The sequence below is a fragment of the Callospermophilus lateralis genome, unplaced genomic scaffold (genome assembly GCF_048772815.1).
Source record: "Callospermophilus lateralis isolate mCalLat2 unplaced genomic scaffold, mCalLat2.hap1 Scaffold_129, whole genome shotgun sequence".
Classification (NCBI taxonomy): domain Eukaryota; kingdom Metazoa; phylum Chordata; class Mammalia; order Rodentia; family Sciuridae; genus Callospermophilus; species Callospermophilus lateralis.
Window position 1 is genome coordinate 2457909 of NW_027512465.1, and position 144179 is coordinate 2602087.

The 144179-nt window shown below is 34.3% G+C and overlaps 1 protein-coding gene and 1 non-coding gene across 2 annotated transcripts; both read left to right on the plus strand.

Moving 5' to 3' along the window:
- Window positions 1–1671: 1671 nt before the first annotated feature.
- On the plus strand, window positions 1672–88146 carry LOC143640164 (zinc finger homeobox protein 4-like). Its single transcript, XM_077108069.1, is given in 12 exon segments — window positions 1672–2107; window positions 2110–4263; window positions 5124–5626; window positions 51780–51888; window positions 64505–64567; window positions 73862–73978; window positions 80988–81121; window positions 81341–81541; window positions 82057–82132; window positions 82135–82173; window positions 82726–87106; window positions 87108–88146. Coding segments are annotated over 12 exon segments (9252 nt in total).
- A 25160-nt stretch (window positions 88147–113306) lies between these two features.
- On the plus strand, window positions 113307–113413 carry LOC143640167 (U6 spliceosomal RNA). Its single transcript, XR_013154887.1, has one exon. It is a non-coding gene; the product is annotated as a U6 spliceosomal RNA (small nuclear RNA).
- The last annotated feature ends 30766 nt before the right edge of the window (window positions 113414–144179 follow it).

Here is a 144179-nt window from a genome sequence, read left to right on the forward strand (position 1 = left end):
TCTAAAAGAGCTTTGTGAAAGGAATTTCTAAAACCCTTAGTAATATCAATGATCCCAACATTTTGCTTGTTTTCTTCTTAACTCTTTTTGCCACTGTGAAGACTCTGCTGGAGTACAGTGGTGGGAGGAGCATTCAGGCTGAGAGAGTTCACCTCTGTCATAACCAATACAATATGCAATGTAACATAGCAACAGCAACCTTTCTTATTTCAGAACTTGTCTAGGATATGTGAAAGTGGTGGTTCTTTTAAATTAAGGCCTTGAAGTTATGAGTGCCTTAGAGTTTAAGATTTGCTTATTGGTTTCATAAAATCAAGATAGCACCTATATTAGAGGCCGAAAGTAAACACTAAAGTTTCAGACCACTCAACTGTTGTGTACAGTGCCATCATTCTGCAAACTGAGAGATCTGCAGGGAATCAGAGAAGCTTAGGCTGTAATCAAGCTTCTACGACTGTAGCTGAAGTTTGCACACACATGCATACACCACATACAGCACACACACAAACACACACAGAATACACTTTTAACAGACTTATGACCAAGTTTCCCCTGGCACATTACCCTGCTGCCAGAAACTGACATGGTTTTATTGAGTGCATCCAGTCCTCAACAAATGGAGTTTATAGTCTAAGATACATATTTGCAAAAACAAAAACAAAGCAATACCTTAAAAATAAAAGATAAAAGGTTGTGGGATTTTCATCAGGAGTGCTTGTGCATGCTTTGTGAAGCCAGGGGTATTGTTGATTGGGACAGTGATTGAAGGGTGGTCAGTTCACCAGGATTGATAATATCAAAATGGTATTTGAAATGGTGTTCACTGTATAGTAAACAACAATAACCACCATCAAGACAAAGAAAAAAAAAGAAACAGAAAAACAAAACCGAGCGAATGCGATTGTCCCCCAGGATGATGGCACTGGTTGCAGTAAATATTAATTTCTGTTCTGTTGCCCATTGAGGTGACTGAAGTGTGGGGAAAAATTGTGATTGGTGCTTAATCAGGGCCAGCCAGATACCTGCTGAGAGATTTTGCACAGGGAAGCTTTGTAGTAAGCTGATTTACTGGCAAAATAAAAACCAGAGAAGATTTTGGTCTGTACTGCCTCTGACTGTAATATTTCTAATTTTAAGGTCCCTTTATTTGTTGGTTTCCCCTCCCAAACTCTTCTCCCCTTCTAGTCACTGCCTGATAAAGGAAAAGTAAATTGTTAAAAAATTATAAGTTATTTGTGCTGTTCTTCCATTTCTGGTGCTGTATAGGAGAGTCATTTACATTTCTACTAGGGTAAAGGCTATTTTAAAGCATTTATATATAGTACATACTTTTTTTGGAAGACAGAAATAAAAAAAAAGATCAGGATTCCTCATATAAATTTCAGATTTAGTGTGAATGCTTATAGACACCTTGGATGTCTAGGCAAGTCTGTGATAGCTATTTACATTATTTTGCTACATTTATACAAAGCCTGTCTGTGATAGATAGGTATGATGGTTTTAAGTTTTTTCCCTCGCCTTTTTGGATAGTCAAGTTTACAGCAACTGTAAATTAGTGATGGGCTTTTAGTGATCTGTGTCATTATTTAATAAAAATGACTTCTCTCACCTTATTTTTTATCCAGGTCCCTGACAGGCTGGATGAAATGAGATCCCCATGTAGCAATTGCCATGGAAACCTGTGACTCCCCTCCTATCTCAAGGCAGGAAAATGGGCAGAGCACATCAAAGCTATGTGGAATGACACAACTTGATAATGAGGTGCCAGAGAAAGTTGCAGGGATGGAGCCTGACAGGGAAAACAGCTCCACAGATGACAACCTGAAAACAGATGAGCACAAAAGTGAAGTCTTGCTGGGTTTCAGCGTGGAGAATGCAGCCGCCACTCAGATTACCTCAGCAAAGGAGATACCCTGCAACGAATGTGCCACTTCTTTTCCCAGTTTACAGAAATACATGGAACACCACTGCCCTAATGCCCGCCTTCCTGTCCTGAAGGATGACAACGAGAGTGAAATCAGCGAGTTAGAGGACAGTGATGTCGAAAACTTAACAGGGGAGATAGTTTACCAGCCTGATGGGTCAGCATATATAATTGAGGACTCCAAAAAAGTGGGCAGAATGCACAGCATGGGGCACATAGCAAACTCTTTTCTACAGCAATGTTTCTGGACTCCCTGGCATCTGCTGGAGAGAAGAGTGATCAGTCTGCTTCTGCACCTATGTCGTTCTACCCACAGATCATCAACACTTTTCATATCGCTTCATCCCTCTGGAAACCATTTACAGCCGATCAGGCTTTCCCAAATACCTCAGCATTAGCAGGAGTTGGTCCTGTGTTGCACAGTTTCCGTGTCTATGATCTCCGACACAAGAGAGAGAAAGACTATCTAACCAGTGATGGCGCAGCCGAAAACTCCTGTGTGTCCAAAGATGTCCCTAACAATGTGGACTTGTCCAAATTCAATAGTTGTGTTACCGATGGAAAAAGGAAACCTGTTTTAATGTGTTTCTTGTGCAAGTTGTCCTTCGGTTATATCAGGTCATTTGTAACCCATGCTCTGCATGATCATCAGATGACCCTCAATGACGAGGAGCAGAAGCTCCTCAGTAATAAATGCGTCTCTGCCATAATACAGGGGATTGGCAAAGACAAAGAACCTCTTATAAGCTTTCTGGAACCAAAAAAATCCACTTCTGTTTATCCCCATTTTTCTACTACAAACCTCATAGGACCCGATCCAACCTTCCGCGGTTTATGGAGCGCTTTTCATGTTGAAAATGGTGACTCTTTGCCGGCTGGCTTTGCCTTCTTGAAAGGAAGCGCGAGCCCCTCGAGCTCAGCAGAGCAGCTGCTGGGCATCACCCAAATGCCAAAGGCTGAAGTGAATCTGGGGGGGCTGTCTAGTTTAGTAGTGAACACCCCAATTACCTCTGTCTCCCTCAGCCACTCATCGTCTGAGTCTAGCAAGATGTCAGAGAGCGAAGACCAAGAGAACAACTGTGAAAGGCCAAAAGAAAGCACCGTCTTACACCCAAACGGGGACTGCCCTGTGAAAAGTGAACCCACTGAACCGGGAGAGGAGGACGAAGAGGATGCCTACTCCAATGAACTTGATGACGAGGAAGTATTAGGCGAACTCACCGATAGTATTGGTAACAAAGATTTCCCTCTCTTAAACCAAAGCATTTCTCCTTTATCATCCAGTGTGCTAAAATTTATTGAAAAGGGTACCTTGTCCTCCGCGGCGACTGTTGCTGATGACACGGAGAAGAAAAAACAGACCGCTGCTGCCGTTCGGGCCAGTGGCAGTGTTGCTAATAACTATGGCATTGGTGGCAAGGACTCTACAGATGCAAGTGCCAGTAAAGACAGTGCCACAGCAGCTCATCCAAGTGAAACAGCCCGGGGGGACGAAGACAGTTCAGCGACTCCTCACCAGCATGGCTTCACCCCGAGTACACCTGGCACGCCAGGGCCTGGAGGAGATGGCTCGCCAGGCAGTGGCATTGAGTGTCCCAAGTGCGACACGGTTTTGGGGTCTTTGAGGTCTCTTGGTGGTCATATGACTATGATGCACTCAAGGAACTCATGCAAAACCCTCAAATGTCCCAAATATAACTGGCACTACAAATATCAGCAGACCTTGGAGGCCCATATGAAGGAGAAACACCCTGAGCCAGGTGGCTCTTGTGTTTATTGTAAGACTGGACAGCCTCACCCCAGGCTTGCCAGGGGAGAGAGTTACACATGTGGCTATAAACCCTTCTGTTGTGAGGTTTGTAACTACTCAACCATTACCAAAGGCAACCTCAGTATTCATATGCAGTCTGACAAGCACCTGAACAATGTTCAGAATCTACAAAATGGCACCGGTGAGCAGGTGTTTGGCCACTCTGCCCCAGCCCCCAACACCAGCCTCAGTGGCTGTGGAACACCCTCTCCGTCCAAACCCAAACAGAAACCCACCTGGCGGTGTGAGGTTTGTGATTATGAAACCAATGTTGCAAGGAACCTCCGGATTCATATGACCAGCAAAAAGAACATGCATAACATGATGCTTTTGCAGCAGAACATGAAGCAGATCCAGCATAACCTGTACTTGGGCCTCGCCCCAGCGGAGGCAGAACTTTATCAGTACTACCTGGCCCAGAACATAGGCCTGACTGGAATGAAGCTGGAAAGCCCTGCTGACCCTCAGCTCATGATCAATCCATTCCAGCTGGATCCAGCAACGGCTGCAGCTTTGGCACCAGGACTCGGTTAGTACTTAACTGCTCTTCTGCACTATTGTTAGTTTTGAATCACATTTTGACTTGCTGGGATGCCCCCAGATAAAGTAGTGAATGCCAGCAAATTGGGGACCTTTTACTAGAAAGGACTTTCTCTTAAATCTGCTGCATAAGCAAACTATTTGTGGTTCTACATCAAAGCTAAATTAATGCAGAGGGGAAAGGGTTAAGGGATGGAAATGGCATAAGAAAAGTTAACAAACTTTGTCTTCATTCAATAGGTTGGTTAACAAATGCTAATTTGCTTGCCCTCGTTAGCCATACTTAATAAGGTTTGTAGTTTCAGTTTTGGTGATTATTCCCTAAAGTATCAAACTTCAGCTTCAAAAGAATCTACCATTATTTTTAATTGATATTTAAAAAAAATATTTTAATAGCTATGATTGAACATAATTAAGTTAACAATAATACTGTTACCTTAGCCAGGTATTTGGCAGTAGATTACAAGACACACATACAATATTAGCCAGATCTCATCAAGCTTTAAGACAAATTGGGAAATAACAATTATTGTTTATGTATGTTTATCTAGGTTTTTAAATTGCAAACACATGACTGTTTTGTTATGGTATTTATCAACTTTCTTGTCCTCGAAAATACAAATTTCAGAATGACATCATGCCCAGTAGGAGTAATTAAAGCTATCTGATGAGGGAATTTAGAAGTTGAAAGGGATGATTGTAATTGATCCTGATTCAATCCTATTACAGCTTTTTATAGTTTAAGCTCTAGAGAAAGCACATTCCTTGTCAAGACTTTATTTTACAGATTACTTTGTGTGCGCTGTGTTTTCTAGTCTCTATTTTTCCTTTTAATTTTTTTTCCTGTAGTACATAATGAGCTGCCACCTGAAATCCGGCTTGCCAGTGGTCAGCTAATGGGTGATGACCTGTCCCTCCTTACTGCAGGAGAGCTGTCACCTTATATCAGTGACCCAGTGCTGAAGCTATTTCAGTGTGCTGTTTGCAACAAATTCACCTCTGACAGCCTGGAGGCCCTAAGTCTGCATGTGAGCAGTGAGCACTCTCTCCCTGAAGAGGAATGGAGGGCTGTAATTGGAGATATCTACCAGTGCAAGCTCTGTAACTACAACACTCAGCTCAAAGCCAACTTCTAGCTCCACTGCAAGACTGATAAACATATGCAGAAATATCAACTGGTGGCCCACAATAAAGAAGGGGGCAAAAGCAATGAGTGGAGGTTGAAGTGCATTGCCATTGGCAACCCCGTTCACCTAAAATGTAACGCCTGTGACTACTATACCAACAGTGTGGATAAATTACGCTTGCATACCACCAATCACAGGCATGAGGTGGCCCTGAAGCTCTACAAGGTAAGCAGTGACATCCATTTCCGTTGGCACAGAGTAGACAAGGGGATTAACTATTTCAGTGCTTGGAGCACAGATCTACAAGTTAGAATAAGAAAAAAAGACAGGCAAAACATACAATTTATAACTTAACATTACTAAAAGTATATTCAAATATATGGCAGTGGAGAATTTTTCAAAAGATTTGCTATGTGTCCCACTTACCTCTACCTCAGCGGCATTGATTGCTTCACTGGCTTCCCTGTAATAAAAGAACTTTCCTGGGTATTGTCATATATAAAATAATTCTCTTAAAATCTCTTTTACCTATTGTTTTTAGAAAACAAAATCATGGTCTCTCTCTTGGCTGATTATTAAAGGTTACACGAAGCAGAAAAAACAAAATGTGTTTTACTCTGTGAATGCATCATCTTTTTTTGGTGACAAACAGGGATGATCCGAACATGATTTTTTTGTGTGTGCATGAGATCTCAGTAACATTGGGTAAACATTCCTATAGCATCAGTCTAAAGTCTTCAAAGTCAACTCTGTTGTGTTTTGCACAACATTTTTCCCAACTAGTAACACTTTCCCCAACAAAAGAGTGTGATATAGATAAATATGCTCCTAAAACAGCAAGTGTACTTTTTTGTTTACTGGGAAAAACTATGCAGATGTCATGTATAAGTGCAAGTGATGAATGTCATTTATCGCACAACTTGTCTCAATGTCTCCTAAACCCTAATTGCTGATTAATTTATTTTCTGTAGTTTTTCATTGGATTGCCTTGATTGTCTTGGTTCTTGTACAAATGCAACAGATTCATTTCTATGATGAATAACTTGATAACTTATGAAAAACTTCTTTGTGTCTAGACGATATTAAAATTCAGAAAATATTGCAAACCATTAGTCATTGTAACAAGCTCTAAATATGATTACAAAATCCATTTTGCAAGTGTTATCTATTGATTTAAACTAGAAATCAGTGATAACAATAATATCAGGAGTCAGTCAACGTTTATAACACCTATTGCTTTTTAACTCTATTTAAAATTACAAATGCACAGCAAAAAGAACACATATGGCTCTCTGTATTAGGTGCTGGAATTATTTATTTAGGTTGGTCTAGTCCTATGTATTTGGATTGTTTCTTGAAGTTCAAATTCTAGATGGATGTATGATGCATAAAAATGTAAAGATTCAGTGTGAGAATTTGTAACATTGTTCCTGGGATATTGGCACTCTGTGGATCAATAATGAAAGCATTAGATTTGGGCTCCCCAGTTTGTGTGGAGTGCAGGTCCTAATGTAAGATGGAACATTTCTCTGCCTGCCCTATTGAAAATATAATATAAATGAATAATTGTATTATAATTCATAGGTTTTATAGCAACAGTTGACAACTGTTCATTTGTCTACTTTTTTTCTGTTGATATCTGACCTATTAAAATTTTTAGAATACCTAGGAGAAAAAAAACAAACATTAAGTTTGTATAAATAATAGATTTAGACCCTGGGAGCTATATAGAATATTCATGAACTGTGTTTATATTCACACAGCTCCTCTAACACTTTAAATTAACATGTTGTGAATAGAAGATATAAATGTACAAATTTTTCTATTTTATTACTCTCACATGGGAACCTAAGGAAAGGAACAGCATTATTATTTATTTTTTTAGGAAAGGTTATTTAATCAATTGGTTTGATAATTATTTGTGTGTATGGTGTGTGTGTGTGGTGTGTTAAGTTTATGTATTTCTTCCATAGGCATGAGTTGAACACCTTATTCTTCCAAGGGTAATTTGCTGGGTACAGAGTTACTCTTGAGGTTCCTTTGCAGGGCAGGTAGGATGGCATCTTGGAATTTGTAACAAATCAAGATAAAAGCTAGATTATAAAGAGAACTTTAAAGCCAAGAGTGTTTTATGTCCCACAACCAATGATGTACTCTTATTTTTAAAATTTTATAAATCATATAAAATTGTATACTTTTTTAGTTGCTTATCTCTTAAATAGCCAAGGGTCTCTGCTTAGTGTAGCATTTAAATGTGGTCCCTAAACAAATGCAAAATTACTTTGAACAAACTTACCTTGAAGATGAGAAATACTTGAGCTTTTGAAAGCTGGTATTAGACAAGCCCACTATATTCTTTTTTGTCCTTCAAGAAGCATTCCTCATTTCTAGAAACAACTAGAAAAATACTGCAGAGTAGCAGGGTGTCGAGGATGAGCCCATTTCCAAACTAATTTCAGAAACTCTGTGAGTCAGACGTAGAGGATTTTCAAACACAGTAATGAGGATATTAGCAAGCTTGGTCTCAGCTTGTGTCGGCAAAATAAAATTGGTTTATAAGTAACATTAATTGCTTTTAAATGAGAACCTAACAAATTGGCCTGGGCCTGGAGAAAAAATCATGGTTTATCATGTGGCTAAAATATTAAAATTAGACTTAAAATAGTTTCAGAGTTAATGACTAGACAATAATCTCCTACATAAAATTTATTCTCATTAAGAGTTTAATTTACATGATTTTGCACTGTGAATTATTCAGACACTGGAGGAAAGTGACAAGTAGCAGTTGTAAGACAAATACAGAGTGACCAGAAAACAGCTTTTCTTGTTATTGACAACATATCGATTCATAACACTGAATGTAGAGATGTGTCATTTCGATTTGAATAAACCACTTTACCCATTGGGTTGTCAAACTGAAGCAGTATTACCTCAAAGAAGTGTGTGTCTGTGTGTGTGTGTGTGTGTGTGTGTGTGTGTGTGTGTGTGTGTCTTTATTCTAGTTTAAGGAGGTTAAAAGTTAAAGGTTAAGGGTTAGCTTGAAAGCATCATCTGCCTAGCTGCTTAACTTTAAACTGATCAATTTAATGAAAATCTGTTTTACAGATGTTGTTTTAATGAATTTGGCAGGATTTAGGCAGCTTTAACATTAGACATATGCTAGTAAAAATTATTTCTTTATTTGACCAGAACAACACTTTTCCTTTTATGTTTAAGGTAGATGGCTTGTGGGTTATGGTATTTTGGCAAAGAACCCAGAAGCAAAATGTGCTGATGATCTTTCCATATGGACTCAAAAAAAAAAAAAAAAGAAAAGAAAAACAAAAAAGAATACCTTTATGTCTATTGCTAACAATGTCTGCAAAAACAAACAAAGCTTTATTCATATTTTTTGCTGTTATTTTTCTTAGAATTTTTTTTTTTAGAAAACAATTTTGTTAAGACATGTTACTCATTTTCTTCAAGTAAAATTCTCTGAAGTGCTAAGTACTATTGGATTTTGATTTTTTTTCCTCCAGAAATTTGAATGATGAAGCAAAATTGGTCAAGGAAAATGAAACAAAAAATGAAACAAATTTCCTTTTATCTTCACTTTTAACATGTGAAAGTATATTTAAAGTGAGGTTAATAAATACTAAATGCCTAGATAGTTACAATTGGGCAGGCAAGGTAAAAATCTCTATTTATCTGAATGCCTATTTGTACCTATACACATGCATATATGTGGAATATGTACAACAGTTTTTAACCTATATGTTATATGTGATTATAGTCTCAATTTCATGCTTTAGCATGCTTTATGAATTTTGGCCAATTGATATTTACAAAATAGGTCCTCAGTAAATATTGGATGAATAAAGGACTAAAGAATAAACTGAGGAATGTATTAAAGAAATCCTTTTACTTCTAATAATTATTTTTTAAATGCATTGTGATTTGGTCTTACCCTTTCATGATCCCATACTTTTTCTAAAGAATCCAGTGGAAAGATATAATGAAAACCGCATTACACATTCAAACTCAGCAAGAACAAGGAAGACTTTGCCAATATTTCAGATTTAAAATTCAGTTTATTCTTGGCGGGCCGGGACTTTCCTGGCCAGCTGATTGGTCTCACCACCACCCTCAGCACCCTCAGCACCCTCAGCACCCTCAGCACCGTGCACCTGCAAGTCAGCTGCTCTCCTGCTATTATGTGTATTTTAAAGTTAGGTGTTCACAGCTTTGGTGGTTCAAAGGCAAAAGCTTAATTATATGGGCATTTTTTTCCTTCTGCATCTGCTAGTAGTGAAGCAGAGGAGTCCGTCTGAATTCCATAATGCTGTTTTTATGTTTGGATTTCATATTGGCTGAGAGCAGTGAGCAAATCTCTTGTCTCCATGGTGAGCAAAGAACACACATGGGATTTAGTCATAGGTAACTTTTAGTCTAACACACCCCCAAGGAACACTTTTGGGGTTTTCTCATTACCCTTGTTATAGATGAAAGAATCTGGGTTAAGAATTAAAGTCAAGGTGTCGGGGGAGGATCACGGAGGAGAATACAAGTAGGTACACTGGGAGAAGAATGTGCAATGGAAATTGCAACACAAAAATGGAATAATTAGCTTCACCTACCTTTTTGCTGTTTTTACTAGTAGGAAATAATAACTGGATCAGTTTGGAGTTAACAATGAGTCACAGGTATTTTTATTTCAATAGGCCTGAGTCCAACTTTGCAATTCAAAATCAAATGTACCAGATATGTACCATTTCAATTATTGAACTGTCATTGTCCTGGTGTGATGGTAAAAGAGGTCAGGAGATTTTGTGGTACATATTTGCATAAAAGTCATTGTGCAGAAGGAAATTGGAATATGTGTGTGTGTATCTAAGAAACCCAAACAGGGTTTTCTTAATCTTATTCTAGTCATTTGTTTAGATGAAGAAAGCTGTTTTTAGCGATAAACAACAGTTATTCTTTTCTGTTGCTCAACATTAACATGAATATGGAAATTTTTGCACTTTTTGTATTAGTTTCAGATCTATGTTCATTTCAAGGTTGAAATACAGTGTGAAATTTAATTCCAGTTGCAGGATCTCTTTTTTTAAAAAAGTAATCACAATTAAAATTATTGTATTGTATTTTCATATAAAAAACAAGCAGGGTTGAAAAAAAGTTTCTGTAGTAGAACAATACAAGCTTTCATAATACTTATAACTAGTAAATACACAGATCAAATAAAGATGATTTGCTTAGCTAATAGCAACTAATGAATCACTGGTGTTTTTCAGATCACAATGTAATTGGCCAGCTCGACTGACTACGTCTGCTTCTGTTTTTAAGCTTGACATTTGTGAAGCACAGCTATGTGTTATAATGGCTACTTAACACACATATGGACCTTTTTCACTGCATTCTCTTGGCAAGTAATATGTTACATTAGGAACTGAGAACCCACTTTATATTTCTCAAGAAAAAAATGACCTCAAAGCTGTCTATCAAAATATAGATGGACATATAGCAATTCCTAGAAAGATTAATTTAGAGCAGGTATTGGAAACTTATTATACCCATATCAGGATAGATAAAATAATTTCAGTGTGTGAAATTGTTATCAAACCAGACAAAATTTTTTAGAAAGTGAAATGGGTCATCGGAACGCTCCTATCTTCTTTCTCCATGGCTTTCCTTAACCAATGCTACCATCTCCCTACATGTCTGGTACATGCTGTTGTTTTCCTCAAATCCTCATTATTTTATCCCACCCAGATTTTCTCATCATGGAAATACTCTGTTGCAAGGTTACCTAATTCCCCAAAGAAAATGAGCATTCCTTAAATCAAAGTGAAGCAAGCCTTTTTATAAAAGCAAAGTAGTGTATCCAAAGGAGTAAATGACTCTCAAACCTTCTTCAGAGTTTATTTGTATTTTTTTTCAGTTGTAGATGGACACAGTAACTTTATTTTATTTATTTACTTTCATGTGGTGCTGAGGATGGAACCCAGTGCCTCATACTTACAAAGCAAGTGCTCTGCCACTGAGCCACAATCCTAGCCCATTTATTTGTATTTTTAAAAGAACTACTTAATCTGAATGAATTTCTGTGTTTGGAGAAATTGGAGGGATTATGTCAAGGAATCAGGTAAGGTAGCTGAATGCCCTTCCCCAAGTTCTTCCTTCATTTACTCCTTCTGAACCCGCATGGGCATCTGCACACAAACCATCACCGCACAATTACACAACCACATAACCACATCTCAGAAATATAGTCAACAATTTGAAATTGCCATTCACATCAGGAACATATCAACTAGTACTTTATGATTTGTGCTACTTATTTTGTGTGTAACTTTTGTTCTTTCTGTCTTATATCAAGTGCAGGTATGATTTAGCCAAAAATAGTAAATGGCTCATTTGTTGCCCTCCCTGAGGTAAAGCAGATGGAAGTGTCATCTCATAATTAATATACTCTCCTCCTGTGTATCCTCAGATTGAATTTAATCATCCCTATCAGTGGAGCTTGTGTAAAGTTTCTGAAATGCTCACATGGGTGCTGGGATACCATGCAGCAACACAGCCAGAGCCATATGTTAGGCAGGCTCCACACTGCTGAAAGGGTCTTGGCCTGGGGTGGAGTGAGGAGGAGCTGGCATGTGCATAATGACCACAGTTCTGCTTCCAAAACTTCTGGCCTTCCTGAGTTCTACTGGAAATGCTTTATCAAGTTTGCTTTGAGTCTGAGCCTACGCTCAGGCTGAATTCAATTAGATGTGGAGATTTGTTCATTATTCAGATACTTCAAACCTTAAAGGCACTTTCCTTCCAAATTATCAGTGTATTTCAGGAGAGCAAAGGAAGATCTGATTTACTTCATAAATGAAGAGCAACAGGAGATGCTTAACCATTACAAAATGTCTTTGCCATTTCTATGACCTAGGAGTGTGGTGACCTGTGTAGGTTCAAGGGTCAAAGTTCTGACTACAGAATGCCCCCATGGCACCCCAGTATTTAATTCCAATAAATGCAGATGCATTTACTAAGCACTTACTATGTGTCAGGTTTTGAAATGTTGCTGTGAATGCTGGCTGGATCCATTGAATGTGGTGGGATAAGAACTGTCTGCCCAAGCGCTGCTCAGGAGAGGAGGGATTTCTAAGATGGTGCTTTCTAACTCCAAAAAATTACAAGCTAGATTTGGTGGTTAGATATCAGGCATGTCAATAAAATTAAGAGCTAACTCCACAGCCATCCAAAGCTCCCGTACTTGCTTTCAACAGTGGTTAAGCAAATGACTGAGTGTGCTTGGCCTCTTGAATTATTAGTAGATGTCATACAATGTCCCTTGTGTATCTGGACTTACTTTAGTTGTCCTAGGGTTCAATAAGATGTTATTGATCAGTTTAAGGCAGGAAGATAGTAGAAATTTGAGGGAAGGATAGAGTTTTTCTATTGGTTGGAATAGTTATATTGTTCTTCAAACAGGAGGATAATGCTACTAACACATTTCCTTTAATACAAGAAATGCCCTTAATTAAAAAAAAATACAAAATATGTCAAAGTACAACTCCAGTCAGTCTCTGTATAAGCAGGATGTTAATGTAATATGACTCTTGGAGTATCTCTGTACATTAGGTTTCCAATATGGCCCGTGAAAGAAAATGTTTAAAGATATAATTATATGACCAGTAGTACCATTTTCATCATAGATAAGAATAGCTGTATGTGGCAGCATTTCATTTCACACAGTTGTGTAATCTATCATAGGTATTCCATATTTTCTAACTTTAAGGTCTGCTTTTCTATCTTTAACTTACAGAACTTTTGTAGACTTGAAAATACACTTATTATAGTAAATATGCATGTGTAAATATAAAATTATATGGAGACCATATCCAGATTTTCCTAAAGGCTTTCTTTTGATGGAAGTAGTAGGTACCATATAATATAAATTTTTGTTTCCTATTGCTAAAGAAACAGGCATTAGGGTTATATTTGCTTATCAAGCAGTTTTTAAGGGAGTAGTACAGAGAAATACTGGGTTTGAAGAATTACATCTTTGTATATGTGCTGGTAAAATTAGTGGAATGTAAGGCTGAAAGTAGAAGGAATGAGATATTGATAGACCCAGCTTGTATTAGTTAACTCTAGCTTAGGAGAAAAATCGTTAAAAGTTTTAAAATTTGGGCTGGGGATGTGGCTCAAGCAGTAGTGTACTCGCCTGGCATGCTTGCAGCCTGGGTTTGATCCTCAGCACCACATATAAACAAAGATGTTGTGTCCGCTGAAAACTAAAAAAAAATAAATATTGAAAAAAAATTCTCTCTCTCTCTCTCTCTCTCTCTCTCTCTCTCTCTCTTTAAAAAAAATTAAAATTCTGATTTTTAGTTTGCTACCAATAAAACCATAAATACTTATGCATATATTGTCTTTTATAATGGCTTTTTTGGAGGTATTTAACCTAAAATCTCCAATCTTTTTTAAAGAAATTAATTATTATTTTTTTTAATTTTGAGACAGGGTCTCACTGAGTTGCTTAGGGCTTACCTAATTTGCTGAGGCTGGCTTTGAACTTGGGGTCCCTCTGCCTCAGCCTTCTGCCCTCAGCCTCCCAAGCTACTGGTATTATAGGCATGTGCCTCCTCTCCTGGTATGAAACTTTTTGTATTTTATTTATTTATTGTCAGTTGCTTACGGCCTTGCTGAGTTGCTGAGGCAGGCTTTGAACTCTTTTTATGAACATGTTCGGGTGTTTGGGGCATTAAAGCCTTGCTTTCTTTGAACTCTGAAATCCTCCTGCCTCAGTCTCTGGAGCCACTGGGATTAGAGGCATGCACCACCAAACTGACTAGGCACTAACTTTTGAAAACTACACTTATTGACAATGATCTTAGTAAGTTAACCACTTTAGGTCCATTATCTCATGCATTATTCCTAACAGTTATATGGTATTATTCCCATTTAACCTATGAGGAAACTGAAATTCAGAGAAAAATGACCTTGTTCAAGTTCTCACAGATAGTAAGTGCCTGAGCTGAAATTGTAACCCTAGGGGCTTCCCAGCCCAAGCCCTGGCCTACTTATGAGTGTTAGCTAATAAGAACACTTTTTAAATTTGATGATTGGAAGAGTAGGGTGTGAGAAGGAAGGAGAAAGACTCGGGCCTTCAGGGGCAAACTTTACAGTTTTGTTTAGGGCTCATCATTGCAGAGTCCATGTCCACTCCACCAGATTAGCAGGTTTCTTTAAAGGTATTTTAAATGCTGTAAGAGCTGACCAATAGATTTGCACATGTGAATGCAATCTACTGCAATGATAAGCTTGTGATGCTCCGGTCATCAATATGATAGAAGGAGTAACTGCTAGTTAAATTTGTCACCTGAATATTTCCTGTCACTACAGAACTGTTTTATTTTCATTCTTTCCTTTCCCAAAGCTTCTTTCTACTGGCATGTTTGGGTGTTTAGTATATTAAATAGAAAAGACTGATAGAATATTTATCACATCTATCTAGTGCCTGAGCGCTCAGTGCTTGCAAGTTAAGCGACTTTGGAAGTTTCACTAATTTGTTCAGGTCACCAGGGTACCTTAGCAATAATGTAGTAAATAGTACCCTGCTGACCTAAAGGAGGGGAGTGCCTCCCTGAGCATTTAACTTACTACATAGGAGTAACTAAAGCACAGCCTACTCACTGCCCTGAATCTGTCTCCTTCCCTGAATTTTCCCTGGCATCCTTATCATTCCTGGAGGAATTTCTATTCATGTGCTCCCTGTAGAATTTTTGAGAATCATCTTATTTTAAATTATTACGTTTTTCTTTCTCTTCTTTCTTTTAGTTATTGGATTCCATGGATTTTCTTTCTAAAGCATGTTTTTCATGAGTTCTCTTTCTGACTCTCTCTCTCCTTGAAATTTTGCTAATTTTTGTGTGAAGCCCATAGTATTGTTACAAATGTTGAAATTGACTAAACTCAGAGATATTTGGGACAACCTGCCTCCCTGAATCTGGCTCCCTGATCCTTTTTAAAAAAAAGTCAGTCATTGACATGGCTGTCATTGACCACATTTATTAATAAAATATTCTTCAATTCGAAACCAAAATAGTCTTAATTTTGAAAGGACAAAATTGTTAATTTTAATTGTCCTAATCCTAATCACTATACTTGGTATAAATGAAACATTTGAGGACATTTTGATAACATTGTAGAGTATCTTTCAAAGACTTTAAATTATTTCTAACTATATGCATGGCAGGCCTAAGAGTAACAGGACCTGTATGTCATTGGGGCCTAAAATTATTCATTTTCAGTTGGGGAAAATCAGGCCTAATTTCCATCACTTCTGATAGTCAGTTTAAAAGGCCTTTCCTTAAAACTCAAGATACTTCCCAGTGAGTAACAGAGTAGATGGTATCAGTGATCGGGGAGAGGGAAGTAATTCTCAGCTTTTACACCCATTAGTGTTATTTTTTTGAAAGAGATTTACCAGCTAAAATGGATTATGCAATTCCAGAGTTTGCCTTTCAGAATTTTTATATTTGGTAAATTTATATTGCATAACACTGAAAGACAAAAAATTTTATACACACACACACACACACACACACACACAATGTGTATCTATTAAATGTCACTGTTTTTTTAAAACAAAAGCCCTTCATTGTCTTTTGAGGAAAAAATGACTAAAAGCAAGTTCTGGTTTATTATTTTTTGTTTGACTTTGACTTTTATTAGAAAACTAAGGAAACTTATTTGGATGGTGTAGTAGTACCAAATTTTTCCTGGATGTCTACTCCCTGAGAGGTACTTTGCTGTGTTATTGACACAGTCCTTAGAAATAGTTACAAGTAGCTGGGCACAGTGGCACCTGCTTGTAACCCCAGCAGCTCCAGAGGCTGAGGCAGGAGGATCATGAGTTCAAAGCCAGCTTCAGCAAAAGTGAGGCACAAAGCAACTCAGTAAGACCCTGTATCTAAATAAAATACAAAACAGAGCTGGGGATATGGTTCAGGGGTTGAGTGCCCTTGAGTTCAATCTCCTGTAACCCTTCCCATCCACCAAAAAATAGTTACAAGGAGAATTCATAAATAACTTTGTTTTCAAAGACATACAATTTGTAAATCCGTTAATTCCCTAAGAATCAGCAAAACTAAGATGGGCTTTATAAAAACTACATACTTTTTAGAGTTTTCTTTACAAAGAGAAGTACTGTCTTTAAGTCACAAATGAGAGACTATCTTTGCTATTACCCAATTTATCAATTTTATTAACATCTATTTAGATATCTGTTTCAAAATAGACTATCAGGTTGATTTATTGGTAAATTCCTGTAGCATGGACTGGGTCACTTAATCCCTTACTGGGGAATAATGGATACGCCTTTAATTGTAACAACTTGATAATTTATTGGAAAACCATTGATATAGAAGTATACTGGAACCAAACACACACACACACACACACACACACACACACACACACACACACTACACACACACTCTTCCAAAAGTGAGCAATTCAGTCTTTTGATGAATATTATTTCATAGCATCACATTGTATATATATAAAAGAGTTTTTTGCCTTTCAGTGTTATGGAAGATAAATGTGGATATGTTTTAAGTTCACATGTGTTAGTTTATTAAAAAGACGGTATTTCAAGGCTATATTTTGTATATATCCAGAAAGGAGACCTGCTGATACTTCTGTTGTTCAAGTCTTGGAACAAATTGTGTGTGTGTGTATGTGTGTGTGTGTGTGTGTGTGTGTGTGTGTGAGAGAGAGAGAGAGAGAGAGAGAGAGAGAGAGAGAGAGAGGGAGAGGAGTGAGAATGTAATATATGGAAATGTATTAAAAATTGATGAAGATCATGAGTTAATCATTAATGCCACTTATTTTGTTTTAAAGTAGATCTCAGAAATTTCTTCCTGTGAATTGTAAGTGTTCTCTGTCTCTAGAGATAATAAACCTTTGATGATGTTGTGCAAGACTTGTCTACAAGCACTGAAATCAATTCTGTATGTACACATGACTAATCAAAGGTTCAGGGAACAGGATATAATTTGGTAAAAGTGATAGGTTCTCCAAAAAGTAAGTGAGCTCACTAATTGTGGGAGCACATTAAGTCTTTTTGCCCTAAAAGAGGTAGGTCCCAATCCCAAGCTTGGAATAGGTATTCTTTGTGAAGTCTTTTACACGGAATCTCTTTAAGATGTATTTTTAAAAATTTTGGGATACTGGGGATTGAACTTGGAGACACTTGACCACTGAGCCACATCCCCAGCCCTATTTTGTATTTTTTTTTTAGATACAGGGTCTCACTGAGTTACTTAGCACCTCACTTTTGCTGAGGCTGGCTTTGAACTCGTGATCCTACTGCCTCAGCCTCCTGAGCCACTGGGATTACAGGTGTGTACCACCACAAGCAGCTAAGATGCATTTTTTAAAATCACAGTTTTTCTCAAATTAATTTCTACCTAATTAGTACTCTGTTCTGTTCTTTGGTTCTGAAATCAGAACAGATTCCTCAAGATACTTAGAGATTTTTTGAACTAAAGAGTATTATGTTACCCTAACGAATATCTTCTTAAATTGCCCACAGTGGTAAAATGATGGAATACATAAAACAGCAATCTTAATACTAAAGCATGCAATTATTTAGGAAATCATTACTAAAACTTTCTAACTTCTAAGATAGCAGTTCTAAATTAAAAGGGGAAGGAGCAAAATTATGTGCCACAAAATATATCATGTTGACAGAGCAGTGAACTTTGAGCTCCTCTTCTTTGTTATGCTGCTTTTCTGTTAGTAACAACTTGATTGGCATAAAATTCATATATCATGCAATTCATCCATTTAAGGTGCAATTCAGTGATTTTTAAACAATTATGCAACCATTATCACAATCAATTTGGGAATATTTTTATCATCTCCCAAAGAAGTCATGTACCATTTTAGTTGCCCACAACCATCCCCAACCCCACCATGGCCCTAGGCAACTGCTAATTGCTTTCTGTCTCTATAGATTTGACTATTCTGGACATTTAATATAGATGCAATCTTAGTATATAGAATCCTTTTTGATTGGCTTCTCTCACTTGGCATAATGTTTTAAAGTTCATCTGTGCTGTAGCATGTATCAGTACTTCATTCTTTGATATTACTGAATTTGGTATACAGATATAATGCATTTTATTCATCCCCCATTAATTGGATGTTTGGGTTGTTTTCACTTTTTGGCTACTATAGATAATGATGTTATGAACATTTGTATACGAGGTTTTGTGTGGACATGTGTTTCATTTCTCTTGGGATGTATCTAGAAGAATTATTAGATTGACAATTACTAACATCAGTTGGATTCTCTTCACTGCTAGTCATTTCTTATTTTTTACCAAACAATTCATTTTCTGCTTTCCTTTAAGGAATATCTCAATTCTTTTTATTATTTACAAATTCTTCTTATTCATCTTCTGCTTCCCACTGATCTATTATCTCAGTGAGTACATTGAGATCAACATTTACTGAGCACTTATTTGGTGGTAGCTAGATAATATCCTAAGTTCTCTAGATATATTACCTCATTTAATTCCCAAGCAACCCTTTTAGGTACTATTATTATACCCATTTAGAAGATGAGGCAATGAAAACTTAATTGTCCAAGGTCACATGACTGGTTACAGTGATGACCTAGTCAGGATTTGAACTCCTCAGTCTGATCTCAGTACCCACAGTGTCAAACAGGACAATTAAACAACAAGGAGGCACAGAATGGAGTGGTATACCTAGAAAGGAAGGGCCTCTGCCACACAAGAGGGTGGAAATAAGGGTGCAAATGGAATAGTTGATCTTTGAGAAAGACCAATTATCACCTGCAAGGAAGAAAAGAAATAATGAGAAAGTAGATAGAGATTTAGGGACTTTGGGAGTAGAACGGGAGTACTGAGGGATGGCCAATTAGAAAAATCACCCATAGCAATATGTAAGTAGGTTTGAGCTCTTTTTGGTATCTAAATATTAAACATTTGTTTAATTCATACTATGTTCTTTAAAAGTATTGCCTGAGTTTTCTGCATTTGTAGGAATTAAAAATTGGTACATTTTGTGATACCTTAAATCTTCTAAAATACATTTTGTTAGGTTGATGTTCTAGTAAGAAAAGTGTTCATCTGTTCTCATTGGTTAAAAGTGCCCTGTGCTGGATCCCAAAGGTGAATTGGACAGCCACAAAGGCAGTAGATGCTGATCCTGTCCTCAGTGAGCACACCATTTTTTTTTAGAAGAAAATGTATACTTTTTCTCTAAGCTTTCTTTTTCCCTCGTGGCTTATCTCAGTTTATAGTCTTTCTGAATTCCACAGTTTGTAGGGACATCTTTAGTTTAAAACACATTTTAGCATTTTTTATTCCCCTGTCATCTAGAGAATTAATATTTAGATTTTCTTTAGTATTTTGGGAAAAATAATTAGATTCCAACCCAGTAGATTTTGATATAGAGTAGCTGTGTGTTTCTATATTACTAAAGGCATTGTCTCATTTTTTGAAAAATAATTCACAGTAACATTAAAGTCTTCTGTCTTTTTTACCTTTACCTCTCCATCCATGCAATATTTGTGAATCTTTTTTAAAAATTATTTTTGTAGTTGTAGATAGATGCATGCCTTTATTTTATTTATTTCAGTTTTATGTGGTGCTAAGGATTGAACCCAGTGCTTCACACATTCTAGGCAAGTGCTCTGGCACTGAGCTACAGCCTCAGCCCTATTAGTGAATCTTTTTACAGTGGTGATGATATGGATAATTGAAGTATTTCTTAGTGCTTTTCTTTTTAAATGGAGGGATTTTTTTTTCTTTTCATGGGTATGAAAAATAAATATATGTTTCTTATATCTGAAATAATAATCAACATAAAAGAGTCTGAATATTTTCCCTAGCTATTTCAGGCATAATTTTATTTGATGTAAACAATTTACAAACTTACTTGAAGTTTTCAATTTTGTAAGGCCTGTTGATATAGGGTGAAGTCAGAAGTTGAGCTGCCAGTGTTCCTACTGTTAGAACATTACCATTGCATAATTTCTTCTTTCTGTTTACCATGAAAATAAATTAAGAGGAAATTATGCAAGAAAACATGATAAGCTCCCATGTTAGCTCATGCTAAAAGGTTCTCTGGAGTGGCTTTCTTGAGTCTAAAACACAGTGAAATTGAACTATTGGCTGCCTAGTTCAGCATTTATGTCTATGGGCTTAATAAGCATGGTCAAGGCCTATTTCAATTTTGATACCCTCCATTATTAATAGATTAGGGGTGGATTGAGAGGGAATGTATGGAGTTTTGTCTCAGAAAAAAGACAGTGAAATCTCTAGACAAACATTCCCCCATTTCCCTCTGTAACTAAAGGAAAGTTTAAAAGAAAGTCAGGTATTTTCTTTCTTCAGTTATCCAACTGACTTTTTCCCTCTTTATGTGATTTTTGGTGAGCATTTCTGTGCCTTAGTTAATAAATTAGTAAATGGAGAAAAAAAAATCCAGTGAGTTCTGTGGATCTTTTTTTTAAGCCATACACAATAACTTTATTTATTTATTTATTTATTTTTATATGGTGCTGAGGATCGAACTCAGGGCCTTGCATGTGCAAGGCGAGCGCTCTACCGCTGAGCCACAACCCCAGCCCCAATTAACAGCCTTTGTTAAAGAATGACCTAGTCAAGATTTAACAAATGGATGAAGTCTTTAAAGTAGCTCAGTTTTCTGGAGAACACTTATGTCTCCTTCACAGCACTGAAAGGAAATCTTCTATGGTAATTATTTTAGAAAAGTTAAAATTCTGTAGGCAAGGAAGGGTCTTAATCCCAACCTGGCCTGTAACTTGACCTCTACTCCCATTTGTTACCTTTCAGCCTTGGTAGTAGATGTTGAAATTCTTCTAGTGTATAGGCTTCATCGACTCCAGTTAGAGCTATTGCTCCATCCGTGCCAGATCGAGGACCATCCCAAAGTTCTCGACTAGGGTCTCTCCGAGGCACAAAAAGCATGGCTTTATGTGATGGTAACTCCTTGTCAGGCAGGCTCTGAAGGACCAGAATGCTATCAGGCTCTTGGAATCCACACAGGTACAGGAAATTGTTGTCTTGGTGGAAAGTGTAGGGAATGTCATTGCTCATGTAGTAAGTAGGATTGGAGAGCACAACCACTGTCTGGTCTGTCCCACTTTGCTCCTGTGCTTCCGTGTAGATCAGAGACATCAGTTTGTGTCTACGAAGTGCATATTCCACCTGAGATAGTCCTGGTGTCACCTCCCCTGGTCTGAGGAGGTGTGGATGTGTGAAGGGGCTAGGCTGGCCTAAATATCAATTTGGAATTCTCCTCTCTGGCAGTATCTTCGATGTAAACATGATATGCATCCTGAGAGGCCGCAGGCGCTTGCTAAAGCAGGAACCAGCTTGGGAGTAGAGAGTAGCCAAAGCATAACTGCCAGCTCACACGTCAGGAAAAGCTGTGGATCTTAATTAAGGCACAAAAATAGCTTTGAAAAAAGTATTCTGAGATGAAAGCTTTTCTTATATGTGGAAAATATTACTCATGTCTTGTCAGCACATCTATTCTATTGGCATTGCATTTTGTACTTGGAGATAACTTCTGCATTTTATTATTGGAAAGGTACTTTTTTAAAATTTCTATAAGTACACTTGGTTACACTATTATATCTAGGACTTGTCATTCCTGAAAAGCCATTCTTAACTTTATCTCTGCCATTGGCCTTCAATTGAAATTTTCTTTGAAGAGGAACACAGCCATATTCATCAACTTGAAAAGGGGTGAATATAGTTCGTAGAAAATAACTATTTGTGTTTCCTTTTATGTGCCTTTACTTCAACCTTCATTCTTTCCTTAGAAGTTTGTCTACAGAAAAAGAACTGTGTATTACACTTTTAAATATCAGTTTTCAAGTGTGAATTTGCAAATGAGTTATAGTAAGTGGAGCTCACAGCTGAAAAGGGGATGTTTAAAGCTTCTGTAGCTGATACTACTTTAACGTTTGCCTTTGAGATGATACCACAGTTTTGTTTTGTTTTTTCATCTAGAAAATGGGTTCTGAGTTATCAGTAAATTAGAAAATGAGCATCAACTTAAAGGTCTTTGAGATCTTCTTTAAACTCAATCACTTCTGGATTCTTAGAACTGAATCTACACTGAACTTTAACAAGGATCTCACCTTAAATGTCTGATGGAGTTACATATATATCACATTGCTGGGTTAGTGCAATTGTTCTGTTTAGTGCTTTAACAGATGCTCATGTGTTGTTTATTATTATTATTATTATTATTATTATTATTATTATTATTATTATTGTTATTATTATTATTATTATTATTCCTAGACAGAAATTGGGGTAAAAATCCTTTATGCAGAAATAACTAGACTACATGTCTTAACCTCCTTTCTGTTTACCTATTTGATCACTCATTTAATTCACTTGCTCATTGAGAGCTCACTATATCAGACACTGTAATATCAAATAAGAGTATAGCATCAAAAAGACAGAAACAGACTTTGTTCCTGTGGATTGTATGACTTAGTGGAAGAGACAGATAAACATGAAGCATATATTTATATGCTAAGGAAAAAAGTGGTTATTTACTATTGTGAAGAAGTAATTTAATTAGCACTTTTGATTTGGAACATTTATTTGTATTATTAGTACCTTGAGATTTGTATAAATTGAACTCTTCCTTTAATTTTGTAGGAAAGTGAAGAATTCAAATGATACTCTGTATTTAGGTATTTAGAAAGGTAGATAGGGGCCGAATCTAGTTGACTTCACTTGGTATTGGGCCTACAGAAAACAAAAAAACAAAACCAAAAACTACCACTGAGATTGTATCAGAGAGCAAATGCTTTCAAACTTTTTTGGGGTCATGAAATGTTTCTGTGAAAAGGCATTCTAGAAATGATACTGTATCCAGTTGGCAGATGTGTATATAACATGGAAGGTTAGATGAGATGTCCATTAGATCCCCTAATGGAATTTTAAAAACATACTAATTCCAAGGTTACAACCTCTGTAAATACATTTTCAGGTATTTTTTTATTCAAAGATATGTGAGATTCAGCTAAATTTGGAAACTACTGGACTAGAAGATATCAAAGATCTCTTACCTATTTGAAGACTCCACAAGATGGTGAAAATGGTGGTCACACTAATCTCAGATCCATTAGCCTTTGTTCCTCACAGTTCAGAAAACTGTCTCTTGGTCTTTCTGGGAATCTCCCTATCACAGGCTAAGGGTTTTGCTAGGGTTTTGCAATGCTGCATACTCTATCCAAGTAAGCCATTGAAGTTGTTGCCTTCTGTCTTGTGAATTGTTTTGGCTCAAAAGAAAAGAGTCTGACATATTTTGATGTACAGATCCCCCTGCAGTTGGGAAAAATAGCAAGCCTTTGCATGAAAAACCTTTCTGTATAAAACAGCTCTTTTTTTGTTGAAGGTCTGGCACTTAAGTCAGCAGTCAGCCAAGAAACCATTTTCTGATTCCAGAAATGGGTAAAGATCCAAAGCTGCTGGACTGAATTTTGTAGGAATATCATTTCAGGAAATTTTTGGAATCATGCTCTGTCTCATCGTGGTTACAGAAAACCACTTTCCTTGTTCATGAACAAGTCCCCAGGCAGCAGGAATATAGACTAGTTTCAGAATGGGAGTCTTATAGGTCTCAGGAGAGCCAACTTCCACAGGCCTGCTGGGTTGCATATTCCTTTGTGCCTATTGTGATGATTCTGCAGTTTTAAAAATTTCTTGCTATTCTAGAAAGGCAAATTCTGAGGTTTGATTTGGGAGTTTTGCTTCATACAATGCACATTCTCTGTACGTGTGTGTGTGTAGATGCAGATATAAATGGACAGGCATAAGATGTGTAGATCTGCATGGAGAGATATAACTATGTTTTTAGATACAAGTATGTACCTTATTTTATCCTGTTTATGAAAGAGAACTGTGTATTGCATGTGCTGTAATTTGATAATTTAAAAATGATATCCTATACTTTTCTCCCAAGTATACCATCTGTTTTACCCAGCTTTTTCATTGCTGTGACTAAAAGACCTGACAAGAACAGTTAGTAGAGGCACAGTTTATTTAGTTTCAGAAGTCTCAGTTGATAAACAGCCACCTCTATTCCCTGGGGGTCCAGGTGAGGCAGAACATCAGGGCAGAAGAATGTGGTAAAGGGAAGCCGAGGGAGAGAGACTTCACACGCCACTACAAAATATAAATCCTAAAGGCATAGCCCAATGACCAACCTCTTCCAGCTACACCCCACCTGCCTTCAGTTTCTACCCAGTTAATCTCAATCAGGGAATTAATCCACTGTTTGGATTAATATTCTCATAACCCAATCATTTCACCTCTAAACCCTCTTGCATTATCTCATGCATGAGCATTTGGGGTACACCTAATATCTAAACCACAACACAATGTATTACAGGTGCACTGGCATCTACTTAAACAACCAGTGCTAAGAGAGAGCAGCATGTGAATATGATGCCCAATCTCATGAGCAACAGAAGCTACACTGTCATAACACATAACCCTGGAAAAGCAAATTGCACTTAACTACTTGTAAGTTAAAACTTCTGTCTTTTTATGTTTCTTAAAGAAGTACCACTTCAATATATCAACTTGAAATAATCCTTCTGCTCTGTACTGATCATAAGAGCTATTTTTTAAAATATGAATCTACTTTAAAGTGCCAGTGCCAAACTCTATCTGAGTCTTACTGGCAATATAGTTGGTGCTGTACAAAATGCCCAAAGCATCTCTCCCTTACAGATTGAAAAAAATTAGACTAATAAAACAACTGAATGATTTGATTAAAAGAAATTAATTTAGTTATTTCAAGATTTTACAAATAATTCAATGGGCTTGATCACTTACTGATCATTGTCAACTGAAACATATATGAAAATGAAGGATGGAAGTATTTTGCCTTGCTTGGGGTATGTGCAGAGCATCTTGATTATTTTAGGGTAATGTTTAATGAACATACGTAAGTCAACTAAACTTTTTTGAGGTTTGTGCTTAAGTAAGAGACATAGTATGTTATTGTATGTGTATGTGACTTAAAACATTTTGCTCTTCTGTTACAAATGTATCAACCTCCTGAGCCAGTACCAAAGCAAGGATATTTCATAGTCATAATCTGTTAATACCAGTTAGCAGTGTCACAAATTAAAGCATTAGTGGATTTGTGTTGCTTGAGGAAGCAACTAATATAAAATACCAGGAGGTTGAACGAGTGGGGTAGTATATTGTAACATAATTCTACATACCATATAAAGTCTCCCTGCCCAGGGTGTGAAGACTTTCAATGTACCTTTAGGAGAGCTAGAACCAATAGTTAATTATGCAAAAAAATGTACTGTATGTACTTTAATCCAGATACCATTTTTAAGAAAAGAATTTTGGGTAATTAGCAGATAACCAAAATCAAGAGATGAGATCCTTTTTAAAAAAAATTACAACTTTGTAAAAATCACATTTGTCATGCAGGCCAAAAAAAAAAAAATCTAAGATTCAAGGATGTTTTTCTTGAGTTGTGTTATTTTCGGTCTGAATTTAAGTGAAAAGTTGATGATGTCTTTCAAAAATACATTTTTTACTGGAAATACCGATATTCTGTACATTAGATATTTTAGCCAAATCGTTAATGTGGATATTATCATAGACACATGAGTATCTCAGGAAGAGGCCTGTAACTCGGGAACATTGTAATGATAGGGAAAAGTCTGGAAGGGATATTAGATTAAATTCTCTTTTAAATTTTAGTAGTGGGTTGAGATAATCATGCATTTATTTCTGTTGCACCTTTTGTGTTTGCCTAAGCATTTCAATAATATTTCATATTTCTCCATTTTAGTCTATAGTATAGATATATTCTTAGTGCAAGTTAGAGAAGTATTCTGAGAGGAAGTTATAAGAAATAACAATTACAGAGAATGAGAATCCATGGTTAAAATTATATGCATATTGAACTACAATAAGAGTATTAAAAGTATTTCATCCCATTTGTAAAATATCTTCCTTGACTATGAAAGGGCAATATTTTTCCAAAGATATTTGCCTTAGCCTGCAAATGGATTACCTTATAAGAACTCTGATAAAGCAAAGAGTCCAAAAATAATTGAAAGTGTGAGGACAGATAAGTTGGGTATATAAAGACCCTGAGCAAATTTCTTTCAATAGCATTCACAGAACAAAAAAAAAAAAAAAAGAAAGTTTATCTTGACTTCCTCCTTGGGTCCAGATGAACATTTTAATGCTTAGCATCATGATGCCTCTGCCTGACAGGGGTGTCTACTGCATAATTTCTAGCTCACTTCTCCAGTGTCTGGAAGATTACATTTTTACTGCCCCAATATTAATAACCAGATTTGATCTTAGGCCTGTCCAAGGTCAAACGAACTGGTCAGGTCAGCCTGTTTGTCTGTGTGCATGAACTTTGACATCTACTCAGAATGACAGGTAGAGGATGGTGGTTGTGAGACAAGGGTGTTAACCTTTAGCCCACCAAAAGGAGTCTCTTCCTGCTGGGAACAAAGAGCCCCAGGGGCTGCATCTACCTTTTTTTTTTTTTTTTTTTTTTTTTGCTTTTTTCAATGCTTACCATATTTTCAGTGAAGATGGTGTACTGTTGAAGGAATGCATTTCAGAGAAAGCAAATTGTTTAAGTAGACATAATAATATATATTTGCATTACTGTTTAGAACTTTTCTTCAGCTTTAACAGCATTTTGTGTGGGTTGATTGAGTGGCTGTACCATATTCGGTGATTCCACCAGCTATCCTGGAGTGTGGTATCATTCTTGAAATGCTCCTGATTTTGTAAGTGCATAGCTTGGACGCTCTAGATCATGAGCAGGACATATTGTAGGAACCACTAAAACAATTTCTGAAATGCCACAATTTCTAGAATTCAACCATAAAACATATCAAATAAACTCATTTCTAAGAACAATCTTACCTCTTTCTGGGTAAAAATTCCTGAGAAGCTATTTGGTTCCTAATTGATTTTCTACATCAGTTGTTCATTGATTAGATAAGTAGTGCCTGTGATATTTGATTACAGAGCAAGGCACCCATTTAACCTTCTGTTCTTTCCTGACCATGATTTCAAATACAATAGAACGTTCCTCCCTGAGGCTCAGCAGGATTAGACAGCTAGCAGTAATCCCTGATACGCTGAAATAGACCAGGTACTAGAAAAATGTAAGTTCTATTTGAGAGACTTGACCTCCAAATACTCTTGTGATGATGAATATGACCTCGTTGCCTATGGTAATATTTCAAGGTCAGAGATAACTTAATGGGAGAGCATTGGTGCATCAACCTTCCTTCTGACATTGCTTTTGTTAGTGGCTCTTAAAGAGTTTGATTCAGCAACATTAATTTTTATCAAAAAATTTAGCAGAGCAAATGAAATCACAATAAAAAGATTGCTAGGCAGGATTTTTGAAAGCACTTTCTGTTTTTTAACACATTCCCTGCCCTTCAGTTTTACTGCAATTGTAATGGTAGCCAGCATTCACATGACAAGAGGAGAAATGTGGTGTGTGCCCTCTGCTTTGAAGCTGAGTTGTTCCTAAAACTTTAAATAAACCCAAGAGTAAATTGATAGGATTAAAGCTGAGACAATGGCCCTGCTCTAATAATATTGTTTTTGTTTGTTAGGGAGTGGAGAGAAGCTTGTGAAATGGGAGTTGTGACTTAAAATGATTCTGCTAAATCTTTAATTAACAAACCTCCTTTTACTTACTTTTGTACAAAATGTCTAATTTTCATGGTTTTGGAGAGCAAAGATGATTTCTGTTTTTCAATTTAGGTGACATATTATTCAAATTAATTGGAAAAGTACTCCCATGGGACAGATGGCTCAAGGATGGGGCCTCTTAGACTGCCTCTTACAGTGGTACTGGGATTTGCCCTTTTCTCCTGACATGATTTTACATATGCTGTTGCTGAGATTCCAGTACTTTGTTGTATGTTATAAAATTCTATTGCATCAGCATGAACAAAACAGAACTATTATAGACGTGTACCTTTCACCCCAAAAGACATATAACAGATTGAAAAGCTCCAGACCAGGGTAAGAGTAATGCTTGCAGCTAGCATGGATGGGTTTACAGATGACTAAAAGCTGGTATTAATAAATCTCAAAAGGAGAAGTATAGGAGCAGAATTTACTGAAATCTATGAAATAATGAAGGGACGTGAAGCTAGGCCATGTGCATCTTTGTGCTGTGCATTAGAAAGATGGAAAGATCCTTCTGTGTAGCTGGAGAGAACACATTTCAAAGCAACAAAGGAGAACTTGGTGTTTGTTTGTTTTTCTGTTTGTTAATAAAAAGTAATTTACCTCTGGAATAATTGCGTTAGAAGATTCTGGAAAAAAATAATTCATCTTGGAATAGTCAGGACAAAGGAGACCTTGAGGAATCTCCTTCCTGGCAGACAGGCAATATTAAACCATCCCCCAAAGAAGTCCATCTGTATTATTTTTAAAGAGAAGGAACTGCTTTAGTTGTGGCCAGTGGAATGCTTTGTGACCACATGAACAAAGAGATAATGGCCGAGGAGTTTACAGTTCCGAAGCAAATGTGTTGATTTTGCAAACTTTGGTCATATGCTGTTTAAAAAAACTGTAAGGTATTTTAAGAGTTTTGCCCCAGTAATATGCTACTAAAACTACTTTTTAAACTAACTCTGGGGTACACTATATATTAATTATCACATGGTCTTTGTCTTGGGGATGGTAGAATATATACAAATGACTAATACAACATATATAAGGCACCTACAACATAACTAAGATTCTATTCAACAATGAATGTTTTATGTCCTTTGTCATCTTCTGTCTTCTCTACAGACCAGTGGGACATGAGCAATTGTACAGATTAGCAATTGCAGTATAGCAAAATCAGGTGCCTTTCCCAGGATCATATAGAGAGTTCGAGAGCCAAAATGTGAACCCAGACTTGTCTGCCTGGAGGCTGTGCACTTATTATTGTTCTCCACTGTGAAGGTGCTCCAAAGACTGATTTTACCAGTCTGGAGCCCACAGATACTTAGGAGTTCCATACTGAGCTTCAGAAATGTGTGAAGAACACTCCCAGAGTGTATGCAAGAAGATCCATTTTTCCCCCTGATGAGTGTGTCCACAACTCATAAGATTTGAAGACTGTGCAAAATTCAGAACAACTGTCTAGAGAGTGAATATAAAGGATTACAAAGTAGTAAGACCTTTTATAAGTGGAAGAGGCTCTGACTAACTGGGCAAAACAGGAAGAGGGTAGTGTTTGGACTGAGTCTCATAGGATTTGGGTAGGACAATGTCAAGATTGGAGGTAGAAGGAGGGGAGAGAAGCCCATGGTCTGACTCAGTTTGGATATGGTTGTCTCCTGCCAGCTTATAGTTGGGTCAATGTAACTGTATACATCTATTTTCTTAGAACAGAAAACTGTGATCCTGCCATTTGGAAAACCAGTATATGCCAGGGCAGGAGTGAATAAGGGAGCTGCTCTTCTTTCTTATTCAGTTCCTGATATGCGAATGTGAACAAAAATTTCCTTACAAGTATATAAATAAAAGATTACTGAGTTTCAAAAGTAAATAAGTACATTGGTTTATATTTTCAGGATCAGTAAAGTAGAACAATTCACTCTCAATATATAACAAAATAGGTATTCATATACACTTATAAATCAAAAGAATAAACACTGACCACACTGGACTTAATAATTTCAGCTAGCAATCTTGGAATGGAATGTCAAAACTTTTACTTTATAAATACTTATAGGTGCAACAATCACAATTAAATTTTTTGTAAGGAGTAAAATTTATGGTCATTGTTTCTAATATTCATATACAATTTTTGTTTCTCACATATTTTGTTATGAGGCCAGTTTTTTAAATAAATGTATAATTATGTGTATCATTTGTAATAACAGGTTAACACAGGCAGATTCAGGTAAATTAACTTGTTTCATAACTGTTTTGCTTTTTAGGAGAGCAATCTGTGTTATAGGATATTTAAGGGTGTATGTGTTAATGGAGTATTAATTGTTGAATTTTTAATATTTATAATATTTTATAACTTGAAAATGTAGTTAAAATTAATGAAACAGCTATGTCAGAAATATAACGTATTTTATTTATTGAAAATAATTTTTATCTAAAGCTAAACATTCCTTTGGAGTTATTACAGAAAGCAAAGGTTACAACTGGCTTCTAAATTGGCCATAACTGTAGAGTAAAATGAAGGAAATAAAACACAATGGAAATGCCTTCTAGTGTTTCCATTGATCAAAGTGCAATATAAATGGTAAATTTGAAAAACTTTATTTTTAAACCATGACTTCATATCATAAAATGCAATTGCAAAACTAGAGAAGGGCTTTTAAAAACTGTGGTTTTGCCTCAGTAGTACACCTTTGGAGAATTTTGCATTACTTTGTTTCTGAAACTGCATTTCTAATAATGGAGCTGTCATTTTCTTCATTCTTTCCTTTCAGAATAAGGGTAGGGGGAGATTAAAATAATCTTCAAAGCAGACACCATTCCATTGAGTGGACCCTGGCGTGCAAGCTGCTTTCCTAATGCAGCATATTTCAGTTCTCAGTACAGATGATAGTTAAATATCCACTTAAAGCAGAGACTATGTAGACATAGATTCATCCAGCCTGTGGAGAGGACTGAATCATATATCCTGTCTATGTCTAGCTCATGGAATAATCTAATACAATTGACTTTTGTATTTTTTTTAATTGCAGAAAGGAATCTGGATTTCTAGTGATTGTCAAAGGGGGTAAATAGCATTGTACAGAGCTATTAAATTAAAATGAAAGTGAAACAATGTTAGAAAAGGCAGAAGAAGATAGGGGTGTAAACCATTTTACTCCTCAAGAATAAACAAGCATAGTTTTCCTAGAAAAACTCGCCCCGCTTTTAGTCATGTCTGCATAGAAACCAAGGACTGGTGGAATATGAAAGCTGAGCTTCTCTCCTGTGTCGCTTAGAGCTGAATCCGGGCTGGGATACACTGGCAGTAGACAGACTCACACTGCCCCACCTGTGCTAAGCATGCTCAGTGGATCAATAAAGGCCCAGAGCCCCAGGGACTGTCAAGATAATACCTTCCATTTAAAGGAAGAAAAAAAAATTAATAACAGATGTTAAAGAACAATTTTAAACATGTTCTCATTGCAGTTTTGAGTCAATGCTACTTGTAACTGCCATGAATAGCAGTATAAAGAAAATATCCATTTAATTTAGAAAATATTTCTTTTGTATTATATTAAGATATTATTCATATGCTTTTTAATATCATGCCCAGATCTGAATTTCTCTTCCGTAAATGGCCCTGATAAAAGTCAATCTTCCAAGGGATTTACAGTATCATGGTCCCCAAATCTCAGCAGGGAAAGCCCAGCTAATATGAGACACATGATAATAAGAGACTGATTTTCCATTTTCAATGTTTCATGCCGATGCCAAATGATGTATCCAGCTAACCACTTTAAACCTTTCAGTAAATGTTTGATAACAGATGTCATTATTGAATGTCCTCATGCATGCCCCTTTGAAACAAATGATCACCTATTAGAAGATAGAGACAAAAACACATTTACTTGAATGAAATGTTTAATAAAGTACATCAGGACTTGTTTTTATTGGTATTGGTCTATGAATACTTTATGTGCTAATTTAGGGCTTAGGGGTACTTAGTCATCCCAATGCTCCAGTCTGCAAAAGGCATGTACCTTATTATTATAAACGCCAGCCTTTAATGTTTAGAACATATTTATAAAACATACTTGTCCTCTTCTTAAAATTGAAAACATCTGTTACAGATTTTCTGTTAAAATGTTATGGACGTGAGAGTCTGGTGATGAGGCAGTCTGCCATTTTGAATAGGAATTAAGCTGACAATGCATTCTACACCAGCGAGGACGTGAAAACAAACAAAAAAAGGCAGATGGTTCATTTAGTTTAGTAATTGTAATTTGTTGTTCATTAAAAGTAATTCCCATGCAGGCGTTCCTTATTCTAATACAGGATAAAGAAAATTTTACTCTGTAAACCTGGCCTAGTGATTTTTTTTTCTTTAGCATAATTTGCACTGACGTTTGATAGGCAGTTGATTAGAGCAGAGTGATTTCTTTAGAATGAAAATTAATTATAATTTTTGCAGCTTTCATTAGTCTGCTTTTGTAACTACCATGGCTAAACAGCAGGGGTTTGGCCCTGAAATGCTGAGTGTCACTGGTTCATTTGCAGTGTATTCTCCCTGTTAAGATGTTTGGACCTTTTCATTGTAGTTTCTATGTCTACATAAATTGAGGATTTGCAATAAAAAATTCAGTGTGCTTTAAATTCTACTCAAATATATATTTATAGCGATAAAGATAGCATCATACTAATTTAAAATCATACTGTGTAGTCTTTGAAACATATTCAAGAACATAGACTTAGTCTTTAGTGTTCCCATAACATGTAATATTTCCTGAATTTATATAAATTGTTATATATGCACACAAATAGCATAGATTTTAGCATCAGGGATCTTATTCTTAAGAGATACATAAAATTGTTTGAAATACATTTTAAAGCAAGGAACATGATACCCGATTGACAGGTTTGATGATAGAACAGATCTGTAGAGGAGCCAAATCTTTACCAGTGCTATCATTCGAGTGATGCACATAATTTCAGAAAATATGATTTCAGAAAGTATCTTCTAAAATAAACGTAGATCTGACAAAATCTGCAGAACCTGGGAAGAATTTGATCTTTTACAAGTTTGTACTATTTTGTTGTGCCTGTATGCTGTTTTTGTTGTATGTAGCACATTGATATTAATGTGAATTTTTCCAAGGTAAAAATCATGGGAGTTTATGAGCCACTATATGAATTTGTGAGTTGGATTTATTTTGCTTTGAAAATTCATTGCACTGGACTTTAGATTTCAGAAAGAGTTTCAAGAATATCCAGGAAATAAATTATTGACTGTAAGATATGTATCAACCATGAAAAGAAGCCCATTTTCATATTTTCATGAAAAATAAATAACCATGAGAATTCAATAAAATTACCAAACTTTTGTTAGATTAAGTAGGATTTTAATGTCCTTTTGCATTCACAACTTCTTATATCCAGAGTTTTGAATCTTTGCAATTAACTATCCAGGAAATGGTTTTAATACTGTAAAGAAAGTCTTCTGTTTTATAACACAATTTCTGTTTCTGTGGAATATGAACAAGACAGTGTTTATTGTAGTCAGAAAAATTGTTGGCATGATTCTGCATAAGTGAAGAATCTCTGGATTGTCTCAAAGTGTTAGCTGCCCATTTGCAGACAAACAAGCTTTTAGTGTGCAATTTAGGTCAATGGATCGAGGGGAGAAGATGTGTTTAGGCGACAGATTTTAAATCACCATAATATAAATATGCTTCTCTTTTCATCAGGAATTTGCTTTCTTTCAAGGTAATTTAGTGCAGCAGACATGCACTTATGCCTGTCTTTGTAATTTTAGGGATTAGGATAGTGAGGATTAAATGGTGACCCTTAATCTTCAATATCAACTTTAAGAGTGAAATATAATATGCAAATGTAACACATTCATTTTGTGTTTATATATTTTAATCTCTGTAATTTAGTCTTAAGACGATGGAAACTCATCTTTGCCTTATTTATTTTGAATCCTGCAGCAAGATGCCATTAAAATTTTTATCCTTCTGTCTTAGTGGATAAATGTTTATCGTTTAGGGCTTAGAATATAATTTTTTTAAAAAAAGAAAAAAAACTGACTTTAGCATAACGTTTTTCTATCAAGGGAAGTGGCATGTGTGTCTAATACAAAAGTGTAGTTACACTAACTTCTGTTATGGGTAAGTTGTTCAGTCAAGGCTTGAAAAAGTACATACAGGAGATGAATTTTTGAATTTAGCTTTAGAAATCAATAAATTAAAATTTTATTAATAAAATGAGCACACTTCTGATCAAGTTTACTTTGTTCATAACAAACTTTTCTTTCTGGTTTGAATTTCAGTGTAGCGACAGGAATGTCTTCTAAAGAAAGCATTTTTTAGGGTGAAATATTAAACTGATATAAAAATCCGGGCCATATTCTCTTAGACAAGTAAACATAAGAGCTATATTAAGTAAGCAGATCCAAAAAGAGAAATATTGTGTGAAAAATAGAAACAACGAATCTTTTTATGACTCTGACTTTACTGGGAAAAGGGGTTTGAACAGTCTGCTTAGTTTGGCTCACTGGCTTCATCAACCAGGTAGTTTCCAGTCATTTAAACAAAGGTTTGCCAGATCTCTGGATATGAAACTTGAATGTCTACCATATAGAATTGATTTGGGAGGCAGGTCCTGATGAATGAATGAATGGTTGCTCATATTGCCAAAAATGCAGATAATTTCAGATTGCAAGTTGGACTTCAAGTTTTTCAAAACAGTAAAGCAGAATTACTTTGATTAATTGTAGGGGGATCCTGAATCTAGTTTCAGGCATCCAGACCCAGCATTATGTCATCATAGTTAAAAGGACCATTGTCAGCAGGTGACACCAGTTACTAATGAATCTGATTACGTCTAGCAAATATACAGTGGTCTCATGATTAAAATCATCCTAATAATTTAAACACTTACTTACTGAATCCCAAAAATGAACTTGCTGATGGAGCTAACAAGAGTGATGTTCTACCTATTTAGAATCACCATGTCTATCCTTTACCCTCTCATCATCTAAATGATGGGAGCTACTGCTTGCTGAGTACTGCAAGTGAATCTATTATTTCTCAGGTGCTTACACAGTTTTATCTTTTTCATGTTTATAATAGACACTGATTTTTTCAAAAGATCTTTTTGGTAGTTAGAATATATGATAAATCGCTTTAAAAGTTTGTTCTTTTTCGTTCTCATCTTGTCATAAACAAATCCACAATACACTTTATTCTAATGGATGATTTTAATAAGGGCTTAATAAGCAATTACATGGATAGACTATCATGATAGTTAGGATTTTTCCATATTTTCTGTACTGTGCTCAGTGTGGTATGATGCTTAAAGCTTTGGAGCTAGAGAAACTTGCATCTAGGTCTCAGCTTTGCCAGTTTTTTTATATGACATGGAGCAAAATATTCAACTTCTCTAACCATCAGCTTCTTCATTTGTAGTGTGGGTCCCTTATGGTGCCTATATAATGAGGTTTTTGTGGGGGTTAAATATGATAATGAATGTTATCTGCTTTGTATTGAGCATGGAACATAATGAGTGATTGAAAAATGGTAATTATTTTTATGAATCCACCTATTATGCTATTACATGGATCTGAGCTAATTGTAATTGCATTTAAGAAAGGCTGTTTGTGGGAAAATGTTGTATTCATCATTATTTTTTAAAAATCCATCATAACTTTTTAGCAGTGGTACTAGCTAACTGGAAATGATACTGTATTTCTTTTATTTAAATTCTTCCATACTCAGTGAGACTAAATTCATATTTATACGTGTGCAGTTGAGTCAGATAAAGCCTAGAAATTTACATTTAAAAATCAGGACACAGATGCTTCTAGAAGAGAACAAAATATGACATGGCTCCTTAAGTGAAGGGAGAAATATTTTGCTTTTTAAGACTTAAACTGATGTCTTCATGATAGTATAAATTGAATTAATGAATTAATTAACTTGGTAAAAGTGACAATAAAGGATGTTTTCATTGGCACATTTATCAGAAGTTTAGTTTTCCTTTTTGCAGATAGGTGGAGAAAAGCCATCTATCTCCCAGGAAAGTTTTCAGGACATACAGCTACGTTCATGATTTGCTAGGTGCTCATAATGAACCTGGGGTTTATGAGTGTGCCTTCTAATGACTCTCATACAGTTATGGTGATCTATCCAGGTCAGTAGGGAGACAAGAACCCATGTACTTATTCACACAGGGCAAGAGTAAATGAAGATTGGTCAAGCTGATTCTGAAAGATCTGGATCATTTAGTGATCTAAGTGGGACGCAAGTGATGGTGGTCTATCTCCAGGATCTTTGTAACTACAGAAACATCCCTTCCAAACACTCCCTATTGAACCAAAGCCACTGATGGGCTTGATTTCTAATTCCCACTCTCTATCCATATTTCTTGTTATAAAGCCCAAGGAATCCATAGAATGAGATTTGTCTCTTATATTTTTCCCTGTAACTGAATTCTCACAGAACCACATAAGGAAGTTTACAGAGAAACTTTATTTAGCTAATTGATCATTCTCTGATTCAACTGTTAGATCAATAGTGACTTGGAACATGGCTTATAAGACCACAACCCTGTCACAGACAACAGATTTAGGACTCTTGGTGTCTCCTGAAGGAACAGATTGTGCTATGACATTTGTTTCCACTTTTTTTTTATTAAATACAGTCTATGTTCAGTTTCAAAAATGTTTCAAAAATGTAGAAACTTGTATCCAACACGTTTATATGTGTTGGAAAAAAAAGAGTTCATTTTTTAGTAATTTGCTGAGGTATTAAAAGGAGACTATTGTTGGAAATGAATTTATGAGTCAAAAAAATGCGTGGCAGTAAATGAAAAACAACTTCAAACCTATTTCTCAACCTATAGCTGGACCATCATACTCCTTTGTTCTTGTGCAGGTTAATAGAGATTGAGGAGATGGGCAGAGGAAAAGCAGTGCAATTTTCTGCTATTTAAGCTTGGTGAAATGGAACTCTTCAGGAAGCAGGAAAAAATATGAAAGCATAATAGGCATTTTAAAAGTAGAAGTCCATATAGCTGCTTGAGGGATTCTCAGATTTAGGCATGCATAGAATTGCGAATGAGATAATCAGCATTGTGAAATTGAAACCTGTCTGCTGCCTGCTGCTGTTCTTCCCTTTTTCAGTGGAGTGATTTGTAACACTCATCTTCTTCAGGCAAGGCAGGCTGCAAGATTATCCAGAACTGTCAATAGTAATTGCCAAAGTATTTTATTACCTACAGAAAATCAAAGGAATTTTATAACCAACAGTTATCAAGTTTCAATACACAGTATAAAGAGAGCAATTTTAGTTGGAATACAATCATATTTGGCTTGCTTTAATGTTCTTGAGACAATTCCTATGCAACCAACTACAAAATTCCCTGTATTTAAGCTAGAGGCAAGAATCTGCATATGTACTTGTAGCATTAAAAAAAAATTACATAATGCCTACAAGCTTCTGCAAGCAAGTGGTTTTTAATTGCCATACAAACTCTGCCTTAGCTAATTACTTCTGAAAAGAAAGAGGGTTTTCTGAAATGCAAGATGACATTCGAAGTTCTGCCATTAAAGAAATATGGTTTAACTAGGGTATTCTCTGTATGATATGGTACAGAATGTGCCTTTTAGTTAGAAATTAGGTCTTTACAAACTTTGGTATTTAGACTGAATTGCTACAGAGTGCATCACTGTGTATACATAGAGAGCTTTTGCAGCACATTGAATTCAAGATTATCAGTTTTAGATTTCAGAATTATTTTTACACCACAGGGACAACCACTTTCAAATAGTTATTTGTCTTTTGAAGTCAATATGTTTTCTGAAAGAAATGCAAGAATTCCCTGGGAAAACATTCCCCACAAACCTATCCTACCTTCACATTGGAATGTAAATGCCCTATTATAGAAGAGAATATAATAAGATATTCTTTATATCTTCTGGTACTTATTTAGAAGTCCTAGTCCACAGAAGGGCCAAAAGAAGGCTTTTTGTGTCATTTTGTGGCTCTGAAATCCCAAACTGATATTTTCTATGATAGCACATGTTTTGCTAATTCCTGTCAGCATATTTGAGCTGTCAACCAACAGTAAGCAATACCCATTTGAGTGTAAAGACCATTTAACTATAAAGGCACAAATTTACTTTAAAATATTTATGAGCAAGGGAAATTCCTCTGACTAGTTCTGAAACAAAATTCCAGACTTTTCTTTTGGAAGAATGTGAATCAGTATGGGGGCGGAGGAAGGATGGCACATGAGGCAGTTCTTTTCCTGATTGAAACATAATATTAAATTTTTTAAAAATAAGATGGCCAGGATGTTAATATTTATTCTTGTAAAGTACAACTTTGGAATTAAGGTAACTACACTTCTTTGAAAATATCTTCTTCACTAAGTCTTCCTAATTGCCTCTGAGTTGACCTGTTTTTCATACAATTGGGATCATAAACTGGAGGTAACTTCCCAAGAGTATGCAGAATAACAAAGAGGTGAATGTTATCATAATGCTTAGTGTATGTGTCTATCATTAGCTGGATTACTTATTTAAAAGTAAAAAGGTACTTCAATAATTGCACACTCATTTCTATCCTTTAGTTTGAAATATTTGGTTTAATATAAGTTTCAAATTTCCAAACTCAAAGTCATTTTACTGAGGGGAAAAAAAACAAGGATCTTATAAATACACATTCGACATCATTAGGAATATCTTTGCCCCACTATATTTCATTTCATTTTAAATTAAAAAAAATCACTGTGATAACATACCAATGAAGAATTTTCATTTGTATGAAGAAAAAAATAAATATACACTGTATATTTATATCCAGATTATAACTATACAAAATTGTTATAAATCATATTTAGAAACAGTTCTGTTGTCGCATCAGGTCATAATTCAGACTTAGAATATTTGCATTAAGTCCACCCATTGTTTTAAATGTCTGAGAAAATACTCACCTCAACATGAAACAAGGAATCTGAGATGGTTTTCCCCCAAAATATTAGAATATATTCAGATGCCTTATTCCTGCCAAATAAAATGAAAGGAAGGCTGTAGCTGTGTAAATTCATGATTGATTTCACATCAGGTGATTTGGGAAGTTATGAAACTAATGGAAGCAACACGGATTGAACCATCAGGGCCTTTCCAGTACAGTGTTGAGTGCAGCCCAACACCCAAAGATTGGTTTTTAAATATCAATGAAAATTTCAGTTTGTAACTTAAAGCTGTATAAGACAATGTATATTTAGTGACTTTAGGATTTCTAGTAACAGGGGAATTTGAGCAGCTATATATTCTTTGAAGATTTGCAAAAAGATAGGAGGCCTACACTATTGAAGAAACAAAGCTTTTTAAAAGTGAGTACCATAAATACTAGGAGAGAAATACTTTCATTTAAAACAAATTACCCTTCCTAGCTCAATAGACAAATCTATATCCTGAAGAAAAAGGAAAGAAATTAGCATTTTCATTGGCCTTTGAGAACAGTGTGCCTTTCAAAAGGAATCCTGAGTTTCCAGAACTTTCCCTGTCCCTGCAAAAGCACTTCATCAACATGCAAACTTCTCCTGGTGTAGTGTGTTAACATGGAAAAGAGAAATTAGTTAATTATGTTTGTTGATTTGGGTTTACCTTTAAATATTTATTTATTTAACCAGTCCACTGGAAGGTTTAAAGTCGGATTAAGTGAGGTGAGAGGTCAAAGGGAAATTCCACAGCTGCATTTGTGGAGAATCATGCCTCCTCCTGTCGCCTGAACCCTGGAAATGAAGTGTTGCTGTGTTGTTCACTTACTGGGTCAGATCGAAGCCTAGCTCAATAGCATTAAACTAGCCCCCATTTGAGAGATTTGTCTTACAAAACACTGAAAACTGCTCTGAACATGCATACATTGATTTTGTTGCTGGAATCTCCTGAGCTTTGATGAAAACGCAGCCTCCACATGCAGATAAAAGGGTTTTACCTCTTCAATATTAAAAAGAGAAGATTAAGGATTTCTGTTCTACTAAGGCTGCACTAATAAGTGGCACGAAAGGCTGAGAGAGTAGGCCTCATGCCTAACACTAAGCGATTTTCTGTGGTGGAGCAAGAAGTTAAAATCCCTCACGTGACCCTCTGTGTGCTGCAGCTTGCTGTTCGCCCATTTTGCACAGTTAATCAAATGGCCTAGGGCACACAACCAAATTTGTTTTTCATCATTTACACATGATTCTAGATTTTGTTAAGGGATATTCGTTTTAGTCATAGGATTGAAAATGAGAATATTATAAAAGGGGGGAAAGCATATGAATTCATCAGATCATGGAGTCTTACCCAATTTAGAATCCATTCAAGATGTATAGCCATTTTGCATTTTTGATATGAAGCTGAAGTCTATTATATTTACTTCCATGCGGTAAACACACACACACACACACACACACACACACACACACACACAAATTTCGTTTTTTTTCCCCTACAAGATGAGATTTATCAATTAAATTCAACAAAGAATACTTGGCATTTGTCCTTGGTATATACAACACCTACTTTCTTTTCTAGCCAAAGATTATATGCAACTTTGCATATAGATACACACACACACACACACACACACACACACACACACACCAGAGGATTACAGTGTCCTTAGATAGTTTGCACACATCATTTCTCAGCAGGGAATTCCAGAATGAAATGAATGCACCTCTTCTACAAGAAGACCAATTTTACACCCTGTAGCACTAATTCCTGTAATTACTTGTGACCGTCTTAGCCATGATTTGGATAAAGTGATATGAAACCTTTCTGAAATTATGGTGTAAGTAAGCCTTTAGGGAGAAAAAAAGGTTTAAATTAACTAGCCATGCTGTGAGATTTCATATATTGTAAGATATCTGAAAATGTAACAAATTTTTCTAGAATCAAGTCTTATCAGCTATGTCTTTGGTTTATTATAAAAAAAAACACAATAATGATCCTGAAACAAACACTATCAAAGCAGATGAAGCTAGATAAGAGAATTTCAGAAATTAGATAACACTCATCTCCCATGCTTTATAGGAATCACTGGGTTTGCCTTTTAGGCATGTGTTGCCTGCATTTTCTCATGACTCACTCAGCATGGTTCATCATCTTCAAGCAGATCTCTTTTTCTATCACTGCTAAATTACAACATCCCACTCAAATAACACGTAGTGTGATCATCCAAAAGACATGATTCCTAGCTCCAAACCATTTAATGTCTTATGTCATTAAGATGATAACCAGTGAATGCAGAGAAGAGATGAGATGGCTTATGAAATTCCTGAGATCTGACTAGTGAGCTGTGGGTGTAGACTCGGTGTTATTTTTACTGAAGTTCTTCCAAGCCTGCTGTGAGATGGTATATTCAATCGGTTTTGGTTACAGATAAAATAGGATTAATGACATGGGAAAAAAATCTTTGCAAACCTTTTTTTTTTTTTTTTTTTTAGGAGCTGTTTCGACTGAGGTGATAATTTATTTTATGGGACAGAACAAATATTTTTCTTAGGTCCACCAAACAGGTATTTTTAGTTAGTTCTGTTCTTTCTTTTTAATGGAATAATTGGCAGTTTGCAGCTTTCAAGAGATGGAAAGAACTCAACTTTTAATTACTTTTGTTATGTGGATTTATAGCTTGAATCTTAAAATATTTTGTTTCTATAGTCATGTCCAAGTGCCCCCAGAGTTTTTAAGGAGAGTTTATATACTAGGGTAAAAGCCAAACCTTTTTTATTATTATGTTTTTAATCTTTGCAAGCCAATCCATAATGATGCCTTTTCACCTTCTTTGATGTGATAAGGAAGTATTAAATCAAAGTGAATCCCTATTGGAGGCAACTAGGGACTGGATAGTGCTTAAGCCAATTGTTACTACTCCTGAGTGTTTAGACAGAACCACACATCTCTCTCTGCAGATCAGGGGGACCAGTGATAGGCATACTGTGCCACCTGCTATCATTTAATTAGTATCATCATCTTATTTCTAGTGGAAAATAATAGCATCATGCACTTTTCAGTAAATATGAATGCCATAGTATATTCCAGATTATGTTACTCCAATGTTATATGACTATTTTATGGGAAGGGATTCTTATATTCACAAATTTGGATCTCGTGTGTGTGTGTGTGTGTGTGTGTACATATATATGTATATTATATATTTGTGTATATTATATGCATATATGTGTGTACATATATATGTATATTATATATATGTGTGTGTATTATATATGTGTGTGTATTTTATCTATCTATTGATCTATCTATATCATACATATATTTCTATCCATTCCAAATTTTTCTTAAAATTTCAGAGCAAACCCAAAGATTCAAGAGATCAGAGCAAACCCAAAGATTCAAGAGATGTATAATAACCACCACAGACTCAGTACACAGAGAAAAAAAACTGAAGGCTAATCTTTGAAATTGTATAAATTATCTTTTATACTCATACTACATATGGTGAGATATTAAAGATTAGCAGTAAGATTAAAGGTAATTAAAAATACATTCCATATAAGCAGAATGTGATGGACTTTTCTGTCTCTCTTTCCAGGAATTACATGTCAGTAAATGAGTAGGGGGTTTCTGTTTGAGATGGCTTCTTTCTTGTGCAGACATCTCTGCACACTGAAGAATATGAGACCAAAGGACTGTAAGAGATGTAGGAGCATTGTCACCTTTAAAACAAAAAGCAACACCTATAGTTTCAAATTCCTGAGAAAAAGTAATGCTGACAAACAGATTTGGAGTCAGGGCTGTTAGAGACAGCTCTAAGATGCATTCCCCATGGAGAGCACTCAGTTTTATTTTTCTGATATAATATTAGAAATCACAATAAAATTTATATAATCAGTGCTTCCTGCATCCACATTCCCCTTTAATGGCAATAAAGACAACAAATAGGTAGATAGTGATAGTTTGGAAATACACAGATAAAACTTCTTATCTATACATGTTTTTATTCATTCATCCATATTATATAATAGTTTAATTTTCTGTAGCAGTTTTATTTTTCATGAAAACCCTGATAAAAAATAAATTATAAAATGTAATATCTAGCACGTTTCCAAAATACAGCATAATCTTGTAATACTGTTGAATAAATATGTCCTTAAACACACATAGACAGCATTTCCAATGGAAATGCAATTATTTTTTTTAAAAAACTCTACTGTTTTTTAGCTGCCATTGATTATAATATAACCAAGTATATGCATGTTAGTGATCGTGTTAGTCAATAGAAGCCAATAAAACTTTCTTTACTAGTCAGTTGTTCAAAGATTTCATTTGTTTATACAATTTCAAAATATGCCCTATCTAAACCACTTGCTTTGAAAAATAGCCCCTTAGTCACCCACATAGCTGTATTCACATTCTTCCTTTCATAATAGCAAAAGAAAAATAAAAGAAAGCGTGAGGTTGACTTACCTTTTTCTCTATCTTTTAATTCTGTTTAAATTTCTATCCCTTCTTTGTGTTGTTTTGCGCATTCCTACATCTTGCAGTATTGTACACTGCGAAGACCTAGTAATCGAGTTAAAGGCTGATGACGCTAACGAATCCCAGCGCAAATGACTGAATCGATAGGAAACCAGACACTGCTGTTTAAGTGTATCGATAAATGTACCTTTATTTTCTCTTGAATGGGTAAGTGTCGCAGTTAAGAGTCCTATGGATCTCTTAATTGAAAGTTAATTTTAAATCAATAAAGTGAGTCATTTAAATATTGATTGGCCCTTTCTACACGAATTGTTAGCTGATTTTTTTTGCAACAACTTTGTTTAAATGCAATCAATAGCCCACAATCAGTATGTTCTATAAAAAATTGACAGATGTTCCCAAAATTCCTGCTAGGCATATTCTTATCTGTTTACATATGCAGCCAAGATATTTCAGTCCTTTTCACACAGATCACGATGGTTACAGGTCCAGGAATAACTCTCCTCCTGCTCTCTCTCTCTCTCTCTCTCTCTCTCTCTCTCTCTCTCTCTCTTCCCTCTCTCTCTCTCTCTCTTCCCTCTCTCTCTCTCTCTCTTTCACACGCACACACACACACACACACACACACACACACACACACACCACCTCACACTCCTTATTTTCTTTAAATCTGACAATTATTTTTTTTCTGTTACTTTCAACCTCTTATCTAGTGTACCTTAATCTTTCATTTACATCTCCAAAGGTTTGAAATGAAAAGGCCATCTGGATATCATATCCATATCACTCAGTCACTTCTGTGATTGCAATTTTAACAAGAAATCAGTGTTATACTCCCATAAAATTTTAAAGACATTTGAAGATACAGTCTTAGGCACTTTTATGTCATAATACATTAGCAGTATTGCATGAATGCCAGTCGTCTTTAATGAAATAAAGCATTTTTGCCTGTGTGAACGTGTTTATCAAGAACAAGGTTAGCAAGTGCTTTTCATTTACTAACTTTCTTTAGATATCATCTCTTTCACATAACAGAAAATAGTTATGCTCTCTTTCCTTCCAGTTAGACAAAGAGAGCAGCCAAGTTGAAAGAATACAAATTGTATTACATTTAATTCATCTTGATTAACCTAATAAATTAAACTAAGGTACTTGTAGCTTTCAACATATCCACAAACATGAATGTTCTATTCATGACTCCCTATGAACCATCCATTATTTCCCTGTGAAACAGTTCAAAAAGTATAGAGCCATCATCAATGCCCTTCTCATGGAAGAGTTAATTTTGAACAGAATTTCTGATGACTGTCTAATGCAGTTATGATGCCACAAATTGAAGGTGCAAAGCTTCTCCTGCCCCCCTGCATTCTACGTGTATGAAATGGTATTAACAAATACTCTTTTGAATTGAAGGGAGGGACAAATTTGTAATTAAAAATTACACTCTACAATTATTAGAATTTTCAGTAATTCTATTTTTGTGTTTAATGATAATAGCTACTGTAATAACCCAAAGTTAACTTACAGTCTTATCCTGAATTATTTGACTGAGAAGTCAAACTATAGCATAAATATATTTTTGCTCTGAAGGGATAGTCAAAATGCAAGTCTTATCATTAAACTTGTACCAATAAAATTGATAACACTGAAAGTAGCTTTTCATCCTCCCTCCTTTTTCTTTGAAGACTGAAAAATACCAACCTAAAGTGTAAGTACTTGAGCATAGCCAAGCTCAGAGCCTCAGCTGTCATTTTAACGCCTCGCTATTTGTATAAACTATTTCAACTCTTTTGCAAATTCACTCTTCTTTAATCTTGCATTGTTGTTCTCTTGATGCAACATCTCAGAACTCGCTCTATTCCGTTTTCATTGTCAGGAGAGCTGCATCAAAGGAGAAGCTTTAAAAGAAATGGTGGGCTATCATTAGTTCATATGCATACGAGTTCAGCCTGGGAAGATGCTGTGTGTAGGATCAGCCTTAAGATGTGACTGATAGATCTTATTTGTCTGATAGAGCCAGCCAGGGAAATAGAGCTACAGCTGGTTACTTCATTAGGTCCTCTCATTGATTGAACCCTGCTGAAGTGATGCAGCAGGCTCCTCAGAGAACTGCTGGTAATAGAAAAAAATGAATTCTTATCACAGAGATTGGACAGGCCATTAACCCTGGCCTCCAATGCTTTTCAGAGGTCACAGACAGGAAGCCAAGCAGTGACTGGGAAAACTGTTTTCTGTCTAACTACAGGTCACGTTAGAAGGGTGTCTGTGACTTTTTTACCATTCGGCTTCTGTATGGATGAAACCGTTATTCTGGCAGATGTTAATAATCAGCTGTAAATAAATATTGGAACCAGAAGAAGAAAAATGAGAAAGCACAGGAATTTATTTCAATAAATATTTAATAAAAGAACAATTGTTACCAGGATGTTTATGGCCGGTTCTGCTGTAGTTTTAAAACTAATACTTTTTTTTATATAAATTGGAAAGAAAAATACATAGAGGTACTTTAAAAGCAAAACTTAATATGAGCTTTTATAAATGTGTTTCCTTCCTTCTTTTCTGTCCTTCAGAGATGGTGATTATAATTGCTCATGGCTGCCTTGTTTCTTGTCCTTGCTAGGAAGCCACCACCAGGCCATCTCTGAATGAGCACCATGCTCTGCTCACCTTTCACCTGGTTGAAGGGAGCATAGATCTACAGAACAGTCCTATAATTTACATTTAATGCAACCTTTCAATTGACCAAGAGCCCACAACCTAAGCCCTCATCTCACAGCTGAGGACTTTCCCACATTTGTCAGGTCTCTGCCACTGGGATCAGCCAAAAGGACTCATCCATTTAAGCCCAGAGCAGCACATGGCAGTTTATCTGTTTCCCTGAGGAGAAGTCTTTAGAGAAGTCACTGGTATTTTAACACATCTAGTCTGAGAAAGATGACTTCATAGATGAGGAAATCCTAATGAAGGATGCATCTCATAGAAAGAAAAAAAAATGGAGTGATTTCTTTCTGCAACAAATGCACATTATTTTCCAGTGTGTGTGTGTGTGTGTGTGTGTGTGTGTGTGTGTGTGTGTGCAGAAAGATGTACCAATGACTATTTTTAACAATAAGTTGGTGGCTTCTATACTTATGACTTTGATTTAATTTTAGTGTCTGTGGTCATGTGGTTTCTCTGTTGGAGCCAATCTTTCACTAGGAGTTACTTTATTTAAATATAATTGGGTCCTGTGGATGGAAAAAAAAAACCTTACCGATTTTATGTCTTTGGAGACCCACCCAAACATTTGGTTTGGCCTTCCATACAAAAATAATAACAAGGAGGTGTATGCTGTCATTGCCCTGCTCAAAACACAGGAAGTGGTTTGGCAGGGAAGAAGCCAAAACAGATTATTCTGGATAAACATAGAATCAGATGTTTCTGCACATTAGGTTATGTATATGTACATAAGTACAGCTAAATAGATTGCATTTTGGTGAGAATGGAGGAAATCCAAATTAACGTTAAGAATGCACATGTTGCAAGTATTTTTAAGTAACAGAAGGGCTTAATTTTATGGGTTTTTTTAGCATGAGTTTATTTTTAATTGATCCAAGTATTAAAAGAATCATGTTTAAAATTGCATTAAGTAAATAATGTTTAGGGCATCAAATTCTAGATTAAAAATTAACTTCTGTTGTATGTTTGTAGGTTGCTTTTTGGTATAAAACTTTTCAATTTATTTGCTGTATAAGTTAGTAAATATGCTTTTAAAATCTAATTAAGTAAATGCTTTCACTTATCTCATTTATCAAGAATTTCAGATTCTGTTGCAGATGTTTCAGGGAATGACACAGAGGCCTGGAATTTCAGCTTGTGATACCTGGACTGAAGCTCATGAAACTTTTAGACTTGTAATTAGTTGAGTTGTGCACTCTGAACCTCAGTGGTGGAACCCCAAGTTCAGTACACTTTGTCTAATAAAGAACAGGCATTTTTTCTTTGTTAGATTTCGGTCCAGGAATACTTGATAAACATTTTCATAGTTCTTCATACAGTGGGTATAATTATGTTTTATTAAGTCAAACGGAAGAAACAGAATATGCTTTAAAGGGAGAGAATAGTGATATTTTTCTTCTCACCTTTTAAGCATTTATCTCCTTCTATTAACACGAATGAGTTAGATAATGGAAAGAGTTCTCCTTTTCAGTTCCATAAGGATTGTATAGGAAAAAATGAATTAGTGAAACAGTGATTTTTTTTTCTGCCTGACCTATTGCATAACTCAGAGCAAAGTTGTTTTTTTTGCTGTGTGTGTGTGTGTGTGTGTGTGTGTGTGTGTGTGTTTTATAATGTATGTGATAGCAAATAACTAGAATACTTTTCCCAAAAAACAATTAGGCTTTGTTGACATATTTACATACAGCATATATTATTTTGAATTTTAAAGACAGTGGTGGTGGCTATAGAGCCAGGATTATGTATGTTCATAATATTTCAAAGCTTTAATTTTCAAATTGTTCCATGGCTTTTCTCAGGATATTTAAGTCTATCAGTATTATGTACAAATAAAAGAAAAAAATTCTAAAAATTAGTTTCTTGATGAGTCTTTTAAAATGATACTGTAAATATTCAAGTTTTTCAACTTCTTAGAAATTTTCTAAAGGCACCTTTTTATCCATGGAAGTCTTATAACATTTTTTTTTTTGTTTTGATTGAGAATTTTTTCAGGAAAAGAATATTACAAAATCGGTGAGCCAAAAATATCATCATCTTTCAATATTTTCATATTTCTTAGGTATTTCAGTGATAAAACTTGTGGTTGAATTGGAGAATTAAAAGGGGTATCTGGAAAGCAACTTTATTTACAAACCAGGTTGAAAGATTAAAATCTCTCCTTCCTTAGTATGGTTTTCAAATAAAAAATTTCTCCACTTTTTGTAGAATACATATTAAATTTTTTGAAAGTGCTTTGAACACTGGCATTGGTATTCCTCTTGAAAGTCTTATTTGTCTAGCAGTGAAATTCTCAACTTATTCCTAAAACTAGTGACAATATGGACACATTGGATGCTCTTCTGGTAATGTTCTAGGTGACGTTGGTTGATGCAGTTATACTTTATTTAATAAACTGCATTCTGCATAAAGATTTAATTAAGTGTTTGGAGAGGCCATTAGCACTTTTAGACTCCTGGAGTAATATTTCTTGGCAATATGTAAGCAAATGATTCCAAAATATTTGATTATTTCAGTTTTAAAAAATCAGGGTTTTTTCTTACTTTATATTGTAGAAAACATATAATCACTTTCATTTTTTTTTCTTTGTTTGAAGAGTAGTCTGTTCTGTTTTTATCTTACTAATCCACCAGTATGCTTTCATGGAGACATGATTTGATAGTAACTATTATGTTATTCTTCCCTAGCATTGTCCTTAATAATTACAAAAAAGAAACTCAAAAATTGTGACTGTAACAAATTAGACAACTTCGTCCTTGGTTTTCTGGTAAATAAAAAGTTTTTTTTTTTTTTTTACATTAATGTGATAAAAGGGAATGTATATTGCTTTCCTTAGAGTTATGTAACATCCCAAAAGAGTTTATTTAGGCTATTTGTACACAGCTTATGAATCAGGAATCTAAGGATCTAGACCCCTTTTGATTGTCTGCAGAATTATCTATATGTGCGTTTTTTATAGCTTACACTAGATTATTAGTATTCCTTAACAAGAAATACTGTTCTCTTAGAATGCTGAAAGAAAAGTAGTACCATATGGTTTGAAATATACTTAAGAAATATACTTAAGAATTACATTTTTAAAGTGCAGTCTTCTTTGTTGCTACTGTGTCTAATGCTTTCTCTGAAACCCCACTCTATGAACCTTACAATGCCCTCATGGAGGAACTGTGTTCCTCTGGCACCCTGGCTGCATAGACAAACCTCCTCTCCCCCAACTACAAGCTGCTAGCTCAACAGCTTCCAGGGACATTGTATTCTTGAAAAAAGCATTTAGAAACTAGGATTTTCCTAAATCGAATTGACAGAACTGGTTCCAGAGTCACCTTTGTGTTTCTTCTTCTCAAGGCTTCAGCATTAAGCTCTCAGTCAAAACAAACCCATTTCAATGATTTAGAAAAACAGGTAACAGAGGGATAAGGTAGAGTGAAGATAGATAATGACATATCCAGTCCCTTTAAGAAGAAAGAAATGGGAAAAAGGATAGAGTTAAGCGTTAAGTAGAGTAATAGAAAATATGAGCAAATGAGAATATTGTAAATGTATTGCTTAGCAACTGAGTGATGAAAGGTATTTTGGAGTGTGGTTAATATGTGGAGGAGTTACTCAGAAGACTTAAGATAATGAAATGAACATATTTTAGAAAGTGTTAAGGATTATACAAATATTAAGGACCAAAGGCGAAAACTATGAAAGGGAATTTGTGAAACTAAATATAAATTTTACTGTTTTCATCTGTTTGGTTTGCTATACAAAATGCCATAAACTGGGTAGTTTATCAACAATCGAAATTTATTCCTTACTGTTCTGCAAACTGGGAAATGCAAGATCAAGCAAGGTCTGGACAGCTGCAGGTCTGTAGGGCCTCTTTCTTCAGATGTGGTGCCTTCTTGCTGAGTCCTCACATGGTGGAACGAATGAACTAACTTTCTGTGGTCTTTTTTTTTCAAAGAGCAATGAGTCCCCACCTCTCACCTTGAAGACTGGTATTTCAATATATGAATTTGGGAGGACATAAAAATTCAGATCACAGCACTTACAGTTAACATATTAGAGTTAAGGTGAATTGTTGTCCTATTTTAAGAGCTCTCGCCTTCAACCTTATAGCAAGAATTTATAAGTTGACAAAAATAATTTGCAGATGTTCAGTTAATGGGAAAGCCAAAAGAGTCCTTAAAGCTCATCTAGGCTCACCCCCTCATTTCACATCTGAGGAATTAGCAGCTCCCAGAAGTTTCATGAATCAGGTTACACAATTTACAGTAGAGCACAAGTCTGGAATTCCTAGTTCAGCCTCCTGCTACTTACTTTTATCACATTCTGCTATATGCATAGGTTGAGTGGAGGGTTTTAAAAGATGATCATTATCCTTGTTTTAGCATTTGTCTGCAAAATGTGTCTCCCAGCCACTTTAAAAAAATATATCACAATAAAAAATAAGATATACTGCATTCATAATTCCTTCTTTCACAATGTTAATTGCTGTGTTTCTTTTGGCTCCTATCACCAGCACATCACTTCCCCTCACAGTGGCAGTTGATTCTTTTCTCTCCTCCTTCAGATGAAGGATTTTGAAGGCACAGGAAGGCTGTCTAGTATCTCCTAGTCAAATAGGGCCATTGTTGTTGAGTGGGCATTTAGAATTAATCTGTCTTTTTTGCTCTGAATTAAAATTATAGGTCTATCATTATTTCTAGTCCCCCAAAACACTGTTACTATTACACATTTCTAATAAAATATAAACAAACAGAGAGATGGAAAATAAGGGGTTTAGGCAAATCAAGGTAGATAGAAAACAGTAAAAAAATAAAATAAAATAAAAGTTCAGCTGAAGTGAAATGGAATAGCAGGGTCCAAATGTTGCTTCAGAGATAGACCATTGTGGATCTCTAGAGATTTAATAGGCAAATGTTTTCATTTTAAAGGTTATAAAATAATTTTTAACAGCAGTCTCTTTGCTTACACAAAAAAAGCACTTTAAAGGAAAAAAAAATAAAAAAAGAAATTAAGAAAGTATTATTCAGGTTTGTACATCTCAATTCTTTTTTAATAAGCAGTCCTTTCACACTTTGTCTTCATCACATTTATAGAAATGATTTTGACCCTTTGAAGAATTTTCTTGTCCAAACCATCATAGTTCATATAATTAAAAGTCAAGTTGACAGTTTATTTCATCCCTCAGCCAGATCTTCCTTGATCATGTTTCTCAAGGAAAGTTTAGGGAGATGACTTTATTGCCATTTTGCAATAATTGTGTACTCTTTTTTTCATCCTCTTCAGCTTTTGTTTTAAGCAAGAATGTGTTTGGACTTCAAATAATTAAATGCATAGGAATTACACATTCACAAAACAATCACAAGAAGGGACTGGGGAAAAGAAAACAGTGCATGGCGACTCATTTCTATGGTGTTTAAATGTTGTACAGGAGGAAGAAAAGGAGAAAGGATTTCTAACAAAGCTGGTATATAACCTTAAAGAACATGCCTCCTCCTTTAAACTCTTTGACCTTTGGGAAAAAAGTTTGCATCTAATAGGTGAGCAAGGAATTGTAATGAGAATCAAAGTAAAGTGGAGAAAAAGATCCGAATTCCAGTATTATCTGGAGGATTCCTCCTTCTGCTGCCATCACTGACTATAGAAACTACTCAAGAGGAATGCACAGTGTGCAGTGTGTGGTTAGGAGTTTAAGGACAGAAGAGTGAGTCTCCCACCCTCAAGAACTTTATATGCTGCCTGGAAGACAGAATGAATGTATTTGTCACATTAAACCAGGTAAATTATGACATTTTGAGGGACAGAACATTCAGTACTGTTTAGGGGAGTGTTGGAACTGGGGATTTGTACAGCTAGTGAAGAAGGTATGAGGACATGAAGATTAATAGGATAGGAACATAAATAAACTTTTATTTTTACAGTGTGTGTGTGTGTGTGTGTGTGTGTGTGTGTGTGTTTGCTTGTTTACTTATTTATTTTGGCATGCTCCTTAGGAAGGAGGGAGGGAATGACATGGTTCAGACTTAGGGATTAAAAAAAAATTGATAAGATTGTTTGATAGCAAGAAACTGAGAACCTAATAATAACCAGTTACAAAAGTAGGAAAAGCTAGCCACTTCCTCCTGCAAAAGATAGTCTAGACTCTGGAAAGCTTTAAAGGTGAGCCAATAAGTTCAGATGTGATGAAGCAGAAAATAAGAAGATTCCAAAAGCTCTTGAAGGTAAAAATGGCATCCCTAAATAGGTGTTTAGGAAGGTTAATCTGGTCTGCCATATGTAAGAGGGATAAATAATGTTGAGGAGGACCTGGAGGCAGACAGCTCATTCATTCAAGGCCAATTAATACATAGAATTGAGACTAGCACAGTGATAACGTTGGGAAATAGGAAAGTACATTGAAAATAAACCCACAAAACAAACTTACCAACTAAACATGGGCATTAAAGGAGGAGTCAAGGATTCTGCTGAAGTTTGGAAAAAAAAATCTCAGACTAGGTGGGCATGGGGAAGGCTTTCTGATATCTGAACACATAACATTTTGTGAAAACCAAATGGACTGTGCTTTCTGAACCTCTTTCCTGGACCCTGTTTTGTGTCACTCACTAGCGCTGGTCCTCTTTCCTCTCTCCTCTGTCCTTTCTTCTCTCCCAACTCTCCTCCCCAATTTTTGTCATAATTGTGATATTTTTCTCTGAAGGTGATCAGCCATAACCTCAATTCCATTGTCTTTAGCATAATTAATTTCTTACCCCCATTGTGTTACAGAAATCCACACCCAACTCCATCCTATGATACCTGTCACTGCCTTACTCTTGTCTACATTGATTTTTCCCTTGCCCCTACATCATTCCCATTATTCTACCAGTGTTCCATATATTCCTCACTTGTAAAACCTTCTCATGATGGTAAATCTACCTTCGGATACTACTCAAATATTTTTATTCCTTTTTTTTAATCACAAAACTCCTCAGATAATTGTCTACATTGACTTCTTCATTTCCTTCATCTTCTTTCCCTCTTATATGCAAGTTCAGATGGTGTTTGCTGTCTCCTCCACAAAAGATGTTCTGCTCAAAGCCCATAACTGCATTCTCTTTGACAAATGATTGATCAATTCCTGTTCACCTTCAACTAGACCAACCAGCAGCCTTTAACAAGTTGACTTCTCCTTTCTTTATAAAATGCTTTGTTCATTAGACTTTCTATGACCCATCTCTCTTGTTTTTGTTTTTGGGTTTGATTTTTTTTTCACACCATATTCTTGCTCGGTCTTCTTCTCTGGTCCTTCCTTATATAGGAGGAAGTAGTCAGTGTGTCCCACTCCAGAGCAGCCAATAAAGAGAATGCAATTCCTCTAGGAAATTTTAAAAAATAATAAGAAGAAAGAAGTAAAGACAAAGATAAAACAATGCTGTTGTGCTTTATTATGATTGTTACCATGTGTTGGCAATTCCACATATTGTCAATTAAATTAATAAATAAATGAAAACACTTCTCCACTCTAGGACAGATTGTTCTTAGTGCCCACCTCTGGCATGCGTTGTGTATCTCAGACTGCCTTGAGTTCTTATTCTCTAGGTGACCTTTTCCCATCTGACCTCAAGGGCTTAAACTGCCACTTACATGTACACCTGTCCTCCTCTCTTATTTCCCTCTCCTTTTCTGTTTCTGTCCCTTCCTCCCTTCATGGGCACACGCCACCACAAACCCTTGCCTGTTTGATGCATTTACTTGCATAAATAAATAGAAGATGTCAAACTAAATGTATTCAAAACCATTGATTCCAAGTCTTCTCTTCCTTTCTAATTTGTCCTGCCTACATTTTTTTCTCATCCTAATAAATGACATATTCATTTTCTTTTTTGGGGGACTAAAAACATTGGAATCATCCCTAATTCTTCTTTTTCTGTCACTTTTCTCACTGAATCCATTGCCACATTTTATCTAATTCTCCTTTGAAATATATACTCCCTCATTGGTCCACAACATTTTCATCTCACATGATCACCAGTGGCCGTATTTTTCTTCTGTCTATAATTTCACACTGTATCTTTAGCTTCTGGAAAGGTTGTTTTCGTTTGACCACTGCTTAGCCATCCACCTCAGGGTCCTGTGCCCACTCTTTGTTCTTTGTCAGTATCTTCTTTAGCCTTTAGTGTCCTTCATTGTCATTTGCTTATTAATTTTTGTTCCTCAGAGATCTTCACTCAGCCCTCATATTACATACTTGATTTGTTCTTCCTGAAGAATTCATTTACTCACAAATCATTAGTTAATGCTGCTTCCAAACATCTCCAACCCACACTTCCCTTCCATGATCTGGTTCCATCAACTTATATGTTTAATAAACATCTCTATTCAAATTTCTATTCAAAACTGAGATCATCTTTTCTCTCTCTCTCCAATCTTAGAGTTAACATTCCTTTCCTCTCCACTGGAATCCATTTTTTTCCTATCTCCATGACTTTTTTCTAGGTATTAATAAATTGAAGTATAGTGGATGCTTTAGTGATGTGTGTGTGTATGTGTGCACGCATGTGCACGCACACTTTAGTGACAAAATTCCTCTACCTGTATGTATTCCATCCTCTGCACCACACCCCAAAGATGAAAGTATGATTATTGCACCCCTGCTTATAGCTCTCACTTTGCCAAGATGCAGGGACCTTTGCCAACACTTGCATTCACACAAGGGAGAAAATAAATTGGCTATTTTTCAGAAACAATTTTTTTCTACTTCTAATACAGTCCAAAGAAAGCCATGTGCCAAATCTCATCAATCTCTTCCTCATTAATGAATGATTCATTGATTTATTAAGTATTGAAAATCCAGAATAGATTCCAATAGTACATATTTCACTCTTGGCTCCAACCAGGTCATTCTGATCTTCCTTTCCTGGAGCTACACATACTTTCACTACCTTTGCCTCTCCAGATGTGTTTCACTTATGTTTGTATTCGTCATTGCCTAGGTCAATGCCTAGGTCAAGTGTAGTGTACATCATTACCTAGGTCAATGCCGTAAGTGTAACATACCTATATAAATTTGACATTTTTTTCCCAATGTGGTGAGATGCAGAAAATTTCAAACCATGAAAACTCAAAGATTATTTCCATAAAATTTAAAAACTTTTTCACATAGTAGGCTAATGTAAAATTTATTTCAACAATTTTAGTGTTGATAAAGGAATTTATATAGTCATCTGAAGATTTTCCTGGTTATACATAAATCACAAAATAAATAAGTCTGCATATGAAAAACAAGAATTTTTGCCACATATGTATAACTGTATTTTATTATAAGCCGTGGTGAAAATACTCCATGTCAATGTATGTAATCTTTAAATGTTTAGAAAATACTGTACAGAGATAGTACTTGTTCCTTTTCCATGATTACTGAGAGGTGGTGACAACAACTTAGATTCCATCTGGTGACTAGGTATGGTGGCAAAGAGAGGTGATACTGTTATCCCCATTTTATAGATGAAAAAACTGGCTTGAACACAATAACAAGTTTCCACAGATGCAAGCCAGAGCTCCTTATTAAATTTTTTACTTCATATATTTCCCACTTAACATTGCCATTGTGAAAGCTCTAAAATATTATCCTGGGTTCACTATGAATTGACTTAGAAAAAACTTAAAGAGTTTTTTGCTTTAATGGTATATTCTGTAATCCATAAGATTAAAGGGACTGCAGTGTAGGGAATAATCTAGAAAATTGCTCAAATCCAACATGTGTGTGTAGATGGAGCTTTTTAGAGTTGTTTTTTTTTTTTTTTTTTTTTTTTTTTTTTTTTTTTTTTTTAGATAACTACATTTGCCAAACTGCTTGTATATTCTAAGATTACTTATAGCTTCTCATCAAATTTTTACCTTACTGGAAGATGGGTGGTGGTGGTCTAGAGTGAGGGAAGAGAGGGTTGTCCTTCTTGCAAGAGAAAACCTAAGGCTTACTTATATACCACTACCTTCTGATTTTATCTTCTCTCACTGTTTTACACAGGGCCAAGCCAGTGTCGCTGAACAGTCTTTGCAACTGGTATACATACCACTTTCATTAAAGCATGTATAAAATTTCCTTAAGGACTTAAAAAAGCTTTCATATTATGTTGCTTAGGATATTAGTATTTAGTCTTGTTAGCATTTACCTTTTACAAAATATCCACACAAATAGTAGTGATCTTTTATTGGCCTAAAACACTAACTTTACTGGTGGACAAAGAGTATAGTACATATTAATGTAATTTTAAATGTCTTAATAACCAAATTGCTGTAGCCTTTTCTTGAAATAAGTTGTGTTCAGCAGAATGGATGAAAGCCAGAGAATTGTGCATAAGCACAACTACTACTTATATGGTATTACACACTTAATATTCATTGACTTTACACTTCATTACAACCCTGAAATCTTGACTTTTTTGTTTGTTTGTTTCTATTTTCATATATACGATTCTGAATTTCAGAGAGGTTAAGTAACTTGTTTGATCTCAAAGAGCTAGAAAATGATTGAGCTCTGATTTGAAGTCAAGTGTATTTTGTTCTTAAACCCATGGTTTTCCCTACAACAAATATATCCATAGGAGCATTCAACGTTCCCCTGAGGAAATACTTCTTTAAACCACCTGGCTTCTGAGGGCCAGGTTGCTCTGGCAAAATTGGCTATTTTATGACACTTACGTATTTACTTTTATTTTTGCTTTCTCAAACCTTTCATAACATAACCATTATTTCAACACAGAGTATACTTTCTCCAGTTCTCCACAGCAAGCGCAGATGATGGCTTCATAGATAATGGTTCTAGGTATGTCACTGAATGTGACCAAATAGTGTAAATGAGAATGAAATAAAATTTTGGGAATCATGAAATTACAGGTTACAGAAAACATATTTTAAAAGTTGCAAAATGGATTTGGCTCTTCAGTTGTCATCATTTTAGGACAGTGCAGGCTCAGAGGGAGGCACCTACCAGTGCAGAAGTCTTGGGGAAGAAGATGTTAAGTGAGAGAAGTTACAGAAGCTTTCAGGAACCCAATAAAATGATTGAACCAAACAAAGGCAACTTCCCTGGGGTCAATGACATCTTTGAAAGAATCTTTAAAAGAGTGAAAAGAAATAGTGATAAAGAAGTACCCCTGAATAATCATTTGTTTTCTTTTCTGTTAAAAAAAAAATCTGAAAGCTTTTGACTAAGTGTGGCTATGTAGAAAATTTACTAACTGTGGAATAGAAAATAGAGGCTTTAATGGATTAAAAAATAGGTGTGAGACAATGTGGACAAACCCTGAAAACATCATGCTAAGTGAAATAAGCCATTTGTGAAAAGAAGCATAACTTAATTTGACATACACAAAGTGTCTGCAATAGTCAAACTGGTAGAATAGAATTTTAGAATGGTGTTTGTCAGGGAGTGGGGGTAGGAGGAGTGAGAGCAAATAATTGGAGGGTATAAAGTTTCAGTTAAGCCATCTGAGTAAGTTGTAGAAATCTATATAGCCTTTATAGCTGTAGTCAACACTACTGTACTGTACATGTAAAAATTTAAAAGGATAGATCTCATATTAAGTGTTCTTACAATGAAAGAGAGAGAGAGAGAGAGAGAGAGAGAGAGAGAGAGAGAGAGAGAGAGAGAGAGAGAGAGAGAAGGAAAAAAAGAAAGAAAAAAGCTAGCTCTGAGAGAGGAAGAAAAAAGTTGAAGTAACCGGCTAGTGTTCAACATGAACAACAGCTTTTACTGAGTAGAGCAGAGGTGAGTTTGGGGAGAAGACCTGCTTATTGTGTAGATGAACAACCTATAAACATTAGGTTAAGGAATGAAAATTGTTCCAGACCATATAGACATTGTGATGAATTCCATAAGGACTTAAATGTGAGAAACTTCCCAATTCCTTGAGAGATGTGAATGCAATATTATGCTCAAATTATCATCATGGTAGTTCAATATTTTAATTTTAAAGTAATCAAATGAAACAATCTTATGTGAGAAAATGTATTAGGAATTAGTAAATTTAAGAAAGACTATGTTTCAGTAAGAGCTCTTTAAAATATAAGACATTAAGAAGATGTAGGAGTAATTTTTTGAAACTAATTGATATTGAGAACTTATTAAATTTCTTGGAGGCCCCATTACACAGAGGTCACAGATGATTCAAGAAGCAGAAAAAAGTGATCACACATTCCAGGCCTAGGAAGCCCCAGGAGATACTTCTCCTTTACTATATAAAAATAACTTCTGCGTAAAACCAGACAGGGCAAGGCAAAGTAGCTTTACTTTTCCAGAAAATAAAAAATTACAAATCTAGCCCCATTCAGATAATTGACACTGGAGCATCCAATGCACTTCAATCTATTACTGCCTAGAAGAAATAATTTAAGAGAAAACACTGCAGGTCAACAAAGATGATGTTGCTTGGTTACTCAAAACCATTTGGTAGCATGCTGAGTTGCTCAGCTTTTTAGAAGAGCACTCTTTGTATACAAATAGGAAAAGGATGGAGAAGACCACTTGAAACCATTTTTCATTGTAAACTTGCTTTATCTGAACACTGACTTCACTTTTGCAATGCCTAAGCAAGTTCAGAGGTGTTTGTTAAAGTGTAAAGCTACCAAGATAGTAATAAATGCTGAATTCGAGTATTCTTCTAAATATTAATCTTGTTATGATGAATTTGCTCTGAAAGAGTCTGAGCTGTTTTTTTAGGAGGAAAAAATATTCAGTTCTTTGGCTTCCTTGACCAAGGACTCCTTGGGGGCTGCCTGGAGGCAGCACTGTCCAGGGGGGAACTTCAGAGCTTCAGAATCAGACTGACTCATCCAAACCCTCCCTCTGTTGCTCTCTGCCTTTGAAAAAAATTACTTAAACTGTCTGAGCTTTGATGCCTCATCTCTTCCATAAAAGCAATGATGTTTCTGTTATAGATTACTGTGTTGATTGAGTAGGAAATTCATGTTTCATGCCTAGCACCTAACAGGTTTCCAACAAATGGTAACTTAGTATTTGGAAATTATAGAGATGCAAATATCTTTTCTTGTACTCACAGTCTTTAAAATATTCTTTTACAATGAGTCACATAGCTCTATAGAGTCTGGAGAAGCTCCAAAAATGGAGGGGGAGAGGGGTGGTGGCTAGATGGGTTATAGAGTGAAAGTTGTTCGAAACTTGCAGACTCAGTTTTAGAATGTAGTTTTATTCTCCAATTTTAAAAAGTGACTTAGAATTGAGCTTCTCACCATGGATACAGAAAGATGGATTTCAAAATGTGAGTGATGACAACAGAAAATGTTTTTCTTTCTCTTTATTCTGTTAGACCGCTTCGCTTAATATTTACTCAGTTTGTTGGCTCTTGTTTCTTTTAATGTGCTACAAATTTTTGTAAGAACAGTGATATACTTTATTGCTTAATGTATTAGTAAATCCAGAGAAGGGGTGAGCGGTGGAAGTTTTGAAGGCAGATATAGTACTTCTCCCTTATCTGCAGAGATATGTTCCATAGACCTCCATGGTAAGCATGAAACTACAAATAGTATTGAGCCCTATGTATATCATTGTTTCCCACATATGCATACCTATGGTAAAGTTGAATTTATATATTGGTACAATAGGAGATGAGTAACTTAATGTAGCTCTTAGCACAATTAGCATACAATTTTTTCTTCTTTTATTAAGAACTTTTACCTGTTCACTTAAAGGAAACACTTTATGTCTTCTCTTTGGCACACCCAAACTGCCAGCATCCCTACTCTGCACTTTTAGGCCATTATTAAGTGAAGTAAGACTTTTTGACCACAAGCACTGGAATAGCTTGACAGTCAATCTGATAACCCAGAAATGACTAATGCTCAGGTAGCACATAGAGCGTGGATATACTAGAAAGGGGGCTGATTCATACAGTTTACTGGGACAGTGTGGGATGACTTGAGATTTCATCATGTAACTCAGAACTGTACATGGTTTACAACACATGAATTATTTATTTCTGGAATTTTCTATTTAACATTTTCAGACTGTTGTGACTGCAGAAAGACAAAATGCAGATCATAGAAGACTACTAGTACTATCAGTACTATACCTGAACATCCACTCATTAATTTTAAAATTTCAATTGTGACCACACTTTGTGTTTCAAATTTTGTTGATAAGAATATACAAAGCACATGCTGTTGCTGTCATCAAGTGCAGGTTAGATTTATTCCCAAATCTTTTTATATCTAGACTGTTAAGAATTTAAATTCTAGATCATTTTCTGACCATAAGATTTCTATTGATTTTAGTTTTTTAAAATTGTTGTTGCAGCTGTCAGGGAGAAAAATATTTGCTAGAACTTGATGATTAAGTGCCTAAAAGTTATTTGTTTATTTTCCAGAATTAATATCATTCATAAATGAAAGGGAAAGGTAAAAAGTGAAGCAGATATGGCAGGGCAAGGCAATGAGAGAGAGTTGTAAGAACTTTCATTCCACAAGGTAAAGGACTAGGAATCCTAGACTTCTAGACATTATGATCCATCTTTGCCAATATAGACCTGTTGGTTAGTCTCAGGGAAAAACAAAGTTTGGGCCAGATAAGAAAAATTAACACAAGAAATAATTACAGAATTTAAAGGAAAGGTATATGGGGTTGGAGATATAGCTCAGTTGGTAGAGTGTCTGCCTTGCATGCACAACGCCCTGGGTTCAATCCCTGGCACCAGCAAAAAAGGAAAGCTACATTTAGGATTTTAAAAATATGGTTTAGTATATCATTGTGGTTAAGAAAAACTCCCCTGAAATGAGAGTATGACCTCAAAGCATAGCTGCATCACTTGGGTGGGGTGTCATAATGCATCAGAATCTGGCACAGAGCAGATACTCTGCACAGTGTTGATGATGATTGTGATGATCAATACCCCATTCCCCAGAAAGGGCTGCTGATTATTATCTCATTGTGTTAATAAAAATGGAGTAATTTGCTACCATTTTCAAATGTGTGATCATCACCAAATTGACAGGGTAGAATAGAATACTGGATAATCTAAGTCAATGGTATTATTTTTAAATAATATTAAACAAAAAAGTTCAGGGCTAGAGAACACAAATTAGTAACCTAATTAAATCACCAGCAAAAGAGACAGATCCTGTAACATCAGTCAGTTTTGCTATTACACAGCAATTATTAGAGTGAAATATTGCATGATGCTATGTATCATTATTAGGTTTTAAACATTTCATTTTACATAGGCAGAAAAGTATAGATTAATCAGTTTGTTGGATAAGTTAAAAGCTCCTTAATTAAAATATTTATTATCATTTGTATAAAGGGAGCAACATGGTTGAGGCTCTAAAATGAATTCTGGGGCACTCTGAAATAAATTCCTTTATGAAATTATTTGCACATACTCTTCTTGGAGTAGTCTCCAAGCACCGCAGGACCTAATTTGTAATATTAAGTAGCAGTTTCTTATTTTGACATTTTGTGCATTTCCCTAAATCACTATCAAATGAAATGATTTTTTACATGACACCAAACTATTATTTGCTTTATTTTTCTATTCAAGGAATGTGAATGTATTTTGAAATATCAGATTTTTTCATAGGATTGGTGAAAAATTTCTTCTCTGCCTGCCTGTCTGCCTTTCCTCCTCCTCTCCCTTTCTTACCTTCTCCTCTCTTCCCCTCCTCTCCTCTCTCCTCCCCTCCCTTCTCTTCCCTTCCCTTCTTTTTCTTCTTCTCACTATGTTTCTAGCCTTTGCTGAGCCTAGGAAAACCTTTATGGGCTCCCAAGTATTGTGGTATTACAATTGGACACATTTAAAATTTCTCAGCTTTTTTAGATCAGACAGACAAGAATTTCATTTCAAGCTCTATCAATTTCTAACTTTATGACCTGGGACAAGTTACCCATATCTTTAAGGCCAAGTTTCCTGTTTTGTAAAGATTAATAACTGCCTCATGAGTTTATTTTGAGGATCACATAATTGTTTCTTACAAACAGCTCATCAGAGTACATTTCAGGAAACAAACTAAATATTTTTTTTTATTCTTTGACATTTTTATTTTTAATAAATCTTCGAGGGGGCAGCAGTCATTTGGCCAAATTAAGTTAGTAGCACTGTATCTATTTTGGAGAAGCCCATATGATAACACTGAAGTAGTAATGGAAGGGAAAGTATTCTTGGATAAACTATACTTATTTTTCTGCTAGGAATGATCAGAAAAAAATGGTTATACACACACACACACACACACACGCACACACACGCACACATGCACACATTGATTTATGTAACAGGAATTATTATCTGTGTTTAGCATAATTGACAGTGCTTTGAATTTAGAGTCCCAGGGCTTGGGGAAGATTTTATAAATTCGTATCATGAGGCTCATCTGTTTCAGGATATATAATGTAGGTATTTTTTGAATAAACGTGTCCTAGTGAATTTTGTATGCTTTTCTCTGTCCTTATTGGAGACTCTGGGAAGATAAAAGGCTGCTCTTAAGGAATTCACAATTTATTGGGGAAATACAGATTGATCCTATAAAAACTTATGATAATGTATCAGTATAAATGCTGAAACATATATGTAAGATAATTGGCTGAGGAGCACTTTGGTTTTGAGGGAAAAAAAAGAAGGTTAAAAAGGGTAGAAGAAAACAGACACTTAAATTCAAAGGGACAACAGCGATCAAGTCTTAAAGTTATGCTTATTTGCCAAGAGGAAGTAGGTAGGCTTCTTGAGTGACATGTTGGATGTACATCAAGGCTGCCAACTATTTGGAAGTTACTCCTGGATTTATAATCAAGGACTAAGGATAAATTCTTCCTTTCAAGATTAATTTAAGATTTATTTATAAGTAAACATTATTTGGTGTGTGCATTTGGGCTGAGCCCTGTTTATTATGATTGTATTGTTTTTAAATAGATCACCACCAAAGGCCAAAGGTTTTGTACACAGCAGAAAAAATGCAATAATAGTGCCTTGTTGTGCACTTCTATTTTCAAGGTTAATTATTTGTTTAATTAAATCCTTCAGAATCAACCAGAGATGCTATTGCCTAAAAATATTAGACAAACATGATGATTCTCTTTGGCAGTGTAAGAATTGTGTAACAACTTTTTTTAAAAAAAATCTTTATACTTTATGGCCTTTTATGACTTTGAAGACTATATCACATTGTGCTTTTATTTTTTAATGTTTTGCTCTTATTGACTATTTTTATACATATGTCTTCATTTTAAAAATGTGGGAATGGAGGCTTAGAGAACTAAGTAAATGAGAAAATACAGGAGCTGGGCTTTGTACTTAAGATTCTTAAGATAACCCCTGAGATGTTGATGAGGTATTAGATTAGAAAGGTTAGGAATTTGAGACAGGTGGGATGTTGTAGAGACTATGGAAATTGTCAGGGAAAAAATGGCAGAAAAAAATAGACAACGTTAATGGGAAGCCTTGTAAAATGGAATATACTTCATATGATTATAATTCATTATGGAGAAAGAATAAAATATTAAAGGCAATTTCTGAAATGTAGCTATTTTTAATAACTAATTTCCACACAACAGGGCACAAAAAGGCAGACCACAGTTAGGTGAAATTAATGATCTGTGTTTGGGTTGAGTTTGGCAAACCAGGATATTGTTGGCACTTCCACTCTGGAGCTCAAATACAAGATCAGAATAAAGATGTGAATCGAGTGATGACTTGGACTGATTCTTTGGGTTTCCCCTCAACTCCCTGATTTTTGCTTTGCCTCTCATGTCAGCTGCCATATAATGGATTTTCCTTTCCTTTCGGGGGGGGGGACCTTGTCAGAGAAGTAAAAGAATACTCATAATCTGTGTAAAATACCATCATCATTAAGTACATAATCCTTTAATGTAGTCTTGGTCAAATAGCCAACAGGTAAAAATCAGAATGAAGCTTTCCTGTTCCCAAGTTTTATCAATATTGGTGTACTTGGTCAGTGCTGCTGAAATTTGACAGTTGAATCTAAACCTACCACACCCCGGTCTCAATTTTTCAACTACCGCTCACTATGATGTGTGCTATCAACTCATCTGAACTTTACCTGGTAACTTACCACTTCCGCTAGCCAAAAGTAGGTTTCTTGTGATATTGGCTATGATACAAGAGCTGGGTATGGCATGCTGATTACATTCCACTCTAATGTTCTCTGCAGAAACTGCCTCTTTGGGAGCCAGGACCTGTGAGGATGATCTTACAGAGCAGCAATTGAGAGCAGGTAATTATTTTCTTTTCTCTCAAAACCTTGCCCTGTTCTAAATGAGTTACATTTGTTACTCTTATAATTTTTTAATTAATGTCCCTAAGAATTGCTATAATTATATATGATCAAATTTCTTACACAAATAAGTAAAAAGCAAAATCAAATATATCTATATTTGGAAGCATATGCAAAATGACTTCAATTTTTAGAGTTTTAGGTTCACAGTGAAATTAAGAGAACGGTACACATTTTATATATCTCCTATGCCCTACAATGCATGGCCTCCCTCATTATCACGATCCCATACCTGAGTGGTACATTTCTTATAATTGATGAACCTGTATTGACATAATTAACATCCAAATACCATAGTTTACATTAGGGTTCATTCTTGGTGTTGTACATTTTATGAGTTTGTACAATATTTTAATGGTATGTATCCATCATTAAGATAGCATGTAGAATGGTTTCACTGCCCTAAAAATCCTGTATGCAAATTATTCATTATTTATATTTCTTTTTTGCCTATCCGCCTACTTCACCCTGTGGTTATCCCTGATCCTCAACTGTGTCCATCATATTTCCAGAATGTAATATATATGAAATCATATTGTATGTATCCTTTGCGGATTGGCTTTTTTCACTTAGTAATGTGCATTTAAGTATATTCCATGTCTTTTCATAGCTTAATAGCTGATTTTTGTAAATCAATGAATAATACTTCATTGTATGGATAGTTGAGTTAATTTGTCCACTCATTTAAGAGCATCTTGATTGATTCTGAGTTTTGGCAATTGTAAATAAAGTTATTATAAATATCTGAATGCAGGTTTTTGTGGAGGCATAAATTTTCAGTTCCTTTGGGCAAATTTCAGGGAGCACAATTTCTGGATCACATGCTAAGAGTAGGTTCAGTATTATAAGCATTTTGCATTTCCACCAGCAGTGAATGAGATTCCTGTCACAAGTATTTGATGTGAGTGTTCAGGATTCTGACCTTTCTAATAGGTGTACAGTGGTATTTTATTGTTTTTACTTGCCTTTCCTTGACAGCATCTTTTAATATATTCATTCATCATCTGCATATCTTTTTGGTGAGATTTATCTTAAGGATTTTACCCACTTTTAATTGAGTTGTTTGTTTTCTTACTATTGATGTCGAATATTCTATATCTTGATAAAAGTCTGAGTTTTAATATTTTACATTTTGATAATTTTTTTCTAGAATATGTGTTTTGCAAATATATTTTTCCAAACTGTGGCTTGTTTTATGATTACCTAGGCAGTGTCTTTCATAAAGTAAAAAAAATTAATTAAGTCAAGTTTACCAGTTCCTTCTTTCATGGGTCATGTGTTTGTTATGTTATCCAAAAAGTTGTCATCAAACAAAAAGTCATCTAGATTTTATTTTTTTTATCTTTCAGGAATTTTAAAGTTTTGTGTTTTGCATTTAGGTCTATTATTCATCTTGAATTAATTCTACTGAAGGATGTAATATCTGTGTCTAGATTCATTTTTTTGCATGTGTCTCTAGCTTCTTAAAGATTAAGATTTGTAATTTTTCTCATCTACATTTTTAAGCTGTGAAATTTCACCTAAATGATCTGTTTTATATAAAATATCTTTCAACAATCCAGAGATTATTTTCAGTAATTAATGGAGTCATTGGAATTTTGTAGCCATGTCAACACATTCATGATTCTCTGTGCTTTGCATGTGTACATGTATATGTTAAAAATGGCAGTTGCACTTCCTTAGCTGCATTACATTTAGGTAACTTAAGAGGAAATTTACCCATGTTGATATAACACACCTCATTTGTTTCTGCTATATTAATATGACCTCGGTTGCCAGATTTATACAATTGAAATAATAATGTGCTATATTATTACAAAAAGTCCTTTGCATCCATGATGGTATATTGAAATACTTTTTTAAAAAGGCTTTGCATGAGAAAACATCCCTTTACTATGAAGTTAGGAATCCCTCTTTAAAAATTTCAGCTTCCAGGTGAAGCTTAGTTTACCTGTGCATGTCTCATGAATATTTTTCAAAATGCTGTATGTTATTTCCCCCTACACAACTAGATAGCACATTTAAGATACAATAATATAAACTCAGTCTCCCTCCCTCCACCTGAAATTCATAAAGGTTTTATTAATGACTTTTTGCACAATATGGCAAAAGCAAGACTTACAACAAAAACATTAAGTTAAAAAGAGACAAGTCCCCATCAATACTTTTCTTTAATGTTTTCTAAACAAAGACACTAAAACTGTCATACTCACCTCAATCTCTGAGAAGTTTTAGATTTAGATCTGTCTATGCCTTCTGATTGTTTTCATCTATATGTTCTACAGAGAAGTCAAATACAAATTCCAAACTGAATTCCTTTCTGCAAAATCATTTCTACTTTTCTGCATCTCAATTTATGACATCAGGCCATTGATATACTTACCCAAATAATTAAACTAGCAGCTGTCAGTTTTACTTAAAATGTTGATGAGTTCCTTCTTTGTGCATGGGACTTCTGGGCACACATTATGAATAAGGTATATCAGTGACCCTTATATTAAATGACACTTCTAGATAAATAAACAACAAGGAATTTTTAGACTGCAATAATTATGGAAAAGGATGTGAAAGAGGTGATATACCAGAGCAGAGATTCTTAAGGTGTACTCCTCTCATAGACAGCAATAGCATAACCTGGGAACTTTTCACAGAACATATTCCTGGACCCACCCATGACCTAAATCAGAAACACTGGGAGTGAGATCTAGCATCAGTTTTTACAAGCCCTGCAGGTGATGGTGAATCCTGCCCAACTCTGAGGACCTGAGTGTCAGGTGATGCTCTACTTTAGTAGCAACGGTCAGACAGGTTATTTTAGGAAGTGACAGGTTACTTGAATCCTGAATAAGGAGCATGTACCAATTATGCAAGGAGTCTGGGAAAAAATATTCCTACAAAGGTAGGAAGAAGTTGGTTATATTCCAGGAAGAGAAGGAAGGCTAGGAGGAAGGAATATTAGAGAGTGGAGGACCAGCAACATCCAATGTGGTACGAAAAGTAGGTAATGGCTTAATCATTCCATCCATAGTGAGGAGTTGATGTATTATACTAAGTGTAATAATAAAGGGTTCCAGAAGAGCAGGTTGATTTTCCTTAGCTCTATGGAATAAGTTATGGGAAAGCAAGAGTCAGTCTTACTTATTTGTGAGACCATTACAGTAATACAGATAAGTTGCTAACGATACTGGCAAGGGAAATGCAATGTAAATAAATGCAGTATGAACTAAATATTTTGGAAGTAGAAGTCCTTCCAAGGACTTGTTGATGGATATAATGCATGTGATTGGGAAAGAGAAGAGTCCAGAATGGCTTGTGGTGGATGGTGGCACCATTAACTGAAAAGATGAAGTTGGGAGAAAAATGGAGTGAGGGACATTAAGTTGAAGAACTCTGATTTGAGCATATTGAGTTTGCTGTACCTGTTAGACATCAATGTGTATGTATATAATGTAATTTAAATCTATAGAACTAGATGAAATCAGATAAAGAGATAATATAAATAAGGAAGAGGGCTTGGTACCAATGGGGGAGGTGCTTGACATTTGGTATTTAATGAAATAGTGAGTCCCTACCAAAAGTAAACTTTTAGAGTGAACTTCTAGAGATGTAGGATGAAACCATAGTAGTCTAATACAAGGAAATCCAAGAGAGGTGCTTTTTGCCAGAGATAAAGAGTAGCAACATCCGTTGATGAAAGTAAGTTAAGTAAGATGCAGAGAAGTGACCTTTAGATTTTATAGCATGGAGGTCATTAGTGACTTTGAGAAAAGTACTTAGAAAACAGAAGCTACACACATACATTTAGAGAGGGCTGAATGATGAGTGTGATTTTTCAGAGAGAAGATAAACACCTTTTGAAGTTTTATTGAAGGGCAATAGAGGAATGGGATAGAATTAGGACTACTCCCTTTCTTCACCTAATTTTGCTTCCTAAATTTAATTTAACATTCTAACTAAAATATATCAAAGGACTACTGTTTTCCAAGCACTGTTCAAGGTGCTTCTTGCACAAAGATGAATACATCACTGTTTTCAGAAAATGTTTACCTATTAAGGCAAAGAAGAATTATTAATATAATTTCCATATACTATTATATAGGTACATTGTTTGATTGTTTGACATCAATCTACAGGAAAGAAGAAAAAAACTTACCCCAAAACAATAATCTTAGTTTGAAGTTCAGAAAAGACTTTTTGTTGAAGAAAACAATGAACAGTACTAGTATCAATACAATGATCAGTTTTAGTATTTATTCTTTGCTAGGCTCTGTGTTGACTTATTTTTATACTTTAGCTCATACTAAGCATATGGAGTAGGTATTATTAACTCTATTTTTCCAGATCTTGAAACTGATATTTCCCAAGGTGGTCAGAAAGGGAAAAAAAGTGGGAGTTATACTATAAAGAAAAGTTGTTCTAGATAAGATTTTTTTTTAATTTTTATTTTTTTTATTGGTTATTCAAAACATTACAAAGATTGCAGAATCACATCGGTTACACATCCACATTTTTACATAATGCCATAATAGTAACTGTTGTATTCTGCTACCTTTCCTATCCTCTACTATCCCCCCTTCCCTCCCCTCCCATCTTCTCTCTCTACCCCTTCTACTGTAATTCATCTCTCTCCTTATTTTTTCCCTTCCCCCTCAAATTCTCTTATATGTAATTTTGTATATCAATGAGGGTTTCCTTCCATTTCTATGCAATATAGGAAATATAATGATAAGTATAGGGAGAAAGAGGACATTATGAACAGATGGATGTTGGTTCCACAGTGCTTACAAAATATGAGCTGTACGAGAAGCATCAGCATGACCTGGTGTCTTGTTAGAGTTGCAAGTTCACAAGTCTTACTCTCAACTTACTAAATTAGAAACTTTACAGGTGGTGCCCAGCAATTGGTTTTAACATGTCCTCCAGGTGATTCTGATGTTTTAAAGTTTGCATATTAGTTGCTTGGTATGAAATGAAGAGAGATGGGTGTACACCAGGGCAGAGGTATTCTTGCTTTGCACAGAAGGAGCATTCTGTTTTTATGTGATAGGGGTCACTGAATACTTTAAGTAGAGGAGTCAGATTTAAGTAGAAAATATAGAGGGTAGATTTGAATGGAGAAGAACTGAACAAAGGGACCTTGGAAAAGTCCAGGAGAAAATTCTCACAAGCCAGTTATCTTGAATAGAGATGCTCTATATATAAAACTGAAGACATTTAAATGACCATCCTCTATTTCTCTTTTACATGATCACTCCATGGGCTTTGAAAGTATGCTGTGTGTTTTCACTCATATGAAAGCTCAAAAAGTTCATCTTAAAGAATGGAATAAGGTTTGCTAGAGACTCAGAATTGTAGGAGAGAAGGGTTGGGGAGAAGTTGGAAAATGAGTTCCAAAATGCAGTTAGACTGGAATAAGTTTTCATATTCTGTAGCACAGTGGGGTGATTATCATTTACAACAATTTAGAATATATTTTGAAAAAATTAGAAGAGTTTGAAGTTTCCCAACTCAAAGAAATTATAAATGTTTATGGAGACAGAAATTCTAATTACCCTGATTTGATCATTACATGTTGTACATGAATAAAGTATATCACTACACATGTATCAAATTATCACATCTTACCCTATAAATATGTACAATTATTATGTGTGAATTGAAAAAAATTAAAAATCGCACAGTATTTCTTAGAAAACTCAGAATTGAGGGTTCCCAAACCCAAGTGAATACTGAAACAGGGAAACGAGCACAATTGGCTGGCCTTAGATGAGAGGAATCTCATTGAAGTAGATTTGCTTAGAAATTGTATATTATGATTTTGTAGGATAAATTGAAAGTGGTTTTCCAATCATTATTTTGTTGTTCAAATAAAATATTCTAAGCTAGTCATTCAAAAACTTCTCTTTTAAATACAGTTGGTGTGTGGGTGTAGAGTAACATAAGATGATCATTTCAGGCATGTTAAAAATGCCGGGGGAAGGTAATTATATCATACTTCTGTAATATAAGACTACAGTATTTTGTCTTCTTTCTATTATCCTGTAACATTTAAAAATGAAAATATCATTTGTCTGAAAATTGGGAAATTCTAGTGGAACCTAATGCACATTTGTGCTTAAGTAAGATACAAACATAGATTTTATTTTTTATATTCCGTGAAGCAAAGGATAATTAATAATACACATTCCGTGAATGCATCAGTACTACGAAATGCTATAATACTTTCATTTATTATTGTATGTAACAGTTTAGAGACAGTGATGAAAATGAAGACTGCTTTAGCATCTTTATTTTTGGAATCTTATGTAATGTTTTTATACCTTCAGTTCTAAGGAGTTTAAGACATTTAATATCATATATTTTTTCCCTGTAAAACATCTAACATTTTATGGTATTTTACAATGGAGGAAATGTGGTACTTGGAAATTAGAATGTAGCTGGGCTCCCTCCCCTGACCCCAAATCTACTCATAGGTTTTTCCAGAGAAAGTGGTTTCTTCACATTAATTCTCATGACTCTAAAGTCTGTTTATATAATGAATGTCAAATTTATTTCTAAAACTCTCTTTGAGAATGAAAGTGACCTTTTATTCTGACATATATGAAACTTTATGGTGTGTATAAGTTACTTTGTGATTATTTTTTGCATGATTAAAAATTTGCAATGTTCTTATGGCTCCAAAGAGCCTACCTGTAATAAATAGCTTTCGCCTTCTAAACCACAAAACAGGTCTGAATTGCTTGAGCATTACAGCTAATTGCCTGCCTACTTCAAAGGAAGAACCAAAAAGAGAGAGAGAGGGAAAAAAAAGTCACAGAAGCAGAGGCATTGCAGGTAAATCCACCTCTGAGGGTTATGAGTTGTGGCTTGGAGGAGCCAGGCAAAGTTATGGCCTCAGAACTGCTGTTTGCGATTAAGTTGATGGGGAGAGTTTATCCCACAATCTTTCCCTGCTGCTGACACAGAGTCTTTGTTCACATTCAGATTTCTCAAACTGTTGCCAGGGTCAGGTGGAGGTCAGACACCACAGTGATGTATAGAAGAACATGTCTGGGAATTTCTCTCACACTTAAAACACATACCAGAAAATGAAGAAGAGGACCTTGCAAAATCTGTCTGATGAGACCCAGATTATACTGTAGCTTTTCTTTTAGTGCCTTCATAATTTTCTTTTTCTTCTCCTGACACACAATGTTTTATTAATGTGAGTTGCGATAGCCCTTACAATTTTATGTGCCCTCAAGATAAGGACACTCAGTAGCACTCTGACACTTCATTTTCCAGCCCTGGGGGAAAAGTCCAGTAAATCTTCTCAAATAAGTCTTGCATCCCTTCACCACAATAGTTGAAAAGAAATTGTCACGGGCCTGACTCTGGATATCATACCACATTTGTGGGCCTGACAGAACCACAGCCTTCCAGCTGTGTCTGGACCACCATACCCACCAGTCCAGCCAGTGCTGGAAGGAGGGATCCTGAGTTGGATCAGTAACTGATGGTCACTGATGGGTGAAAGCAGGAGAGAACCAGAAAAGATTCTTTATCTTCTTATAGTAAAATCTCCATGTGTTTTTGCCTGAAAGGGAAGCTTCCCCCAAGCCCTCAGATGACTGATTACCTTCATTGGGGTCTCCCCTCTGCTTTTGTGCAAAGTGCAAAAATAGAATAAATGGATTCCTATGGTGCCTTGGAGGACTCACAGTTGAACCAAACTCTTATTTGAATGTATTAAATGCCCTTGTTTTCCCTTTAGCTTTTTGGAGTTTCCTATAGAGCCCAGAACTGTTTCCCCTCTGTTGTTTTCCTACTCACACAGTTGCAGAGCATGGCTGGCAAGTGAGGCACTAAATATAATTTTTTTTGTGCTCAGCTGCTACATATGACAGTGGATATTTCCTTCTGCTGTCAGAATGTTATTAATAAAACATGGGGTGTGGAGAGGGCCACGATTTCCCCTTTCAATCACTATAGCATTTGCAATGAAAATTGTATTCAGTGTGTAATTTTCAGTTAATGCTTGACACTTAAAATGTCCGTAGCAGTGTTTTGTATGGTTACTGAAGGGTTAATTGTATCATGTTCTCTGCATAAAAGCTGTGCTTATCAAAAGCAAATAGAAGAGTGTATGCAAATGTGTGTCGATGACCTTTTGCCTTTCCAGGGTTAATTTATATGGTCATTAAAGATTTTATGAAATTGAGCAGCCTAGTGCTTCAAATCCCATTTTACCTTCTTCTCCTAATTTATGTAATTCACACCTGAACTGGGGAATATGATTTTTATTTTTTGTGCTACAATGAAAACAGCATGCCATGCTGTGGGGAGTTGAGAGCCTGGTTATCTGGCATTACTCAGATTGCTAAAAATTCATTAAAATGTGACATCAGCACACTGAGAGACAAATGATCACAGGATGAAAGAGAACAGTGGGCCTTTCACGGATTAGTGCTGCACAGCCCCAGCATAGAGGCTAACTGCATGAACAGATTAATCCACCAGCAGTGGCATAGCTAATATTTACAGAATAATTAAATAGGTTTGAGTTACTATGAGGATTTCCATGTAATCTAGCTGGTGTGAACCCGTGAATGAGGTGTGGGGTGATGTGGTTGTCATAGAAGTATACCTTGTTATGTCCTAGGCTCTATATAGTTTTCCCTATTAAAAAAAATACAAAACCCCCCACTATAACTGAAGCTTCAAACTCTTCCTCTACCAAAATTTCACAGAATTCCTCTGAGGTCTGGTATCTGAAGGAAGGAGTAATACCTGTCTTTTATTTAACCCACTGTTACCACATTATTTCACTAAGAATTTTTGCTAAGAATCTGATTTGTTCTGACACCTATTCAAGTTCATGGAATAAGGTCCATGTTGTTAGAAAGTTCTACTGTTAAAAGTACAGAAATGCCTTCCACCATTTTTTTCATCTTTTCAGCTTAAACTATATCAAATTATACAAAAAATGATTTCTTTCTTTCTTCTTTTTTTCAGTATAGATGCAGGCTCTCAGTGGATTAAAAATTTTGTTATTTTAGATAAAAAATTGCATGGGTACAGTCAATATGTTCTAATATGGACTTTTACATAAATGTGTGTTCTCTCTTTTGAGTAGGAATAGCTACAGACAATTCATGAATAAAGTTCTAACTTGGCCACCAAGTTTATTTTAGTGTGTGTTTTAGTTTTTTTCTTCTTTCTTCAATTGTATTCACTGGTCTCATTTCTTAACAGAAGAACATAGTGAGGAGACAGAAGGAGCTATTAAGCCCCCAGCAGTGGCCGAGGATGATGAGAAACACACAAGTGAGAGAGACAATGGCGAAGGCAAGAGCTCCCATAAAGATTCTGGTAAGATACTCCACTCTTTCACCTTTCATTTTCCTCTATCCCTCCATTTGCTGCAATCAGCCCTTCCTTCACTCCCCCCCCACCAAGCTTATTTAAAACTTTTTTTTATTTTAAACTGTCTGAACATTCCTACTACTATTCATTGCATGTGCATTTTGCATGTGATTTCTATCAGTAGCCTCCCATTGACCTATTTTTAATCATAACCATCTGACAGAATAGATGTGGATAAACTGAAGAATATTACAGGACAACCAGCGAGATTATTTTTTAATCAAGTCAGTTTGTGTGCATGTAATTTTTTAAGCACCTTTCATTAATCTTAGCTATACTTGTGATTCCTCTGATGGCATATTAATTTTTCATAAGCATAGGATTAGATATCACTTGAATTTTTTCATTCAGTCATATGTACCCCTGCCCAAACCATGTAACCCTAAAAATAAGTGCTATTTTTCCTCTTTTTTTCAACCTACACTCAGGAATTTGCCCTTTTTAAGGGCATCTATTTGAAGCATTTCAAACAAAATCCAGTGAAAAAGTTTACAGATGATTCAGCCTAAGAAAGAGGAAATATCATTGAAAAGGGATTAGGTGCTGGGTAATTTTGATCTTCCAGAATAGACAAATCCTGGTAATGAAAGCTACTGTCTTTGAAAACAAACTTTCATGTCATGACATTTACTTGTGCACAAACAAACCCTAGGCCAGCATCTGGTGTAGATACCTAAGGCTTTTTCTGTGTTTGATTTGGCAAATATATGGCTTCATCCATGCTTTGTATGTATGAGATGGAAATCAATGGTCGCAATGAATATTACATTGGCTACTTTTGCTGTACGCTATACCTAGTTTTATTTTGTTGGACTCATTGAAGCAGAAGAAGTGCTGAAACGGGTTCAAGCCTATTAGTTTCAGGTAGTCATCTATCTTTTCCTTGAATTCTAGTGACAGCTGCATATAAAGGAGCTTGTATTCACTATGAAGATATTGGGTTGAGCCAAATGTATCATTTTTTACATACAAGTTTATTTAAATCTGAATTATCCTATATTTGTAATTCCATCTCTTCATGTCTAAGTTTTACATGCCATTCAAAAATGATCTAAAGTGGCTCCCTGCTCCCCCACCCTCACCTTTTAATACTAAATGTCTCAGAGGATTCCAGGGAGAAAAGTGCCTTTGTTATTTGCTTCTAGGATGTGGTATCTAACATATGATTCTAATTTGATTTAAACAAAGAGGATCTAAGGTTGGTGTTGAGCCTAAAGTGAAATCTCTGAAAAGATGCCATAGCAGTATAGTAGCAGGCTGCCTCCTGAGGCTATTGACAAGGAATTTGAAGAACCTAGTGATCAGTTAATGTCAAGGGTAGTACTATCTAAACTTTATTTGAAAAGGATTGGAAATAGTAAGGTGGTCCATTTACTCTCTTTAGGATGGACGTCATCAAGACTAGTTGCTTGATTTGTTCAGGGACAGCAGGATCTATCTGTATTTAGTGATGACTTTCTCAGAGTAGTACAAAAACAGATTGCAAAGTGTATCCTTCTTATTCTTCAGAAGCCTGTGTAAAACACCCAGATATCACATTATCTTTTGCTGAGCGCCTATGTAATAGGATGTTATGTGAAGTATGAAATATCTAATGTCTAGTACCTTGTGAAGGATGGATTCTGGGATTCCTTTGAAAATGTATCTAATCTTACCATTGAGGAAAGAGTCTTGCTTAGAACATACCACAGATGCAGGGCTCTACCTCCACTGGTGCTGCTGTTCACTGCTCTGCATAAATAATGGCCCCAATGACTCCCTAACGGCCTGATGAGTTATGGTCCTTCCTTGGGTGCCTAATTGTACAATACAGACAGGACTCGGGTGTCTGAGAGGACACAGAATATTGCATAATGGTAGTTATTTAAAATAAATTTTATTCCCATAAAAAAGCTTCCCCAGGTGTATCTGCAGGGATAAAAATTAGCTCTAAGCAAGGACCAACTAAAAGCAAATGCTGAGATGCAAATCTTTAGCTTTGAAATCTCCTAGCCTTCAAGACAGTTCTTGTTATTGGAAATTAACATGAACTTTTTAACACGGTTTTATGCTTTTTAAATTGACAATTATTAGGTTAAAAAATTATTACATGGAATTTTTTTCTTTGTAAATATTTCTAATGATTAAATAGCAATGCACATAACATATCCTATATACATATATATTATATCAGTTAAAATTGTCAAAAGAATATTAGCAAAATTATAAAGTAATTACTATCTTAATATGTTAGATGGGAAAACAGTTTGACCCCACTTAAACATAGAACTTTTTTTTCTTGAATTTATTCTTTAATAGGCAAATCAACTCAGAATGCATAGCATATATATGTACATACATATACCAATATGTATAATATGTGTATTTGTGTCTGTATATACAGGCTCTATACAGCAACTACCTACAAATATATACTACGTGTACACACAACTAATATATAGGCACACAAACACATATACACTCCACCTCTCCCCACTTTCCAACCCATGAGCTCATGGTAGGAACCATGTTTTTCTACTTATCTCTAAATCAAAATACCTAGAAATGAACTGTTCTCAAAAATATTCATTGAACTAAATGTGAAATGATCTAAGGACATGAAATATTCTTTATACATTCCAAAAAATTCAATAAAACATAGAACTTTTTAAAAATGAAGGAATTAACACACGTTAGGAAGGCTATGTTTGTGTAAGCTGTTGTGCTGTGTTACTGACACTAATCTGTAGGACTGGAGCTCTCAAAATGAGACGTGGCAATATGCAAGTTATATTTGTTGAATATTCATGCATAATAGAAAAGCCTCGTAATGCTTCATTTATATTGTCATTTAAATCTAGTGCCACTTTAGATTAATTATAATCCAAATTATAGCTCTGTGCAGTACAAGAATTAATATAGAGTTTATCCAGATTAATACATTTGCATTGAAAATTAATATGTCTCTGCCGTGGCTAAGGGGACCACTTTTTAATAAGGGAGTAAACATGAGGAAAGATGGAAATTAACCTTCATTATTGCAATTAAAATTATCCTTTCATTCTACTCTCATTAGAAAGAATACTGTACTGGTAATTATAATTTAGAGTTATTTAGAGTTGAATAACATCTGTTATATCCAAGTTTTATAGTATTCAAACTTTACCAAATATATTGACTCATAAATAAAAACTCAGTGTTTTGTTTTATTGTTTTTTTTTTTTCAAGATTTGCTAGGGGTACACATGCATTATTGGATTTTCCTCACTTGTTATGAGTAAAAACGATTTTACAACCTTCTGTATTTTAGGGATTGAGAGTTATTAAGTAGGTGGCATCTGAATTGAAATGAATTATGTCATTTTTATATTAGCAATCTCATGCAATTTAGCTAATCCTATAACTGACAGATAATCATTGGCTCATCCATGTGGTAGTGTTTATTTGTAATTTGACTTCATTTTTTAGTTAAAATTCATTAAAATGACATTGTTCTTTGAGAATATTGTGGTGTCCTTTATGACACAAAATATATTATGATCTATTTCAATTTTTTTTTCTGGTCTAGGGTAACAAACTGGGTTTATTTCAAATTTAAGTTTGCAAATACAAACTAACTAATCACAGAACATTATCAGAACCTTCCTAAAATTAATTGGCCTTTATCTAATAAAAGACATGTCTAGGAAATTAGAATTCAGGAAAAACAACCAAGCAAATTTCCTGTACTTTGCCAGGAATGGCATAATATTATACTCGAGATAACACCCCTCTGAGTATAAAAGACAAATATATGTAAACTGTGTCTTCTACTGTCTTTACAAATAGTCCTCCCAGGGCTGGAGTTGTGGCTTAGGGGTAGAGCACTTGCCTTGCATGTATGAGACCCTGGGTTCGATCCTGAACACCACATAAAAATAAATAAATAAATAAAAATAAGGATATATTAAAAAAATAGTCCTCCCAACCTCCTCAAGCTTAAGAGTCATTTTTGTCATTTGTTATTATACTTCAGAATTCTCTCCTTCTACTTACTATGAGTTATTTTCATTTCTAGGGCACATAGCTAAAGTTAGGCAGGCTAGCCTTTATTTATAATTTTATAGCTTCTTAATTTAAAGCAAAATGGTCTTTGGAAACTTCACAGCTTATGTGAAAACTCATGGTTCAATGAATGCAGTTAATTAGCCAAATAGCCCTATAATAGTTGAAACTTAAATTTTCCTTTCTTGATGCAACACAGAACAGTATTTTAAGATATTTTTAGTTGTAGATGGATGTAATACTTTTATTTTATTTATTTATTTTTATGTGGTGATGAGGATAGAGCTTATTGTCTCACACGTGCTAGGAAAGTACTCTACCACTGAGCTACAAACCTAGCCCCCAAAGCAATTATGTTTTTGATGAATATAATAAGCATAAAATAAAGGCAATATATCCTTAATACACAGGTATAAATTATACAAAAAAACACACATCACTGTATAGGCTTAGTAAAATGTCTCAAATCTTGAACTTAATACTTTTTTATGGTTTTGTTTGTTTGGTTGGTTTACTGGGGATTGAACTCCTGGGCAATCTACCACTGAACTAAACCTCCAGCCCTTTTCACTTGTTATTTTGAGATGATGTCTTGCTGCACTGCCCAGGCTGGCCCCAAACTTGCAGTCCTCCTGCCTCAGCCCCCTGAGCTGCTGAGATTACAAGCAGGCACCCTAATGTGTGGTCTTTTATTCTCTTTTAAGATATCAATGTCAGGATAAGATACCCATTTGTGTGTGTGTGTGTGTGTGTGTGTGTGTGTGTGTATTTTTAATTAAGCCCATGAATATGCATTTAATAAAAGTTTCTGGAAAGTTGATTCTATTTCTGATGCTCCAAATGGCCTACAAGCAACAAATGTCATGGACAATTTTTTTTCAACTTTTTTTGTGATAGTCTTGAATGGACTTATAATTTTGTCTTGTCCAATTCTACTAGGAGCAAAATATAATGAAAAGGGTTACATCATGGTGTATTCATCTTCTAAGGAAGCATATTCTTACTCATTAATAGAAACTTTTAAAGAAAAATTTCACAGGCAGAGGCAACTGATAGGCACTTGCTGATTCTAATGACAGTCAATTTTGCACAACTTGATCTGATACATAAACAGTGAATTTGCAAATATTAAATATCATACTGTTTTTGTAAATTTTTTAACATCTACTAAGCATAAATTATATTCTGCCTTTCCTTTGAGAAAGAAAAATGAATTTTTATTAATTGTGAGATGAACATCCCCAGTTTTAGCACATCTTTAGGTATCAGATAATCAGATACTTTTTAATCAATATAATGAGACTTTAAATTTATTTCAAATTTAAGTTTATTCAAATACAAATGACACGTTATTTTTTAAACATCTAAAAAGAATTTGAATTTCTCTACAGCATATGCAAATAGAGAACAAAAGTGTTAATTAAAATAAAATCCAATGTTTATAAATTCAGAAATCAATATCAATGTAATCTGTAGAAAACTCAGCACTAATTCTGTATGTCAGGAACTAATTCAAACCTAAAGGAATAAAATTATTGTCATTATATCATTTAGATTCTATTTTAATTTAGTCTCCTCAGTATAACCCTTGAATTTGTTATGAATTTGAGATTTCTGAATTTATTTAAATGGTTTATATTATGCATCTGTACCCAGAGTAAAAATATTGTTCATTTTTATTTTGTTTCCAAAACACCCTTGACCTTATTTTTAAATAAAAAGTGGGTTATTTTGAAAAAAAAGAGAAAAAAATCACTTTAATTTATTCATTTATATGAACTGCATGTGGATTGAAGAAAAATCAAGATAAATCTTCATGCACAGCATACAATCAGATTACGCCTGGACTATATATTTACGCGGGGTCTGATAGCAATCAATGGTTTAGCTTCATTGCATTTCAAGATGTATTTGCACCCAGTTGTCCAGTGATAGTGTCCTCACCCTGGAAATAATTTAGTTGCAAATTGACTGGAAGATAGTGAAAACTGAAAGTTAAAATTAGAAATACTCATAATAAACAGCAGAAAAAAGGTCAGATGATGCCGTGCTATGATGAGATTGGAATGGCTGGTAAATGCGGTTTTGTGTTTGTCGTGAGATGTATGTGACATGCCTACCCAATGTCGCTGTAATATCCAGCCTCACAGAGGAGATTATCAGGCAAATTGATGCTGGAAAGAATTTTCTGTTAGATTGGGAAATTAGAATTGTGCTCTTTTCTTTGATGTGTGTGAGACTCCACCATATTACATTGCTCATCTGGGCAAAATTTTAAGTCATCTTTAACACCAAGTATTTGGATTAACCTCATAAAGCAATTGTCTTCTTAAGATTTGTCCTATAATGCTGTGTGTACAGCCAAGTGCTAAAACATCTCCAGCAAAGATAATATCCCTAATAGCAATAGCAATAGCAATGTAATGTATGGTTTGCTTTAACAATCTTTTGATTTTTAAATCCATTAATGATGTCAAAATATTTTAGTTCTTGAGTTATATCAAGCCAGCTCTTCTCAGAATTTTGAAATATTCTCTTCATTCAGAGATTTCAAAAAGAAATAGCTGATTAGATATTAGTAAAAATAATGAATTTCTGAGTTTGTATTTGTGAATGGGAATAGATTGGTTTTAATGCGATGAAGGCATTCTGGGACACCAGAGAGCACACGTTATTGATAAACCTCTCAAGGCCACCTAGGGTTATCTAAACATGAGACAGGAGTACATTTGAAAATATATTTATAAAGTCTACTAAGTCAGTGGACAAAAAAAGATGTGTTTCTTGTGTTTTGATCTGAGCATCATTTAAAAGTGCTTGCCTAATTCTTTTTGTGACTCAGTTAATTGACAGTCAGTTATTTGAAAAACATAATTTTCTATTTATGATATAATGTTTATAATTTGAGTTGCTCTATTCTTTTTGCAATCAGGAATAATCACACCAGAGAAGGAGCTAAAAGTCAGTGTAGCAGGGGGCACCCAGCCACTCCTGTTGGCTAAAGAAGAGGATGTTGCAACAAAAAGTTCAAAACCTTCAGAGGACAATAAATTCTGTCATGAACAGGTAAATAATGCTATTTTCCTTTGTTGTGGAAATCTCTTTTTGTTTGTCTGTTTGTTTACCTGTTACTAATAGTTTAAGAGCCCCCCAAATTCCATGTGATTGAAATGCACATAGACATATCCAAGGGCAATATTATTAACACTAGGTATTACTGCCAAAGTTCTGAAGTCATCAAAATACATTAACTCACAGAGGTCATGTTTATTCAATCTTTTCCAGTTCTATCAGTGTCCTTATTGTAACTACAATAGTAGGGACCAAAGTCGGATGCAGATGCACGTGCTGTCGCAGCACTCAGTGCAACTAGTCATCTGCTGTCCTCTCTGCCAGGACGTCCTCAGCAACAAAATGCATCTCCAGCTGCACCTGACTCATTTGTGCAGTGTGTCTCCAGATTGTGTGGAGAAGCTGCTTATGACAGTAAGGATACCAAATGTTGATGCATGTGTGACCTGATCTGGGTAAACTATCAATGCAAATATGTAATTATGGGTTGGTAGAAATTTATTTCTTCTGAGCTACTGAAAGGTCTTTTATTGACTGTGTTATAGAAATCACAGTGGAGGCCCATTTGTGGTCTCTTTTGCTTAGAGAAAAAAAAATATGATACAAAGCATAGCCTAATTAACTACGTATTTTGTGGTCTCTTTATATCTGTAATGTTAATCAAATGACTCATGTGGGCACTTTGCATTTCAAAGTTTCTTGATTATCATTATAAAAAAATAGACCTACAAAAAGCTTGAAACCATAATTAAGAGAAAGAAAAGAAAAGTACAGCATTGTAACAGCATTGGTCTGAAATCTGAAGGGATAGATGTCCCTGCTTTGGTTGGAAAAATGCAAATGGGATATGCTGCTGCCAAATGGGATAAGTGATGGAATTTATAATTTTCTGGAGTACATTTAACTTGGAACCCTTTTGGTTTTTAAAGGTGCCTGTCCCTGACATGATAATGCCAAACAGTATGCTGCTGCCAGCAGCCACCTCTGAGAAGTCAGAGCGGGACACACTGCAGCCATGACAGCGGAGGCATCTGGGAAATATACAGGTATTCCAGCTTATGATGAAGATCTGTGGAAAAGGCACTTAGGGACTTGCCCTTGTGGCAGTGCGCCAAGATTCTTACCATTAAAGATTTATTTTTAAAAAGCATGAAGGGAAGAAAATGTACAATGTTTCCGTGAGCCTTATTTTCCAAGACATATTTGACAACTGGTTATCTCCACCTGTCCTTGAGAAATCTAATTGCTGAACAGCCAAGAATATTCTATGTTGTTTTAATTAACTAACACCAAGATTATGGCCCTTGGTATCATGCCAATTGTAACATAGTGTATTTTTTTTTTTACTTTTGACTTGTTTTCTTCCCTATCCTGAAATTCCCCAAGATTGATGATGAATTCTTACTTATTATCATGTCTTCAGGATCCAGTCCAGTGCTGTTAGTAGTTACTTAGTAAATATTTAAAGTAATATTTAATTACTTAATAAATATCCAAAGAATCAGTTAAGTCAGAGGTCTTTATATTTATCCTATTTACAATCTATTGATATTGGAGCCATAGATTTCGTAACAGAGGTTTGTGCTTTCTCTGAACAGGTGAAAGCCCAATGGATGAGAAAAGTATGGCAGGTCTTGAGGATTCAAAGGCTAGCTTGGAAATAAAGAGTGAGGAGCAGAAACCAGCTAAAGAGCCCCCAGAAATATTGGAATGGAATAAAAATAGCAGTAAGGATGTGAAAATCCCTGACACACTGCAAGATCAACTAAACGAACAGCAAAAATGGCAACCTCTCTCTGTTTCTGACCGCCATGTTTATAAGTATTGCTGTAACCATTGTAGCTTGGCTTTTAAAACTATGCAGAAGCTTCAGATACATTCCCATTATCATGCAATTCGGGCTGCAACAATGTGTAACCTCTGCCAGCGTAGTTTCCGTACATTCCAGGCTTTAAAAAAACACTTGGAAGCAGGCCACCCAGAACTGAGTGAAACTGAACTTCAACAGCTCTATGCCTCCTTGCCCATGAATGGTGAACTTTGGGCAGAAAGTGAAGCTACGGCCCAAGATGACCATGGCTTAGAACAGGAAATGGAGAGAGAGTATGAGGTAGACCATGAAGGGAAGGCAAGTCCTGTAGGAAGTGATAGTAGTTCTATTCCAGATGACTTGGGCTCTGAACCAAAGCAGACCTTACCTTTTAGAAAAGGGCCCAATTTTACAATGGAAAAATTCCTTGATCCATCTCGTCCATATAAATGTACAGTGTGTAAAGAGTCATTCACCCAAAAGAACATTCTTTTGGTCCATTATAATTAAGTCTCTCACCTGCATAAGTTGAAAAAGCTTTTGCAGGAAGCCTCCAGTCCTGTCCCACAAGAAACCAACAGCAGCACAGACAACAAACCCTACAAGTGCAGCATCTGCAATGTTGCATACAGCCAAAGCTCGACATTGGAAATCCACATGAGGTCTGTGCTCCACCAGACAAAGGCCAGGGCTGCAAAGCTGGAGCCCAGCGGGCATGTGGCCAGTGGACACAGCATTGCAGCAAACGTAAATAGCCCTGGCCAAGGGATGTTAGATTCCATGAGTTTAGCAGCAGTCAACAGCAAAGATACCCACTTAGATGCCAAAGAATTAAATAAAAAGCAAACTCCTGAATTAATCTCTGCTCAGCCTACACATCACCCACTGCAGTCACCAGCACAAATTCAGATGCAACTGCAGCATGAGTTACAACAGCAAGCTGTGTTCTTTTAGCCACAGTTTCTAAACCCAGCCTTTTTGCCTCATTTTTCCATGACTCCAGAAGCACTGCTGCAGTTTCAGCAGCCTCAGTTTCTCTTTCCATTCTACATACCTGGGATGGAATTCAGTCTGGGTTCAGATTTGGGCTTGCCAGGCTCTGCCACATTTGGTATTCCGGGCATAACAGGAATGGCTGGCTCCTTGCTTGAGGATCAGCAGATTCAAACGCAACATCATGTTGGCCAAACTCAACTCCAGATTCTACAGCAGCAAGCACAACAGTACCAAGCCACACAGCCCAAGCTGTAGCCTCAGAAACAGCAGCAGCAGCAGCTGCAGCCACAACCCCAGCAGCAGCAGCCAAGCAAATTATTGAAACAAGAGCAAAACAATCTAGCCAATACAGACTGCCAGATCATGAAGGACATACCATCTTATAAGGAAGCAGAAGAAATTGCCGAAAAGCAAGAGAAACCAAAGCATGAATTTGTAAATGAAGGTGAAGGACTCAAAGAAGGCAAAGACATAAAGAAGCAAAAATCCTCAGAACCATCCATCCCTCCACCCCGAATAGCCTCGGGGGGCAGAGGAAATGCAGCCAAAGCTTTATTGGAAAACTTTGGTTTTGAATTAGTCATCCAGTATAACGAAAACAGGCAGAAGGTACAGAAGAAGAACAAGAGTGGCGAAGGGGAAAACACTGACAAACTGGAATGTGGAACGTGTGGTAAATTGTTTTCCAATGTTCTCATCCTGAAGAGTCACCAAGAGCATGTACATGGGCAATTTTTTCCCTACGGAGCACTAGAAAAATTTGCTCCTCAGTACAGGGAGGCCAATGACAAGCTTTTTCCAAATTCTCCATATTCCCCTGAAATGCCACCGCCACCTCCACCTCCACCTCCGCCTCCTCCCCTGCCACCAGCTCCCCCACAGCCTTTTCCCATGGGTCCCATGAAAATCCCAAGCACGGTTTCTACCCCTCTGCAAGCTCCCCCGACCCCTCCGCCACCACCTCCTCCTCCTCCCCCTCCCCCTCCACCCCCACCTTCTGCTACCCCCCAGGTCCAGCTGCCTGTTTCTCTGGACCTTCCGCTCTTTTCTTCCATCATGATGCAACCAGTGCAACACCCCACACTCCCCCCACAGCTTGCCCTGCAGCTGCCACAGATGGACACTCTCTCAGCAGATCTCACTCAACTTTGCCAGCAGCAGCTCGGGTTAGATCCAAACTTCTTAAGGCATTCTCAGTTCAAACGCCCCCGGACAAGAATTACAGATGATCAACTAAAAATCCTGAGGGCTTATTTTGACATCAATAATTCTCCAAGTGAAGAACAGATCCAAGAAATGGCAGAGAAATCTGGCCTTTCTCAAAAAGTTATCAAACACTGGTTTCGAAATACCCTTTTTAAGGAATGACAGAGAAATAAGGATTCACCATACAACTTCAGTAACCCTCCAATCACTGTTTTGGAAGATATCTGAATTGACCCACAGCCCGCCTCTTTAGAACATTACAAGTCGGATGCCTCCTTCAGCAAAAGGTCTTCGAGGACCAGGTTTACCAACTACCAGCTGAGGGTCCTACAAGACTTTTTTGACACCAACGCTTACCCAAAAGATGATGAAATAGAACAACTCTCTACCATTCTTAATCTACCCACTCCGTTTTTTGTTGTATGGTTCCAGAACGCCAGGCAGAAAGCACAAAAGAGCTATGAGAACCAAGCAGAAACTAAAGACAATGAAAAGAGAGAACTCACGAATGAACACTACATTCGAACGAGCAACATGCAGTACCAATGTAAAAAGTGCAATATGGTTTTCCCCAGGATCTTTGACTTGATTACACATCAGAAAAAACAGTGTTATAAGGATGAAGATGACGATGCCCAAGATGAAAGCCAGACGGAAGACTCCATGGATGCCACAGATCAGGTGGTTTACAAGCATTGTGCGGTGTCTGGACAAACGGATGCAGCCAAAACCTCCACTGTCCCTGCAGCAAGTTCTGGCTTGGGGACTAGCACGCCCTTGATTTTGTCACCCAAACCAGAACCTGAGAAGGCTTCTCCAAAACCTGACTATCCCACAGAAAAGCCAAAGCAGAGTGACCCTTCACCCCCTTCTCAAGGCACCAAACCAGCCCCATCATTAGCATCGACTTCAATAGACCCACCACAGGCGCCCACTGCCCAGCCACAGCCGCAGCCACCCAAACAACCCCAACTTATTGGAAGACCTCCCTCGGCCTCTCAAAACCCAGTCCCTTCCAGTCCACTGCAAATTTCCATGACTTCTCTCCAGAACAGTCTACCTCCACAGTTACTCCAGTACCAATGTGATCAGTGTACCGTTGCCTTCCCAACGCTGGAACTTTGGCAGGAGCACCAGGACATGCACTTCCTCGCTGCTCAAAACCAGTTCCTTCACTCTCCATTCTTGGAAAGGCCCTTGGACATGCCCTACATGATATTCGATCCCAACAACTCTCTGATGACTGGACAGCTGCTGGGTAGCTCTGTCACACAAATGCCACCTCAGACCAGTTCCTCCCACGATGCTACCACCCCAGGCACTGTTGCTGCTTCCCTTAAAAGGAAACTGGATGACAAAGAAGATAATAATTGCAGCGAAAAGGAGGGTGGAAATAGCGGTGAAGACCAACACTGTGATAAGCGCTTGAGAACCACAATCACCCCCGAACAACTGGAAATACTCTATGAGAAATATTTGCTAGACTCCAATCCTACCCGCAAAATGCTCGATCATATTGCACGTGAAGTCGGGCTGAAAAAAAGAGTCGTGCAAGTCTGGTTCCAGAATACACGTGCACGAGAAAGGAAAGGCCAGTTCCGGGCAGTGGGTCCAGCACAGTCTCATAAACGGTGTCCATTCTGCCGAGCCCTGTTTAAGGCAAAGTCAGCTTTAGAAAGCCACATTCGCTCTCGGCACTGGAATGAAGGAAAGCAGGCAGGTTACAGCTTGCCACCAAGCCCTTTAATATCCACAGAGGACGGAGGAGAAAGCCCACAGAAATACATTTATTTTGATTATCCGTCTTTGCCATTAACTAAAATTGATCTATCGAGTGAGAATGAATTGGCTTCTACAGTGTCAACACCTGTTAGTAAAACAGCAGAGCTGTCACCGAAGAATCTTTTAAGCCCTTCTTCTATTAAAGCAGAATGTCCTGAGGATGTAGAGAATTTAAACGCCCCTCCTGTCTGGATATGATCAAACTAAAGCTGAATTTGATGAGACTTCGTCCATCAATACAGCTATCAGCGATGCCACCACTGGAGATGAGGGAAACACTGAGATGGAAAGTACCACAGGAAGTTCTGCAGATGTGAAACCAGCACTCTCTCCTAAAGAGCCAAAAACTCTGGATGCTTTGCCAAAACCAGCAACCACACCCACAACTGAGGTCTGCCATGACAAATTTCTCTTTTCACTTACCAGTCCATCAATCCATTTCAATGAGAAAGATGGTCACCGTGACCAAAGCTTTTATATCACAGATGACCCTGATGACAACGCTGATCGCAATGAAACCTCCAGCATAGCTGACCCCAGCTCACCGAATCCATTTGGGTCTAGCAACCCTTTTAAATCCAAAAGTAATGATTGGCCAGGTCATAAGCGTTTCAGGACCCAGATGAGCAATCTTCAACTCAAGGTTCTCAAGGCTTGCTTCAGTGACTACCGAACGCCAACCATGAAAGAATGTGAAATACTGGGCAATGAGATTGGTCTGCCCAAATGGGTGGTCCAGGTGTGGTTTCAAAACGCAAGGGCAAAAGAAAAGAAATTTAAAATCAACATAGGGAAGCCTTTCATGATCAATCAAAGTGGAACGGGAGGCACCAAACCAGAGTGTATTCTCTGCGGGGTGAAATACTCTGCCCGCTTGTCCATCAGAGATCATATTTTCTCTAAACAGCACATTTCAAAAGTGAGAGAGACCGTGGGCAGTCAGCTGGATTGGGAGAAAGATTATTTAGCTCCAACTACTGTTCGGCAGCTGATGGCACAGCAAGAATTTGATCGAATAAAGAAAGCTTCAGATGTTCTGGGCTTAACTGTACAGCAGCCAGGCATGATGGACAGCAGCTCCCTCCATGGTATCAGTTTGCCAGCAGCCTATCCGGGACTCCCTGGCCTTCCTCCAGTTCTTCTCCCCGGAATGAACAGTCCATCCTCCTTCCCCGGATTTCCACAAAATTCAAACAGTAAATCATATAAAGGAAAGTCAGTTTAGTTAATAGATGGCACTAAGAAGTCAATCACAAGTGACCAAGAATAGGGTAAATTTGGATTTCTTTTAATTTCAGTAAGTGAAACCAAATTAATTATAAATTATTTCACACACACACACACACACACACACATACACACACACACATATATATATATATATATATATATATATATATATATATATAGAGAGAGAGAGAGAGAGAGAGAGAGAGGGGAGAGGAGAGGAGAGAGAGAGTGCTCTAATAACCAAGAAGTAGATCAACCTGCACATGAAGAAAAATAAAGACTAGATAGATCATAGCAGATTCTTAGCAATGTATTGATTAATTTATCATATTTTTTACCTTAGAAATATTATTTGTATATATCAATTTCAAAACTCATTTCAAATGACGTTCCAACACAAACATGTTGCATAATATTTGATATACCTATTAAGAATGCAAAACATTAAATATTATATTCATCTGTCTTTTAACTTATGTTCTTTCCAAGGGGCAGAATTTTTGTTTTCTTTTTCTTTTTCAATTTGTCTGCCCGATAAGTGCAATGAAGATCAAAAGTTGAGGGCCCTCTAGCCATAGAAATCTACCTGTGTTGCACTTAGCACGTAATAAAGTTCATATCTAAAGTTTAATAACTTTTAATAACTTTTAATAAGTCATTGTTTAAAGTTAATGACTTCTATGATAATTGTACTTCAGTAGTACTATGAAATTTTGAATTTTGTAGCATCCATTGCTATTGGTTACTGTTATCCCATGCCTTGCTACTCATCTGACCTGCCATAGCTTAGTTTTATAATTAAGGCATAACAAACTGGGCTGTTAAAACAAGTTAAAATTAGACCCTAGTATATAACTTAGTCATCCCATAAACCAGTTTACTATTATTAGGATCAAACAGGTGAGCTTCTATTTTGTGTGTTTATTCACACAATTATTAAAGAAGTATTTTAAAAAGTAATTTTAGAATATTGTCAAAAGAAAGATATACAAAATTATTTGGAAGATTTAAAGAAAGTCAAAACCACAATTTCATTACCAGTAACAGTCTTTAACTTATTCTGAATCAATCTAGTCCTCTGGGCAAATTTATTATCCAGGGTTCATTTGACAATATCTGGAGAAAATTTTGGTTGTCATAATTGGGTATGGGAGAGTAACTTTTTATTGGTATTTTGTGAATGAAAGTAAAGGATTCTGCTAAATATCGCACATGTTACAGGATAGTTGACCACAAGAAAAGTATGTAACCTGAAATGTCATAGCCTACAGTTGAGAAATAGTGATCTACATAATAAGGAATGCCTTTCAAACAGGGAAATATCCAAGTTCCAGAAAAAATGCCATTTTTTATATCTATGTTCACATTATCAGCAAAATTAAAATATATTTTCATCACCTGTTGATGAGAGTCCTACACATATGACCTTTGGAAGCAGATGAATAATGATTACAGTTACAGATTCCCTTAGTATCTTAGTGGTTGTGAATTAGTATGGAAGTTTTGGATGGAAGTAACAGAATTCTGACTCAAATTCTATTAAACAATAAGGAAGATTAGTACTTTACGTGGAGGAATTGCAGTGGTAGTTTGAAACCAGAATTAGTTGATTTAGTATCAACAAGAACCACTTTGTTCCACATTCTTTATGGTTTGCCATCTACAATGAGAACATTCTAAAACCTGTTCTCTTTTCAATCACAACATCCAGGATCTTTCTTTTGGCCTGAAAACTAAAAGTTGTATGCATTTATTATAAGCAACATGATGAGTTAAGTGGAATGATTATATTGCATTACCTAATATATTTATTGATTTTGTTCTAAAAGCATTTAAAACCCCTTTGCATTTTCAAGAATGCAATATGTTGTCAATAAGTGTAGTTGCCACGCAAAAAAATAAATCAATAAAAGATCTCATGAACTTATTTCCCTTACCCAACTGTAATTACATATTGCCTGAGCAACTTCTCTCCACCCCAGCTCCTAGTAGCCAGTGTTACACACTCAATTTCTATGAGGTCGACTTCTTTAGATGAATTAGATAATTTTTTCTTAATTTTTAATTGTTTTCATTAGTACATTATATCTATACATAATAATGACACTCATTGTGACATATTCATAGATGACATAACATAATATGCTCCATTTTATCTCCACTAATCCCCTTTTCCTTTCCTCTTTTCTCCTCCTTATCCCCTTCTTATACTCTACAGGTTTCCCTTCTATTAATTTTTTTAATTTGTACATTATAAATACAAATAAAAATGGGATTCATTGTGATATCTTCATTCATGCACATTACATAATTTGAACAATTTAATTCCCCAGAACCTCCTCTGACAGTCCCCTCCTATGTCCCCCTTCTCTGCTGTACTATAACACCTTGTTTCCTGAGATTACCCCCATTGTTTTTTTTTAATTCTCTTTTCTCTCTAACTTTTGCATATGAGAGAAAACCTCCAACCCTTGACTTTCTGACATAGGCTTATTTCACTTAGCTTGGTGTTCTCCAGTTTCATCCATTTGCCAGAAAATGCAATAATTTAATTCTTCTTTATGACTAAGTAAAACACCATTGTGTTTATGTACTATGTTTTATTTACCCATTAATCTATTGATGGACACCTAAGCTAGCCTGGCTTATTTCACTTACCATAATATCCCCCAGATTCACCTATGTTGTCACAAATGACAAAAATTTCCTTCATTGTATGACTGTAAAAAACTCTAGTGATATACATAATATATATATTAGAGGAAGAGAAATGCTTGGTGAACCAAAACCAATTCCATAGTCAAACTTTGTACACACTAACCCCAAAATCCAACTGTCCTTTTTTTTGTATAAACCAATGTAGTTAAAGTTTTGTCAGTTGTTATGAGTTATTATTCTTTCATATATAATTACCTTGAATAACCATTCTGGTAGTTGGAACAGTGGTAAAATATTTCAGTATTTTTATTCAGTTTGTTATTATTATTTGTAGATCCATACTTGGAATATAATTATTATGTTAGCTTTTAATAAAAAATGTTACTACAAAAATGAGTTTATAAGGTCCATTATTTTCTCATTCCTATGAAAATATTTATAGAAGAATTTGTCTATTTGTCTTCACAGCAGTCACTGAAATGTTAACAGGTATTTTATGTTTTTTCCTAGTATGTATTTTAAATCATTGATCTTAATACTTTCACTGATCTAATCAAACATTTGTCTTATATGTTCTTTTTTCTCAGAATATATAATTGTTGAAGTGTTTCCAGTTATTCTGTAAAGGACATGTGAATCAGATGATTGGATGTTCTGGGACACAGTAATTGCCTGTCCTGATTTCACTTGAAAGTTGTGCAAAGTCTAGTTCTGAGAAATACCTTTTATAAAGGTAAAGATTAAATTGATTTTCTATATATTTTAAGATGCTATTATTCATTTGCTGTCCATTTGTAACAGTTTGGTATGTACTTTTGTGTGGTTGCCATAGTGTTGACTCACCAATTCTGCTTTATGGAGTAGAAGAACAGATTTTAAAAGGTTTATTCACCTAAAGGTCAGAATTCTTGGTATCTTTTTTGTTCCTGGACAATGCAAAGATAATTTTACACTGAGCAGAGACCTTCTTTCTGTCACACTCAACCTCTCTTAACCTTTACTTTCCATATACTGTAAAGAGTAGTTCTGAGCCAGAGAGTTTCAGAAGAGCTTTCTTTGCTCTGTGCCTCTTTGCTACTCAAATATATGCTAAATGAAAACATAAAAATGAGCCTGGTTCTGAAACTTTGAAGTGATTTGATTGTGAGTGTGTATTGGGATATTAAAATAAAAAGCATGAACATTATAATTACCAGGATTCTTGGTTCCAGACCTTCTATTATAAATAAATACCATACTATAGTTTTAGTTTACTTTTTTCCCTTTACTGACTGTTCTTTTTGTTAAATTTTGTAACAGCTTTTAAAATGTTCAAAAATCTGTAAACATGCCCCTTGTTATTTAAGTCACAGGTTGACAAATTGTGTCCCTCAGGGAAAATATGGCTTTTTGCCTGTTTTGGAAATAGAGTTTTATTGGAATGGAGTCATGCCATTTGTTGATGGTTCTTACCTCACTACAATAGCAGAATTTAGTAGTTGCAAAATAAACTGTATGGCTTATAAAACATAAAATATTTACTATTTGCTCCTATTCAGAGGAAAAAACTGGTCAAAATATACTCCAGAATTACTGTCTCATTTCTGCAGGTGGCATGATGTTTTTATTTTTTCAGAAGCCATTTTGTTTTGTAACTTAAACACTGACTCCTTAATATACATGTTTGCATTAAAGAATTTATCAGACAATTACTACCAGTAAGAAATCAGAAGCAAAATAAATACAATAGTGCTCCATTTTATTTATGTTTTAAAGTCTTCAAGGTCAATAAAATTATATGTAAGATTGATTAATGCAGCTTAATCAGTTAATTAATATGGAAAATAAGTTTCTTAAAAATTAAAAAGTCTGTTCATTTATTCAGTGTTCTGAAAGATAAATTATATTTTACTCTAAGTTTTCCATGTTTATTTAAAACTCTAAAGCATTTATTGACAATAAAAAGGCAGAAGATTTTCAGAAATAGCATCAATATTTTCTAAGTATTATATTCACTATTTTCCAACTAGATTTTATATTGTCATAAGATGCATTTTTGAAATTTTAATGATGATTAATGGGAAAATGTTATTGGTTTTGCATATGAGAGTTTACAAATGCAAATAATATTTATGGAAAGGCCAAGCTGAATAATAAATAGTTGTCTATACAGATTTTTATTAATTGAGAATTTTTTTGTTAAAGTAAATGACTAGATTTAAATTAATGTTTATTAAAAGTTTAATCCAAATTCATTTGTATAATAGAAATAAACTACTTGTTTCCTCATACTATGTCTTTAGATTATATTCTGACTTAGATTATTTCTAGATTTTCTAAAATATATTATTACTACACAAATTTTGACATGAAGGCATATTCTTTGATTTTTAATAAAATACATATTGTTACTCAAAATTACTCAAATGAGCTAAACACTGTTATTCAAAATAGAATGATTATGACATTATTTGCATTATATGAAAAGGCAAATCTTAATTAATCTAGTCATAACTCAATTTTTCTTGATGGTTTTCTGTTAGAAATCTTGAAGCACTTTAAAAGTTACATTTCAATTCTTTGACATTACATATTTCTCATGATTATTGTAGGTTAAAGTATAACATTATTTCCTCTGTCTTTTCCAATATGTCATCAATATGGGCTTTTTTTTTTTGTTCTGGATATCATCAGGTTCCCCATCACTTTCTATTCTCAGTGTGTATATCAACTAATTGACATACATATTCAGAAATTTTTGATAATCCAATTTCTGGTTTAGAGTTTAAAACTCATTATAAATTTTGTTTTTTAACATGAAAAATAAAATTGAATGACATGCAAACAAGATAATATTTTTGTTTCTATTTCACAATTAAAATATGTAAATTGCCAATAAACAAATCATTCATGTTGGTTTAAATTGATATATTGATGCACTCTCTATTGATTGAATGCTCTTACTCAATATGATACTATTATTTATTTTTTTTAATAGAGGGCTTTTATGCTAGAATTGTCCAAATAGAACTTTATAGCAATTAGGTGATAAATGGAGTTTTATTCTATGTAAAATTTCTAAGAAGCAGTCATTCACTCTGTGGTTATTTCCCCATGTTCTTTAGTAATAAGGGAAGTATGCATTCTTAGTAACAGGCAAAATTCCCACATAGGTCCCTGAACCATCTGAGCCATGCAATGCTCAGATGCATAATGCTGGAAAGCACTAAGTGAAAGCTACATTGCTTTCCTAGGGGAACTGTAGAAATGCTTTATGAAGTGCTCAGTTCTCAGTGTTCATGCACCTACAAATTCATATCTTGAAACTTAATCCAGAATGCCATAGAAGGGAGAAATGGATCTTTAGTGCATGGTTGGCATATGAGAATTTCACTTTCATTAATAGACTTTTGTCCTCACAAAGGAGGACCAAAGGGTGGTGTTTTCTCCTTTTGCAATATGAAGATGTAGCAAGAAGGCAACATCAGTGAAGCAGGGGCCTCTCACCAAACACAAATCTTCTCTTATTTCGATTTGGACTTCTTAACCATAAGAACTAAGAGAAATAAAATTCTTATGTTTATAAATTACCCAGTCTAAGATTTGTTAATATGGTAGTTTGCACTGAAACAGAAGGAAATAATAGGGAGGGAGTGATTTTGACCACTATTCCCATTTTTGTTATGATTAGCCTGTGCAAAAAGTAGGTGAACCTTGAATAATTATGTACATTGATGCCAACTTCATTGGTCTACATTCCACTAAAGTTTCAGAACTGATATATTTAATGGAGTAAAACAATACCATTCTAGGTGTCTTATATACAGTTACTTACTTGGCAATGACTTCTATTTCTCTATACCTATTTATAAAAGAACACCAGAAGCAATCTGCTTGTACCTGGTAAGGTCAGCAATATACTTTTATGGGATTGTTTCTACTCTTCTGTTCTCTGCCAAAAGGCAGTCTATGGTTAGTTGTTATTGTTTTTATTGTACTGGGTATTGAACCCAGGGACATTCCAGCACTGAGCCATTTTTATTTTTAAGTTGGAGACAGTGTCTTTCTAAGTTGCCCAGGCTGGTCTCAACCTTGTGAATCACTTTTCTGAGTCTCTTGACTCACTGGGATTATAAGCATGTGCCACCATGCCCAGAGGTCTATAGATATCTTAATTGTCTTTACAACTCACAATGTCATACTGTTCTATAATATTGATAATATTTTGACGATTAGACCTGTAGAGCAGAGAGTATCCTGGATGTCTTATTAAGGCACACAAAATAGGAAATGAGAGCCAAGAGGCTCAGAGAATGACATTTTACAAGTTTTTGGGAACTAACTTGTTTAAGATATATCCTCACCAAATAAGCTACAAATTTATATAAATTATGTCACATCCTATTAAGTCTTGGGTCTGATATTTGAAGAGAACATATAGCATTGTTGAAGTGTTACTAAAAACCATTCATTGAATAATGTTTAAGGCTGTCATGATGGAGGATTAAAGTTATATGCCAAAGTGTTCTGCATGAGTTTTGCAACCTTGAAGCTCTAATAATATTAACAGAATCTGTGGCAAGTAAAGATGTTTTATGCAGCATCAGAAAAACCCCAATTAGAGATTAGTGTCACCTCCTGCCAGGATTTAGAGAAAAGCCTTGAACTCTTTCACAAAAAACCATCCTGTTTTGAAACAAATCTTGATTTCTTATTGGTCTCAATAAAGGCACTACACCTGACTATAGGATATCATGCGATCATACAATCTGAACTTCCCATGATAAAATGAATATTATCACATCTCTCTCAAATTTTCTTTCTCTCACATATAACCCTTTTGATTATGGGAGATGGCTTTACAAAATAAGGAAAAAATGTTTGTAAGTATGAAGAATAGTACCAGACACGCACGCGCGCACACACACACACACACACACACACACACACACACACACATCTTTCAGAACTACTCAAGGTAATTTTTAAATTATTCCTGACCAATATATTGTTCTTACATGTATGTTGTGTGTCTATTGACATTCATTTTCATAAATAGGAAATCTTTCTTGAGCATTTCTTAAAGTCAAACAATTCATATAAGCAGATAATGTTTAATTTTCTCCACATATCCTCTTCCTAAATCTGTACATATCATCTCATAGGAATTTCATAATAACTTACCTGAAAAGGAATTTTTACTCAAGCAGATTTATAATTAGATATATAAAATATGCTAATTATATTGTTATGCATTATTGTAGGATTTCATTCCCAATATTAAATATTTCTGAAAAACACTAAAAAAGGGACACTCCTTCATAAGAAGACTTTATTAAGGATGTTGACTTGCTGAACTTGTAATCTTAAAAATTGCTTGAAGCATGAATTTCTCTTCATTTATGAGAAATCACCATTAGTTGATCTAATTTTTAGAAAACTGGAAAGAATAAAATTGGATTAAGAATGGTGGCAAGAAGAACTAGTCAGTGAGGTATGGATGGACCACATATACAAAGATATTTGTCTCAGGTAGAAGTTCACTAAAAGGCATTTACTAAAAATTAAGCTCTTCATAATCATATGCACAAGGAGATATGTTGTATGCATTTCAGTCAACCACTTCCTCAGATCTCCATTTTTTTTCTCTAAGGGATTATGAACAAAATGTTCATCTCATAGTTCTAGTGATCATTATGTTCTCCATGAAATCAATTGCCCCTGAACATGATGGATCTACTTGCTACTCTTATGGTTTATCTATCTACCAAATGTATAGACCAGTGGTAAACATTCAAAATGACTTCACATGATGGAGGGGTCAGAACTAAGTGCTGGCAGGTTAATTATATTGGGACCCTTCCATTCATTTTCTCCTTTGAACAGAAAAAGGCAACTGACATATATTTTGTCATCTTGGCTTGACTTCTGCCATCATAAGAGTCCATGGAGTCATAAACAAATTCATCACCAATAAAAATTCTTCAGACCAACTCACTTCATATATAAGAAATATTGCTAAGAATTTATGTATACAGAAAGATTGGTCTTTCAAAAACCCCATTATCCCAACTCCATAGAATTATTAAACAATCTTTGAAAACATGGACTTGTAGTGTCAGTTTGACAGCACCCTGAAAGGGTATCATCTAGCTTATCAAAGGAGGCAGTCATCATATATTCTTTTAATCACTGACCTACATATGTTGATATTTTTCCCGCGGCCAGAGTATGGAGGTCAAGGTGATAAAAATGACAATGACTGTTCTCTCTACTCTATCTACAAATAACAAATAACTCTCTTATACTTATGAATCTTCTGTTTATTAAGACATCCATTTCCTCATATCTTGGTTATTTGTTGATTTAGGAATTTTGTTAGCTATGATAAAAGCATCATTACATATGGCTTTCCTTATTTAAGTTTTATCAATTTTGATAACGACACAGCTGGTCTTTTCTTCTTTCTTTTTTTTTCCCTTATTACTTCTTCCCTTTACCATCTACCTAAACCCATTTCTTATTTCATTCTTTTGTCCTTCTTGTACTTTCCTTTTTCATAAACAGTGATTATTATATGAATAATAAATATTATATAGTATATATTAATAAATAATATTTATATATTAATTATTAAATGTTTCAAATAATGTTTCAGAAAATCTAGGGTTGTATTTTTTTCTCTCACATGTGGAAACTAGATAATTGTAATTATCAAGAATGCTTTTGATATTTACTTGCCAACTTGTTTCAATTACCATTTTAGAATTAAATAAAAAGTAAAGCAAAATAAATATATAGTTTTGCAAGATGAAATTACTTTTATCCTAAAACATAAAGCTGAATATTCTTAATAATCTTATGCTTAACTTTTTTAATATAAGAAAATTATTCATAAGTTGCTTTTCTCTATTACAATGAAAGAGTGTTTTTTTTAATAAGATAATGCACTTTTGACTCTTCAACCATAACAATTGCAAATTATTTTAACATCACTTTTGTCAGGAATTGTAATGTTGAAGCAATTTTGCACTACATTTTATTATTCAATAAAAATCTTCAAACATTCAAATAAGGTCATAAAAATATTTTCTCTAGAACTACATTGAAACAGAAGCAGTCATTTGAGTCAGATTTTGAACTATACATTCCATCTAAAATCCTTTTTCTTGTTTTGCAAAAACTACTCCAAAAAGTTATTACTCAAGTTTCCTCCATGGAAATGTTCTTAAATTAGTCATTTGGCCATCAGAACATTGCTGAGAATCATCCAGGGAGATGCCATAATGATTTTTGTTAGGCTTCAACTGAATACAGTGATTGAGAAACATTCGCTACCAAATTATTTGCTTTAAATTAAGTCAAAGGTAAATTTCTTTTTAAATTGACTAAACGATGGAACTGTAAATCTGTATTAGGCTGTTTTTCTATCCAGTTATTAGTTTCTTGAAAGTGGCTTATCTTTTGGGGTTTATTGAATTACTTCCCTTTCCACTCATCTTTTGTTATGTGCAAGTTACTATTTTAAACACTTATAAATATTAGGACATTAAATACACATACTATGTATAGGATAATTAGATGCAACACTTTTACAGATTAGGAAATTGAGGATTATACAGCTATTGTACCTTATCTAAGCTGGTAAGTGAAAGGAAGTGATAGATAATAGGTGGTAGAGTGAATCCAAGCTTAACCCTGAAGACTGTTCTCCTACCTCACATGATATACTTTGTCAGTGAAATATAAAATTAAAACTTAATTCAATTTACTTTACTGTTTTATATTTGGTAATATTTCATTAGTAGATATGTATGTTTGTTTATACATACAAACATGCACACAAATAAATACATACATACATATATATGCATATACATACATATATATGAAGATATATATATATATAATTATTCTGAAGTATTAGGTAACACAACCAAAAAACCCTCTAAAAATTTTCTTTAAAGTACCTTCTGCAGCTTGATGCCACTAGTAATTATTGTACAGTATTTAATCATACTTAATTCAGCTTGAATTATTTTGATAATAACAGAGTTGCTATAGGAAATTCTGTTGCATTTCCTAAAGAAAATATGGTATAGTGCCAAGCATTTTGACTTATTTCACATCATTGACTAATGTGTAACCAAGCAGAATTTCTCAATTACATCCTTTTACTTCACCACGATTTTGTAACTGCATTTTCCTGTTGCAAGATGCTTTTTATTAAGAGAATATACTTCTAGAAGTTATGCAAAAATTCAATCATTTGCATTATCAGTGGTGAGAGTTTGGACTGAAGCAATTACTCAGTTGAATTGCACGATGATTTCTTCTACATACATTTAATAGTATAAGCAATGATAAAACCTGACATTCACAGAGTGTTTTCTATGTTTTAGGCACTGTTCTCAGAGATTTTTCTTGGATGAACTCATATATATATATATATATATATATATATATATATATATATATATATATATATATAATCATTTTGATGCTCAATATTATTAGTAAGTACTATTATTTTCTGTTTCTCAAAAATTAATGAGTAAGGCAAGTCTTACAACTAGAAAATAAGGGCAATTATCTGTTCTCATGGATAGATTAAACCCAAATTAATCTGTTGTCAACTGTTGGAAAAAAAACTATTTTCATGCTATTAATTCAGTTTCATTTATTTCATTCATCCATTTAATATATAAATATTATGTGCCAAATACTAGAATACAGGATTCTAGTGGGGGGTACAACAACCAATCAATCAATTTTAAAAATTCTCTTCTCTCATGAACTTAATATTCTGAGGTTAAAAATAAATACCAAGCAAATAAATATATACTATGTCTGGTAGTCCTAAATGCTATGAAGAAACCAGTGTTAGGTTAAAATACAGAAAAATACATTTGGAGATTGTCTCTTATATGAGTAGGTCAGAAAAAGTACGAGATTCTCTCTAACTAGTCGACACAGGTGCAGAGAATGGAGAGAGGCAGGAAAGGGAGCCAGGAGTCAACAGAATGTAAATACTCCAAGCAGAGGAAAAACTCATCCAATCCTGACATGGAATCATGTCTGACATGTTTGAAGAATAGCAAGGAGGCATGTAAGGAAGGAGGAGTTGGTAGAAGACATCAGGATATAGCCACTGTTCAGAGCTTGTGGCTGTATAGTTCATCAGATCAGTAGGGCACTAAATGACTTTGAATTTTACTCTGAGTGACATGTAAGGCACAAGAACATTTTCATCAGATCAATGTTTTTACTTGACTTTTATTTCAAATGGATTGCACTAGTTACTTTGTGGAGAATGGAATATATAGGAATAAGAGTGAAAACAAGGACATAATTTAGGCTACTATACTATCCCAGGGGGACCATATGGTGAGACTGGACCAGGAAGATATGATTGGAAGTAGTTAAATGGTATAGGTTTGGCTATGTTTTGATGATAGACACAGCATCATTTGTCAATGAAGGAGTGCAAGAAAGAGTGAATTACAGTGAATCACAGGTCTGAACAAACAGATGAATGGAAATCCATTCACTGAGATGGGAATAATTCTAGTAAAATAAGTTGTGAAAGACAAAATTAATTATATCAGACATGCTACATTTAAGATATCTATTTAACATCCAAGTGCAGATGACACACAAGCAATTAGACATATTAGTCCAAATCTGAACTGTACATAGAAAATTTTGAATTGAATTATTTCATCAAAACCTAATGAGAACACAGAATAACTGAGTGTAGATAAGAAAAAGAAGAAATCCAAGAACTTAAGATGAGAAGGGGTCCAGAGAGACTGAAATAATTTCCATTATGGAAGAAAAAAATGAAAGAGAGAATGGAACATTTTTTATGAAACTTTGAAAAGTACCTCTAAAAAGAAGAAATGATGTATTGATATAATAAAATTACTAAAAAAATTGCCATTGGATTAATCTATATTGAGATCTTGGTGAATCTGATAGAAGGGGTCCCAGTAGAGAAGAGAACTCATTGAGGTGAAGTGAAAGTATAGACAGCAAGTTCAGATAACTGTAATTTTTTTAGCAACTTTATCAATATGTTTTCTTTCATAAAATAGACAATAATTTTTAATTTTACTATAAAAAAGTGGTGCAGAATTGGAGAAGGACCTGAAACAGAGTATATATTGAAGAGAGGTGGGTTTTCAAAAACCAGTCAATTAATTATTATTTTTTAATATAAGAGATTTTGCACTATGTGCATATGAAAGCAATTGTGTAAGACATGTTTGCAAAAATGAAAACATTTAAGCCTCTAGAAGAGATAGCATACAAGGTAGAAGTTGAGAGGTTAGCTTTAGCCAAAAGGAAAGGTAATGTTTCTCTAATATTAAGAGAGAAGTTAGCATGCATAGAGAAGCAAGTAAGTTGTTACATTGGCTAGTGACATTTTATAAAGTCTACTGATTGGTTTCAGTTTTCTCAGTAAAGTCTACAAGAGGTCAACAACTAGCAATGCAAAGATAGGGGAGGTTCTTTAAAAGTCATACCTGAGGGGAACAATATGGAATAGTCCTTGGGAGAATGAACAGATTAGAAATTATGGTTTGGCTGCATAAAAGACCCATATGAAGTTAAAGGTAACACATTCAGAATAATACTAATCAGCATGATTGGCAATTTTTTAATGACAAAAGGAGGTATTAAAACAAATTCAGAGTGAATACTGAGTTGGATATAACCAAGTATTAATCGAGGGAGACTTTGCCAAGGTATGCCACAGGACCGGGGACAGCAGAGAAATTGAGGGCATTCTATGAAGTGAAATAAGCCAGACATAGAAAGACAAGTAAGATCTCACAGAGTAGAGAGTAGAATGGTTGTGCCATAGGCTGTTGTGGGTAGGTGCTGGTGAGAAGTTGGTCAAAAGAGACAAAGTTACAGTTGGAGATATAAATTCAAGAGATCTATTTCACAGCAAGGTGACTCTAGTTAATGATGATATATTGTATGTGTGCAAAATGTTAAGAGAGGGAATGTTGAATATTCTCACCACAAAAAAAGATACTTAAATGAAATCATGCCTCTTTTACTTAGCTCATTTAACCACTCGACAGTGTTGTATGTATACAATGAATTTGTGCAATTTTATCTGCCAGTTAAAAATAAATACTTAATATTTTTTGAAAGGAGTAAAAAAGAAAGAAACCTTGAATGTCTACTAAGGAGTGAGTAAAGTGGTGATGTTATGAGGACTGTGAGCTGAGTAAGAATGGATGGAGATTCTACATCAGGGGAGGAACAGTGAATGCTGGGGGTAGCCATGTATAACTCAGAGATTCTGATAGGGTAAAATTATTTTATAATGGCCTTTATAAGTAGGGAAAATGTCACTTGCTGGCTTTCAGTTCAGACTCAAATGTACCTTTCTCTTTTGAAAATTTCTTTCTCCTAATATCTATGAGTACATAGATTTCAGTGATTAGTATTAAAATTATGAAATTTTAAAAAGTGTTTTTAAAAAGAGGTAAAAATTAGGTATAAATTATATTTCAATGTTACTTGGAGTGAATGAATCTGTTTAGGTTGTAGACAAGCAATCGGGTTTTGTGTGTGTGTATACATATATATGAGTATATACATATGCATGTTACATATACACAAAGAAACATGCATACATATGCATACATATACACATACATATATCAGTAAAAAATAAACAGACATGGGAAAGCAGTAGGGTAACATGGAACTCAATGCAATTATTTTTAGTAGTTTCAAGTACCAGATTCAGAATTTATGCAGAGGAAACTTTTAGCTTGAATGAGTTAAAGCTTTTGGATTTGAAAACCTGTCTGTTTCTTAATATAATCAGATATGTGAGTCTCTGTAAACTTTCTTTGCTTTCAAAGGCAAACATAATTAATAATTTCTGTAAAGGTCTTTAATCGTTCCAACATCTGTTCTTTGTTTACTATAAAAACCATGTCTCTGATCTCATGTGTTGAACTACTGTATGTTTGCCACTGTCTATTTCCTGTGAAAAAATACATCAAACAATAATAGCTTTTGTTCCTAATGTTCCAACCACTAAAACAGCTGAACAAATAACATCCATGCTTTCATTTAGAATAATTTATTCCATGTACATGTTTATGCAGAGTCATTTGGCTTATTGGATGTTTCATCATTTAAAAATCAAATCTCAGAATTTTAGACTACTGAAAACTCTGCTCTAATAGTTTCCTCGTGCTTATAGTAATTCTCTTAATGGCATTTCCTTCCTAATTCATCATCTTATTTTGTGTATGATTTGGTATATATAAGTAGAAGTGGTTAAAAATCTCTTTTATTAACAAAGTTAGCGGAAATTTCCATTGGAGGCCACACATTTTGCAAATAACATTTAAAGATTAAATAATTTGGCATTTAAACCATAAAAAGTAACTATGTTTGCTCTTTTGTTGCCTAAAGAAATAATAACTATAGATTAGTAATGATCTAAATTATAATACATTTTTCTGAGCTCAACACACTCCAGATGACTTAATGGTAGGCCAGGCAACACACAGCTAGCCTAACTTCCATTCTGAAAAATATCTTATTACATAAACTTTGCTAGCCAGACATGGAATAAGCTGTGTGCTGATTAAATAAGACAAATACAAACACTTTTTTAAAATCAAGAAAACCAGTTACTTAAAAATCAGTTCTAAATCATGTGCAGTGGCAACAGTTTGAAATATTTTTTAGCATGCAGACCTCTTCCACTCTTTTTTAAAAAATTAAGAATTATTTTTTAAATCTTGGTCACCACAACATTCCGTTGGAAACCAAACCCTGCAGTCAGTCATTCAGCTAACCAGTAGACCCAGTGTCTAATAGACCATCTGGAAAGCTCAGGACACCTAACGTTTTCAGTTTAATTCAGATATTGTAATCTGTGAGTAAAGTGATATCAACTGTCAGTTTTAAGGTTTGAGTTTGGAACAAGGTCAATATTCCATCAGAATTCAGCTACTTTGAGGAATAACCACTTTGTTGATTGTAGTATATTCTAATATAGGATATAATGAGCTGTTTGTTTCTAGGGTTGCTATAACAAAATACCACAAACTGAGTATCTTAGAAGATTAGCAATGTATTATCTCACCATTCCCGAGGTCAGAAGTTTGAAATCAAGGTGTCAGCCAGGCCATAATTATCCAAGGAAAAATTTATTTTGGCTTTCCTAGCTTTGGCGAGTTCCTTGACTTCTAGTAGCAATGACTACTGTCTTCACGTAGCATTCTCTTGTGTGCATGTCTCACTGTACCCAAAATGTTCCCTTCTCATAAGAACAGAACATATAAAAAATTAGGACTTCATTTTAACTGAATTGCCTCTGTAGACCTAATCTCCAAATAAGATGAAATTCTACAATACTAGTGGTTAGGTATCTTTTTTTGGAGTAGGGGATTTTTGGGCAGGAGAATTTAACTCATAACAAAGTCTTTTTGTGTTGCCAGCCAGTTTTCTCGTAGGTATGAGATAGGTGTGTTTTATGGCTCAAATTTTTTCAGCAATGTTACACTAAAATTTTATATGTTTGTGATTGGTAACATGTAATTAGTGTTTTTTTTAATAACCTTATATAAAAATGTTATTAACAACTAGAGTATTTCATAAAGAAAATTATGGCTTGGTAACTATTTCACAAATCTAGGGTTGTTTAGCTTGGAAGCTCTCAGAAGATACCACTTGTCTCACATCCAAGGGTGTGAATGGAATTCCTTCCACTCACCCTGACTCTCTGCTTGAGTCAAACCCTCAACCATAGTGGTGAGCACAGCTCTGGTTATTTATATCATTGTGACATCAAAAACTCTGATAGCTGCAAACAGCAATGTTTGATAGCTTCTCTGAAAGTGTGTGCTTAAGTTAATTTCTTATCTTCTTTATAACTTGTCAGAAGACCAAGAAGGACCTCAAATATTCAACGTGGTTTCATAATATCACATATTCTTTTTCCATTCTTTTCTCTACAATCAAAAGCTGATTTTTACAAATAAATTACTAATTTATTTTAAAACAGTCCACCAGAGATAGTTTAACTAACTGATGGCTTATATTCATTTAATTTGAAAATAATTGCTATGTTTACTTGCTACCAATTTCTCTAAATTTTTTCTAATTCTTAACTTTGTTCAGACACAGCTTTCTTTAAAACAATGACTTGCTCTATCATGTTCATTTTCAAGAAGAATTTTTTTTTAAAAAGCTCTTTCATCTTCATGGAGGCATGTAACAAAAATGTATATATTTGCATTATGTAAACATGCTGTGAGACAACTTACACATTACTAAAAGATTATGCAAACTTAGATATTTAACAGATCCACCATTTCACATGGTTTGTTTTGTATTTAGGTGAGATAAGTTCAGATCTGCACAGAAAAATTCAAATATGTAACTTGTATTGTTCACAAGATTCACCATAAAGTACACTAAAACTCCAAAAGGTATTTATACTGTATAATTAAAACATTGTACTCTTTGTTGAATACCTTTGGCAGCCACTGTTTTATTCACTGAGTTCAACTTTTTTGGATTCCACCTGTAAGAGAGATCATACCATATTTGCCTTTCTTTACTTGACTTATTTTGCTTAGCTTAATCTCTGCCAGATTCATTCACATTCCTGCAAGTGACCAAAGAATTTTGTTCTTTTTTAGGTTGACTAGTAGAACATTTTCTTTATCCACTTGTCTGTCAATGGGCACTAAGGTTTATCCCATGTCTTTGCTATTGTGAATAATGCTGCACAGAACCTGCAAGTACAGACATCTTTTTGACAAATTTATTTCATTTTGTTTGCATATATGTACTCAGAAGAAAAATTAAAATTCAACATTTTTTCATATTAAATACTCTCAATAAATTAAGTGTAGGAGGAATATATGTTAACATAATGAAAATCATATGTGATATACCCACAGTAACATCATACTCAATGGTGAAAAGCTTAAAGCTTTTCTTCTAAGATCAGGAACAGGACAAGGATACCCAACTTCATCACTTTAATTCAATATAGTTCTGGAAGTCTTAGCTTAGCTAGAGCAATTAGACAAGAATAAAAATAAGCATCAAAATCATAAAGGAAGTAAAATAGTTTGTTAATGACATGATCTAATGTATAGAAAATCCTAAACATACTATTAAAAAATGGTTAAGGATAATAAAGGTACTCAGTGAAATTATAGGTTATGCAATTAACATTAAAAATCTGTTATGTTTCTAAACACTAGTAACAAACCATATGAAAAATAAATTAATAAAATATCCCAATTATTATGCCATGAAAAAGTAAAATATTTAGAGTTGGGTGCATTCACACAGGCCTGTAATTTCAGAGGCTTGGGAGGCTGAGGCAGGAGCATTGCAAGTTCATAGCCAGCTGCAGCAACTTAGGGAGACCCTGTCTCTAAAAATAAGTCAGGGGTTGGGGATGTGGCTTAGTGATTAAGCACCCCTGGGCTCATTCCCTAATACCAAAGTAAAATAAAAAATTTAGGAATAAATTAAACAAAGGGGATGAAAGATCTATACAATAAATACCATAAAATATTGATGAAAGAAATTACAGCAGATACAAATTAATGGATAGATCCTGTGTTCATGGATTGGAAGAATTAATATTGTTGAAATGTTTACACTATCCTAATGGGTCTTCAGATTCAATGAAATCCCTATCAAAATTCTAATATAATTTTTTATGTTAATAAGAAAATAATACTAAAATTTTATGGAGCCATAAAAGATATAGAATAGACAAGGCGATCATGAATGAAAAGAACAAAGCTAGATGGACAAAATTAAATGTAATAAAATACAATAAAACACTGTGCTTTTCTGTAAGGGATGTCAGAATGCCATATGTAAAACAATCAGTCTTTAAAGTGCTTGTCAGTGCATTCTGATATTTTCTATTCTTTTACCAGCTTATGCATTTCTATTTTCTTTTAGATTGTGGTAGTCCCCCCCTAATCTATGACAGAAACTGTGGGTTGTACTGAACCTTTTGCATACTATGTTTTTACCTTTATGTACACACCTGTGATAAGCTTAATTCATGGTTCTAACACCATAAGAGATTATAGCAATAATAAAATAAAGCGATTAATTTAACAATATAAGTTATATAATGTGCTCTCTCTCTCTCTCTCTCTCTCTCTCTCTCTCTCTCTCTCTCTCTCTCTCAAATTATCTTACAGTTCTTTCAGCTTTAGCTGCACCCCCAGCTCTTTTTATCTTTTATTTTGAGACAGGGTCTCACTAAGTTGCATAGGGCCTTGCTAAGTTTCTGAGGCTGACTTTGAACTTGTGATCCTTCTGCCTGGGCTTCCTGATCTGCTGGGATTACATGTGTTCACTACCACACCTGATGGGTTTATTCTTAAGTGTTACATGAACCCAAGTACTGTGATACTGCTACCATTAGTCTGATGACCAAGACAGCTATGAAGTGATTAACTGGATACCCTGTAAGTAATGGATACGCTGAAGGGATGATTCATATCCTGGGTGGGATGGTGTGTGACAGAGAGAGATTTCATTGCAATGCTCAGAATGGTCTGCATTTAAAAACATATGAATTTTTTCTTGCTTGAATTTTCCATTTCATATTTGACCATGGCTAACTGAAAATTGAAAAGCAAAATTGCAGGTAAGGGGAAATTACTCTATTTTGATTTCTTAAAAGTTCTAGACATGATGTATTAATGATAGTTTATAAATCACCACTGAGTAACTATTCATGGATTGAAAACCACACGATTAAATTATATGCTCTGAGAATGTTGGATTTGGTGACTTTATACACACACAGACACACACACACACACACACACACACACTGTGTTAGAGATACTGCTGTTCACCTGGTACTCTACTGGTCAGGAATGCACATTTGCTATTGTGCCTCATTACTTCTGCAACATAGTTCAGCATGGTTCTAGATTAATATTGCTTTCCTAGTGAAAAATGTCCCCTTTGTGGAATAATGCATTCTATCTATGATCCTCAAAAGCATCTTGGAGAAGGGCTGAAATTCAGCTTCTCCATATTTTTCTCTCGACCATATTTCATTTCATTGACTCAAGAAATATTCATGGAACACTTCGTATATGCAGGATGCTATGCTAAACATTGACATTTCATCAGCAAGTCAATGCAGACTTGAGCTGTACCCTCACAGAGATTATAATTAGTTGAGGGAAATAAAAACATGTATTTACATTAAATAATGTAGAATTGTAGCATTTCATGGCATGGATAACAGAGATACTCTGGTTTCCAAAATTCCTCTCCCTGATGTTTTCCCCTCCTCCCACATTCCTTTTCCCACTATATGTTCTCTGTGTTAAAGTACCACAAGTGTACTGCCTACCACAGCTCCCCTCCAAAAAAGGAAAAAAAATCAATGTTCACCCCACAATATATACAGGCACACAGATAAAATATTACATTGTCTTTTGGTAGGGGGTAAGGTAGGAATGTAGGAATATTGGAAGAATGGAAGGAAGGAAGGAAGAAAAAAAGGAAGGAGGGAAGGAATTAGGAAGGAAGGAAGGAAGGAAGGAAGGAAGAAAAATTCTGACTTATTCCCTGCAAACTCATTTCCAAATACAGACTTGCAATATAATTCATTTGAATTTGAGGATTTCCAGCAATGCTATTTGATAAAGCAAAAGAACAGCCCCACAATTTTCATGAAATCAATTTTCTTTGATACATGAATTTTGTCATGGAGGGCAGAGATCTGCACCTTTACTTTTCCTGAGGCAGGTAGAGCCATGCAGATTCATAGGACAAAACAAATTTGCAACCTTTGTTCTTTCATTTGAACTGATTATTCCTTATCGAAATAGATTCTCTTTAAGTTTCACTCAGGCTTCCAGTCAGGAATGGTTTTCTTGAACAGTATTGGCAGGAGGCTTTTACTTTCATTAGGATTTTCAGCTTTAGTGTCAGGTTGAGTACAGAGTTGATTAAATTATTCTATTTCATTTCTAAGATACCATTTTTAAATGTCAAATCATTGCTAGATGCTAGACCTTTATTTGTATTTTAAAAGTGTATTTCAGCCTGCTTTTAAAGAAAAAAATACCCCCTAAAATATTGAATCAATAGGGTCTAAATGATGGACGTTTATGCAGTTGCATCAGTTGTCTGAAAATAAAACCTATGATACAGATGTCTCTTGCAAGCTGTGAACCAGTGGTAAAAGGAAGGGAAGAGGAGGAGGAAACAGTGGTTACCATTTTATTTTTTTTAGCAGGTGCCATATGAATATCACCAGTAATTCTGATTTGCAGTGGTAATATCTTCAAAATGAGTTCTTAGGAGGAAAAGTGCATTTAGTGTTAGAGATATAGATAGTTTGTAAAAACTAAAAGTTAGCCTAGTATCACATTTAATATATTGCTCTGAAGAGAGCACCCTGCCTAAATGGAAATAGAATCCAGTGTATATTTTATTTCATATATATGTTTTTCAAATCAGTCAACAACAGTTTGATTACAGGGTTTCTTCTCTCCTTTAATTCATAAATTGTCTCCAAACAATTAGAAAATGTAAGATAAGGAGTTAAAACAAGACATTTTATACTCATTTTTATTATATTAATATAAAAGCTTTACTTAGGTACAAGGTTATATGGCATTAAACCTGTATGTAAACTGTTACTATTACTTACAGTTTTATACAGGATAGAAAAGATCTGGATTAGGTAATTGCAAATAAATTATTATTGGCACATAAATAACAAGGGGAACAACTGTTAACTCATTAGTTAAACTTGTCAAATAATTACAGAATAATTGCAGCTCTCATCAGCAACTGTTATAAGCTGATGAAATTTGTTTCAATAGAACATGTATAAATTTGCACTTTGTTGAAACATCTGCAAACTGTGGTAAACACTTTTAGTGCATAGGGCTAGAGGCATTTTTGAAGTGACTTTGAAAATGTTCAAGCCAGTAGTTTTTTTCCTTCACATTTTGTTTCCGATAAACTTTTCCTTTTTGATTCTTCTCTCCTTTTTCTCTTTCTCTTCTCCTTGTCAAATAATTACAGAATAATCGCAGCTCTCATCAGCAACTGTTATAAGCTGATGAAATTTGTTTCAATAGAACATGTATACATTTGCACTTTGTTGAAACATCTGCAAACTGTGGTAAACACTTTTAGTGCATAGGGCTAGAGGCATTTTTGAAGTGACTTTGAAAATGTTCAAGCCAGTAGTTTTTTTCCTTCACATTTTGTTTCCGATAAACTTTTCCTTTTTGATTCTTCTCTTCTTTTTCTCTTTCTCTTCTCCTTATTTTCCTCTTACTCTTCCAATCTATTTTTATAAGAATTTTAAACACAGTACATGTGGTTCACATCTTTAAACTCTGAACCTAAAGCTCTTATATCTTTGAATGTAGTTTTTATAATGCAATAGATTTTATACTTATGTAGTAAAAATGAATTCCCAAATCAAATCCAAATATGTAATGATGTTTTCTATTTGGACAGTTCTCTCATCTAAGATTCAGACATTCATCGACAAATATTTGTTGAACACAAGCTATATACAAAATACATGAGCTGTAGAATTGAAAAAGAGATCAATTTGTATCCAGAATTAATTTAATTAGATGGACTGTGTTCAAACTCCAAGTGATTTAGTTAAATTTTTCATAGTTCTAGGTTATACTAATGGCATAACTAATACTTTATAATTGGATTAAGAATGCATAAGAAGAATAGAGATTTGGAATAGAAACCAACCTTGAAACCTGCCTTTTTCATAAACTCCTTAGGTAATCCCTGGCAAAATTTTCTTGGCTCTAAACTCTGAACAAATTATTCTTTCTTCCATCTCAACTTCTACCATGTGAGTTAAGGTGCTTTTATCCAGATGCTACCTCACAGCCTCCTTTACACAGTAGCTTCTGCCTCAGCCTCTGCCCATTACACTCCATTAAGCACAAAGTCAGAGTAATTTTTCAAAAAAACGCACAAGTCAGATTACATTGCAATCTTAAAACTCTCCAATGCTTAATGCACTGACAGTGAATGCTGAGCTCTCTACCTGTGAGGCTGCTATCTAATCTTCCAAATTCACATTATTGAACTCAAATTGAGCTTCACTAGTCCTTTCTTTTGCTTGTGCAAATCCAATTATTTTGCAATTTAAACTCTATAAATTTTCATTTTTATCTGTCTAAATGATATTTCACTAACTCCCTGTGCATTTGATTTCATACCTGGGGTCAACTTCTTAGCTCTAGACTTAAGTTCTATCTCATCAGAGAACTCTCTCTTTTCCACACAGTCTATGATCATTCTTCATAAACTCAACAAATATTTATTGAGTACCTGTGAACTGAGTCCTGGCCAGTTAATCTATATCATATCACTAAGCTATTAATTCCTTCATACATAAGATAATTGTTATTTATCTCATCTATGTATTTATTTACTTATGTATTCTGTCGTTTCACAAGTTTTAACATCCAAGAGGCAAATTTTTGTTGGTCTTATCCATAGACATGTCTACAGGGCTAAACATAGGATCTGGCATTTTATAAGCACTTAACAAATATTTTAAATAAATGAATGATTTCAGAATATTTTTTGAGAGGCATTATGTGTCAATCATTCAGAGTTGCTTAGCACACAGTTTTTGCCATCAAGATTGAAGGGAAGCAAATAAAAAAAGAATTTATTCATTCAACAAATATTTTTTAAACATCAAATAAGCATCCTCTATGTCCTATGTGAGATACTAGCTGAGAAGTTATGAATAAAACATAACTTCAGTCACAAGAAATTGACATCAAGGAGAACAAAAATTTTTATGGGCATGCACTTAAAATAGGTAAGAGGGTAAATTTTATATTGTGTGTTTTTTGACAAAATTAAAATATTAAAAGATTTGTTACATTAATTATATTTGAGGCACATTCTTTGATAAAGAAATACAAGTGTCTATGAAATTGCTTAATAGAAAGATTTGAGAAGAAAAAAGAAACATTGGAAATTTGTTTCACTGTTCTGGAAAACAGAAGGTTCAAAGGAGAGTTTTGTTGAAAAAGTTACCTTTATATGGGAAATGAAAGACAGGAATTGCCTGATTTAAGACAAGCATAAAAGTTCTAGGCATAGTTTCAGACTTTTAAAAATGGAGTCAGAGCAAAGGGCACATTAGAAGACTAAGATGAGTTTGAAGGAGTCACTAGTGATGGGATTGCATGATGCTTCAGGGTGGGGGATTCTGAAGACACAGTAAATTTAATTTGGGGTTTTAAAGGATTTTTCTGAAGGAAAAGTTACAAAATCTGAGTTGAGCACTGAGTGTGATTAGGGAAGGTGAACAAAATTTACTTCATATTATCCCTGCCAATCCTCTGGAAGAAAAACATGCTTTAAAAAGTGTTTCAAAAATGGAGTTGAGCTGGAAGTAAAAACAAGGAAGGGAATTACTGTCAGAGAGAATCAATGGAATAAATACAGGGCTTTTAAAAAATCTAATAGTACACATTTCCTTCTTTCACTTAAATGAAAATAGCAATGAAAAACATGATGGACATATAATCATCAAATAAGATGGTGCGTGTATCAGCTGACAATGTCTATCATAATCACAAACTGGATGGCTCAATCAGTGGAAATTTATCATTTTACTCTTCTGGAAAACACAAGTCCAAACTTCCAGGGTTGTTTCCTTCTGAGCATTGAAGGAGAGAAAATGTTCCAGCATACTCCTTGGTGTGTAGGTTGACATTGTCTTCTTGTGTCTCTTTATATCATCTCCCAATGTCAATTTTTGTGTCTACAAGTTTTCCCTTCTTATAAGGACCCAAGACATATTGGAAAAGGTCCTACCTTAATGATCTTACTTTAAATTTATTATCTCCTTAAAGATCCTGTCTTCAAATAATATTTCATTCTAGAGGAGGAGCATGGGAGGATTAGATGAACTCTAGATAGGGCAAAGGGGTGGGAGGGGAAAAAGGGGGTATGGGGGTAAAAAAGAAGATGGAATGAGATGGATATCATTACCCTAAGTACATGTATGAAGACACTAATGGTGTGAATGTATTTTGAGATATGAAAAATAGTGCTCTATATGTGTAATATGAATTGTATTGCATTCTGTTATCATGTATAACAAATTAGAATAAAATAACTTAAAAGAAAAAATTGTAAAAAAAAGTCAGATTGCATTCTAAGTTACTGGGAATTGGGATTTCAATATATAAATTACAGGGGAATACAGTCAGCTTATAACAGTTTGTCAAAGTGTTTTTGTGAACAGTAAACTATCAAAAACAAATTAGCATTCACAATACTACATATTCCACTGGGTAACTGCAAGGATCCAAAGGTATTGCTTATGAATACATAATTTCAAGGAAAAAAATGTATTCTTAAGACACTTAGGAATGTGAAAATACATTCATAGGTATGGATTAAGATTCTTAAAAGTTTTCAAAAGACATTGATCAGGTGCTCACTTTGGCAGCACATATACTAAAATTGGAATGATACAGAGAAGATTAGCATGGCCCCTATGCAAGGATGACATGCAAATTCATGAAGTATTCCATAATATTTTAGCACAGGAATTAAAATCAAGAAACAATGAATGGGATGGATTTAAACTCAAAAGCTTCTTCTCAGCAAAAGAAATAATCAGTGAAGTGAATAGAGAGCCTACAGAATGGGAACAAATTTCTAGAACATGCACATGAGATAGCGCACTACTCTCTAGGTATTTAAAGAACTCAAAAATCTTAACACCAAAAAACAAACAAACAAACAAACATACAAAAAACTCAAATAAGTCAATCAATAAATGGGCCAAGAAAATGAACATACACTTCTCAGAAGATGATATACAATCAATCAACAAATATATGAAAAAATGCTCAATATCTCAAGCAATTAGAGAAATGCAAATCAAAACTAATCTAAGATTTCATCTCACTCCTGTCAGAATGGCAGCTATTAAGAATACAAACAACAATAAGTGTTGGCAAGGATGTGAGGAGAAGGGCACACTCATACATTGCTGGTGGGACTGCAAATTGTTGCAGTCAATATGGAAAGCAGTATGGAGATTCCTCAGAAAAATTGGAATGGAACCACCATTTGACCCAGTAATTCCACCCCTTGTTTTATACCCAAAGGACTTAAAAACAGTGTGCTACAGGGACACTACCACATCAGTGTTTATGGCAGCACAATTCACAATAACTAAATTGTGGAACCAACCTAGATGCCCTTAAGTAGATTAATGGATAAAGAAAATGTGGTATATATACACAATGGAATATTACTCAGCATTAAAAGAGAATATAATCATGACCTTTGCAGGTAAATGAATGGAGTTGGAGAATATAATGCTAATTGAAAAAAATCAAAAAAATCAAATTCCAAATGTCTTCTCTGATACAAGGATCTGTAACCAAGTCAAGATGGCTCCTGGCATTTTGCCAGAGGGAGTGGTTTGTGAAGTAATGCCAGTGAGCTATTAAGTGTGGAGATTCCTTATTGGTTGACTGCTGTATCTAGTTTATGTTAATTCAGATAAGCTGTGTGTAATGTATATATACCCCTCCTGTCCTACAATAAATGGCTCTCACTCCAGCTGTATCAATCTACACAAGTTGCTCTTCATCCCCCCTGTTATTTTGCTGCAGCCGGACTGCAGCACTGAATCATAATGGTGATGGGTGGGGGGCAGAGCATGGGAGAAACAGAGGAACTTTAAATAGGGCAAAGGGGAGAGAAAGGAGAGGAAGGCATGGGGGTAAGAAAGATGGTAGAATGAGATGAACATCATTACCTTAAATACATGTATGAAAACATGAATGGCATGACTTTACTTTGTGTACAACCAAAGACATAAGAAATTGTGCTCTATTTGTGTAATATGAATTGAATTTCATTCTGCTGTCACATATATCAAATTAAAATAAATAAAATTAAAAAGAGGAAAAAAGCCATTGATTAGGAAGTAAGAAACATTTATGGCTCTTGCCTAAATTTCAAAAAAAGAAATTGTATAATTAAAAGAGAGAGCAAAAAGAAGACTCATATTTGAGTATAGGCTAAATATGTCTTATTTGAAATGTTTGACAGCCTAAATGTGTTAGATGGTTTGGATTTAGGAATATTCACAAAAACATTATGAGATGTCATGGAGGTGAGACCCAAGTTAAAATATGAAATTCATTTGTGTTTCACATGTCTTAAACACATAACCTGAAGATATTTTGTACAACCTTTTTTAATGCACCTGCATTATGACTACAACCTATTACATGAGGCCAAGTGTGGCATTTCCCACTTGTGAAATCTTACTGGCAATCAAAGAGTTTCAGATTTGGGTAAATGTCAGATTTCAGGTTTTTTTTTTTTTAATTAGGCATGTGCAAACTGAAATATATGGAGGACAGCTGGAGTGAAAGATACAGAAGACTAGAATTAGAAGACAGAACCTAGGAAAAGATATGTCTAATGTGGAGATTACTATATTGTATTTTGTATATTGTACTATATTGTATTAGTACGTATAAAAATAATTTATTTTGTGTTATGTTGCCCCACTTTGTTCCTGAGCAAAATTAATGCCCAAAATCTTCATTTTGTTTTCAGTATGGTCAAATTTTGGAAAATTAGACTTATTAATCAGGATTTTCCAGGGAAACAGGCCAGTGAAATAGAAGAGACAGAGAAATAATAGAGAATGAAACTTCTTATAAGGAATTGACCCACATGGTTATGGAAGCAGAGAGGTTTCATGATCTGCCATCTACTACCTGGAGACACAGAAAAACATTTTCATAGTTCAAAGGTTTGAGAACTAGAAAACTGATGGTGTAGACTCCAGTTCGAACCTAAAACCTGAGAACCAGGAGCACAGAGGGTAGGAGAAGACTGACATCCTAGCTAGAGCAGTTAAGAAAAGAGTGAATTTAATTTTCCTTGGCCTTTTGATTCAGTTTGGGCCCTCAAGGGATCAGATGGGGAGGGCCACTTGTTTTCCTCAGTTCAATTCCTGTGATGAGCTCTGTCAGAAACACTATCACAGACCCATCTCCAAATAATACTCAACCACTTTTCTGGGTATTCCATGGTCTAATTAAGTTGAGGCAGAAGATTAATCATCATAGCTGGTGAAAGTGCTAAATAGTTCAACATTATTATGAAGATGTTCAGTGTTATAAGATAAAAAGTGAAGTTCCTAGTCATGGACCATGGAGATAAATTTAAAAACAAAATATCTGCTCATTTCTATTAAAATTGAGCTATCAGAGTTGTACACCAACTAAGAATTATACACTGTAACTTTTGAGTTATCACTTTTCCCCCAGATAGTTATCAGTGTCAAAAACAATTATAGTCAATTTTCTAAAGACTCTAAATTTTAGGTTTGGGTCTTAAAAATATGTATGATTGCCTCTTCATTTCACCAAATTTAGTTTTGCCTAATATTTCTTTCAGCTCAAATTCCTTTCTTTCTATTTTCTTAACCCTCTAAAATAGACCCTTGTCCACTCAAACTATTTTTCTTATGTCTTAGCTTTTCACTATGCCTGTATTCTGTTTTAAAATAATTCATCTCTTTCATTGTGAAAAGCTGCATTCACTTTTAAATGTTTTTCAAGTAATTAATAGTACAGCAGGGCTCACAATTAAAACAAACAAACAAAAACTGATATTTCTTTGCATGTGGGAAAATAAACAGGTAACCATTAGTTCTCTCAACAAATATTTGTCATTTTATAAAGGCAGTCACTTGCTAATGATTAATATTTTAATTCTCCTACATTAAGCTTTATAGTGCTATTTTTTAAATTTAATAACTATGTTTTAATTGAAATCTTGAAAAATTAAGTACTTAGCTTATTTTACCAACTCCCTCCTATTTCTTTTCTCATTTATTTCTGATAGAGTTGGCTGTATTTTCATGTCTTAATTGGAAAACATTGTATTTAAATAATATGCACGGTATAGTCATTTTTGTATTTCTTCAACAGTTGACATTACCATTTGATTCTCAAATTTGAAGTATACAATAGCAATATCTACTTTTCTCTCCTTCATTGCTTAAAAAAACTAAATTCAATCTTATTTGCATGTACCTTTACATCTTCAGTATTTATTTTGTTACTAAAATTACCCAGGTTTATACATTCATTCAAAAAGCTGAAGATCAATAAATGTATTTGTTTTATTATAACTATTCAGTATTTCAAAATACTGCAATTCATTTTCTTTAATGTAATTTTTAACAATTTTCCTGTGGTTCCTGTTGCATTATTTCTACATTCTCTCATCTTCTCTGGAACCTTTAAGGATCTTTCCTTTATTATTCTCTTTATTATATGAGAAATAAAGGATTACAAATTTGAATTGGCTAACACTGAAAACCACGAGAAGTTAAATGGCTGCTGCCCTGTACAAGCTGAAATATAAAGGGAGCTTAAATGACAATAGAGGCAGTAGGATCAGTTCAAATCCATCATTATTATGAGTAAAACAGAAGTATATGCCCTCCACAGAGTGTGTCAGTAGCATTATTTTGCATAGAAAGTATTGCATAATAACATATTTTCTATCATGCAAGTTCAAAGTTTAGAGATCATAAACCACTTTAAGTCATAGATATTTTACAGTTGACAAATGTGGTAAGCACACACACATAAACACACCTATATACACACTAATTCAATAGTTGTGAGTGTTGTGTCTCATTTCTATTGTATTTTTCATAGCTACACTAAGATTTTTTACTAGATTTTTAAAAAAGTTGTGGGGATTAAAAACTCACTGAATTATAGGAAAGTGAGTGCTTTTCATAGTACGTATACTTAATAGACAATAACTAATTGGGGCATGTATGTGTTGAGGATGTAGTGGTTAGTATTTGTAAAGGATGACCTTGACATGGTTTGTGAGGCTTCCAAAGCAATTACTGGAGAAACTGAGATGGAAAACAATGGCAAAGGCAGGGAGAACTGCTTGAATTAGTCCAAATCACATTGCTCAGAAGCATTTGATGACAGTTAACTTTTAATGAGGGAAGACACAAGGTAAATAAATCTTGACATACAATTATGAAAGAAAATATCAGGTAACAATCTTGCTATGCAATATAAAAGAAGAAAAGACATTTTTTTTCTCAAAACTTGCCTGATGCTCTGTCATCTGAAACTATTCTTTATGAGTGCAGGGTGAAGGTCAAGGAGGTATCTCAAGTCCATCAATCCTTTGGACAGTTACAAATGACCTTTCGCTTTCCATAAGACATTCAATATTCTGAATTGCAGGGATACATTTTTCTGTGTTTAGAAAATGGCAAAATTGAAACCTTTCCTATTGCAGGAGGCTCACTTTTGTTGACTCTTGGACCTTCTGTTCATTCCCAAAGCTTGTTGAGGTTATGATCTCATTTGCATTAACTATATATACTGGAAAATAATGCTGATTTTATACTGTGTGTCAGAAAGAACTTGTATGATAACTGAATAACTTTTACTCCGGCTCTGTTATTATTATTATTGGAGAGTGTTAATACTTCTTCTAAAATACTCTTATGATGTTTAACTTATGAGAAGTAATCCATGAGTTTTGCATTTACATTAACAGCTTATGTGGAAGATGCTAGCAAGATTTTAATTCCCAACTTTCTCTTGTTTGATATTCCTTAAAATAGTTATTTTTGGTAATAATTAAAATACAGGAGAAAACAGTCAATTCAGAACTAAGATGTTTCTTTGCTGTAACAAATGACAATTTTTACTTTTTCTTAGTTTTCCATATAAAAGGGCATGGTAATCAAGTTGTCACCAACTTATGAAATATGTAGCGAAACTGGTACTGGCTAAAATTACACTTATAGTTACGATAAGGCAAGATGTATACCATATTTATGAATAAATGCATTGTGATATGTATTTGCAAAGCTTATAAGCATTAAAAATGCATCTGGCCCCAGTTCAAAGAGTAAGGAATTATCTTTTTCTCTTATTTATTTAATATGAAAACATTGAGTCTCTGTTATGTGTTAGAGAGTACTCTATACACTGAGAATACAATCTGGGAACAAGTTGGAAAATATCCTTGTCTTTGTGAATTTTCCACGGGGGATAGATAAATAATCATGCAAGTAAATAAATAAATAAATATAAATAGTTGTTAATCCCTTGGAAAAATGAGAGAGTGATGGCATAAGCAGTGATATGTTGGAGCAGCGAGTACATTTTCTAGTGTGGAAAGGCAAACTTTGAATAAAGTGTGTATTTTTGCCTATGAGGCAACCAGAATTGAGAAACAAATATATGTCATTTAGTGAGTAATTGATTGAGGTTTTGGTCAGTGATTGCATTCTTCCCAAAGCCATTTCCCCAGCTGTAGCAATCATACTGATTTTTACTTCATTTCATTATTTATTCTTCTAAAAAGGAAAGGTAGTAAGTATTGCATCAAAAACTAATCTTGCAGAGATTACAGTATATACTTACCACTTTAAATTTGTTATAATGACTGCAATACAACTATAAATAAATCATTATTTTCCTTGGGATAATTTTCTAAGCTTAATTTTGAAAGAAATTAATATTATATATAAGCCATTTTCATTTCCTAAAAGTTGACTTTATGTTTTTTGAGCACTATAAAATCTGGTACAAAATTATTATAAAATTATTCAAAATTCTATCATATATTGTTCAAAGAATCTTATGGTTTGGAAGTAAGGTATCCACCAGAAGCTCACATGTAAGACAATGCAAGAAGGTTTAGAGGATAAATGATTGGGTTGTGAGAGTCTTAACCCAATCATGGAGTTAATCCCCTGATGGATTAACTGAGTGGTAGTCAGTTAAGTGGTAGGGTGTGGCTGGAAGTTGTAATTGTGTTGTGGCTTTGGGGGTATATATTTGTATCTGGAAAGTGGAGACCTCTCTCTCTCCTTCTGATCCATGGGAGCTGCTTCTCTCTGCCACACCCTTCCACCATGATGTCCTGCCTCACCTTGAGCCTGTAGTAATGGAGGCAGCCACTTATGGACTGAGACCTCTGAAACTGTGAGCCCCTAAATAAACCTTTCCTCCTCTAAAATTGTTCTAATCAGATCTTTTGGTTGCAACAGTGAAAAAGCTGACTAAAACAAAGGAGCATGAATGACTTTTAAAAGTGCTCTTTTTTTAAACATTACGTGATAATTGTATCCTCACTCTTGCATTTCTATTGTGTTATAAACTCATTTCCATCAGGTAGAGAATAATTTTTGTTGGCCAATAAACAGATAGAAAAAAACAAGAACTAATGGTAATATATTACTTAGAAGCTAAAAAATAGTTTTGAAACTTAAGGTAGAAAAAATGAGTTTATCATACGATAAGTTATGATAGAGTACAGTTGCTTTTATACTAGTTAGCCTGAAGGTTTTGTGGGAGTGTGAATGCACTATTGTTTGTCTCATCAAAAGCAAAGTTTCAATGGCAACTTAAATCTGGTTAATAAAATAATAAACTTAAGGAAATAAATCTAGTTGCAGCAAGATCCTCTATTATTAACAGAAAAAATCAATTTACTCTTTAAACTTAAAAATTCTACTAGCAAAGTTAATTGACTTCCAAACTATGTATAATGACTTTGATATTGCACTCCATGATCTGAGATGTTATATATCCTATTGTCAAATCAGACTCATGAGGTGAAGAGATGTGAGTGAATATCAAGTTTTCCCATTAGGTTTAAGGATAAACATCATGAGGTTCAAGAAAAGCAGAAAGAGGTCTGGGATCTCCAGTGTCTCTCTGTGGGTTTTGTTTAGCCATTATCAATACACTCTGACATGAATTGACCTGTGAGATTTTAATGATGTTGGAGGCTACATTACTTAACACAGACGGAACCTTTTTGGGCATGAAATATCCCCATTTTTCACTAAGTCACATAATTATGTATTTATGGAACATTTTTCAGGATCCATGCAGATTCATGCTCCACCATTCCAAAGCTCATCGTTTGTTCATCAGCAACAAATCTGGTCAAGCAGGTGTGCCTCATTGTATCCACAGAAAGGATTCTCCTGTTAGAAAATTACATCAGAGCTCTATCATCAGCTTATTTGAAGATTTGACTGTGTTAATTTCTATTTCTGAAACATCATCCTCCCTCACTCTCTTGTCATGAAGAAAATAGGCAAAAGAGCTCCTGGTTAACCAATCACTTCTCATAAGCAAAAATGTTAAAATCACTTCAAATTATTCATTTCACATTCACATATATTGATAGAGAAACCATTCTCACCTGGAGTATTTCCACCACAAACACTTAGGAGAGGCTGGTGATAACTTTATCCTACCACCCTTTGCGGGGCTGGTAAACAGAAAATCCTAACTCTGTCTCAAAATAACAAGGATTGTTTACAACAGATCATTGTCACTAAATCATTGAGATAAACCACAGAAACTATAGTTTTATTGCTACCTTCGCATGTCCAGCTTGAAATTAATGAAAAGTAAATAGTTGAATAAAATCTAAGAGTGCATATTTATTGAGGATTCAACTCCACAGTCACACTGTTCATATGATCTGACTTTACACTTAACACTTCTGAGATATTGGAAAAATTATTCAATCTCTGCCTTCCTTCTTTCTAGTATAAATTGGGGTTTATAATTACACTTTCTTCATAATATTGTTGTAAGTATTAATAAAAACTTTTAGAAGTAGCTGATCTAAGAAAGAGCATCATCTTAAATTGTCTTCTGAATTATTACTATGCTGTAACAGTGAGATTTTCTGCTTTAATGCATAATTATGAAGATATAAATATACTCAGTTAACATATTTTTATGGTACTTGCAAATTACTATTCATGTTTTTAAAATATTTTTGAGTTCCTATAATGCTGAAGTATAGCAACAATTAAAACGAAGGTATTGACTGACATCATTAATTGATACATAACACTAGTGATGGCAACACTAATAGCAATACCAAAATTTAGAATAACAGTATAAAGTTCAATGAGAACAGACTTTAGAAAAACTGTAGGTTATGAATGTTTGTAATGCATTTGTAGTGAACATAACACTAACTATTTTGAACAAATAGCTGGAAGAGGAAAAATGCTCATAGAAAATATAAAATATTGTATGTTACTAAATGAGTAGTTAATTCCAGTGTTTTGTATGTTTTGGGCAAAACTCTCTTTACTTTGTTTAATCTTCATCTTCAAAGTTCTCTTTCTGGTAAACTGAGACAAAATAATTGAAAAAAAATTTTTTTTCTATATTGAATTAATATCATCCAAAAAGAGACAAAAGACAACAACACTGTAGAACTACTGCTGAAAATTACACATCTTGTAGCAAAGACAGAATCATTATTTCTAAGAAGCTTGTAAAACTGTGCAAAATGAATGACAAGTATGCTCAGAGTCAGGAGTATTTGTTATTGGCAAATTCCCTTTATCGAGTACTATGGTTGAATGTCCTCTTTCAACTTGGGTTGAAATTAAATTACCATTTTCATAATATTAAAAGGTGGGACCTTTAATAGGTGATTCGGTCTTCATGAATTTGCTATTACAAATGGATTAGTGCCATAATTGCTCTTGTGGATTTTTTTTATTATATGAGTGGCTCCTGATGAAAGGACTAAATTCAGCACCCAACTTCTGTCTTGCTTATGCTCTCTTGCCACATGATGCTGTTTTGTGATTTAATAAGAAGGTCTTCACCAGATGTGATGAACCCTTGATCTTGAACTTCCTAGCCTCCAGAACAGTGAGCTAAATAAATACCTTTTCTTTATAAATTGTCCAGTCTTGTTTTCCATTATACCAGCAGAAAATGGACTCAGACATCAAAAAAAAAAGAGTTGGGCACTGTAAAATACACATAGTGTAACAGCAGAAGGGAACCATTGAGTAGATAGGATGGCAGATATTTATCTTCACAGTTGGATGAGTCCACTGACAAACAGAATATGAATCTCTCTTTGCAAAAGTGTATGAGAGAAAAATATGAAAGGTAATTTGTTCTATATAAATGAAAAGTCATGATCTAAAACAGCTTTGCCATTTTATTTTGGTATTTAATTATTAATAATGATATTTTATTTCTGAATTCATGATGCTGACTGAGAAAAGTGCTTGAAATAAGTTCTAATGATTTTTTCAGCCATCACTGGAAAAGGACCTGCCTCTAAGTGGATTTTCCAAATTGCCCTACATCTGGAAGACGCTAGTAGAACTTTAAGCTTGATTTTAGTGTTAAAAAATTAGTAAAGATAGTGTATAAGAAATGGACTAACCTCTAGTTAAGATAAAAATGGTATATATTTCAGCTTCTGTTGAGTTCAAAATGTTGCTTTCCTGTTCTGAAGTATATGTCCAGTGAAAAATTCTTATGCTGGTTTGTAAAACAGATAAAACGTAAACATCTTATTATGACATTGATATTGACATGAAATTCCATTTCTATGACATTATATCAAAATAACATGATTTAGTAATACATACATTATCTTAAAATGCCTGAATCTATTATTTGTGGTCAATATATTATGATTTTAATGTTGGCAATTATACATCAAAGTTTATTAGGAGATAAGCAAATAAATGGTTTGATCAATGACAATTTTCCCAATACATTGATTCTACTTCCCACTCTCTGGGAAAAAAATACTCTGACATACATGTATCCGTTATCTATTATAACTGTATAAGAGATTACAAATATATAGCCCCTTTAAATAGCATTCATTTCTTATCTCCAAGATTCTGTAAATCAGAATTCTAGGCAATGCTTAGCTGGTATTTCTGCTTAGGGTTTCATAGGGTGGCAATCAAGTCCCCTGCCAACCTTTTTTCCTATAGGGAGGCTTTTTTGAGGGAGAATCTGATTCAGGTTATTAGAAGAATTTGTTTTCTTGCAGCTATATGATTGAGGTCTCAGTTTTGTTTCCTTCCTTCCTTCCTTCTTTCTTTTCTTTCTTTCTTTTTCTTTCTTTCTTTCTTTCTTTCTTTCTTTCTTTCTTTCTTTCTTTCTTTCTTTCTTTCATGCAGGGTATTGAACTCAGGGGCACTCTACTATGGAGCCACATTCCCAGCCCTATTTTATATTTTATTCAGAGACAGGGTCTCACTGAGTTGTTTAGCACCTTGCTTTTGCTGAGGCTGGCGTTGAACTTGCAATCCTCCTGCCCTAACCTCCTGAGCCACAGGGATTACAGGTGTGTACCACTGCACCCAGCTGTGGTCTCAGTTTTCTTGCTTGCTGTCATTCAGGAACTTATCTCAGCTTTTGGAGCCCACAATCAGGCCTTTGGCATGTTCTCTCCTTCATAGGTAATCTCACAAACGGAGCTCACTTTTTAAAGGATATAAGGAGAATCTCTCTTTTAATTATCTTCAAATCTATTTATCATGGGCTTTAGTTATATTTTTAGTAATATGTTTAAAACCCCTCCCCTTATAACAGAATATAATCATAAGTGATACCGTGACCATCTTTTTCATATGCTGTTAGATCTCAGATTCTGCCTTGACTCAAAGGGAGATTACACAAAAGTGTGGATAGTGAGGTGGGAGCTCCTAAAATTTAATCTGCCCATACATCACTTGGTATTTGAAAGCCATACATTTTAATATTTCAAAGTCATGAATTCAGGACGTAGTATTATCATCTCGGTATGTCTCCATAGTTTCAGGACCCACTTTCCTTCTCAATATCTTTGCTCTTTGGCAGAATTATTAATGGTGAACTGCTGCTATGTTTTGTTGTGACATAAAATTGTAAATTGGAATTTCTAACTCTAATATCAGAGAATATGGTTAATAATGAGCAAGTTAGAATAAGGTAGCACTAAAGTTTATCAACTTTCCAACCTAGCAAGGTTTAAAGATATCAAAAACATTCAAAAGTTTTAAAACAGAAAATGATAAACATATTTAAAAACACATAGAGAAAATAAACATCCATAAGTAGATAAGTGGCTTTTTCCCCAGGTACGTTTTCTATAAACACAAGAAGATGTGTTTATATTCTTAAAATTTTTTAAAAATTGGTATTATAATTGTTTTTTTCAGATTTGATTATGACAAATCTATACTCACAGACTAATAGCCCATCTTTTATTTACTTTTTTATTGTCATTTGTCTACACATTTTCATGAACTTTTTCTTGAGCATCATAAAATTTTCAATTTTAAAATCATTAAATTTATGTGCATAATTTAAGAAATAATACCAGTGAAACAAAGTTAATGACCCTGAATCAGATCTCACACATCACCGTTAATGAATGGAAAAAATATTGTAAGAAAACAAAACATGAAATAACATTTTTCAAAAAAAGATGTTGGGAAAATTAGCCATTTGGAAAATAAAAGTCAAGAAATATTTGCAACTTATTCCATGCAATAAAACATTTCTCATAAAAGGGGAACTAAGCACTTAAAATTAAGCACTAAAGAAAAATCTAGGAATAATTATTTACCTACAGAAACTTCTGAAGAACAAAAATGATGCAAATAGGTATATAAAGGATCAACAAATTTGACTAAATAAAAAAATTAAAGTTTCCTGAGTTCAAAATGCAGTACTTATGGAATTAAAATAACAATAAAAAGATGAGCTAATTGCCTTCATATGTCTAGATTTCTTGTACTATTACAAGAACATTTTTAATAGTACTATAAAATTGTAGTAAAGACCACAGATGTTCAAATTGTTTGTCACTAAATTTCTGTAATTTTTTCACATAAGTCAGATAAGTTACTATTTTTCCCCAGCATTTATTTTTTGTTTTATCCATTTATTTGTCAGCAATAAAATAAACAAGATTTTTGGGAAGTAATATCCTTAATATATATTTTTATTTCTTCCAACTTTTTCTGTGGTCTTCTTAAGTAATGAATAAAACCTTCCATTTTAGGTTCATTTTCATATTTATTAGCACAATACCAAACAATTAATGCTCTTTTAATTCATTTACTAACTTTTGTGACTAGTATTCTCTTTTAAATGATAATTTGTTAAATATAAAGTTGTTCCTTTATAATGTTCCTGCAATAGTTAATAACTATATATTTGCATTTATTTTTGTTTCTTAAGTAGTTTTTTGTGGTGCTAGGGATTGAACACAGAGCCTGGCACATGAAAAGCAAGCACTCTCCCAACTGAGCTATATTTTCAGCCCCTTTAAATGGTTTTTGTATTAGTATAATGCTAAAGTATTGTTCGTTTTAACAGTAATGAGTTTATTCTAATGTCATTAATTGAAACAATATTAATGATGAAATAGTAATATAAAGATCAAAATTTAGAACAATAGCATAAAATGACAACAGACTGATTAAAATTGTGGATCCTGAGTCTTGAATTCATTACAACCAGCCTATTATTCAAACCTTAGAATTCAAAAAATGTTACGCTTCTGAACTCTTCTGCCTAAACCATTAAATTTCAGAACCATTCAGCACTCCAATTTTTCTCTTCTAAAGTAAGACATTTTTATCACCTCACACTTCTTTGTCAACTTTCTGTTTTTGAGAAACTTAAGAATTCCTTCATGTTTTCAAGGCTTCTGACTCTGTATATGTTCTTTAATTAATAATAATTTTAAAAAGGGTTTGCTTCATTTGAAGTTTTATATATGTTAAAACCACATATGACACAAAGACCACTGAGGGAAAAGAGTCAGGGATTTTCAGTTTAAAAAGGGGAACCCATATATTCATATTATTTAAGGATTGAAAACCAATCCTATAGATTTCATAAAATGTATGTATGGATAGTTGTTTTTTTTTTTTTTTTTTTTTTTTTTTAAAAAAAGCTTCACTGTGTGGTATGGTGGTACACACATGTAAGCCCAATTACGTGGAAGGCTAAGGAAGTTTGGAAGTTCAAGGCCAGCCTCAGCAACTTAGTGAGACTATTATCAATTTAACAAGGTCTTGTCTCTAAATAAATGAGGTTAGGGATGTAATTCAGTGGTAATATATCCCTGAGTTCAATCCTCAGTACCAAACAAACAAACAAAAAACAACAAAAAACCCAGTAACAAAACAAAAGACTCATTTTCCTTTTTCAGGACAGATAATTTTCCTCATTTAGTTTTAATATGAGTAGTACACCAGGGTCAAACAAATTCAGCTTTCTACAACTTGCACTAAAAATTTATCAGCTTTGATATATGTGGAATCAAGTTGTGCTGAAAATGAATTTTTTTTTCTCTTAACAAAAAGTCTTAATTTTCTGTTAGTGAAATAATTTTTTAATCATGTACTTTAAAAAGAATATTTCTGTGGCAAACTGCTAGTTGTCTTTAATGTATTTCTTCCTTCTTTTCATGTAGAGCTATAGGGTCTAGCCTTCCTTTTAGCAAATTTTAATCTATTATCAGGCCCACAGGATAGGAGAAGAAGAGATAAAGGTATCTCTTGAGTTTTTTTCCAGTTTAAAGTAAATTTATTTCTTTGAAGTTTGTCCTGCTTTCTTATTCTCTTATTCTGCAACACACATGATAGTAATGTCCTTCAATCAAGCAGATGAGGGCAATATCCCAGGTAGCAATTAAGGAGCACCATGGAAGGACCAGGGTCTTTGGATTACTGCATGGATCAGGGTTGCCATACCAACCTGCACTGCCTACCTCCAAAATATGTAGAGAGAGATAGGAATATTTAGGCCACTGAATCTTGTATTCTCTTTTGCAGTATGTTAGCCTTATCCATCCCTATTTCAATTAATATAATCTTCAAAATGAAATAAACTGTGTCCATCCTGACCATGCTTACTCACCTCTTCCTCAGAGATTGTCACTATCTGAATGAACTGTGTGATTACCATCACCTTATTTTTCTCTCTAGTTTCTCTGTATATGCATAAAAACAATTACCAACACTTGTTATTCTCAGACATTTTCCCCTGAAATCTGTGAGTACAAAGTGGAATTGCATTGTATTTTTTTAAATTTAAATTTCTCTGCTAAGGAAATTGAGTATCTTTTCATTTAATTAATCATTTTTCCCATTTTCTACATGAAGAAATACCATTCACAAATCTTGTGCTGTGTGTCTTGCTCTTATTTATAAGCATTTTAATATATTTTGGAATGTATTTTTATTTTTATTAGTTATATGCATATATACATTATAATTACACATTTTTTAAAGTTTGGGCTTACTTTCACTTTCTTTAAGCTTTTTTTTTGAGATAAACAAAAATGACATGGTTTACTTCTGGGTAAAGTTCTAAGAGACATCACAAACTTCCTTATACTCCTTTCTTTGATTCCATCAACTTGTATTCAGAATAAAATTGATATAAAGTAGAGCTACATTTGTTCCAATGAGGACATGTAGAGTGAATAAAAATAAACCCTCACATTCATCACTGAATTTGGGGATTGTGTTTTACCATAGAATACTCTAGCCTATCTCTTGTAGATATTTTTTTGACTTAACTTTAGCTATTTTTTTTACTGTTACTATGATAAGCTGGTATAGATTCTTGCTCTTTAATACAATCTATCAATCTGAGCATTTAGACCATTTATCTTGATTATTGATATATTCAAAATTTAAATCTACCATCTTGTTCACTAGTTTCCATTTTTACTTACTACTGAGCCAACATCCATCTGATTATTCTACGAATGTCCACTGAATTCTGAGGCTCTCCACTTGGTTTTGGAGTAGGCTCTATTTCTGGCCCAAAGTGAATCTTGAGCACTATTTGTTCTAATCCTTTTGTCACCTTTAGGGGGTTTGAGGAAGTCTCTTCAGAGGCATAAGAGGCCTCTTTTATTAATTTACTGACTCTTGACATGTTGCAGAAAATAATCTAAGGATGCAAAAGGTTTCAACAAAGATAGTAAAAGCTACATTAGAAGGGAAAATGTGAAGATATTAATTCTCAGAGCACAATACAGGCTAATTCCAGAAAAAGACCTGCCAAAAGGGCTTATGGTCAGATTTTTTGTTTTTTAATTTTAATTAAGGTAGAATATTTATAATCCAAAGGGCCTGGATTTTCCTCAGGATTGGGAAATATTGAGCAAGACCATGTTTCCCCATTAGGGGCCTGCTCTGGCATGTTGGCTTTAGCTTACATGAATGTCTGTGGCCATCAGGTGGTCAATCAGATTATCTAGCCAAAGGGGCATGGTCTCTTAGCTTGATTAGGCTAATGGTCACTTTCTATGTCTAGTTTATGCTTTGCTGCATTCCAGAATACCTAGAGAAAATTGAAAAGTTGCAAAGTAATTTATGGGCTGTTCAGTGTGTTCATACCTCCTAGTTACTTTGTGACACTTAGTTAATTTATCTGGCTCATGACTCACAAATAGTCCCAAACCCCCCATTCCACACCCCAACATGAATGTTTATCCTTTACAGACTCAGAGTTGTTGTTTTTTTTTTGTTTTGTTTTATTTTTGTATATTCCTAGATTTCTTTCTCGTTTTAATTAGACATTCCTTTAGTTCACAGTAGTGTCTTTACCTGCCTATTCCTGTAAGGACTCAATGGTATAGTCCAGTGCGACTTTCTGAAGGTCTCTAAAGCAATTACTGTGCAGCTCTCTTCTCCCAGGCACCCTTTCCTGTCTATCCTATCAGCTTTGGCCTTTCAGACTCCCAGATTTGTCTCCTCTATTCAGGGTGAATATTGGACTGTGCTTGAGTTTCTACTTTCTGATTTCTAGTGAGAAACTTCAACAGAAAATCATCTGGTAGAACTCTGTGTCCAACTTATTTGTTTCTCATCTCTTGGGGATAATTTACTTCTGCTATCCAATGTCTTGAGAGTCATGTTCAAAATGTATTTTTCCAATTAATTTTAACATAAAAATTTCTATGGCTTTGAATTCAGGTTTAGTGGAACAGATATAAAGCAAGCAATGAAAATGTAACATTTTCATGCTTTACTGTAATATATGATTTAGAAATATTTGGCTGTGAAATCTGGATTTGCAAAACTTTTCTTGAATTTTAATTCAGAATCATGATTTTAGCACTTCACCTTGAGGTGATTAGACTTTGGAAATCAATTAATAAATCAACAAATTCAAGAGATAACAATGTTTGAATCGGAGAGAAAATTCACTTGCAATTTTAGGTATAATAGAGCAACAATAATTAGAATGAATCGTTTCCATGGGAATTCAATAAATTACTTAGTGAATGCTGAAGCTCTGCGGATGTACAGGTTAAAATTGACATAGTTTTTAAAGGTTTTTTGTTTTGTTTTTGAAGGAAAGCTAGAAGAATATTATAATAACCTGACTAATTGACTAGTCAAGCTTAATACATGGTCCTGTATTCAAAATTAACCTAAAACCACACTAACAAATTGTTGTATTACTAGTTTAAGCAGATGATTATTCTATAATAATAATATTGTCATATGCATATTATAAATTGATTATACTTTAGAATATTATCTTCCTGGCTGAAACCATAAAGCTTTCCAGAACCTTAACTGAAACTGGAGATATATTTTAACTCTTAAATGATATTTTTTTGGGGGGAAAAACCATAGATTTTATTGAAAGTGAATTTGTAAATTTGCTTTCCAATGGCAAGGTCCAATGGATCTTTTATATAGATTTCTATTATGCTGGTTATAACCATTTTTAATATTTCCAACCATGTGACTGACTAATTAGAATATGCCCCATTTTCCAAATTATCTTATTGGATATATAATTATTTCAGTGTTTTTAAGAGAAAGATGTTTCACTTGTTAAATATATTTGGGAAATATTGTATTTCATTAATTCTTCTTGAAGATTCATATTGAACCCTTAAAATATCAGGGAAATTTTCCAAGAAATAAACAAAATTTAATTTTTTAACTATAATCTGCCAAACATATGTGACTGTCATTTTAACATCCAACATGTATCTTTTTATTTAACTCCCATAATTATTTTGTCCAGTTAATTTAAAAATAATGACAAGTAAGCACACTACTTTTGCCATGGACTATATTTAATTTTATTTGTATTTTGGTTGGTCATTTTATTTTGTAGTATTTAAAATGTTTTCTTATCTTTCAGAATTTTTTCCCTGTGGATTCTAGTACCAAAAAATTAAGAAGATGTGTATTTAAAATTCAAATGTGACCCTGTTACTCTCATTCTTAGGAATGACCAAAAAAAGTCAACCATTTTAAACAGAATGTTGTCTAAAATTTTCTGCATGACATATGTGATTCTTATCCAACCTCCTGAGACTTGGTTCTTTTTATGTATTCCCATACATTAGGTACTAATAATTAACTTACTTCTAAATTTATATTTACTTCTATATTTACTTTTCTTTCTGAGCAAATGTATTATTATGGATACAGGATATACTGTGTTCTCTCTTCTTTGTACCTTTGTACATGTTTACTTGAATTCCTCTAAAACTCCTTTTATTACAGAGCTTCTGGGCCAGAACTTGTTAAGTAAGCTACCTATATTCAGAATGTAAATGAGATACTCTTCAAAGCATAATATCTTTTCAAGACATGTTAACTGTCAATGACCTAGTCCCTGGATGTTCTAGGTATATATTCAGGGCAATGTTTACTCTCAACAAAGTTCTGACCTAAAATTTCATCACTCATTTTTTTATGAAATGTATAAGTTGTTGATAAATATAAAGCTAGACTCAATAATAATATTAATATATGAGTAAGTTAAGGGTTTTATAAATGAAGCAAATACACATACAAAATATTTGCAATACATTGAAAATAATGAATTTAAATAGTTTCTAATATGTAATTATAAATACAATTATTTTGTAGCACCCTCTCTGCATATTGCAGTTAATCTATGCATCATTTAAAAAGGTGATGTCTTTCAAAGAAATATAAAACTAATTAATAATCAAATAATGTTATTGTGCATAGCTAGTCCTTACTATTGCAAAAAATGTCCCCTTCTTATTTTCTGCCCATTCACCTTGGTATGCACAGTGCCTGAGAGAATGTCTGGTACAGAGAAAGCATTAAATAGATGTTCATTGAATTAATGTATAGCTCAATAATGGATGATTCAAGGTTTGAAAATTACTACGTTTCAAGATGACCTGTCCTTTAAAGCTTTTCTTCTTGACATTTTCTAAAACAGAGAGATTTTTAGTTGTATTCAGCAAAATAAGTTTTGACCAAATCTTCACTAGTTGAGTTCCTTTCGAGTATAGTCCCTACATTCTAATTATTGTATTCAAATAAATTAGACATATTTATTATAGGAAGAATATTCTAGAAGTGAACAATTCAATTGTTATAGTAACCATGAATATTATACTTGATATTTCAGGATTCCTCTTGAATAATAATGTTCAACTAATTAGATGAAGAAACACCATTAATGAGTAAACAGGTATTTTTTCTGTATGTTTTATTGTTTTGTATAAGTCAGAAAGTATGTTAATTATTTTATCAATATTACTTCTTTTAATCCATGCAACAGACAAAGGGGTTGCAGAAATTCAAGTTTGGAACTGTTAAGTAAGTGATGCAATAGTTTAGTCTAATGAGTGGCCGACTTAATATTTGGACTGGTGACATCTGTCTCCAGAGGCTGAGCCTTTATCTATTAAAGTAGGCTTTTTCCCTCAGGGAAGATATTTTATATTAGTGCTCATAGTAATCAGAGACATTCCATAGTATCTGGCAGAGAGTAAGTGCTCAAATAATTTGTTAGAATAGAATGATCAATCTAAGTTCAAGCCTGTTATGATAACAAATACCATGAATATAAATTTACTTTTCGTAATCATAAGGATATGGAAATTCTGTATCCAAAGAGCTCCATATATTCTTTTTACTTGTTCAAAGCTAAATGATGTATAAATGGACTTATTATCATGAAACTTTTTGAGTCTGTTCCTATCTCAATAGGTCATGTAAGCACTCAATTTTTAATATTTTTAAATATATTTTTAAATATAAATAATTATTAAACACTTAGAATTTAAGGATACTGATCTGTTTTTTTAGTGTTCTTATCACAAAAAATCCTAGATATATAATATTTTTATATACATATAAAATAAATTACATAGGAAAATAATGCAAAGCTCTCAACTTGCTGAGTCTCTAAGATATTATAATATTAAAATATTTATTATTGCATAGTTGTATGATCTAAAAATTTACAGGATTCCAATTCTATACATTCTTACCAAAATTTGTAACAATTTTAACATCAATTAGAGGCAAAAAAAAAGTCTTAAGAGGCAATCTAAACCTCTTTATGCTCATTTGTTCTTACATTATTTAACAAGTTTAATTTTAGTATTCTTAATGATTTTAAATTATATATTTTTTCTGTTCAAAAATGGTTCTTGCTTTTCAATAGCTTTTAAAATTTTTCTTTACTTACACTGATAGTAGCATTTTTTTTCCACAAATATTTGAAAATATTCCACTCTGTTTTATCTTCTTTTCATGGATTCATTTCAAATTCAATTATGACAAGTAAACATGCTATTATTCATGTTTTCATTGTCTATTTAAAATTTGCCCGTGTTCCGTCTAACATGGACAACTCATCCTTCTGCCCCTAATACATTCCTGAAGCTGGGATACTAATCTTCCTTAGTCATGGTAACTTCTTCAACTATAGATGCAGAAACTTTATATTATTATTATGTAAATGTTTAGAAGTTGTTCTTAAAAGTAATTATTAAAAATTAAATTTAAAGCAAACTCCATCACCCATTACCAGCTTCACAGCATTCATCTTTTTAATCACTTAACATAAAATATAAAAATCTTTAAATGAACCCAAGTCAAGTGGTTAAAAGAACTACCATATAGATTGAATGTACAATTAAGAGAATATACTAATAGCTCTTACAATACTGATCATTTGCTAGAAACTTCAAGTGAAATAAATTGGTCTAAATTAAGTAGCACTATTTGAAATATAGGTTTTCTTTTGAGAAGAAAAACAAAAATAACATCAGTGCATTTAAATTTTTCTCAACTGAAATTTTCCTTTCCCCATCCTCATCTCATTTTATTTTTAATTCAAGAGTTATAAAAAATGTAATTTGTATCTGTCTTAGGTCAATAGTCCCATTAAAAAATAGCCCAGGGTGGAAAGTTATATGTCTCTATGGGGGAACTATTCAATCAAAAGAAAAGTATTTGAGTCATGTTAAAAGCTCTACAAACAAATAAAAAGGAATGAAGTACTGATACTAGTTACAACATGCTTAAAACTCACAAATGTTATGTTCAATGAAAGAAGCTAGTCATAAAACAATATATGTTGAAAATTCCATTGAAATTAGGTGTTCCAAAAGGCAAACCTATAGAGAGAAAATTTTAGAAAAGTGTTTCCCAAATATTGGTTTCAAACTTTCTTCTAGGTTTACAAAAATATCAAAATTTAGATTGTGGAAGTAGTTGTACAACTCTATAAATAAATTAAAATTCATTTAAGTGTGAGCTTGAAATAGATCAGTTTCAATATATGTAGCTTATGTCTCAATTAAAAGCATAGGAGCTCCCATACACAAACACCAGATGTACAATGCCTTAGAATCCAAGAAACTGTGTAAATAGCTATTGAGGTAGAAAAATGCCAAAGAGACTGGTAGGTGCCTATCATCCTCTGTAACCATCAGTTTTATCCTTGATTCATGCTTGATCATATTCTTGGCTGAAAATGGTCATGTTGAAATATAGGTGAGCATCTTGAATGTATTAAGAGCCTGAGTGTCAACAGTTTTAAGTCAAAACCTCAATACTTAATACAAAAATCAAACAGCTACATAATAATCTTTTAAAAAAACCCTATTTTTAAATGGTCGTAATTTTCTATTTTTTATTGATGAAAAATCTTTTAAAACTTAGTAATATTAGGATTGTGGGTTCAAAAACATATGTTTTCTGCTGAGAACTAACTCAGCATTTAAGGGTAGATAGATGAATTGATTGTTATTGCAATGGGTTGAATTCTACTACTTTGTGAAAGTTCAGATACTAGTTTGCTCAGGGAGGTTAATATAAAATTAGTTAATGTATGAATAGATTACAGAATGGGGCAATAACTAATGCAGTATTTAGAGTTGTGGAGGTAGCTAAAATAATGTTTTAGAAGTACCTTAAATTTCTTAAACCAGGTGTCCCATAAATATAGAGTACTGGATCTGATTATACAGTAATTCAACTCTACAGTGAGAAAATTGCTCACTAAAATGGGGTGAATTATCTCTTCTCCAAATACGAAGGTTCTAGTGCACTAATGTACTGGAAGTGATTATTTACCAAATGTCATTCGCATCTTTTGAAGTTAATCCAATTCACATGGTTAAAATGTGTATCTCTAGTGTCTATTTACATTGGATAATACCATCTTTTCATGTAAAACTTATATTTAAAATATTTGTGCTAGTAGATTTGTGTAGTCACTATTTTATAACCTATGAACATATATATTCACAGTCAAAAATGGAAAAATTTAAGTAAGCTTTTGTTTTTAATATTATTAAAATAAAAATTTTATAATAAATCTTGAAATTATTAATTGTTACACTGATAGAGAGAAAAGAAATGTGAAAAGTAAAACAATTTTAAAAGATCTTCCTTAGAAAATATCTAGTTACTTGATCTTCTATAAAACTGGCTAGTTGAGCATGTTAATTGTGTTAATGGAAAGAGCAATTTTAAGTTGTAATCAGGATTAAGCCAACATAAGAGTCTTCATTTTCCTTTTCCATTTGATGACAATATTCTGTAATTAATATCAGTTCTTTTTTTACATCAACTAACTGCCTTGACATTACAAATAGAACATTATGCTGTAGCTTTAGGTAAGGATTACATTGAAAATTTATGAATTCTTATTAACAGTCTTCTGTCATAAAATGTCTATAATTATAAAACAATATGAGTAAATAGTTACTGAAAATGTGAAAATGCATAAGAAAAAGCTAATCTTAAAAATGGGGATATTTCTAAAGTTATATCAATTTAAATTCATCTAGGCTTATGAATTTGCATGGATGTCTAAGAATCTAAAAAATGAATTGCAATATTTAAGAGTCAGACATTTGTTCATTTACAGCTGAACATAGATCTACTTTAATACTAGAAATGAGGTTAAAAGTAGACAACCAAAATCAATTGAAGTTTTAGATTTAAATGTGATTATTCTTTAAGATCTGTAAAGTGATATCCAGATTGTAACATTACAGTGAACTACACATTAATCCAATGGAAGTTTTGGGTTTTGTGTTCTAGTTGTTGCAGGGGGAGAAAGTTGAAGATAATATGCATATCCACTCGCATTGACTTTTCTTTTTACTCATTAATGGTTTCTATTTTGTTTTAGTGTCACACAGATTTTTCTTATGTACTAATATATATGATATATATATATATATATATATATATATATATATATATATATATATATATATAGAGAGAGAGAGAGAGAGAGAGAGAGAGAGAGAGAGAGACACTTAAAATCTTTGTGATCATCTATATTTTGAGAACTATGACAACTTTCGGTGACACAAAATAATAAAAGTTTTCCTTTTATCTCAAATCAAGTATCTAATGATTCTTAAAGGCTTTCAACTGATCTAAACAATTCTTCATATGGGACATAGTAAGTCTAGCCATTAGTGAATGAATGAAAATAATGCCATTTAAATGTTAAGTACGAGCCAGGCATGGTGGCTCACTCTTATAATCCCAGGGACTTGGGAGATCACAAGTTTGAGGCTAGCCTCAGGAATGTAGTGAGGCCATATGTGAGTTAATGAGAACCTGTCTTAAAATTAAAAAAAACAAATAAAAGGGTTGGGAGGTAGCCCAAAGTAAAACACTCCTAAATTGAATACCTAGTATGAATACACACACACACACACACACACACACACACACACACATATACATATACTATGATAAAACAAAAGAATAAAAACAGAAATATTATATGATGCAAATATAAAATATGTCATTATATAATTCTAATTAACAGGTAGACTATGAGTATTCTGTTTCAGGATTTTCTTTTAGCAAAATAAGGGCATCAATCCTGATTATTGGCTGAGTGAACATTATACATATTACTAAAAATAATAAATAGAGTAATAACCTTGGCATTACAGATGGAGCCAACTCATGTATAATGAATGATGAGCTCCCTGGGAAATTCAATTTTTCCTACTGTGTATAAATATGAAACTAAGTTGTTTCCATTAAAAATAAGAAAAAAAAATCACTTTAAGAAAGTCTTCCTTTAAAAACCAATTATTTCCCTTCCATAGAGAAAATAACTTCATTGTTTTCACATATAAAATTAATAATCTCAAAAATGTGTCTTATTATGTATTTATTAAATAAGAATGATGAACCAAAAGACCAAGTATGATAGGGTTGTTTCAAAAAATCCACAAATATATTTTATATGGAGACAAACCATTAGAAAAAAACATACATGTGACCACAACTTAATCTCTTCATTGAAGTTGTACATCCTTTTGAAAGTGCTAATGATTAGCCAAAAAAATCTGTTCATGAATTTGTTTTATTTTTTATGCTTTTATCTAGTCATGAGTAACAATTATAAGCACTATATTTTAAATATTATTTACTAACATTATGAAAATATTGGCAAGCTTTTTGTTTAAAGTATGAAGAGATTGTTAAGTTTTAGGTTTTTAGAATTCCTGAAGGACTGCAAAAGAGAAAGAAAATTCTGAAACTTCCAGTTTATGAAACATTGAAATTTATGGGGTACCAATATTTAGGGCAGACTCAGTGGAAATGTTTCAGGTAACTGACTGAGCTTACTAGAATAACAAAATATTGCTACTGCAGAAATAAGTTACTCTGTCACTGGGGAAAGCCAGGGGAATCTACTTACATTTGAAGGAATGTCAAAGAAATGAAACTCACAGTTGAAGTAAAACCCAAACAAAACACCAAGTTTCTTCATAAAAAAAGAAAGAAATAGATGAAAGAAAATAATTTAACTGCAGTGTTAAATTGTATTTATTTTTTTACAATAAATACACATAAAATAAAATATTTGTATAAAATTCATTTCAAACAATGTTTATTTAAGTCAGAGAAATACATGATACCGATTGAGCTAAATATTGGAGTTGAATTCCGACACTTTTTTTTTCTTTAGGTGGAATTTGGTAAGCTTTTAGAAGCATTAAGTTCGCTCATTATTATATCAAAGCTTTGTTTAACAAATGTTAAATCTGATATATAAAGCAAGTATGAATAAAATGATTGTACATTCAGTTTTACATTACCCTTTAAAAATAATTTCAAAGCCCAGCATTTAAATTTTAAGACTTTATATTTAAAGTTCTGAAGTAGTACCAAAGATCATAAAGGTCACATGCCTAACTTATTAATTTCCCAGATTTTTTTAAATCAAAGTGCATTTCCTGTGACTATGAACTTTATTACTGAGTAAATGCTGTTTTTGTTTTTGTATCTGATATACTCATGTTTCATAAAGAAAATTTACATTTCTATGTTTATGCAATTATGGTTGATTCCCTTTCTGAGTTAAATAACAAACATTTCAGAAGAAATTGGAGTTGATAAAGGTATTTGAGTCATCATTCACATGAATGCATGCATATTTTGTTTTACATTATTATTTCTCTCAAGACAACATTTTGACATTTGCATTCTTTTGTGTAACCACATTTACAATAATTATTTAGGGAGTACTTCCATGCTTGACTGGTTTCAGTATTCATGATGAGTTCTTCTGAATGATGGATTTTTCCATTCATTGGTTCATTATTTTATTAGTATCTGAATATAAGTATATAAATTTGCTAGGACTATCATAACATAGTACCATATTGCCGCAGTCTCCGGCTGGGCACAAATCAGGAGTCTCCACACAGCTTGTAGATTCAAACAGCAATTCTTTATTCCCGAACTCACACCAGCCTTCTACAAACACGTTCTGGGGAAATCCACGTTCTCTGCCCAAATCCACTCTCTGCCCAAATATATTGTCTGACCCTCAGAACTCAAGAGGAATCCAGGCAGCAGGATACACCCTATTCTAAAGGGGGAACACCCTAATCTCCTATTATGCTAAACCAGCCTATTCTAAAGGGGGAACACCCTAATCTCCTATTATGCTAAACCACCCTATTCTAAAGGGGGAACACCCTAAACACGGATCGGCCCTGGTCCTTGAGCAAGGTCACCTTACATGCAATGTCCTGCAAAATGTCCTATTTCCATGAGTCCTTCCACTAAAGAAACATGGGGGTACGCTGGCAAGGAAATTGTCATACCTACTTGGCTGATGGCTCCCAGCACCATATAGTGGGCGTCTTAAACAATAGGAACATGTGCCATAGTTCTGGAGACTAGGATTCTGAGATCAATATGTTCACAGGTATGGATCCTTTGGTGTACTCTGAAGAATACGGTTTCTGATGGTTTGCTGGCAAATTTTGATACTCTTTGGCTTCTCCTGCATCACTCAGTCTGCCTTCATCTTCACGTGACATTCTCTGTCTGCACATCTGTGTTTAAATGTCCCCTCTTAATAAGAACACAAGCCATATTGAATTAGGAGCCTTATTTTAGTATGACTTCATCTTAATAATTACATTTTCAATGATGTCAATCACAAATATGATCACATTCTGGGGTTATAATTTTAGCATGCATTTTTGGAGTGACATAATTCAACACATAACAGTAAACATATTTTAATTTTTTAATTTGGGGAATATGTTTAACAGTCCTTTCCCATCTGGCATGTGTTACAGTTCTCTTCATATACAACCAACAGTATTGTTGGCTATAAAAAATTTGAATCTTCCTTTTGATTTAAAAAAATGATGGAAATGCTCTATAATCAACTCATTTTAAAGTAAGATTAATTGTATTTCTTTTGTTAATGACATTTATCCCTTATTTTTTCTTTAGTACAGATATTATTTTCAAGTAATTTTATCTGCCACATGTTAAGCCAATTTAATCTTTAAAATCTTAAGTTACTAATTAGAATGATGACTTTGTTATTGAGACATATAGCCATTGCCCAAAAGAGCTTAAACATTATAAACATTCTCTTCTTTCTCATAAAAAAATTTGTCCATTGTCAATGTTTCTGTCTATGAAGTCAATAGAGTTCTAGGTTTAATCTGCCTTGTAGTAGTTAGCATCATTTCTGTTAGGAAATGTTTATCCAATTGCTGCCATAATATTACTCTAACTACAGGAATAAAAAAAAATAGAAAGTCACAGTTATTTATAATAAGGACACTGACCAGAAATTGGACATATTATTTCCAATTCTAATCAATAGAACAGAAGGTAGACATTTGACAACATTGAGCTCAGGTAATATAGAGAAATATAGTCTGTTATTTTGGATCCTTGTGATAAACTAAAAATTCTATTAATAGGGAAGAAAGAGACTAGATATTAAAAACATCTTGTTGGCTTGGCTATAATCCTCATTTTGTTTCTCTTAAATATATACTTATTCTCATGCATTTGATATACTTTTCTGTTTCAAGGGAAGTAACCTTAATGTCCCTTGCACTCACTGCATTGTACTCAAAGTCTAGGATCTTTGAAAAATGTGTAGTCTAACGTATTAGATCTGAATTTGGATTATTATGGCACAGTACTTGTTCATTAAAAGAGCAACTATCTGTATTTTGCTTCTTCAATGCCACTACAATCCAATAGGTAATAGTAGAATAAAGGCATACCAGCAAAAGTCTTTCTTTTTAGACTACTGAAGAATGAGATCACATAACAGTCTCTGTTTTTTTAAATATTTTTTTAGTTGTTAGACATTTATATTATTTATTTATATGCAGTGCTGAGAATCGTACCCAGTGCCTCACACATGCCAGGCAAGTGCACTCCTGCTGAACCCCAGCCCCAGCCCCCAGTTTCTGTTTTAATTGTTAGTTCACAGTTTCTATAAAGAAATGTCTATATCCAAGGGATATATCATGTGAAAAACAGACCCACATGCATGATAGTTCTGCAGTGTATATCAATTCAAAAATTTCCCTTAGATACTAAATGCAGAAGAAGTGACATAAGGCAGTCTCAAGAATAACCATATTATCAGTGTAGCTGCATTCGCTTAGCAATTGTCACCTGAAGCATAATCAGTATTCCAAATTTAAATGAAACAATACATAATTTTTTTTCAAAGTAAAGAGATTAAAAAAATTACAAATATTGCTCACAGAGTTACTTGATAATCAGTGTAAATAATAATTTATTTTTAAAAATTATAACAACTGGAAGCAGATTAAAAATGGTATTGAATTGTATTTCTCAGTTGAATACTTGGAATGATTTACCTCTAAAAAGAAAAACTATTTTTAGATTAAAATAGCACTAAAGTAATACTGTTTTATAATTAGGCTTTTTAAAATTTTACTTAAGGTTACTATACTCCCTCAGAATGTATACTTTCAAATATTTTTATTAGTAAGTAGTTTTTGTTCAGCCATCCTTTTGATACTTAACATCTTCATGGTTAAGGATCATCTACAGAGAGAGGCAGAACAGTATAGAACTCTAGAGTGCTTATTCTTTAGTCAGTTTTTGTACCTATAGGCTTATTTATTTATTTATTTTACAGTAGAATGTATTTTGACATACTGTATACAAATGGAGCACAACTTCTCATTCTTCTGGATGTGCAAGGTGCAGAATCACATGAGAAGTAGAATCATTCATACCTATAGGGTAATAAAGTCTGTTTCATTCTACCATCCTCCCATCCCCACAGCTCCATCCCTCACCTCACTCCCCCCTACACAAAACAAAGTTCCTTCAATATTCCCAACCCCATCCCCACCCCACTATGAATCAGCACCCAATTATCAGAGAAAAACGTTTCTTATTTGTTTGGTATTATAGATATTTACATTAAAATAATTTCATTTATTTAACTCCTTTTATGATTTGAATATTTGTGCTTCTTCCAAAATTGATTTGAAATTTAATCCCCGATACAATGATATTAAATGAAGGCTTTAGGGGGTAATTAAGCATGACTGCTCCATTATCATGGATAGGATTACCACCTTAGAAAGGAGCTAGAAGGAAATAACTGTGACCTTTTCCCCTTTTGCCCTCCTATGTTCCACCATGTGAGGATAAAACATTTGTTTCCTCAGAATGTCACATAATTCAGGCACCATCTTGGAAGCAGAAACCAGGTACTTACTAGACACTAAATGTGATGTTGTTTTTATCCTGGACTTCCCAACCTTCTGAACTGTGAGGAATAATTTTTTCTTGTTTATAGGTTACCCAGTCTCAGATAATTTATCTTAGTGACAGAAACAGATTGATAACTCTTAACCATATTCAAATATCTTTTGGACTCCTAATCTTTGAATGCCAGGTGACATTTTTCTCTCTAAAATCATATACTGACAGAAATTATTTGAATCTCTTCTTTCCTCTTTTGATTTTAGAGTGCCATACATTTAATTTTATATATATTTCATGTATATATTTATATATATAATTAAATGATGAGCATAACAAGATAATTTATTATATATAAAGTTTAATAACATGATTATATATCAAGATAAGTTATATATATATATATATATATATATATATGAGTTTATATATATGTAATTTTATAGCTTTCCCATTATTTAAAAAGCATGTGATAGAAATCTTTATTTACCAATGAATTTTTTTGTTTTTTATATATGTAAAGTTTATTGAAGTTTTTTAATTTGTTGAAAAAAAATTTAGCACTTTAATAGGTTACTTTACTTTTTTGATAATTTTATCAATAAAATATTATTACCTTCTTTGATTTAGAGTGTGGGAAGTAGGGCTCCAGTTTACACAGTTGGAAAATGGAAAAAAAACATTCTCTCACATATTTCAGCATTGAAGCTATCTATGTTTAAACTAGCAACAACTTGGTGTTTCCTACCCTATGGTACCCTAGAAAGTAGAGGAGGGTCAAAACAATGCTATGCTATTTCAAAGAGATGCCCAGTAGCATAATGCCACCACTTGAGTTCTCCATGGGGAAGCTTTGTGTACATGGCTATTTGTATGTAGCTCTGGGCTTTCTAGTGGATCAGATAGCCAAAATCTGCTAAAAAAAAATCAAGTGACATGGAGGACTTGACTTTGAGGTTTATACTTTGTCACTGGTAAGCAAAGCTCTCGCTCTGTTTCCTGGTATTCATGTCCTAAAGTACTCTCCTCCATGATGTCCTTTCACCATGATTTTCTGCTTCACTTTGGGACAGAGCTATGGAGTTGGCTCACCGTGGACTGAACCTTTGAGCCCATGAGTCACAAAAAAAAAAAAAAACACAACCAGAAACTACTTTAATTCTTCTCAGGTCTTTTGATCACATTGACACAAACTTGACTAAAACAGAAATTGATAACAAGAAGGAGGTTCCTTGCTGCATCTAATATCACTCTGTGGTCCAGAAGCCCTTGGAGCTGGTTTGTGGTAGGAATTTTGAAAAGTTGAGAGATGTAGGCTGGAAACACTTTAGGATATTGTAAGTGGAGCTTAATGGGTAATTCTGGTGGGATCTCAGAAGACCAGAACACTGATAGGACTATAGCTAAAGACTGGATACAGGACATTTGGAGTGTGATAAGCACTTCAGGGTATAGTCATTATGAATATTAGTGCCCTCATAAAAGTAGCTTCTCACCCTCTGCCATGTAAGGGAACCATGAGAGGATGTCCTTTGCAAATACAACAGTGAGCCCTTACAGATTTGCTGACACCTTGATCTTGGACTTTCTAATCCTCACAACTGAGAAAAATAGATTCTTATTCTTTATAAGCTGCTTCATATGCAATATTTGTTACAGTGACGCAAAGAGCCTAAAGTAAAAATTAAAACAAGAACAATCCAATAGCAACACACAAAAAAGAAAGCAAGTAGACAAATTCCCATACAGAGATAAATACATATAAACATTCACATAAATATACACCTCTATATATTTTTTCTTGTGTGTCTGTATGTGTGTGTGTATTACTTGTCTCTATTCTTTATAAAATTTTATGAGATTTCTCCATTTGTGGTAATTTGTTATAGGGCAATGGAAAACAAATATATCAACTATATAAATATGTAATGCGTGTGCATATGTGCATGTATATATGCAAAATATATGTATACATATAATGTGGAGGACATATAAATTGAGATTGAAGATGTTTTTTGGTAGGAATAAGAAATGACTTGTAGCCGACACCATGGAGCTTCTGGAGTGTTATATTTCTTGATTTTGGAGCACTTTAAGATGATATGCTCATTTTGTGAAAATTTATAACTGTGCATTTA